The sequence below is a fragment of the Trichosurus vulpecula genome, chromosome 7, assembly GCF_011100635.1.
Source record: "Trichosurus vulpecula isolate mTriVul1 chromosome 7, mTriVul1.pri, whole genome shotgun sequence".
Taxonomy (NCBI): domain Eukaryota; kingdom Metazoa; phylum Chordata; class Mammalia; order Diprotodontia; family Phalangeridae; genus Trichosurus; species Trichosurus vulpecula.
Genome location: NC_050579.1, coordinates 272,076,541 through 272,201,947, shown reverse-complemented (window position 1 = coordinate 272,201,947; position 125,407 = coordinate 272,076,541). Strand labels below are relative to the sequence as shown.

Sequence of the window (125,407 nt, the reverse complement as noted above, 5' to 3'; positions counted from 1 at the left end):
GGATTCTTTCAACCATTTATTGCCACTCTTCCTGCTCCCTGGCTTGGGATCCCAACTCAACTGAAGACTCCCAGGGGCCCCTCGATGCTAGTCATCAGCCTTTCCACTGTCAGTTCATCCCATAAAGGTTCACTGAGAAGTTGGTCTGTGCTTTGGGCTAGGAAGGGACAGGTGTGGGTGGGAGGATGAATGCTAGAGAAATCAGAGGCTCCGTCCTTGAGTAGAAGGAAGTCATGGTCTGGTTGGAGGGGCACCCACATACACATAAACATGCACACAGATCCAAAATGGCAATCCAGCACAATGTGTGACTAAGTACAGGCTGGAAGGGTCCAGAGGAGGGAGGGAAGGACTGATGAATTATCAGTACTGGGGGAGGGAGCTGCCAGAGAAGGCTTTTCAGAGGAAGAAGATGGGGAAGACTTGAAGGATGAGTAGGAATATGAAAAAGAATCTGGAAGAATAGTACGGAAAGGGATGTATGGGCCAAAGCAAAGAGGTACAAAGGAGCATGATGGGGCAGCAAGGGTGTCTTTTTAGCTCCATCCCTTGAATACCTGGTGTTCGCCTGATCTGAAACTAGGGTCTGGAGTGGGGTGAAGGCACTCCTGCCCCAAGGCCAAAGACAACAATGAGGAAGAAGTCAGACCTACCTTTCTCTTCCTTTTTCTTCCCAGCACGAGCCTGGGCTGATAGAGTTGGCCTGATAGTTGCCTCTGGAGGGGAAAGGGAAGAAGAACGGGTTAAAGAGGTTTCAAAGCTTGAGCAGCCCCAAGCTCCCATGCCAGTCCCATCTAACCAGCACCTGCCGCTATGACAAACTCAGGTGCCTCCCATCTCCCCCCATCCCTGCTCTTGCCAAAGGAGGCTTTTATCATTGCAAGCCTTTGGGAGAATATCTAGGGTGGGGTGGGGCAAGGGGAGGGGATGTGATCCCCTGATGCTTTCCCAGCTCCCTTAGAGCATCACACCTTATCAATGTGTCTCTCTTGATGGAGCCTCTTAGGGGAGCTGGGGGTGAGCTCAGGTCAGTGGGACTGTCAAGCCCCCCACCCCTCCAGAAGCTAGCTGTTTGTGAACAGACCTCGAGATTCCCCATCCCATCAGGGGTGTTCCTGTGAATGTGTCTATTTCCAGACTTGTGAGGGTGGGAGAATTTGTGCCAACTGAAAAGGTGTGAGTATGTGAGTGTGAGATAGGGGGTGGCAGGTGCAGGTAGGTGTGAGCTTTAACAAGAAGGTCTGGGACTCAGCCCCATGGCAACCTGCTTGTTTAAGAGAAACTGTGATTCTCTCCTCCCCGCTGCCCACCCCCTACCCCAAAGAATCAGAGGATCATAGATTCAGAGGCAAAGAAACCTCAGAGGCCATTGAATCCAACTCCTTCATTATATAGGTCAAGGAATTGAGGCCCCAAGAGACTTACCTGAGCTGACACAGCTGGTTAGTGGCAGTCAGAACTTGAACCCAGGACCTTCGAGTCCAAAGTAGGAGTTGGAGTCAGAGCCAAAGTGAGCCGCAGAGAACTGAGGGTTAACTCCAGTTTCCTGGACTGTCTTTTCCCACCCACCCCCAGCAGTTTTATTGTCAAGGAAACAGTTCGCTTGTGAGTTGAGCAAACAAACCGTTGGCATCTTCTATGCCATCTGAATGGCTCCAGCAAAGGGGCTGCTTCTGTCTCTGGCCCCCTTGCCTCTGACCTCTCCTGACTGCAGAATTGCAGAACCAGAAAGCTGGAAGGGACAGCAGCAGAAGCCGGATCCATACAAGCCAGGTCCCTGCTGTCCCATCTTTTCCTGTCTTAATTCCTCCACTCTTTCTTCCCCCTAGCAGGGGAGGAGGAAGGCTTGCACCCCAGGCCAGATTCTTAGCATGGGGTTTGTTCAACAGGTTTCCTTTGTCTCCTCCCATTCCTTCTAGGGCCCATCTTCAGCTTCCCTGGCTCTGCCCCTGACAGGAGTTCTAGGTGATTCTCTCCTTCTCTCAACACCCCTCCCTCTCCCAGAACCTGGGGCTGGAAAGAATATCTAGATCAGGGGAGGGAAAGCTGTGGCTTCGAGGCTACATATGGCCCTCTACGTCCTCGAGGGTGGCCCTTTAACTGAATCCAAACTTCACAGAACAAATCCCCTTAATAAAAGCATTTGTTCTATAAATCTTAGACTCAGTCTAAAGGCTGTAACCAAGAACCTAGAGGGTCACAGGTTCCCAAGCCCTGATCTAAGTAGAAGAGCTATCTCAGGAATCTGAGGGAGGGAAGAGTCAGCAGAAAAGGAAGGAGAGTCAGACGGGCCGGAGAGGCTAGGGCCTTAGGACTGGGGTGGAAACTCCAGGAAGAGGGAAGAACAGGAATGGAATGTGGTAGGGGTAGAAGGATAGCTCTGTCTAGTTGTATGTACTTCAAAACACACACAGAAGTATAGGAGACCCCATCTCACAAATTTGCTTCCCAGCCTTGGTCCCCTTGGCAACCCTGACAGGAACCTGCAAGTGAGGCTTGTATTATGCCAGCAAACTGTGCCCTGCTCCAACCACCACCCCTATCCTCGCCCCCACCCAGATCAATTCCTCCATTTCCCCAGCACCTACTTTTGAGCTCCCAAACACTGGGTCCATGCCTCAACTCTTCAAAAAGGTCCTTCCCCCCACCCAGGTGTGACCCCCATTGCCAAGGTCCCACCAATAACCAAGCTCATATACATGAATAAAATAGTTTTGTCTTTATTCATAGATTTGGGGTTGTCAAGGGGTTAGGGGGTCTGATTGGGACCTGGGGTCCTTCCCCTCTATTATATCTGTTGGACAGAGAGGGGAGAGGGGACAGGCAGGTTGGACAAAGATGCAAACTCAGACTACGATGAAACAGCAATAGATGGCCTTGTGTCACTGAATCTGCTCACCAGGCCCTGTTCTAGGACCTCAGAGCTGACCATGAAGAGAACCTTCTTCAGAGGTTTGGCGGGAGACGGGACAGGGGAAGAGGAGAGAAGGGTGTTAATCTACATCAGGTCGCCTGTTTTCTCCCAGAACCACACAGTTGGGAACCCTGTTTGTTCCAGTGACTCTCTAATTCAGATAGAAGGACTCTCACCTAATCAATCCAGTTTCCTTCTCACCCCAAGCCACCCCCACCCCCACCCCAAGCCTTCTTTGCTCTTATCCCTGGGGCGGCAGCAGAAACAGCCCAAGGCACCCCACTATTTGGAGAACTCTTGCCATAAAAAGCAATTTCACCCAGGATAGGGACACCAGGCTTCCCTGCCCACTCTGGACAATGGGGGTTAAGATAAATAAGAAAGGCAATAAAATCTAATATAGTGAGAATCAACCCTTCTCCACCTCCCATTTTACAGAGGAAGAAAATGACTTGTCTAAGGTCACCAAAGTAATAAGTAGCAGACTGGGATTACAGCCAATCCCGATTCCAAATCTGTCAGGCTGCCTCTTTATCCCTGATGCATGGTGTAGTTAGAGATTTGGCCCTGGCTCTGTCCTAGGGATTGTTTTGCTTAAGTTGGGATGGAAGGAACAGGGAGTTCAGGGAAGAGCCTGTGGGACACGTATTGGGAACTGGGCAGTGAAGGGAGCTGGTGGCCAAGAAGTCCCCACAGTCACTGCTGGTAGAATAGTGAGCTCAAGAGCCCGGAGAACAGTGTTGCAGCAGCATGAGGACAATCACCCGGCCTTGGGACGGCAGCCTACCAAACCTGCACCTCACAGTCCCCATCCCTGGCCTTGTCTGTGCCCAGGTCTTGACCTCTCCATCCCTTTATTTTCCTCCATTAACCTTTTCCAAATACCCTCAGTCCCTGGTAACCTCAGAACTAATCACAGAGTTAGTAGGGGCTTCAGAGGCCCCTCTGGTTCTATTCCTGCATGAATAAGCACCTCCCCCCACCCCCGCCCTGATATTCTCCATAAAAGGTCATCTAATCTCTGCCTGAACATGTGGCAGGAACCTCACTGCCTCCTTCAGCAGCCCAACTCCTCTCTAGGGTAGATATAATTGATGGGCGGCTTTTCCTTTTGTTGAACTAAAAACAGTCTCTTTTCAACTTCCATCCATTATTCCCCATTTTTCCCTTGTTCTAATCCCTCTTCCAAATGGCAGACTTGAGCACAGCTGTCAGGTGCCCACCAAGTCTGACCTCCTCATTGGCACTTCTTGCTTCCAATGGTCTCCTCCATGAGAGGTCATCCAGTCTCTGCTGCTCCTCGAGTTTACAGGATGGTAAAGCTGGAAGGGACCAACCAGGCCAACGCCCTCCTCTTTCAGGACAGGAACCTGATGTCCAGAGAAGCCACTTGCCTGAGAATACTGAGCGAGTTCTTGGCATAAAATGAGACAAGAAGTAGAATTTCCTGAATCCCTGGGCCAGCACCCTTTCTACAGCACCACTTTTTCTCCCTGTGGATTTGCCCCATAATGGTAACCAGACTCCAAAAGAAAATCTCAGGAGGTCTCTCAGACCCCAGGAGTAGAGGATATTCAAATTAAAGTCCGAGAGACAGCAACAGATTCCTGGTTTTTATCCAGTTAATCACAGTATATAAATATAAACATATGTGTGTGTATATGCATGTATATACACACATACACATATGTACATGTGCATATGTATGTATTTGCATGTATGTGTGTGTTGTGGAGTGGAAATGGGGATGGACCACATTGGAGGAGTATGGCTGTGTGTGTATGTGTGTATGTATTATGGGGCCACAGGAATTTACCATTGGCCTTCTCACATTCCCTTGTAGATGCTCCTTTAGATTGGACAAGTCAGGATAAAGGCCAGCCCCAAAATCTCAGGAAAGCCAGAAAAGGCCGATATGGAAGTTCTCCTGGGACAGAGTGTGGGGATGGGGATTTCTCCGCAGTCAGAAGGGATGGAGGCCCCAAAGCAATTCCTGGGGCATGGCTAGGTTGGAGTCCAGTGCACAAAGTAAAGAAGGGAGACTTAGAGATTGGGCAAAGCAGCAACTCCCTCCCTTCCCTAACTACAGAGATATCTCCGGGCCTGTCACCAAAAGAGAGTAGTATCCTTGGCCTAAGATGCATAAGTGTCCTATCACTTCCATGAGGATGGATATAGGGAAGTGAAGAAGAGGGGAGAAAAGACGAGGCAGGGTCCCACTGTCCTAACTGGCTTTAGGAATAACCAGGGGAGATTTGCTTCTGAGATCAGGAGCTGGATTATAATAGCTAATATTTCTGTATCATTTCCAGTGCCAGACACTGTGCTCAGTGCTTTGTGATGGTTATCTCATTTGATCCTAACAACCCTGGGAGATAGGTGGATTCCTGGGCCCTTTGTGCCCATCCAGATGGGGTGATAAGGAGTGTGTGTAACTGGTGATGGGAAGTTTCCTGAAATGATGCTTTGAGTTTCACAGGGGACCATGTCAAATTAGAGTAGAAGTCTAACGCTGTATCAGTGATGGAGAGAGAGGGAATGGGAAGATTTGTTGGTGTGGCTAAAGGCTGGAGAGGGACAGTGCACCTTGTGGGTGGCTGCCTTTGACCCTAGGGAGAAAACAGACTCTAATTAGGCCCCTCTCAGAACATTGCCACTGGGCTGCCATCAAGGCAGCTCCAAGAGCCTGGGAGTTAAAGCTTCAGGGTGGATTCTAGGAAAATGATAAAGTCCAGGCATCTGGAGGAAAAAAAGACCAAACCCCAAGAATGCTTTCTGTGGGGTTCTTTGTGACCCTGGCTGAGTAAGGGGTTTCTATGCATGGTCCTGAGCTTCAAATTTCACTTCCACAGCTCCCACTGACTCAGACTTCCTTGGCTTTAGCAGCAATAAAGGGGGAAGGGGTAATCAGATTAAGGAATGAAAGATCTTGATGCTGCTAGAAGTGGCTTCGGTTTAGCATGCTCTGTGACAGGGAGGAGGATTGAAGATTTCCAAGGGCTGGGATTGAGAGCTGCTAAGATCAGGTCTCACCTGGTGCTGCACTGCCACCCATTGGCATCAGCTTCCTAGGGACACCCAGTTGCAGGACCATACAGCTTTGTGGGTCACCAGGGCACCCTTCACTACCTACTCCCTACTACTAGACCCAGACACACTCCAGTAACAGGATGGGGGCAGGACAGGCCCTGTGGAATCTTCTCTCATCCTATTCCAGGGCTGCTGGCCTTTGGCTTGAATGGAGTTTATCTCCCAAGTACCCCTGGTTGGAGGAGGCAAAGATCTGAAATCCTCTGTCTCTGGTATCTCTTGCCTTCCATTCTGGCAGGAAATTCTTTCATCCCTGTCTGTAGGGACCACCAGCCTTCTACCTCAGGCCTCCTGAGCTCACCAGGCCATGGTCCAAGCTTGCCCAGACTAAAGTGGTGGGGAGAGAAGGGGAGTGGAAATAAACTCACCACCTCCCTGACAAGGTGAAGATGAAGGAATCAAGAGGAAAAGAAGACTCCAGGGAGATCAGGCCACTGTGTCACCTGAGGCAGTAGCCATCTCATTAAAGTGTCAAGGCTTCCACCTTCTTGAGAACAAAGGCTGCTCTTCCCCTGTCCATCCTTCCTCCTAAGTGTATTGGGAGTCATATGGAGTCCTGCCCAGTAGAGGGCCAGGTTGGGGGAGGACAGAGGGATCTCAGTTTCCAGGAGTAACTCTCTCGAGGTTGAGGGGAAGAGCATGAAGAAAAGAGTAGCCCTAGGATTCTGAATGGAGGTAGAGAGAGCCAAGAGGAACCACATGATTACCCCTCCCGTGGGAATCCCTCCCTTTCTCCCTTGCCAGTAGCCTCACAGACCCAAGGTTTCAAAAGAGGGCTCCCAACCACAAGCTCGCTCAGGCATTTTAGGGACAGGGTTGCTACAGTGCCTGCCCCAGGCCAGAAAGGGGAAGGGAAAGGACAAGATATGCAGAAGTGGAGAAGGACAATGGGGTTCACGTGGCATATCTAGAAAGCTGTCAGAGCCTACCAACGTGGGTTCTGACTGGCAAACATGATGGAATGTTGCCTTCCTGCATCCTCTGTGACAAGGTCGTTGCCGCTGCTGCTGATTTTGTCTGCAGGGTGCTAGACCTTTTCAGAACTTTGGGGTCTTAGAAGCCATCCAGCAGGTGTTTATTGGGGGGGTGAGGTATCCGTGTGTGGGTATATTTAGAGGGGTCAGCAACCACGACTGGAGTAAGATGACTGCCTTGAGGTAATTACTCTGCCTTCCCCACCATGGAGTGAAGCTAAGACTATGAACTTCTGGGAAAGGCCGTCCGCCCAAGCTGGGGCTCACCCTCAGCACCCCTATCCCAGGATTAGGGATGGGAGAAAGGGCGGGCAGAAATGGTTTCACTGCTACAACCTTGATGTTCCCAATTGGACTCTGAACCAGCATCCCATCTCCTGTGACACATGGATCTGAGCCCAGCAACTCAGGAAGGAAAAGATTGTTCCCTCTGTCCCCCAAACAAAGGCCCCAGATCAGGGTGAGCCAAGACCAGGAGCTGCTCAGGATATCCTTACCTCCCTATCTCTCATTGCTGGGAGTGCCTGCAACTTTAGGCCCTCAAAACTACTCTGTGGGAGCTCCTACCTCCCATCTACCCCAGTTTGGAGGGAAGGGGTCCCTCCTGCGCCCCCCTCAGCTCTTTCACCAGCAGCTCCTTTTTCCTCAATTTTTCCATAGCCACCAGGAGAGGGGATGGAATAGCATAAGAAAAGAACATGTGAAAATAGGAAGACCTCAGAAAGCCCAATGGAAGACTTAGAGACTGAAAGATCTCACCCTCCCTTAGGCAGCAGTCCTCAGTGGGACACATGGGGGAGGTGTAGAGGTGGGCTCTCCTCTTGTGGAAGAAGAAATAGGAGAGAGAGAAAAAGAGAGAGATAGAGAGAGACAGACAGATAGAGACAGAGAGAGGGACAGAGAGAGAGAAAGAGATAGAAACAGAGAGAGAGACAGAGAGAGAGTGAGAGAGACAGAGAGACAGAGAGAGAGATAGACAGAGAGAGAGACAGAGAGAGAGATAGAGAGACAGAGAGAGAGACACAGAGAGAGATACTTGAGAAGGGGGAGTGGGGAAGGGGTGGAACAAGGGTCCGTAGAGATCAGTGTGCTCTAGTAGAAAAAGCATTGGATTGAGGAGTCAGAAGTCCTGAGTTCTTGTCTGCTGCTACCCTTCGATGTGACCTTAGACCAGTCATTTTCCCTTTCCAGGCTTCAGTTTCCTCCCCTATAAAATGAGGAGGCCAGACTGGACAGTCTGTAAGGTCCCTTCCAGCTCTGCCATTCTGTGAGCCAGCCTGAGGAGAATGGATGGAGGTCAAGGATTCTGGAGGAGGGGGTCTTGGGAGACTTCTGAAGGGCACAGAGATACAGACCTCTTTGGTGAGCTCTGAAGACCAAGAGCCCTTGCCAACATTGCTGGCTGAGGCTGTGGCCCCTCACCTGCGGGAGGATTACTTCCCCAACCCTACCCCTTCCCTGCCCCCACTCTATGGTGCTATTTCGAATGCTTGTTTCTGGTTTTTCTTTGTTTTTCTTTTTTTTCTATTTTTTTTTCTTCCCAAGACGACTTTTAAAAAAATAAAAGCTTGATTGGAAAATATGTCTGGAACTCTATGGAGCCGGGGCAGGAGGAGGAATGGACTGACTGTGGAAGAGGGTGGACCAGAAAGGATAGAAGACGGAAGAGGGTCGGCAAGGGATGAAGGGTATAGATGGCGGGAGAAGGGAGACCGGGAGGGATAGAGGGGAAAGGCATGAGGTGGGGTGATGGGGGATGGGGAGACACAGTTAGATGGATTCCACATAGTTGGCGGGATAGAGGCCAAGCTGCCCGCTGTCCAGACGACCTCGGCACCAACCCTGCTCATCTTCTTCTCCCAGTTTGGTGAGTTCATCTCCTGGAGGGACATACCAGGAGATAGGGGTTAATGGCTGGGGAAGAAAGCAATGTGGTTCGAGTACGCATCCCCAAGACTCTTGGAATGAGAACCCTTAATTCTACCCTATATGCTGTCTGGAATTCTCTTCTGCCAGGCTCCCAATATTCCACAGTTCCATGTTCCATATTCCGATTTCTATCCCCTGACCCTTTGCCTGGCAAGTCCCATACAACCTTCACTCTTGCAGTCTGCTACCATATCTACATCTATCCCCCCACTTTGTGGAATTCTTTGTTGAGCCACACCCTCAATATTCCCTGCTGCCTGCTCACAACTGTCCAACATCTGTCCTCTCCCAGCTGCCCCCACCTCCTCGACTTTCATAATTCTCCATGCCTACTTGTCATCTAATTCCAGACAGAAACTCTACTCCTTGCCCACCCAAGTCCCATGCCCCATCCCCTGGGCCCCCCCAGGTCAAACCTGCTTTGAAGCTGAGCTCGTCCTGCTCCTGCCCATCATAATCATAGAGTGCCCGAACACGCACACCCTTGGCATCATCCTCAAAGGGGTTGGCACCCCCGTTGGCCTCACCCGCCCCGAAGGGATTTCCACTCTCATCATCAGACCACTCAGCGGCATATGGCTGGCCTCGGTCATAGCTGCTGACACTGAGTTGGGGGGGACAGGGGAAGTGGGGAGGAGATCATCATTGGCTTGTCCTCAAGGGGCTTCCCATTATCCCCCAGCACAAACCACAGAATCACAGAATTTTAGGGCCGAAAGAGACCATGGGGTGATCTGCCAATCTAGACTAACCCATACACCAAAGGAATCTCTACTATAATAAACCACACCGTTAGCTGGTCATCCAGCATCAGCTGGAACAGCTTCTAGAGGGAAAGGGAGACCTGAGTTTAAATCCTGCCTTAGACGCTTGTTAGCTGTCTGTTCCGGGCAAGTCTCTTAGCCTCTGTTTAGCTCGATTTTCTTCATCTGTAAAACGGGAATAGTCATAGAATCCACCTCCCAGGGCTGTTGTGAGCGTCAAATGAGATAATATTTGTAGAGCATTCATAAAGCGCTAGCGAATGAAGGAATGAACGAATGATGAGAGGGGCAGCCCGTCACCACTTAAGGCAGCTCCATGGATTAAGAAATTTTTCCTGGCATCAAGCCCGAATCTTTGGCACTCATTGCTCCTGGCTTGTGCCATCTGGAGCCAAACAAATCAGCTGAATCCCTCTTTCACATGGCAGCCTTTCAAAGACCCTGCTCCAAACTTCTCTAGAAGGTGGAGGGTACTAGAGGATGGGACCGGGGGGGAGGGAGGAACTCCTCTACAGTGGTCCAAAGTCAGGAGACCTGGGTTCAGATGCCAGCTTTGCTTCTAACTAGCTGAGTCACCCTAAGCAAGCCATCCTGACTCCCCTCCTTGGAGGGAGAAAAAAAAAAGGATTTGCCTCAGTTTCCCCATCTGGAAAATGGAGCTGCCTACAGGCAGGCTTCATTTTAAGCAATCCCAGGAAAGAGGGCATCTAATTATTTGTATTACAAAGGATCTTTTAGAGATTTCCTTAAATAGTGTCCCTCCTCTGACACATTCCAAATAAGATTCAATTGAAGCGTCTTCTATCCAAATGCTATCAGTGCCTAACACAAGGGGCACATGAAATCTGCCCGGCTCTGTCTACTGAACCAGGCTGCCAGGAATGAAAAAAAGATATTAGATGTGAGAGAGGGTTTGGGGAACCCTTTTTAAATGCTTTAGGAATATGAGAAGTGATATCCTTGTTATTGTCGAGGTCCTAGAATTTCAGCCATAAAGGACTTCCACGGCCGTCTAGTCCAACCTACGTCTGCTTGAATTATAATAATTTGATAATGGGTCCTGCATGCCCGGTGCTGGGGCACATCTCTGGGCAACAAGGAAGCTCCAGTGGAGGACCAACTTGAGAGGTGGGGGACTCACCTGCCACGGTCCCCAGCCTGGGCCATAGACTCCACCACCCCCGAGGTATTAGTCAGGGTCACACCCTCGTTCTTCTTGGGCGGTTTCTCCTTCCTGGTGATGGTATGGGTGAGGTCTGGGTTCCACTCCTAGTGGTAGAATGGGGTATGGATATCTGTAAGGCTGCTTCCAGCCCCCTCCACATAACTCCCTCCTCCTCCTGGCCCTCCCTGCCTCCTCCCCACCAGCCCCAAGTCCACCTCCACACACCAGGAAGGCAGGCCACTGACCTCAAACTGGGGCCAATTCATGGGCATGCCGGGCCCACTGGTGCTTCGGAACCACTTGAGGTCTTCCTGGGCATCGGCCCCCCGGATGGTCTGCTCCAGCTCACGGTACACATTGATGTAACTGGGCAAGGGAGAAATCGGGGGAGGTCACTCATGTCTCTGCCTGAAGTTGAGGGGGAGGAACCAGATCACACCCAGGGTCCAGCTCAGGCCACCTTCTGGAAGTCATCGATTCTTCTTCTGAGGGCACTTCAGATCAGGTAGCCCCAAGGTTACTACCGCAAAGCATGGGCACAGACGATGTGCCTACCTAGAGCTGGTACAGAGATACCCTCTGTGCCCATGCAATGGTGCCCATGCAATTAAGCCCAGAGCCTCTTCCTTCTTGCTCCTCCCACTCTGTCAAATTGTGGTGTTAGAGAGACATTATGTATAGCAGATAGGCTTGGAGACTTGGAAGGCCTGGGTTCAAATGCTACCTCTAACACTTTCTAGCTCTGGGACCAAGGACAAGTTCTGCAAAATGGGATGATAATACCTGTAGCACCTATCTCACTAGGCTGTCATAAGGATTAAATGAGATAATGTCTGTCAGTCAGTGAATAAATATTTAAGTATCTACTATATGCCAGGAAGAGTGGCGAGGTGGCACAGTGGATAGAGTGCTGGGCCTGGAGTAATGAAGACCTGAGTTCAAATCTGGCCTCAGACACCGGTTAGCTGTATGACCCCGGGCAAGTCACTTCACACTGCCTCAGTTTCCTCATCTGTAAAATGAGCTGGAGAAGGAAATGGAAACTCAACCACTCCACTCTTTGCCGAGAAAATCCCGAATGGGTTCATGAACAACGCAATGTGCTGAGCGCTGCGCTAAGCACCTGTACCTACACGGAGGGCGCTCGGAGCCCCTCAGGGCAGTCATCTCAAGTGCCTCTGTGGTGCCAGCCTCCACCTCGTCACTCCACTGCTCAAAAAACTTCAGTGACTCCCTAGTACCTCTTAAGAGAAAACAGAGACTGCTTTCCTTCCAGGGCATGTGACTTCTCCACCTGTGGTCCCCGCTCACGCAGTTCCCTGAATTCCCTCTCCACCTCCCTGTGCTGCCTGTTCCCTTGGTGGAGGAGGGGTGGGGAGGAGTGAGGGGGGAAGGGATGGGGGTGGGGTGGGTGTGAGGTGTGGGGGTGGGGAGGGAGAGGGGTGGGAGGGTGACATTACTCCTCCTAGTCACCTTCCCTTCAAGGGCACTTCAAGAAGACTTTCCCAAGTTCCCTGGTGTTGCTAGTCCCCCCAAAATCATTGTGTTTATTTTGCTTATACCCCCTATTTACTTAGCTATGAACGTTTATCCTGATAGTAAAAGGTAAGCTCCTGGAGGGCAGGGACTCTTCCATTCTTGTCTTTCTGTCTCCAGCACAGTGCCTAGCCCATAGTAAGTCCTGAGTCAATGCTCAGGGATTGATTCAGGCACAAAACAAGGGAGTTAGACCAGACAGAAGATGATCTAATCTATCCTAGGGTCCTAACCCCTCCCCCCACGCCCAGCCTAGGTACCTGCTGCTTTCTGCCAAGTTGAGGTGGCGCTTTATATCCAAGAGCACCTCCTTCAGGAACACCAGCCTCTTCTCCTCGAACTGCTGGCATTGCTCGAACACCTGCTCCATGCCTTCCATGTACTGGGGCGTTGACTTGCCGATCTCATCCAACACCTTCTCGTATTTCTCCTGGGTCTGTTAAGGAAGGAAGGAATGTAGGGAGGGAGAGAGGGAGGGAGAGAGGGAGGAAGGAAGGAAGAGAAGGAAGGAGAGAAGGAAGGAGGGAAGGAAGGAGAGAAGGAAGGAGGGAGGGAAGGAAGAGAAGGAAGGAAGGAAGGAAGGAAGGAAAGAAGGAAGGAGGGAAGGAAGGAGGGAAGGAAGGAAGGAAGGAAGGAAGGAAGGAAGGAAGGAAAGAAGGAAGGAGGGAAGGAAGGAGGGAAGGAAGGAAGGAAGGAAGGAAGGAAGGAAGGAAGGAAAGAAGGAAGGAGGGAAGGAAGGAAGAGAAGGAAGGAAGGAAGGAAGGAAAGAAGGAAGGAGGGAAGGAAGGAAGGAAGGAAGGAAGGAAGGAAGGAAGGAAGGAAAGAAGGAAGGAGGGAAGGAAGGAGAGAAGGAAGGAAGGAAGGAAGGAAGGAAAGAAGGGAGGGAGGGAGGAAAGGGAGCAGGGGCAAGCTGAAATCTGAGGACCTTTAGGATCTTCCTTCCACCCCCACCCCCACTACCCCCACCCAGGGGCCACGCTGGTAAATGTTTAACAGAACTTCTCAAAAATAAAAGAGCTTGCCGCACTTTTAGGTTTAATCTGCATTATTAACATCCCTTTCACTTTCATATTTCCGGACCCGATTTGTGTTTGCATATTTCAAGCCCTGACGTGTATCTGATGGTTTCTGAAGTGTAAGTGCTCACGCCGATGCTTGAGGGAGGCAGTGGGAGTTGGCTCAGCACATGCCTGCATCCTTCCTCCCCATGTGGGAGCCTGTGTTAGGCCCCTGTCCCCAACCCCACTCCATCACCTGCTGGCCTGCCCTTCCCCCTCCTCCCCTTGCCCCTCCCCCCTCCCCTGCAGGCCCAGACCTTCTGTACATCCTGCTTGCACTTGTCCACTTTGTCCTGAAGTTTCTTCTGCTGCTCCGGGGTCACTGACTGCTCTGCCTTGCTGTTGGCCTCCCGGGTCACGGCCAGCTTCTCCTCCTTGCAGGCCAAGTGGTAGGCCTTCTTCGCCGCCTCCAGCTTTCAGAGATGGGGAAGTGAACAGCCATCATTTATACAGTGCCTTAAGGTCAGTGAAGCAGGGAGGCAGCGGCTATCACCACCCCCATTTTACAGACGCAGAAGTGGAGGCTAGAAGAGGTAAAGCGAGTTGTATCCCAGCGTCGCCCAGGGCCTTGGAGTAGTGGAGCCTTAATTACCGGTCGCTGAATGACTAACTGAATAAGAAGCAGGGCCCCTTCCTCCTTCCTTAAAGCAGTGACCCTATGGACACCCTCCTTCTAGAAAAAAGTATCCTTTGGCCAGGAGTCCCTCCCTGTAGATTCTAATAGCATCATAGACTTAGAGCTCAGAGGCTCTTAAAGGCCGTGGGGCCCAACCCCCTAATTTTATGGATGAGGTAGATAGAGGGTAAGTGACTTATCCAAGGTCACACAGCTAGTAGGTGTCTGAGAAGGGATTTGAACCCAAGTCTTCCTGACTCCAGGGCCAGTGCTCTATCTGCTACAACACGCTGCCTCTCTACAGGTTTCCTGTTGTTATCCACAAGGAATCTCCCACCCTTCCTCCTAGACCCTCTACTCTGCCTCTATGCAAGCTCTCCTCCTAGTTTTGTTTTGCCTCCTGGGGCCAAGCTGACCAAGTTTAATCCCTCTCCCACAAGAAAATCTTTTAAGATTTGAAGACAGCAATTACATTTTCCCTAAATTTTCCATTTTTAGGCTAAATATCTCTTTCATTTAACTCATTCTCCCATAGCATAATTTTGAAGCCATTCATCAGTCAACAAGCGCTTCAGTGTTAGCAATGTGCCAGGCATTGTGTTAACTGGGAATAGAAAGAAGGGACCCCAAAGAGTCCCTGCTCTCAAGCAGCGTCCAGCCTAACAGGGGAGACAGCACGCAAACAAATACATACAGACAAGATTATATACAAGGCAAAGCGGCAGCAATCTCAGAGGGAAGGCTCTAACGTTAGGCGAGGTCAGGAAAGGCTTCCCTGGGTACCTCTTTCATCTTCTTGGCCCAGGGTTTCTGCGCTTTCCGGAAGCCGTCCTCAGCCTCCTTAGTCTCCTTGAAGCCGCCCATAATCTGCTTGTGGTAAGCATCCTTCTGCCAGTTCTTCACCTTCTCCAGGTCATCATTGACCAGGCTGTTCTTCACGTCCTGATGCAGCTCGCTCACCTTGTCAGCCTCTGTCATGATGGCACCCCACGCACGCTCCAGGCTGCCATACTGTGGGCCTGCAGGTAGAGAAGCAAGGCCTGGGCATGAGCTGGCTGAGATGCAACAGGTGCTCTCCTGCCCTGGACACCTGCACGTGACTGAAGAAGAGCAACCTTCCCTCTCCCTGTCGACCTGCTATACCCAGCACCCAAGGCTAGGCGGGCAACCCAAGCAATGCTCACATCTGACCCCTGCTGCATTCTGGGGTTTCCTGAGCTCAATCTGGTTCGACAAAAGCACTTTCAATGTGCCAGGCACCATGCTAGGCTGAAGTGAAGGGGGCACTGAAAGCTTAGATTCAAGAGGTCAACTCTAATGAGGTCAAATTTGGTAGGGATAAATCTAAAGTCATCAGATCATAAATTTGGAGCTGGAAGATTCTTCAGAAGCCATCTAGACTCTAGACCAACCCCTTCACCTTACAGAAGGGAAAATGAGGGGCCAGAGAGGTCCAGTGATTTATTCAAAGTCACGTAGGTTAATTGGGGAAAAATTTCATGTGTGTATATATATATATATACGTATATACATATATATATAGAGAGAGTATATTATATATAATATATATATACATATATATATATGTCACAAAGATAAGTGTCAGAGGCAGAATTTAAACCTAGGTCCTCTAACATTAAATTTAATTCTCTTTCTATCTTTCTATTCTGCTCCAGCATGTCTTCCTGTTTTTCCGAATCCTATGCAGGTTATATGGTGACTGGATTTGAAGCAGGAAAGGACCGCCTTAGAAATCATCAAGTCCAAATCTCTCATTTTATAGATGAGGAAATTAAGGCCCAGAAAGGGGCATGACTTGTCTAAGGTCATATAGACAGTTAAGTAGCAAAATGGGGGCTTTAAATCCCAGTGTTATGTCTCCAAAGACAGTACGTTTACCGCTGTATCACATCCTCACAATCTCTAGCGCAGAAGAGTTTCTTCTAATGCCTATATTAAGACTGTCTTCTTGCCCATCCATTAAGGCCCGAGTCACAGGAATATGAGCTGGAGAGGACCTCCAATGCCTGGTGGTCTACACACTCCCTACTTTTACAGGGGCTCTCAGAGGTAAGAAACCTCGCCAAAGGTCACACAGAAATTGAGTGTCAGGGGTGGGATTTGAACACAAGTCCTCTGACTGCACAGCCAGTGCATGTCTTCCACAATGCCAAGCTGCCTCCCTTATTCCTGTTTCCTCTAGGAAGACTTCCCTCACCTCTCTCCAGTGGTGGGATTCAGCCGGTTCACACCGGTTCAGGAGAACCGGTACCTAATTTTAGGTTGAGTTCTGTGAATGGCTTGTTAGCTGGGGCAGAGCTTGCGCCCGCCATGTCAGCAGCGGTGGCGACAGCGCCTCAGCTCTGTTCCATGGAGAACTGGTTGTTAATTTATTTGAATCCCACCACTGCCTCTCTCCCTCTCCTCTGAACTTCCAGAGCTCCTCCTGTCTAGACTATGACTTGTCTTGCTAGTCAACAGTTTGTGTGCGCTCGCATGCATCCGTGTGTGTGTGTGTGTGTGTGTGTGTGTGTGTGTGTGTGTGTGTGCATGAGTCTTATCTCCTCACCCTGCTGCAAGAGCCTTAAAAACAAGGACCAAGTCCGACATGCTGGGCCTGGAGTCGGGAGTTCAAATCCAGCCTCAGACACTAGCTACGTGACTCTGGACAAATCACTTAACCGCTTTGTGCCTCAGTTTCCCTAACTGTAAATTGGAGATAATAACAATAGGGCCTACCTCCCAAGGTTGTTGTGAGAATCAAACGAGATCATATTTGCACGGTGCCGGCTCATAGTAGGCGCTTCCTAGACCACGGTTGCCCTACCCCCAGCCCCAGCGCTTCCGAATGGCCCACAGTGAAGAAATCTCTCATTTCTGCCGGCAGTTCTTCACTCTCCCTCTCATCCCCAGCAGAAGGTGCCTCGGCGGCCTTTGTCCTTTCATTCAGCACGGCCAGCCTCTTCTCGAGGTTGTCCGCAGACTTGGTGACCTGAGACACAACCTCTCCATGTCTAGCGCGGGCCGGAGCGCACAGGTGGCGCTCAGTAATGCTGATAGCTCCAATTTCCGTAATGCTTTAATGTTTACAAAGTACTTTCACACATGGACAGAGCACAGATGCAAATCCCACAAAGCTGTCTATCTAACTGCGATTATCCCCACTTTACAGCTGAAGAAACTGAGGATCAGAGGTGTCTAATGAATACTTAGAGGGTCATACGCTCTACGGCCAAAAGGGACCTTAGCCTTCATCTGGCCCAATCCTTTCGTTTTACGAAAGGGAAAATTGAGACCGTTGAGGGAAATGATTTAGCCAAGGTCACTTAGATAGTAAGGAGCAGAGCTAGCACTTGGACCCAAGCTCTCCAACTCTAAACCCAGGGCTCTTTCTTCTATGCCACTCTTGCTGAATGACTAAGATGTACAGGAGGTCAGGGTGGGACCAGGATGCAGCCAGGAGGTTCCTTGGGATGGGTTCCCTCCCATGATCTCCCTCTCCTCCTCAGGCACAGCCTCCTATACGTGATCATCCAGCTTGTTCTAACAGGACCCATTTGCCTTTAGTCCCTAGAAAGGGGTGAGGGTGGCCAGGGCTAGATCCCCCTGCTTATGTTCCTCCTCTGGGCATGGGAGCAGGGCTGAGAGGTCCCCGGAGCATAGGTGGGGAGTATGACTGTTGTTTGCCAGTTTGGGGGTGGGATAGTGTTGGGACGGCACGAGGGCACCTTTCTCGAGGAGCTGGCGCCAGCGCTTGGCCCAGTCTGTGAGCTGCTGGGCGTAGGCCTTCTCGATCTTAGCTCGCTCGTGAAGGCAGCTCATGAGGTCGTTGCAGAGCCGGTGGCCATCATCGATCCGCTTCACCGTCCTCTTGTAGTTTCCCACCTGGAGGAACCACAAGGACCAATGGGCAACCCCATTCCTTGGCTACCCTGGCTAATGCTGCTTCTCAAGTGGGACCTCTCTGGGCCTCACCACCACCGACAGCCCAGCCATATAGATCAAGAATAGTTTTCCTAGCCATCCTCCAAGAGCAACAGCCAAACTGCCCTCCCCCAAATCATTGTAATCCTAATAGCTTTAAGAGCCTCCCTCACAAACAGCACTCCCCTCCCCCACTCCAGTCATATCCTTCTGTGTCCAACAGGTGTCTATCCTGAGCTAGGAAGGGCTGGGACTACTGAGGCAGATGACCCAGCAGAAACCATCCTGTCCCGCACCCCATCCCACCTTCCAGCCTGGTCCACACCCCAGTTTCCATAATTCCCATCACCTACCAAACCTAGAGGGAAGGGAAGTAGATGAGTCCCAAGCAGGTTAGAGAGGGGGTGGCAGAAAAGTTGAGAACAGAGGAGCAAGAAAAGAGAAACTGATAGGTTCTGGAAATGGAGAGAAATGGAAAAGGAAAGAGGCAAAGAAATCATCATAGAGAGGCAGACTGAGGACAGGAGAGAGGTGAGGGGAGAGGGAAGCAGAGAAATTTAAGAAAAACACACAGAAGGAAGGGTGAACGGTAGGATAGCTCACACACACATAGCACCTTTGGGTTTACAAAATGTTTTCTTCACATCCACCTGGTGAGATAAGGAATGAGAGCATTCATCTCCCCATTTTACAGATATGCCAACTGAGGCTCAGAGAGGATAACTTGTCCAGAGTCAAACAGCTAGTAAGGATGGCATAAGGGACAGGAAGTAAGGGAGACAGGGAGTTAGAAGATTGGGATTGGGGCATTAGAAGCAAAGAAATAGAGGCCCAAAAGAGAAATCTGAACCCCGCCCACACTAAAATTTAAGGAAAAATCTATTTACCTTTTATTAATTACTCAATAATAGGGGATAGGGCTTAGACCTGTAGTTTCATTGATTGAGAGCACTCCCAGGAAGGAAACTACCTCTACTTTCCTGCAACATGTACTCTTGCAGAGTTGCCTAGGGTACTAAGAGGTCAAATAATTTGCTTAGGGTCACACAACCAGTGTACATCAGAGGCAGAGCTTGAATCCTGGTCTTCTAGATCTCTGAGGCCACCTCTCTAACCACTGTGCCACAGCTGTTGCTACCATCATCATCATCCCCATCATCCCCAACCCCATCATCATCACCATCATCACTACCACCACCACCATCATCATCATCATCCTCATTATCATCCCCATCACCATCATCATCACTATCATCACCATCACTATCATCATCACCACCACCACCACCATCATCATCATCATCCTCATTATCATCCCCATCCCCATCATCCCCATCACCATCATCATCACCATCACCTTCATCATCACCATCATCACCATCATCACTACCACCACCACCACCATCACCATCATCATCGTCATCACCATCATCTCCATCATCCCCATCACCATCACCATACCCATCATCATCATCCTCATTATCTCCACTATCACTATCCCCATCCCCATCACCATCATCTCCATCATCCCCATCACCATCATCATCCCCATCATCCCCATCATCCCATCACCATCATCATTGTCACCATCATCACCATCATCCCCATCATCACCACCACCACCACCATCATCATCATCATCCTCATTATCATCCCCATCACCATCATCATCACTATCATCACCATCACTATCATCATCACCACCACCACCACCATCATCATCATCATCCTCATTATCATCCCCATCCCCATCATCACCATCACCTTCATCATCACCATCATCACCATCATCACTACCACCACCACCACCATCACCATCATCATCATCATCACCATCATCTCCATCATCCCCATCACCATCACCATACCCATCATCATCATCCTCATTATCTCCACTATCACTATCCCCATCCCCATCACCATCATCTCCATCATCCCCATCACCATCATCATCCCCATCATCCCCATCATCCCATCACCATCATCATTGTCACCATCATCACCATCATCCCCATCATCACCACCACCACCACCATCATCATCATCATCCTTATTATCATCCCCATCCCTATCATCCCCATCACCATCATCATCACCATCACCTTCATCATCACCATCATCACCATCACTATCATCATCACCATCATCACTACCACCACCACCACCATCACCATCACCATCATCATCGTCATCACCATCATCTCCATCATCCCCATCACCATCACCATCACCATCCCCATCCCCATCACCATCACCATCATCTCCATCATCCCCATCACCATCATCATCCCCATCATCCCCATCATCCCCATCACCATCATCACCATCATCCCCATCATCCCCATCATCATCATCTTCATTATCTCCACCATCACTATCCCCATCCCCATCACCATCACCATCCCCACCATCCCCATCCCCATCACCATCATCATCCCCATCACCATCATCATCATCATCCTCATTATCATCCCCATCCCCATCATCCCCATCCCCATCATCATCACCATCACCTTCATCATTACCATCATCCCCATCATCACCACCACCACCACCATCATCATCATCATCCTCATTATCATCCCCATCCCCATCATCCCCATCCCCATCATCATCACCATCACCTTCATCATTACCATCATCCCCACCACCACCATCATCATCATCCCCATCCCCATCCCCATCACCATCATCTCCATCATTCCCATCATCATCATCCTCATTATCATCCCCACCATCTCCATCATCCCCATCACCATCCCCATCACCATCATCATCACCATCGTCATCATTATCATCACTCATTCCTACAATGTTTTCATATTTACAAATCTCTTTCCTCACAACAACCCTATGGGGTACTTCCCTCAAGAATTATTACTCCTTTTTTGGTTGCTGTCGTTTAGTTGTTTTCGGTCATGTCTGACACTCTGTGACCCCATTTGGGATTTGCCTGGCAGAGATACGGAGCAGTTTGCCATTTCCTTCTCCAACTCATTTTGCAGATGAGGAAGCTGAGGCAAACTGGGTTAAGTGACTTGCCACAGCCAGTATGTGTCTGAGGTCAAATCTGAACTCAGGTCTTCCTGACTCCAGGCCTGGTGCTCTATTCACTATGCCACCTAGCTGCCCATCACTTCTTTTAGTTACTAAATAAATAGGGACCCTGATAACCCCTCCCTTAACTCCCTTGCCCCTCAAATATGCATCCCACAATGCATAGAGCTTCTAAAACAGATGGACAGAGTGCCTAAAATAGTAATTAAGTTTCTAGAACAGAAGGAAGAGAGGGCGGAAGGTATGAGAGAGACACAAAATGACAGACAAAGGTTTGATTTGGGTTGGTGGGTCTTGAGATGTCTCAGGGGAGGCAGGAGAGTGGATGGAGGTTCACTGAAATGGTCACCTTGCTCCCTCTTGTGGCTACAATATTCCAAATTAATCCTCCAGAAAGGCTGTGAAGGAGGGCAGGAGGAAGCACAGATGGGTGGAGGGTTGGGTAGGCAGAAGAGGAAGAGAAATGATACCAAGGCTAGTCAATGTGGGAACGCAGGCCCAGGTGCTACTGACATATCTGATGTCAAGGTGGACAGGAAAGAGCTAGGCAGAAGGTGCCCAGGACTGGCACAGGGCACCCTCTTCTGTGAAACACTAGGCAGAGGGAGGGGTATGGGGGAGGAAGGGCTGGGGGTGGGGGGAATCTCACCTCCCAGAAGCTGTCTGTGATCTCCTCCATTGAAGGTGCGGCCTCATCATAGGAGCCAGACATGGTGCCCAGAGTTGGGGGCTGGGGCTGGGCACAGGGCTGCAGCCAGGAACAGACCTCTGCTCATGCACTAAAAGGTGGGAGAGAAGAGAGTGATCGATAAAACACAGGAAGGAGACGTGGGAGCCTTCCCCTCTACCCCACTCCCAATATCTACCTCTGCCCACAGCTTCAAAGCCCTGAACCCAGCTGAGAGCTCAGATGTACATAAAGTTCTGAGTCAAAAAATCACCTTAGAAACCATCCCTTCCAACCTCCCCATTTTACAGAGAAAGAAACTGAGGTTCAGAGAACTTAAATGATTTGCCCAAGATTGCAAAGCTGGTCGGTAGCAAAGCCAGAACCCAAGTCTCTTGACTTTCATTCGAATTTAGTAGCCTTTGCACTATTCTCCACTAGCTCTGTAGTCCAGGCACAGGCCTGGCAGAGAATCCAAAGATGGGTCCCTACACGGGTCATTCTGGGTAAAGTAGCACTGCACCATATCTCAGCCAATTCCTAGATCTCAAAGCCCCAGCAGAGTGGAGTACGGAATCTTTGCCCACCCACTTTGGACGGAGGGGATCCCTCCTGGATTACATCAGCAAACCAGGGCTGATTTTGTTGTAGTTCAGTTGTTTCAGTCATGTCTGACTCTGTGAGCCCATTCAAGGTTTCCTTTGGCAATGATACTGGAATGCTTTGCCATTTCCTTCTCCAGCTCATTTGACTAATGAGGAAACTGAGGCAAACAGGGTTAAGTGACTTGCCCAGGGTCACCCATCTAGTGTCTGAGGCCAGATCTGAAATCAGGAAGATAAGTCTTCCTGACTCCAGGCCTGGCCTTCTATCCGCTGCACCACCAATATTTTAGGTTAATTCATCCGAAAGAATACTCTATATCTGCCCCACCCTTCCGATTGCCACCACATGACCTCAGATTGCTGGGCTCTGAACTCAAGAGCTGTACAAGCACCACCCCACCACCCCCATTGCCCCCATTGCTGGAAAGGAGAATGTCAGTCACAAAGGATGCATCTTCACATGACTCTCCAACGATGAAATCTTAACTTAGAGTAATTCAAACTATGTGTAAACTAAAAGGCAATAACAAAAGGTATGATGGGGCATAGTAGGTGACTTGAATTTGACAAGTGGCAGCAAATTTTTAGAGCTATGGGGGGAGTTTTCTAGGCCTCCCCCTCATTTTTAAAAATTAATTTATTTTTAGTTTACAATATTTGGTTTCACAAGATTTTGAGTTTTAAATTTTCTCCCCCTCCCTCCCCCCCCTCCCAAATATGGCATGCAATCTGATATAGGCTCTACATGTACATTCATATTAAACATATTTTCCCATTAGTCATGTTGCATAGAAGAATTAGAATGAATGGGAGAAACCACGAGAAAGAGAAGAGAGAGAGAGAGAGAAAGAATGCAAATAGTATACTTCCATCTGCATTCAGATTCCATAGCTCTTTCTCTAGATGTGGATGGCATTTTCCATCATGAGTCTTTTGGAGTTGTCTTAGATCCTTGCATTGCTGAGCCAAAGAGCCAAATCTATCAAAATTAGTCACTGCACGGTGTGGCTGTTACTGTGTACAATGTTCTCCTGGTTCTGCTCATTTCATTCTGCATCAGTTCATGTAAGTCTCTCCAGGTTTTTCTGAAGTCTGCTTGCTCATCATTTCTTACAGCCCGATAGTACTCCACTACACACATACACCACAACTTTTTCAGCCATTCCACAATTGATGGACATCCCCTTGATTTCCAGTTCTTGGCCATCGCAAGAAGAATCGCTATAAATATTTTTGTAGATGTGGGTCCTTTTCCCGTTTTTATGATCTCTTTGCTTCCCCCTCATTTTAAAGTGGGAAATTGAGGTCCACTATGGGAAAGTGATTAGTTCAAGATCAGACAGGTAGGTAGGAAGAAGCTTGAGCCAGACTTAAAATCTTGTGCCTCAGTTTCTTTCTGCTACACCACCCTCTCTCCCCCCTTTTGCTACCTTTACAATTCTAGACATATACTATGCACTCAATAAATATTGGCCAGTCTGTGGATATCCTCCCTCACCCATCGCTGTTTTCAGTATCTCAACCCATCAGCAAGGGTCTCCCTGCCCTGCCCCAGCTGGGTGCTAGGAGATACCACCTCGCTGTGGCTCCCCACCTCCCTACTCTGCAGTAAAGCCCCATGGCCCAGCTCAAACCTCTGGTTCTTCTCCTCAGTTTCCCCTGTCCTGTGGATAAGCCTCTGCAGAACAGTCAGCTCTCCCCAGGCCCAGGTTCTACTTTCACCCTCCCCAGCTCTGTCTATGTTTCTTTAAAAGCTTAACTTCATCCAGAATATCAAGGGAATTAATGAAAAGAAATGCCAGAGAAGGTGGCCTAGCCTTACTAGATCTTAGATTGTGTTATAAAGCAGCAGTCATCAAAACTACCTGGGACTGGCTAAGAAACGGAGTGGTGGATCAGTGGAATAGGTTAGGTACACAAGACATGGTAGTCAACGGCTATAGTAATCTACTATTGGATAAACCCAAAGACTCCAGCTTCTAGGATAAGATCTCACTGTTTGACAAAAACTGCTGGGAAAACTGGAAAACAGTATGACAGAAACTGGGCATAGACCAACGTCTTACACTGTATTCCAAAATAAAGTCCAAATGGGTACACGATTTACATATAAAGACTGATACTATAAGAAAATTAGGAGAGGAAGGATTGGTTTATCTGTCAGATTTATAGTGAACAGAAGAATTTATGACCAAACAAGAGATAGAGAACACTATGAAATGCAAAATGGATAATTTTGATTATGTTAAATTGAAAAGTTTTTGCACAAACAAAGCCAATGCAACCAAGATTAGGAGGGAAGCAGAAAACTGGGAAAGAATTTTTACAACCAGTGTCTCTGATGCCTTCATCTCATTTCTAAAATATACAGAGAACTGAGTCAAATTTATAAGAATACAAGTCATTCCCCAATTGATAAATGGTTAAAGCATATGAACAGGAAGCTTTCAGGGGAAGAAATTAAAGCTATCTATAGTCATAAGACAAAGTGCTCTAAATCACTACTGATTAGAGAAATGCAAATCAAAACAACCCTTAGGTACTACATCATACCTATCAGATTAGCTAACATAACAAAACAGGAAAATGTTAAATGTTGGAGAAGATGTGGGAAAATTGGAACATTGATTCATTGTTGGTGGAGTTGTGAACTGGTCCAACCATTCTGGAGGGCAATTTGGAACTATGCCCAAAGGGCTATAAAAATGTGCATACCCTTTGACCCAGCAATACCATTTCTAGGGCCATATCCCAAAAAGATCATAAAAATTGAAAAAGTGGGGGCAGAGCCAAGATGGCAGCTGGAAAGCAGGGACTTGCTTAAGCTCTACCCCAATCCCTCCAAACACCTGTAAAAAATGGCTCTGAACAAATTCTAGAGCTGCGGAAACCATGAAATAGCAGAGGGAAACAGGTCTCCAGAGCAGGAGAGCCTGGATGGCTGCCGGGAAGGGTCTATCACATGGTGCTGGGAGTGGAATGCAGCCCAGAGTGGGCCACGCCAGGACAGATAAGACCCGGAGTTAGCCAGCCGGAACAGGCCTTGGGTCCATGAATCAGTGAGTTGTGGCAGTTACCAGACTTCTCAACCCACAAACGCCACAGAGTAGGTTAGAGGGAAACTTCGGAATCGAATTCAGAGCAGTTCGATCACCAGCCCTGGGGGTGGCGGAGGTAGTGGTGGTGTCAGCAGCAGGAAACTCCTCAGGCTGCTTCCAGAGCTGCAGCATCAGCTGCTTCCCGAGTCCCTGGCTCACACAGTGGGAGGAATCTAGCAGCAGATCAGAGCAGGAGTGCAAGGAGCGCTTTATGGGCATAAAGGCAAATTCTCTTGCTGGGCCCTGCTTGGATCTGTATTGCGGTCCTGGTTGGCAGTTCTTGGGGGAGGAGGAGTGCTGTGATGACAGAGCCTGGGGTGATGGTGGAATAGAAGTAGCTTTTAAAACAGCAGTGCATGGACCCTAAAGCTTGGGACAAAGTACTCTCAACTCTACAAGCAGTCATATCCTGACAAAAAGCTCAAAGGTGGAATAGTTGGCTGGGAACATGAACAGGCAACAAAAACAAACTCAGACTCAAATGCAGACTCAAACTCAAAATCTAGATTCCTTTTTTGGTAACAAAGAAGATCTAAACATACAGCCAGAAGAAGTCAACAAAGTCAAAGAGCCTACATCAAAAGCCTCCAAGAAAAACATGAACTTGTCTCAGACCATGGAAGAGCTCAAAAACGATTTGGAAAAGCAAGGAAGACAAGTAGAGGAAAAATTGAGATGAGAAACGAGAGTGACACAAGAAAACCATGAAAAACAAGTCAACGATGTGCTAAAGGAGACCCAAAAAGACACTGAAGAAAATAACACCTTAAAGAACAGATTAACCCAAATGTCAAAAGAACTCCAACAAGCCAATGAGGAGAAGGATGTCCTCGAAGGCAAAATTAGCCAAATGGAAAAGGAGGTCCAAAAGACCACTGAAGAAAATACCACTTTAAAAATTAGATTGGAACAAGTGGAACCTAATGACTTTATGAGAAATCAAGATATGGAAAAAATGGAAGACAATGTGAAATATCTCACTGGAAAAACCACTGACCTGGAAAATAGATCCAGGAGAGATAATTTAAAAATTATTGGACTACCTGAAAGCCATGATCAAAAAAAGAGCCTAGATATCATCTGTCAAGAAATATCAAGGAAAACTGCCCTGATATTCTAGAGCCAGAGGGTAAAATACAAATTGAAAGAATCCACTGATTGCTTCTTGAAAAAGATCCCCAAAAAGATCCTAGGAATATTGTCGCCAAATTCCAGAGTTCCCAGATCAAGGAGAAAATATTGCAAGCAGACAGAAAGAAACAATTTGAATATTGTGGAAACACAATCAGAATAATACAAGATCTAGCAGCTTCTACATTAAGGGATCAAAGGGCTTGGAATATGATATTCTGGAGGTCAAAGGAGCTAGAATTAAAACCAAGAATTACCTACCCAGAAAAGCTGAGTATAATGCTCCAAGGCAAAATATGGATTTTCAATAAAATAGAGGACTTTCAAGGTTTCTCAGTGAAAAGATCAGAGCTGAATAGAAAATCTGACTTTCAAATACAAGAATCAAGAGAAGCACAAAAAGGTAAACAAGAAAGAGAATACAAAGGGACTTACTAAAGTTGAACTGTTATGTTTACATTCCTACATGGAAAGATGATGTGTGTAATTCATGAGACCTTTCTCAGTATTAGGGGAGTTGAAGGGAATATAGACAGAGGGCACAGGATGAGTTGAATATGAAGGGATGATATCTTAAAAAATAAAATAAATTTAAGGGGTGAGAGAGGAATATATTGAGAAAAGGAGAAAGGGAGAGATAGAACGGAGTAAATTATCTCACATACAGGTGGCAAGAAAAAGCAGTTCTGTTGGAAGGGAAGAGGGGGCAGGTGAGGGAGAATGAGTGAATCTTACTCTCATCAGATTCAACTTGAGGAGGGAATAGCATACACACTCAATTGGGTATCTTGCTCCACAGGAAAGTAAAGGGAAGGGGATAAAAAAGGGGTGGATGATAGAAGGGAGGGCAGATAGGGGGAAGAGGTGATCAAAAGTAAACACTTTTGAAAAGGGACAGGGACAAGGGAGAAAATTGAATAAAGGGGGATGGGATACAATGGAAGGAAATATAGTTAGCCTTTCACAGCATGAGCATTGTGGAAGTATTTTTACATAATGATACATATGTGATCTATGTTGAATTGCTTGCCTTCCTAGGGAGGGTGGGTGGGAAGGGAAGAGGGGAGAGAATTTGGAACTCAAAGTTTTAAAAGCAGGTGCTTAAAAAAAGTTGTTTTTTGCATACAGCTGGGAAACAAGATATACAGGGAATGGGGCATAGAAATCTATCCTGCCCTACAAGAAAGTAAGGGGAAAGAGGATGGGGGGAGGGAATGGGGTGAAAGAAGGGAGGGCTGACTGGGGAACAATCAGAATGTATGCCATCTTGGAATAAGGGGGAGGGTAGAAATAGGGAGAAAATTTGTAGCTCAAAATCTTGTGGAAATTAATGCTGAAAACTAAAATATTAAATAAAAAAAACAAAAAACAAAAAATGGGAAATGTACAAAATTATTTATAGCAGCTCTTTTTGTGGTGGCCAAGAACTGGAAATTGAGGGGATGCCCATCAATTGGGGAATGGCTGAACAAGCTGTGGTATATGAAGGTAATGGAATACTATTGTGCTATAAGAAATGAGGAGCAGGCAGACTTCAGAAAAACCTGGGAAGACTTATATGAACTGATGCTGAGTGAAATGAGCAGAACCAGGAGAACACTGTACTCAGTAACAGCTACAGTGTTCGATGACTGACTTGGATAGACTTAGCTCTTCTCAGCAATGCAAGGACCTAAAACACATCCAAAAGTGTGACGATGGAAAATGCCATCCACATCCAGAGAAAGGACTATGGAGTCTGACTGCAGATCGAAGCACACTATTTGCTCTATTTTTTGTTTTGTTTTTTCTTTCTCATTTCCTCCCACTGGTTGTAATTTTTCTATACACCATGTCTAATGTGAAAATATGTTTAATAGGAATGTATATGTAGAGCCTATATCAGATTGCACGTCATCTTGGGGTGGGAGGTGGAGAAAATTTAAAACTTATGGAAGTGAATGTTGAAAACTAAAAATAAATAAATTTTAAAAAATAAATAAAAGCTTAACCTCTTCTTCCCCACAGTCTTTCCTGATCACCACCACTCTCCCGGACAGCAACCTCTCTATCTTCACATTTCTTGTAGAACACTGGATCTTCCCCACATTCTTCTTATAATCTATCTTGTATTCTACTTTATCTGTGGACCTGTTATAGTCCTGTTTTAGAGTTGTAACATCTTGGAGGGTAGTGATTATGTCATTGTCCATCTCTGTATCCCCATTGTCTAGCTCAGGCCTGGCTACCCAGTAGGAAATGAAGAACTACTTGTTGAGTGAAATTCGTTGGGATCCCTCAGTGTACAGATGGCCCTCTCTTCCTCATGCCTTTCCCTGTTACAGACTTGATTCCTCCTTGCCCTTTCAGCTACAACACGGTTCTGCCAATGTCCCATTTGGCTCTGAACTTCCCACTCCTCCCCTTTTCCCTTAAGCAGGGACCGCCAGACCTGACCCTCTTACAAAATGTTCATCTGCCTTCCTCTGGCTGGCAGTATCAGCTGGGATTTGCTCAGCTGTCTGTGTGTTGATCTGCCCTTGATCCGTCTGTCTGCATCAGTGCTGTCCAATTTAGCCAGCAAGTTTCTGCAGGGCAGAGACTGTGACTCCTCCCCCACCCCCAACAGATCCTCTGCCAGCCTCTTAACACACAGAGAAAGCTCATCACTGTCCCTCACCCAGGAACTCCAGGGCAAACCAACTAGAAAGGGAGGAGAATTAGGCCTTAGAGAGCAAGGCCTGTGGTCCAGTGCAGACCTACCCTGAGCTGTAAGCCCTGGTTTATGGGATTGCAGAATTTAGAGCTAGAAGAACCCATCCAATACATATCACTCATTTTTCAGGGAAAATGTGCCTCAGAAAATAGAAATGACTTGGCCAATATCACACAGGTAGCTGAGATCTAAAACCTGGTCCTCTGACTCAAAATAAAATGCTTTTTCACCACACCATACTGCTAGTGGTCCAGCTGCTGCCTGCTCTGCTCTGTCTGGTTGCCAAAGTACCCCCTCCACAAAACACTGACCAGTGAGTGGAGAGAATTCCACTCAATCTGGGAAGTCAAGGAGATACCCCACCCCATCTGACTTCCCAACCTATCTGCCCCTCACAACCTAAGAGATTTCCACCCATCTCAAGCAACAGAACCAAAGACAGCAAGCTTTGGGATCCTTCTAAAACCTTCACAGGAGAGGATCTGATAAATTCAGTCACAAATAAGGCATAAATGGAAAGAAGAATTTTTGAAATAATTATATGATTATTAATATCAGAAGTTACCCACCATCTTCTAATTGTGAAATATGGTGCTCTCGTCCCCAACCTTCTTGACTTCTTTGCAGCCTCTGACCCTGCTGACCACCTTCTCTTCCAGGATACATTCTTCTTTCCAGGTTTTCCTGACACAGCTCTCTCTTGATTGTTCTCTTACCTGCTTGACTGCTCCTCAGTCTCCTTTGCTGGATCCCCTAATTGTATCTGTAGCCCAAGGGCTCTTTCATGAGTTTCCTTCTCTTTTCTCACTCTCTCACCTGGTGACCTTATCAGCCCCAGTGGGTTTAATTATTTACTCTTTGCTGATGACTCCCAGATCTGTATACCCAGCTCTCCATCTCTCTCCCTAGTGGACACTTCAAATTTAAATCCTACCAGCCTCTGAAACTTCCTTAACACGTCCAAAGTAGAACTCGTTATCTTCTCTCAACGTTTTTCAGTTGTGTCTGGCCTTTTATGACCCCATTTAGGGTTTTCTTGGCAGATATACTGGAATCGTTTGCCATTTCCTTCCCTGGCTCATTTTACAGGTGAGGAAACTAAGGCAAATAGGGTGAAGTGATTTGTCCAGAGGCACAGAGCTAGTAAGTGTCTAAAACCAGACTTGAACTTAGGAAGATGAGTCTTTCTGACTCCAGGCCTGGCATTCTGTCCACTGTGCCACCTAGCTCTGCATCCCCTCTACCAAAATGCACCATTATCCTTCTAGGCACCCAAATTCAAAACCTTAGGGGCAGCTAGGCAGTGTAGTGAGTAGAACTCCGGCCCTGGGGTCAGGGGCACCTGAGTTCAAATCCGGCCTCAGACACTTGACACACGTACTAGCTGCGTGGCGAGTCACTTAACACCAATTGCCCTGCCTTCCCCGCTCCAAAAAAAGCATAAACAAAAAAAATTCAAAACCTTATAGTCACTCTTATTCACTACAAATAATAATAATTCCTAACATTTATATCCCAATTTAACATTTGCAATAACATCTCACTTGATCCTCTCAACAACCCTATGAGGTTTATATTATTAGTATCCGCAATTTATATATGAGAAAACTGAGGCTGAGAGAAGTTAGTCACTTGTCCAGTGTCACACATCTATATTAAGTGTCTGAGAAGGGAGTTGAACCCAGGTCCCCTGATTTCAAATTCACCTCTCTCATCATCACACCACAGTCTTTCTCTCAGTCAGTTGCTAAATCTTGTCATTTCTACCTCCACAACATTTCCCTCATGTGTTCTCTTCTCCCCAATCCACACAGCCGGCATCCTGGTCCAGTCCCTCATCACCTCTCATCTGAACTGCTGCAATAGCCTTCTAATTGGTGTCCTTGCCCCAACTCTTTCCCCACTACAATCCATCCTCCACATAGCTCCCAAAATGATTTTCCTAGATCTGACCATGTCTTGCCCCCACTTAATAAAATCCAGTGGTTCCCTTTTACCTCTAGGATGAATATAAATGCCACCATATGCAATTTAAAGCCTTTCAACCCTTGATGCCCTCCTACCTTTCCAACCTTATTACGCATTACACCACTTCCATCACTCTATAGTCTAGCAGGCGCAGGGGTGGGGAACCTGCGGCCTCGAGGCCACATGGGGCCCTCTAGGTCCTCAAGTGCTGCCCTTTGACTGAATCCAAACTTCACAGAACAAATCCCCTCAATAAAAGGATTTGTTCTATAAAACTTGGACTCAGTCAAAAGGCCACACCCAAGGACTTAGAAGACCACATGTGGCAGGTTCCCCACCCCCGGCAGCCAATCCAGTCTTTTTACTCTTCCTCATACCCTTCGTCTCCCATTGCCCAGCCTTTGCTCTTGTTGTCCCCCCATGTCTAGAATCCAACCCCACTATACCTCACTTCTTAGTATCCTTAGTTTTCTTCCAGGATCAATTTATTCACCATCTTTTACACGAAGCCTTTACTGATGCTCTCAAGATACTAATGCCCTCTCTCTCCCCTAAAAAAAAAAGGTCACATTTATTTTGTATATATTTCTCTCTCCCCTCAAAAAAATCCCCTTTATTTTGTATATATTTTATGTCCCTATATATTTGCACGTCGCTATCTCTACAGCATGTGTGCTCCTTGAGAATGGTTTCATTTTTGTATTGGTATTTCTGTTCCATAATGAATGCTTATTATTGACTGCTCGCGTGTTTGAGGAAGGGAGAGCAGGCACTGTGGTTCTCATGATGCAGGTGAGGCCCAGGAAGGTGAAGTCCATTGCACAAGGTTACACATCCAGACCAGTGGTGAAAGGAAGACTAGAACCCAGATCTCCAGGCTTCTAGCCCACTATGCTATGGAGAAAAGAGTCCAGGCTTGAGAATCAAAGGATCTGGATTCGAATCCTGCCCCTGCTCATTACTACCTGGCTACCTCGGGCAAGTCGTGACCTTAGGTAAGTTATCCTCTGGACCTCAGTATCCTCATTTGTAAAATAAGGGTGTTGGCCTAGATGACCTCTGACACCCCTTCTAGCTCTAGAAACATCACCCTGTGATCCTACGTATCTTGACTAAAGTGGCTGTTTGAATGTCATCTTGTCCATTAGACTGTGAGCCTCTGGAGGGCAGTGATGGTCTTTGTAGCCCTTAGCAGTGTGCATGGTACGTGGTCAGTGCTTGGTAAATGCCTGCGTAGGAGCCCTTCCAGCTCTGTCTATGATCTTGTAATGCCCGGCTCCTTCTGCCATTTCACCCACCCCATAACAAAAGGATGGAGGTCTGGTGCTGAGCTGGGGAGGTTGGGGTGGAGTTGGAACATGATAACTCTCAAATCACACCCTGAGATAATCCCCTAATCTGTCTACGTGTGATGTCATAAATGCTTACAGAGGATGACCAGCAAAGTCTTTCTGTCTAGTCCTGGGATTCCTGAGTCTTCCCCTGTAAACAGATGACAGAGCATACAAGTGGGCAGACAAGAATGAGAGCCAGCAAATACGGGCTCTAGTCATCAGGTGTGGTTAGAGGAAGAGACCACGAGACAGAATAAAGATCCAAAATCCAGCCTGTGTCTGGCTGGGGAGGAGCAAGAAAGCACTGACCGGCATAGAACCACAGAGTATCAAAATTGGAAAGCTCCTCACAGGGGCACCGACTCCAGTTCTTCCATTTTACAGATGAGAATATGGAGACCCAAAAAGAGACTTGCCCAAGGTCAGACAGCTGGTATGTGGCAGGACCCAAACCCACATCCCATGTTCTTTCCCAGGTAATTCCTCATTGCTGTGATCAGAGATCCTTGATCATATCCCTCCTCCTCCGACCATTCATGTGCCCCTTGTGGTGAGGTTGGGTCTTTAGAAAAACCCTTTTCAGGAACTATTCCTTTCCTAGGTGGCCAGCAAAAATAGTGGCATAATTGGTTAAAAAAAAAACGAAACTTTGGCCTAAAAGTTAGGAGGTTCAGGTCTGTCGTTGATCCATGGTGAGAACTTGGGTAAATCATTCCGACAGAGGAGCCTCAGTTTCCTCAGCTGTAAAATCTCATCTAATCTGAACCTGGACAGCAATCCCTCTCTCCTGCCTCAGGTGATTTTTCTATTCTCAGCTTGAAGAAATCTACTATCCCTAGAGGCAGATGATTCCATCTGGTCTGCCCTGATGATTAAGAAGTTGTGCCTGACATCTAGACAAAGCCTGCCTCTTCCACTTCCACCCACTGTTCCTTGGCTCTAGAAATCATGCCCTCTGGGAATAAGAAAAACGAGTCTCCTCTCTTTTCCATATGACAGCCCTCTAAATATTTAAAGACAGCGCCCGTGTTTCCCCTAAGTCTTCCCTTCTCCAGGCTAAATATTCCCAGTTCCTTCAAGGAGATGCACCCAGGGCATGATTTGCAGGAACCCTTACCGTACTAAACACCCTCCAGTTGTCGATGTCCTTCTTAAAATCTATGGCCCCAAACTGGACACAGAACTTAAGGTATGATGTTTTTGTTCTGTAACTCATTGGTTCTCTGACCCAGGGCCCATCTGGACCCGGAGTCAGGAAGACTTGAGGTCAAACCCTGCCTTAGGTACTGACTAGCAGTGTGACCCTGGACAAGTCACTTAATCTCTGTCTGCCTCAGTTTCCTCACCTGTAAAATTAGGATAATAATAAGGGGAAGCTAGGTGGCACAGTAGATAGAGCACCGACCCTGGAGTCAGGAGGACCTGAGTTCAAATTCAGCCTCAGACACTTAACACTTACTAGCTGTGTGACCCTGGGCAAGTCACGTAGCCCCAGTTACTGCCTAAAAAAAATTCAGATAATAATACCTCCTGCCTCTCAGAGTTGTGATGAGGAGCAAATGAGTTAATGTGCACGAAGTGTTTTGCAAACCTGAAAAGGCTCTACGTGAATGCCAGCTGTTACTGCTATGATCGCGGTTATTGTTCAGCCATCCCAGCCATCTGACTCTTCACGACCCCATCTGAGGCTTTCTCGGTAAGGATACTTCCTTCTCGGGCTCATTTTATGGATGAGAAAACTGAGGCAAACAGGGTGAAGTGACTGGCCCCAGGATCACACAGCTAGTGAGTGTCTGAGGCCAGATTTGAACTTAAGATGCCAAGCCCAGTGTTCTATCCATTGCACCATTTTGCCTAAATCTATCTTGGTGAGTTAAGGGGAAGAGGATCTTTGTACATGCCTAAGCCTGGAGAGGCAGCTATGCTCGAGGCAGCTAGGTGGCTCAGTGGATAAGGCACTGGACTGGAGTCAGGAAGACTTGAGTTCAAATGCAGCCTCAGACACTTACTGGTTCCAGCTCTTCCACAAGCTGTGTGACCCTGGATTTGTCACTTAACCTCTGTTTGCCTCCGGAGAAGGAAATGGCAAACTGCTCCAATATCCTTGCCAAGGAAACTCCATGGACAGAATTGATGTGACATGATCCAGGGGAAGTCACGGAGAGTCAGGCATGACTGAACAATAGGAATAAGAAGGCTGGAGAATCTGGAGATGAGCCATGGACTGGGGTCAGCAGTGTTGGGCAGGGGTTGGAGGAGAGGAAGCAGAAGGGGGCTTCCATCCTGGTAGTTCTAAGATAAGGGCTATTTTAGAGATATAAACCTCACATAGTACCAGGTAAGGGTATAGCTGTGCCCCCTTTCTGTCCGTAGTCCTTTCTTTACCAACCTTCCCCACAGGAAACAGAGCCGAGGGACCTGAGATAGGGACAGTCTGAGAGTCACAAACACTTATAAAAAGAGGAGGAAACAAAAGCTCAGAGAGATTGAGATTTCCCTAAGTTCACATAGGTAATTAAGCCTATGCCTCCATCAGGAACACAGGTAAGGCACACGGTCTGTGAGTGAAAAGGCCTTCCTTCCACTGCATCAGGCCATCTCCAAATTCCCTTCCAGAACTAAGGCCCTGCCCCCACTCTCCTCCAGCACCAGTTTGAGCTCCTCACCTTTCACTAAACGGGAACTTCCCTTTGGCAGCCCAGCCCAGCCCACCCAAGGTCTAGCCAAGACCAATTAAAAACAGAAACTTTTCTTAGGAGAAAGAGGAAAGGGCTGACGGGCAGGAGACCCGAGGTCTGGTTCTAGCTCTCCCACTAACTTGGACAAATCACCGTGAGCCTTGGGTTCACTCCCGTGAGATGGGTAAGATGCCATCAGCCTTTAGCTCTCAAGGCCATCAAGGGAGAAAATGTTTTCAATAAGTAGCCCTTTGGAAAATATAAGCTGACCCAAAATCGTTTTGTACCTGGCAGAGGGCATTCAACATGGTGAGCACCCGTCACTGTGGGTGGGATACCTTTCCCGATGCCTGTAATGGGGTGCTGTGCATTGTTACTATTGGTGTGACCCTGGGCACACCTAACCTCTCTGGGACTCACTTACCTCCCTTGAAAGGTGAGGGAGCTTATAGAGTTAGTATCGATTATATTGATTTATTATTTTTATTAAATTTATATTATATGTATAATTAGATATTACATAGTATATATAATTATGCGTATAATTATATATATAATATATGATATATCATGTATCACATTATATATAATATATACATATTATATATAATTTATATAATTATATTTATTATTGGTTATAGATAGATAGCTTTTATCTTAGATTCAGAGCTAGAAGAGACCTTAAAAATCATCCAATCCAACCTCCCCACTTTATAGATAAGACAACTAAGGCCCAGAGAATGTAAACGAGCACTGGTCCACAAAGGTGGTGAGTAACAGAGACAAGATCTGAACCCCAATACTCTTGACTCTAGAACCAATGGGGAGGGGGAGAGATTTCCCAATGTATCATGCTGTTTTTAAATTCCCTTCTTCCCCTAAATCTTGGTAGGCAGGGCCACTGAATGGAAAGGATATTGTTTTTGGAGTTAGAGGCTATTGGTTCCAATCCTGGCTCTACCACTTTCTCTGTGACACCCTGGGTAAGTCGCATTACCCTTGGGGCTCACTGTTCTCCTCTGTAAAATGAGAAGATTGGGCTAATTCAGTGCTTCTTAAACTGTGGGTCTCAACACCAGTTTAAGAAGTGACGAAGGGGTCTCAAGTGGAAAAAGTTTAAGAAGCCCTGAGCTAGATGACCTCTGAGATCTTTCTTGTTGTTTTAGTCCTGTCTGACCCTTTGTGACCCCATTTGGGGTTTTCTTGGCAAAGATACTGGAGCAATTTTCCATTTCCTTCTCCAGCTCATTTGAAAGAGGAGGAAACTGAGGCAAACAGGGTTAAGTGACTTGCCCAGGGTCACACAGCTAGTAAGTGTCCGAGGTCAGATTTGAACTCAGGAAGATGAGTCCTCCTGACTCCAGACACTGTATCTGCTGTGCCACCTCGCTGCCCTCGGAGGCCCTTTCATGCTCTAAATGTATGATTCTATGACCCTTTGATGATTCCCAAATCCCTCATTGTGGAAGACTCAGCAGAGGTAATATACAAACAGCTTGGAAATTGGGGAGAAGTAGAGATTCCAAGAGTTTAAGAGCCTGAAGGTCATCCAGGGGAGCCCGGAAGCTGGTCCAGAGCCAGACCTTCACTTGTTACCTGTGATGACAAAGCTAGAAAATCTTGGAGACAGCATCAGGAGGGAGATGAAATACTCCCTTAAAAAGCAGAGCTGGGCTCTAACTCTGTGGGAAAGGAGCCAGGGCAGCCACAGACACTTTGGGAAAGGAAAGAATGTCATGTTTAGAAGGAGGAAACCATCTAGAAGGTCTACATGGTGGACAAGGCTCCTAGAACAAGAGGGTGTCCTGAGCAGGCATCTCCAGATGGAGTCCCCTCACAAAGATACCATGTATCTCAGAAAGCTTCTTGAACTTGGGAAGATTTTTTTGAACTGATGCAGTGAAGTGAGCAGAATCAGAAGAACACTGTGCATGGAAACAGCAATATTGTGAGGATGGCCAGCTGTGAAAGACTTATCAATACAATGGATCAATACAACGATCCAAGAAGTTCCATGGAACTTATGATGAAAAATGCTGTCGCCTTCCAGAGAGGGAACTGATGAACTCTGAGAGCAGACTAAAGCAGATTTTTTCAGGGTTTTTTTTGCAACATGCCTAAATGGAAATATGTTTTACATGACTTTACATGTATAGTGGATGTCTTATTGCTTGCCTTCTCAATGAGCGGGAGAGAAGCTGGAGGGAAGCAGAGACTTAGGACCTCAAAATTTCAAAAAAAGTAAAAAATGGATATTTAAAAAAATAATCAAAAACCATAGTCAGAGATCCCATTGAGTACAAGGACTTGTTCATTGTTTCAGTTCAATCAATTTAATTCAACAATTATCTCCAATTTATCCTGTCTATGTGAGGAAGCTAGGTGGCACAGAACAAGAAGATCTGAGTTCAAATGCTGTCTCAGACACGTACTAGCGTGACTCTGGAAAGTCATTTAACCTTTATTTGCTACAGGTTCTAGAGATAATAGTAGCATGAAAGTTTTGCAAAATGGAGTTGTGACCTGATCCAAACATTCTGGAGAGCATTTTGGAATTATGCCCAAAGGGTTGTAAAACTGTGCCTACCACTGGTAGGTCTACATCCCAAAGAGATCATAAAAACGGGAAAAGGACCCACTTGTACAAAAATATTTATAATAGCTCTTTTTGTGGTGGCCAAGAATTGGAAATTGAGGGGACGTCCATCAACTGCGGAATGGACAAACATGTTGTGGTTTATGAATGTAACAGAATACTATTGTGCTATGAGAAATGAGGAGCAGGCAGACTTCAGAAAAACCTGGGAAGACTTACATGAACTGATGCAGAGTGAAATGAGCAGAACCAGGAGAACGTTGTGCACAGTAACAGCCACATTGTGCGATGACTGACTTTGACAGACTTAGCTCTTCTCAGCAATGCACTTATCTAAGACAACTCCAAAAGACTCATGATGGAAAATGCCATCCACATCCAGAAAACGAACCTTGGAGGCTGAATGCAGATGGAAGCAGACTATTTGCTCTCCTTTTCTTTTGCTTCTTCTTTCTCATGGCTCCTCCCACTAGTTCTAATTCTTCTCATAATGACTAATGTGACAATATGTTTAATATGAATGCGTAAGTAGAGCCTATATCAGATCACATGCTGTCTTAGGGAGTGGGGAGGAGAGGGTGGGGAAGAAAATTCAAAACTTAAAATCTTATACAAGTGAATGCTGAAAACTAAAAATAAATAAATTGATTATACAATAAAAAAATTATTGCCTCACTTTTTCTTCCCATCATCACTTGAAGACCCTTTTGTCCGAGGTTCTCACAACTTCCCCAGTTGCCTCTGCCCCCACCCACAGAGGTTTCCAGCTAGGCTTTATTTTTTCCTACCTGTGATACTGGAATGAGAGTTTGCTGACTTAACTATTACCAGACTGCCTGACTGGTTTGTGAACTCTAATCCACCCCCACATCCCAAGACCTCAAACCTCAAAAAAACCTCAAAGAGATGGGCACATAACTTATTGCCAAATTATCGATTTGTTGATTCCAGTGGGGGGGGGGGGTCGGTAGGGGATGGGAGGGGCTTTCATAAAGATCTGGTCAATTTTCCTTTCTACTCCGTTCCTGAGAAGTTGTGGGGCAATTGGGAGCTTTTAGAAAGGCAGAAAAGAATTCAAGCCAACATTGGCATCCAGGTCACGGACAAAGGAGGGATGCTCTGCCTAGAATGTGTCACAGTGGAAAGGGCTCTGGATATTAGCCCAAGTCAAAGGACTTGAGTTCACATCCCAGATTTGCCACAATAGCTACAGGTCCTTAGGAAAATCACTTAAGCTCTCTTGGTACCAGTTTTTTAATCTGTGAAATGGGGATCATGATAGCATGCACTTCAGGGTTGTTGTCTCAAATGGGATGCAAAAGCATTTTTGTGTTTATTCTTATTCGGTTGTTTTTCAGTCATGTCCAACTCTTTGTGACCCCATTTGGGGCTTTCTTGACAAAAATACTGGAGCAGTTTGCTGTTTTCTTCTTCAACTCATTTTATAGATGAGGAAACTGAGGCAAATAGGATTAAGGGACTTTCCCAGGGTCATACAGCTAGTAAGTGTCTGAGGCTGGATTTGAACTCATGAATATGGATCTCCCTGACTCCAGTCCCAGTACTCTACCCGTTGTGCGATAGACAGACAGACAGACAGATAGAGCGACAGACAGACAGACAGATAGACAGAGAGACAGAGAGACAGACAGATAGAGAGACAGAGAGACAGACAGATAGACAGAGAGACAGACAGACAGATAGACAGAGAGACAGACAGACAGATAGACAGACAGACAGACAGACAGACAGATAGATAGATAGACAGAGAGACAGACAGACAGATAGACAAATAGAGAGACAGACAGAGAGAGAGAGAGAGAGACAGACAGACAGACAGATAGATATACACACACATACACACCTACGCACATATAGATAAGATATAAATGTGACATGTGCGTACAGGTATATGTTAGCTATTATTTTTAATTTTTTTAAATTCTAAACCTAACAAATATAAAAAAAACCCCAGAGCATTTCTACATAAAAAGAGCCCTGAAACCGTAGATCTCTTCCCATACCACTTGGGCTTTTTAAAAAATATATTAAAAATTCAACGCATAGCTTTCAAAACTATCCTCCTTGATCGCTTCCTTCTGAATTTCCTTCTGTTCTCCTTCATCCGTGTTTAAAACTGTTTCAATGGGCCTGCTCTTTTTTCTTTTCCTTCCTTATTTTTGGGGGGAGGGGCATCACTTCTGCTATTCTGACATTCTTCTATTATTACTGTAACGATTACCTCTCAAGTGAGAGGGTCGGCCCAAATGCCCTGTAAGACCCCTTTCAGCTCTAAATCTATGGTGTGATGAAGTTTAGAGAGGCTCATGAACAGTCTAGACCAGAGTAATTAATTTTTCACCTAAAAGGGCACACGCAGACTGTCTCCTGTAGTGTGGGAGGGATTGGCGTGGAGGGAAGAGGGACCCACACTAACGAAATCATGGCTCCCTTAAGTATTGAAATACACTGTAGGGTCGATTTGCCTAAAAAGCAGCCATGTCCCTACAGGATGAATGAGTTCTTCCTTTCTTAAGGAGTCCAACCTTGGAAAGGGTCTCAGGTGAACCAAGCCTGTAATGAGAAGGCTGCGGTCAACGGGCTGACCCCAGGTCAGAGGTGCGTGATTGCTTAGCCATCAGCTGGCTTAATAGCAGTTCAGCCAAAAAAGACGAAGGAGGTTTTGTTGACTCAATATGAGTCAATAGCCTGACGCATCAGCCACAAAGGCTAATGTGATCTTGGGCTAAATTAGCAGAGGAGCAGGGTACAGAGCGAGGGAGGGGAGAGGGAGGGAGGAAGGGAGGGAGGGAGGGAAGGAGGAGGGGAAGGAGGGAAGGAGGAGGGGAGGGAGGAAAGGAGGGAAAGAGGGAAGAAGGAAGGAAGGAAGGAAGGAAGGAAGGAAGGAAGGAAGGAAGGAAGGAAGGAAGGAAGGAAAGAAGGAAGGAAGGAGAAAAAGAAGGAGAGAGAGAGGGAGGGAAGGAGGAGGGGAAGGAGGGAAGGAGGAGGGGAGGGAGGAAAGGAGGGAAAGAGGGAAGAAGGAAGGAAGGAAGGAAGGAAGGAAGGAAGGAAGGAAGGAAAGAAGGAAGGAAGGAGGAAAAAGAAGGAGAGAGAGAGGGAGGGAAGGAGGAGGGGAAGGAGGGAAGGAGGAGGGGAGGGAGGAAAGGAGGGAAAGAGGGAAGAAGGAAGGAAGGAAGGAAGGAAGGGAGGAAGGGAGGAAGGGAGGAAGGAAGGAAGGAAGGAAGGAAGGAAGGAAAGAAGGAAGGAAGGGAGGGAGGGAGGGAGGAGAAAAAGAAGGAGAGAGAGAGGGAGGGAAGGAGGAGGGGAAGGAGGGAAGGAGGAGGGGAGGGAGGAAAGGAGGGAAAGAGGGAAGAAGGAAGGAAGGAAGGAAGGAAGGAAGGAAGGAAGGAAGGAAGGAAGGAAGGAAGGAAGGAAGGAAGGAAGGAAGGAAGGAAGAAGGAAGGAAGGAAGGAAGGAAGGAAGGAAGGAAGGAAGGAAGGAAGGAAGGAAGGAAGGAAGGAAGGAAGGAGAAAAAGAAGGAGAGAGAGAGGGAGGGAAGGGGAAGGAAAGAGGAAGGGATTTGACACTGCTGATCACCTTCTTCTCCTGGATATTCTGTCCTCTCTAGATTTTCATGATGTTACTCTCTCCTGGTTCTCCTCTTATCTATCCAATTGCTCCTTTCCAGCTCTCCCTTTTACCTTTTTCCTATTCCTAGTCCCCATTCCCTTTGCTCATTCTCCATCTATTTCATATCCATTATGTTCCCCAAGGTTCCACCCTAGCCTTCTTGTCTTCTCCCTCTGTACTGTCCCCTTGGTGTTTTCATCAGCTCCCACAGGTTCAATTATCGTCTTAGTGTAAATGACCCCCACATCTATACATCCAACCCTAGTCTGTCTTGAGCTCAAATCCTACGTCGCTAACTGCCTTGTGGACATCTCAAACTCAACACGTCCAAGACTGGGCTCACTATCTTTTCCCAAATCCTCCCTTCTTCCTAACTTCCTTATTACTGTCAAAGATGCCACCACCTTCCGGGCATCCAGGAGCCATCTTTGACTCCTCCTTCACACTCACTCCACATGTAAAATCCATCGCCAAATAATCCTGTCCTTTCCACCTTCACAACGTCTCTCAGCTACATCCCCTTTTCTCCACTCACACAGCCACAAAAACAGGTGAGGACACCATTACCTATCACCAAGACTATAATGATAGCCTTCTAACTGGTCTCTGTGCCTCGAGTCTCTCCCTATTTTCATCCATCCTCCATGCAGCTGCCAAGTCCATGTCTCCCCATTGCTCCATGAGCTCCAGTGGTACCCTATGACCTCCAGGATCCAATATAAAACTCCCTGTTTTGGCATTTAAAGTTCTTCTTATCTGATTGCTTCTTTCCTTCCTAATCTTAGGCTTTATTCCCCACCATGTATATACTGCCACCCAACAATGCTGGCCTGCTTGCAGCTCTTCAAACACGATACTCTGACTCCTGAATCTTTGGACTGGAATTCTTTGCTCCCTCAGCTCTGTCTCTTAGTTTCCCTGGATTTCTTCAAGACTCAACCCAAATCCCACCTTCTGAGGAGGTCTTTCCGGGTCACCCTGGCTTCTAATACCATGCCCTCTCAGAATGCCTCCTATCTATTCTGAACTATCCACTACGTACCTGGTTACTGACATGTTGTGTCCTCTCTCCCCAGTTAGAATGTAAGTTCCTTAAGGGCAAGAGCTAGTCTAGCTTTTCTTTCTATCCCCAGCACTTGGCACAGTGCCCAGCAAATAATAAAGACCTGATAAATTCTGGCTGTTTAAGCAGATGCTGAATGACCACTGTCAAGGATGACCAGGTGTCCTATCATGGAAGGTTAGATTAGATGGTTCTCTAAGATTTCTTATAATAGTGAAAATAATAATTCACATTTTTACAATGCAGTTACTTCGAAATAGGGCAGCGAGGTGTGCAGTGGATAGAGTGCTGGGCTTGGTGAGGAAGACCTGAGTTCAAATCTAAACTCAGATACTTACTAGCTGTGTGACCCTGGGCAAGTCACTTAACCCTGTTTGCCATAACTTCATCTGTGAAATGACCTGGAGAAAGAAATGGCAAACTACTCCAGTATCTCTGCCAAGAAAACCCCAAATGGGGTCACAATGAAACAACAAAACAGCAGCCACACTTCCAAACAACCCCCTGTAAGGTAGATAATAGAAATTTATTTTGGTCTCAACTTGTGATTTTAGTTACATAGGGAACTCCCATTATGGAAATCCTCCACACCAGTGCAGATGGGCAGCTTACCCACAACATAGTCTCGTCATGCTTTGCCACTGACCCCTTCTCTCTACTCACATGGTTCAGGCACTTATTGCCTCTTGCCTAGATAACTCCAACATCCCCATAATTGGTCTCCCTGCCTTAACGTTCCCACCATTCCAGTCCCTCTTCTATTCTGCTGCTAAAATTATTTTCCTTAAGTACCGATCTGACCATGACACTCTCCTAGCCAATAAACTGCACTGACTCCCTATTGTCTTTAGTACAAAATCTAAACTCCTCTGCTTAGCTTTTTAGACCCTTTACAACCTTGCCCCAACCTACCTTTCTAACTTCAATGTACTTTACTCCCCTTCCTCCATCCATTGCTCCCTAGCCAAACTTGCCTTGGGTTCCTCAAACGTGACCCTCCGTCCCTCATTTCTGCGTCTTTGTCCTGGCTGTCACCCAGACCTGGAAAGAACTTCGTCCTCACCCCAACTGGTAAAAACCTTTCTCTTCCTTCAAGACAAAGCTCAATTAGTGCCTCCTCCACACTGCTGTCTCTCCCTAACCACCTTTTGTTTACCTATTTACATTTCTTCTCTCTGTATTAATTTTGCACATGCATACGGATATAGATATGTAGATAGACACGTAACTATCTCCTCTCCTTTCCTGGTGTTCTGCCCAAAGAAAGTTAAGTTTTGATGACCAAAAGCTACTAGTTGACTTGGGGATTTACCGGCTACATTTCTTTCTCATAGACCAAGCCTCAAATCCAACTCACTCTGAATCTCGTAGATTGGACCACAACAGGCTCCTGCCCAAGCACCATTTTATGGTTATTTTTGGGCCCTCCTGGCTCACAGTGAATGTAAATACTAACTGTTTCTCTTTTAGCCAACAACTCCGAGGGTCTCCCCTCCCAGTTTGATTTTTTTTTAATTAAAGAGGCTATCCCTTGACTCACTTCTTAAAGAGGGCTATTCACTGAATGACTATTGCCTCACTCAAAGTGAGGAATCTAAAAAGAGCCAAGGTCTCCCATTGCATCCTGGGCCATCTCCAGTCATCCTGGTGAGTATCTGGCCACTGGACCCAGAAGGCTCTGGAGGAGAAAGTGAAGCTGGTGACCTTGCACAGCCCTCCCTCACTCAAATCAAAGTCAACCGCAAGTCATGTCATCATCTCTCCATCATGGTCTTCTTTGAGAATGAAGGACAAACCACACATGTGTGTATATTGAATATATAATTTATATGATACATATATACTATTATGCACACACCTATTTGTTGTCTCCTCCAGTTAGAGTGTACTAGAGGCAGCTAAGTGGTTCAGTGAATAGAATGCCAGGTCTCTAGGAGTCAGGAAGACCTAAGTTCAAATCAGGCCTCAGACACTAGTCGTGTGACCCCGGGTAACTCACTTAACCCTGTTTGCCTCAGTTTCCTCTTCTGTAAAAAAAAGAGCTGGAGAAGGAAATGCAAACCACTCCAGTATCTTTGCCAAGAAAACCCCAAATGGGGTCATGAAGAGTCAGACACGACTGAACAAGAACAACCAGTTAGAAGGTAAGTTTTTTACGAGTAGGGATTGTAGTGTGTGGCACATTATTAATGCTTAATAAAAACTTGATTGATTGAAAGAGTTGCCTGGGACATGGAGAAGTTATAGCCCATGATGACATGACTTGTGTCAGAGGTGGGATTTGAACTTGACCCCAAAGCCAATCTTCTCTATCTGCTCTGTCATGCTGCCTTTTGTCAGGATTGTTGTCCCATTTTATAAATGAGGAAAATGGAACTCAAAGGAGTAGCCTGACTTGCTCAGGGTCATACAACTAGGAAAGTGTTGGGGCTGCTGACTCCCACCCTAACACACTTCCTTTGTCCCAACCCTAAAATCCTTTCATTAGGAGTTCTTAACCTACATCCATGGATAGATTTCGAGGATCTATGAACTAGGATGGGAAAAAAAATCTTTATTTTTACCAACTTCTATCTAAAATTTAGCATTTCCTTTAATTATTTAAAAACATGATTCTGAGAAGGGTCCATAGGCTTCCCCACACTGCTCCAATTAAAAATGTAAAAAAGAAAGAGCCAGGCATACAAATACAGAGATAGGGTCATCCTAGGAGATGGGGCCCAGGACAAGGAGACAGTTAAAGAAAAAAAAGAAGAAGCAAAAATGACCTAGGAGAAGGACAGAGAAAGAGAGAAAGGGAAGAAAGATCAAAATTTGGAGGGAGAGAGAAAAGCTAGATATATGGAGAGAGATAAAGACAGAGAAAGAGAAATAAAGAACACATAGAAAGAGGAGAATGGGTAGAACAGGAACAAGGGGAAGTGGAGAGACAAAGCAAAGAAGAACTGAGGAGAGAGGAAAGGAAGAAGGAATGGCAAAGAGGAGCCAGGATTGTGGGAAGGACATCTGGGAAGTTCAGACACTTGCAGAGGGTCCATGGAAGGGCCAAAGAGAAGTCACTGTCCTGGTCCCAGTTACTCCTGCCAAAAGTTGTTCCACTTAGCCCTGGAAGTCTCCTCTCTACTCCATGGGGAGTAGCTGCAGCCTCCTTGGATGCCAAAACGTATTCTCCTAACAGATGCTGCTCTTCAAACCTGTGCCAGAGGGTGGTCAAAGGCCCCAGAGAGACGAGGCTGATGTAGGTTCCAGCCACCAGGCTTTGCATGCCTGTAGACTCTCCATCCTATCTCTCTGCTATGCTAGGTTTCTCTGCCCTTGCCTCACATGCTACCTGGCCATGGCTCCCAATGCATCCTGGGCCATCTCCAGTCATCCTGGTGAGTATCAGGCCACTGGGCCCAGATGGCTCTGGAGGAGAAGGTAAGGCTGGTGACCTCACACAGCCCTCCCTCGCTCAAATCAAAGTCAACTGCGAGTCCTGTCATCATCTCCCTGAGGTCATGGTCCTCTTGGAGAACAAAGGATGAACACAGCAACAACCTGGCCATGGCTAGAACAAGGGGTCCTGCCTCTGTGGCTCAGTTAGGGCATCCTTTTGGAGTGGAGGAATATGACTGAGAGGGGAAGAATGAAGAGGGAAGGTCAAGGCAGCAACTCTGCTTTCTTGCACTCATGGAAAAGAGTCAGGTCACAGCCCCAGCCCTGGATATCTGCTATGGACATGGAGGGACACAGGAGGGCTGGGAAGCCCACAGGAGCAGTAGAGGTGAGGGAGGAAAGGACCGTGAAGTTTTCTCAAGGCTGAAAGCTCAAGAGAAACGCTCCTCTCTTTAATTTCCATTCCCAGGACCACCTTAAAATAGTCATTAGAACTCATCTCTCTGTAGCCTTCTAGTGTTTACTCACAGCAACCTCGTGATGTAGTATAAGTGTTGGTACTGCTACTTAACGGAGAAGGAAACTGAGAGATGAAATGACTTGCCTTGGATCACATAGGTAGAGTTGGAACTCAGGTCTCCCTACTCCGAGTTCACTTTCCGTGACATCCCATCTCATGCCCATCTCTAGCCCTCTCAGCCTGAATCTGGCCTGGGGGGCTCATATCAGCCTCATGACATATGCTCTTCTGCCCTGAAGAAGCCTCCGATGTGAGAAAGATCACAGAGCAGAGAATCCTAGAACGTCAGAGCTGAAAGCAACATTGGAGACCACGTTTCACAGGTGGGAAAATGAGGCTCGGGTGGAAGGATTGACGTGCCCATGGTCACACAGCCAGTGAGAGGAGGAGCGAGGACAAGGATCCGGGTCTCAAGGCTCCTAGTCCTGTGCTCTTCATCGCAGGAAAGGCAGAAATTAGTGCTGTGCTTCACTCCCTAAATAAGACCCCGGAGAGATGGGCAACATCCACATGATGTCAGTGCCAGCAGTACCCATTGAAAGGCCAAACAGAGCAGGGGAAACAGATTAAGAGCAGAGATGGAAAATCCTTTGGCACCTACACACACACACACACATGCGCACGCACACGCACACACACATTTGCATGTGCACATGTATACACGTATGTATACATAGCCCAGCACACATGTAGCCATGCTCCACCCTTGGGTAATGATTTCCTACTATGCATTAGGCTGAACTGGGAAGATAACTAGCTTGCTAAGGGCCCAGAAATCTCCCTCGGTTATCTCTGCCATTCTAATTCAGAAAAAAAAATTCAGTCTTCCCCACCCAACTCCTCTAGTCTCTGAGTCAGATAGACACAAGGTACCTTCCCCAGTCCTCTACCCTAAAGGCCTCTGCTACTCCAGAGGCCCCCAGTACCTCCCACCAACCCTCTTCGGTGCAAAGGTATGAATCTGACTGTCCCTCTGGAGTGCCTCACCCCCTCCAATGGCTTGGCTGCCTCCCTCCCTCCCTCTGCAATGCACATCCCTCTCTCCACTCCCCCCCCCCCCCACATCCCAATCATCTTTCAGAGCAATGCAGCAAGCACAAAGAAGGCCCAGACTCTGAGGCTCAGGCTGTGTGGCTAGAGGAGTCAGCAAGGGTTGTGGCACCTTGACTCCGACCCCAGGGGTCAATTTCACTTATTTCAGACTTGCCCACCTGGTCAGCCCTGGATCATAAGATGGAGAGGTCAGGCAAGGAGGCAGGGCTAGAGGAGGGAGTGGGGGTGGCAGCTGGGGAGGGAGGGGGGCTAGGGGGTGGCACAGGACAGGAAAGGGCTCTGAGGTAAAGGGCCTTCGAGTTGGAAAGGACTTCATGTATCTTTTTATTCGATCCAATTGGAACTAGAAAAGAGAAGCCCCCTGCTTTCCGTGCCTTTGCTCAGAGGGATGGTAAGGGACTAGGGGAAGGGGGTGGTCCACAGGGCTTCAGGAGGGACAGGGAGTGGGGGATGTCCCATGGTAGATGCTGAATTCCTGAAGCAGAGAGGAAGAAAGGAGATCCCCGGCTGTGAACCACTCCCCTTTAAGGTCTGGCAATAAATAATTCCAAGAAGATCAAAGCCCTCCCCAGATGGGGAAGGAAGGGGAAGAGACTGGAAGAGGGTATGGGGACCAGGGAGATGAAGAACCCCAAATTAGAAAACTCTTCCAGTCTTAACAGTGACCAAGTGCCCTTCGCTTCCACCCTGTCCTCTCTTCACCCATGCCAGGTACCTTCTGGCCTCTGACTAGGAAGGGCAGCAGGGGTGAGGTCGGGTGAGAGCAGAACTGTTCTCTCTCTCTCTCTCTCTCTCTCTCTCTCTCTCTCTCTCTCTCTCTCTCTCTCTCGCGCGCGCGCGCGCACACACACACACACACACACACACACACTCCAGCCTCCCAGCCTCAGGAGCATCTGCATTTCAGCACTGACATGGGCATGGAGGAATGGGGGACATGTAAGGAGTTGGGGGCAAAGAAGGAGGGGATGGAATTGGGGAACCAAGCATCTATTCCCTCCACTGTAAAATCAGGGGGTTGAGCCTGGGGGTTCTTCAAGTCCTCTACCACTGTAGCAGGCTGGGATTTCCTAGGATAGACTTAATGAAGCAGGGGGCGCACTGGCCCCTGGACCTGGCCAGGGGCTTCTCAGTGGAGCGCTGTCCCCTTCCTGCCCGCTAATGAGGATTGTCCTGCACTGGAGCCCTCCCGGGCACACATGGGTACCCCCTTCTCTTGGGGAGAGGGGGGAAGCTGAGCGGGGAGAGTAGAGGGTAGATGGAAGAAGGACTCTCTCGGCATGGCCCCTTACAGACTCTGCCCCTCTCCCTTCCAACCCCCGCAGCCTCATTCTGCCCACACATCCTGTAGCCCTTCCCCTATGACTGCCCTCTGCCCAGCTGGGTGCCTACCTGGGCCTAGCCAGGGCGCAGGAGCCAACCTCCCTTCCAAAGCCCAGCAGAAACCAGAGACCGGCTGGCTGGTTGAGTTTGTTCTCGTCCTCCTCCTGCCCTTCCTCTGGCAGAGACGGGAAGGGAGCCCGGCGTCCAGGCAGGCAGCCCGGCTGCTCCAATTGCTTCCACTCTGCTTGAGATGAGACGGTCGTTCCAGGGCTACAGGCAGCCAGCTTCTCTCCTTCTCTTCCTCCCTCCCTTCGCCCTCCTCCTTCTCCTTCTGTGCCCGCCTCCCTCTCTGCCTCTCCCTCCTTCTCCAGCCACCCACCGCCTTCTGCTGGTTTCCATGGCAACTAGGCAATGCGCTGCACATCCAGCTTCCCTCCAGTGTGGACAGGGGACACACAGATACACACACACACACACACACACACACACACCCCTTCTACACGGGAACACACCTGTCCCTCACACGTCACAGAGGGCTAAGTGCCCCACCACAGACTTGCCATTCCCTGACACGTAGGCACACACGTACAGACCATACACAAACACGTACACAGCTATGTGAAGACGCACATGTTCAACCATGGCTCTCATATCTTTCCCCCAAACTCTTAGGCACCCTTCTACACCTGTGTTCAGCACACAAGAGAATATATCCCAAGTTAACTGTCCATGCGCGCACGCACACACACACACACATGAGCATGCTCGCATGTATGTGTGTATACACACATGTGCATGTGTGTATGCATGTGTACACACATGTGCATGTGTGTATGCATGCGTGTGTGTGTGTGTGTGTGTGTGCATATCTGTATATCCATGCCTGGATATACAACTACGCATGTCTCTTTTTCTGTATATCTATGTAGATATATACAGTCACAATAAAAACCCAGTTGTTTTGAACTGCACTAAAACTTCTGGGACTGGATAGCATTAAAATATGTGTACACACAATATACAGCAACGGCCTGTATCTGTACATTACATAATTTGCCTAGAACGGTATGCACAGAATTCCTGTGTGTGTGCACATGCCATGTGACCGTGGTATGTGTTTCATGTAGCCATGCATGTATAACACATTTGCATGTAATCCACCTACAGTACACTTGTGTCTGTAAACATGTAAATACCATGCTATATACGTACAGTACTTGTGTGTGTGTGTGCGTGTGTGTGTGTGTGTGCGCTCGAGCGCGTGTGTGAGCCTCCCAGGGGCTCGGCTATGAACTCCATCTCCCTTCATCATACATACATACATACATACACACATATGTATACATGCTTACATATAAATATATACATACTTATTTCCAGAGCACTTGTGTGTTGATAAGCACATGAAAACATAATTTACATCTATTCCTGTGTATTTTTAACACAAACATTCATGATGCACACGTAATCTCATGGACCAGTTAGCATGTAAATCCAGAAGATTCACACACACGCATTGATCTGTAATACAATTCAGTGACTACTATACATCCAAGTATATACAATACAAGCTCCATTCCATGTGTGCAATGCATTAACAACACCAATCCATGGCACATCTGCCGTGCATACACATGTGTGTACATACATGTAACATCATACAGTCACGCCACATGTGTGTATATGTGCATCTGTAATAGAGTGTTACAAATGTGGGTGATAGGACATCTCCAATCAGTCAGCCTGGCATGGTAGAGAGTCAGTCTTGGCATCAGCCCAGCCTGGGTTCAGGTGCCACCTCTGACACGTACTGGCTATCTGATCCCAGGCAAATCAATGAATCTCAAAGTGCCCCACGTAATTTTCCAAGACAAAGCTGTGGAACAGTTGCTGATGTTCCTGGGCAGAGGGGCTTGCCTCACCGAAAGGAATTTAATTATATCTCTAGACCCCCCAAAAAAATCACTTAAGAATTTCAATTAACTATGCACACAGGAAAAACCAAGTGGATGAAGAATGTCTATGAATCAGAATGTCTAATCCTCTGCAGTTGGACAGATTTGATCCAAGAGTAGAGAGACCAGTCTTTCTTGGACAGATGCTATAACGAATATACACGTGTAACGTCCATGATACGTAGGTATCCACATTATACAAGCAACAGAAGTAAATGGCACCCTTTTGTGCAGAAGCAGGGCACACATCCAGGATGCCATGTATATCTACATGAATCTATAATAAAAATGTAATTCCTAACCAGGCATACACATGCACAAAAATGTCCTAGACTTGGAGACGTGGGCCAGCAGCGTGAGGAAAATATGTTGGGCAGAGGACTGGGGTGAGGGAGACTTCTCTGCCTGTCTCAGCTACCCTGGGGATTGAAGCTAAGCTTTGTTCCTTAGCTTCGCTGCTAATGGAGGGGATGACAGGAGCTCATGTATCACTTCCTTTCCCCCAAAGCTCCAGAGTAGTGGGATATCAGAACTGGAAAGGACATTGGAGACCATCTAATCCTATTCTCTCATTTTACCCGAGAAGGTAACTGAGGCCCATTATGAGGAAATGACCCTGTGCAGTGTCAGTGGCAACGCTATGACTAAGAACACAGGTCTCCTGCTCCCCGGCCCTGGGCTTTTCCCACGTATCACAGTTGTCTACATGCTTCTCTTCTCCAGCCTGGCCTCGGCCTTGGGGGATGGCAGTATGGGCTGGAGTCGGGCAAAGGACCACAAACTACAATGGGCTGTTCAGCCCCCAAGACCTCTCACGGTTTTTCACTGGCAATGGGCAATATCAATCAATCAACATTTATTAAGTACATGCTATGTAGGCACCGTGCTAAGCACTGGGGAGTGTCCCTGCCCTCAAGGAACTTACACTCTAATGTGAGAGACAACACGCAAACAAACCTATAAGGGATAAATGGCAAATAGTGGAGAGAAGGCACTGGAATGAAGAGGGCCTGGAGAAGGTGGGATTTCGGGTGGGACTTAAAAGAAGCCAGCGAGGTCAGCAGTCAGAAGGAGGGAGAGCATTCCAAGCATGGACCTGCCGCCTTCACTGAGTCCCGTGAATGTATCTAATGATATATTCTCCCTGGGCAAATCAGCCAGCAAATGTTCAGCACATGGGTCAGTTCTGACCCTTACTAGCTGTGTGACCCTGGACAAGTCACTTGATGTGACTTAATAACATAAAAGGGGGATAATAACACCCTCAAGAACCCTCAATAACACCCTCAGTTGCTACGAGTAAAGTGCCTTGTGAACCGTGATGTACCATAGAAACGTTAGTCATGATCCCCAGGCCGTGACCCCTAAAGCAATGCTGGGGACATAGGAAGCACTCGAAAACCAGCTCAGTAAAATTCCCCACTTTAAACGCCTGACTCCAGGCCTGGCTCTCTATGCACTGCGCCGACTAGCCAGCGCTACATAAATGGCGGCTGGTTGTTGTTATTAGGCAACAGTAGATCAGGAGTGTAGGAACCGAAGTCGGGAAGACCAGAGTTCAAAGCCAGCCTCAGACACCCGGTGACTCTGGGCAACTCGCTTTGACCTTCGTCTGCCTCATTGTCTTCATCTGTAGAGGGGCGAAGTGATAGCACCCACCTCCCAGGACTGCTGTGCGGATCAGATGAGACAGCCTTAAAGTGCCATATGAACGCTATCATTATTAAACTGTCTATGAAGTACAAAATCCTCAGTAGTATAGAATATTAAACTTGGTTTCTTTTCATTCCTAAATTTAAAAAAAAAAACACACAGAAAAACAAGAATGAGGATATCCCATCTGTTTAAAATGTCAGCCAGATGGGACAAAAGCAGATTCCATTCTCTTTCAGCCGGAAGTCTGGCAATCCTACCTAAGGGGAAGGCAGACTTCAGGCTGACCCTGGGAGTCCCAGAGCAGGAGTCAGGACCCTGGCCAGCCCCTGGCAGGCTGAGAGGAGAAGGTGAAGAGTGTGTGAAGGGGAAGAGGGAAGAATTCTCAGCTCTGGAGCAGGGTCTCCCTAGGGAATGAGGAAGTTGGATACTGAGGGGCTGAGGCTGGGTATTGAGTTCCCTGGTCATGAAAGCAGAACCCCCTCCCAGTCTCTAGTACCTGGCCCCCTGGTCTGGCTCATCTTTCTCCTAAAGAGCCTGGCTGCTTCAGTATCAGGCCCCAGGGACAGATGCTCTGTCTCCTTTGCTCTTCAGCTGCCCCTCAGCCTGTCTGTCCTTTCTCTTCCCCATCTGTCCTCCATCCCCCACCTCTGCCCCAGATCCTGCCTCTGTCTTCCGGCTGGCGCGCGCGCGCACACACACACACACACACACACACACACACACAAGTTCAGATCTCCTACCCATCACTTCTTATTGGGATAGCTCTTTGGCTGCCCACCCTGCTCCCTATCTCCTTAACCACCATCACCAGAATCCGCCCTGGAAACCAGTGGGGGAAGTCTTCCTGACCTTGGATCTGGATTTGGAGGGCTTCATAGGCTCAAAGATCCAGAGCTGGAAGAGACTTCAGAAGCCATCTGCTCTGGACATCTCCTTTTACAGATGAGGAAACTGAGGCCCCACAGGTAGTGAGCTTCAAAGATAAGATTGGAACTAAAGTCTAGCCCTCTTTTCCTAGTACCATGTTCTATTTCCCTCTTCACTGAGGTCCCCTCATTCCCCAGGTCTGGGGAAGGATGGGACTCTCTCAGGGACAGAGCAGGTACCTTCTTGATGCTCAACCCCCACCTCGGGTGGAGTGAGGAGCAATAGAGAGGGGGATAGTGACGATTCAGTCAAGGGATCTGTTGAGTCACTGACCTACCCACCCCTCCCCCATCCCTTGAAACCCGGGGTGTTCTGTACCCTGACAAAGGCTCAGGGATGTCTATCTCTAGATCAGCTGTAATCAGCAGTCATTTGCTATAGTTTGGCATTCCATTTGCATCACGCTCACCAAATGACAAGATGTCTGAAAATCCCTCCAGTCCCCACCCACTCCCTGGTTGTGATAAATTGGATTGAACTAGTTCAGAGAAGTAAGAGAAGTTCAGTTATGTCATCTAGCTGACCTTCTGCCCTAGGAGCCAGGAGGAAAGCATGGGGGCTGAGGGTTGGCTTAAAGCCACTGGGACAGAGGATGGAAGAGGGGAGCTGGGACAAAGTTGTTGTTCGTCCTTCATTCTGGAAGAGGACCAGTGACGTCAGGAGGGTGATGTCTTGACTTGCAAGTGAATAGGATTTAAGTGAAGCAGGGCCGTGCAAAGTCATCAGCCTCACTGTCTCCTCCAGAGTCGTCAGAGTCCAGTGGCAAGACATAGGTTGGGATGACTGGCAATGGCTCCTCACGAGAGAGTTAAGAGCTTCGTGAAGCACCAAAAGGTCCAGACCACACCATTTCTCTCCTCCAAAGCATCAGTGGCTCCCTATTGTCTCTAAGACAAAATACAAATTCCTTAGCCAGGCATTCAAGGCCTCCATAGGCTATTCTCCATGGTTCACTCTACATTGCAGCCAAGTGGGATTGGAGAATTCCCTAATTTCTTCTTGCTCTCTCCTGTCTTTGTATATTTTCCCAGGCTATTTCCTGTCATTGAAATGCATTGCCTTCACAAGTGTATCTGTTGAAATCCTCCAAATTTAGCATGCTTCCCACTACATGTATGGTGCTGCTGATGACAGCTAAGGCTTCCAGAGGAGTCCACTTGTGTGGGTTTTCCTCGTGGAATCCATCACCGCCAACAACGAAAGAATGTGTTCAACTTCCCCACCTGTGCTGGCCATTGCAACGTCTCCCCCCTTAAGAAGTAGGCATCTAAATTTATTTGAGGAAAAGGGTTTGAGCACCATGCATTCCTCATTAAAATGAAATAATAATTTCAATGTCAGGAAACAGTGCCTAGTACATATTTGGTGCCTAATAAGTGCATGTTTCCCCCTCCCCCTTGATCTTAGAGATTTATGTCAATTCCCTATAGATTTTGGAAGTCTGATATCTACCCAAGATGTTTTGTGCAAAGACTTTCCCCATTCCATATCTATTCATCTTATTCTAGGTGTAATTTTTTTAATTGCAAAGGTTTTTTATTTTTATGTCATTGAAATAACAGACTTTTGGGGGTTTATTTTTACAATATTCTCTATGCCCTGGCTATAAATTCTGCCCTATTCACAGTTGCATTCAATGGACATCCTTGCTTTCTTCTTGATCTGGTTGGGAAAGCTTTTTGTGTTTTTCCATTACAAATAATGCTAGCCCATGGCTTTAAATAAGTGCTTTCATCATATAAAGAAAGGTATTTTAATTCCTGTACTTTTTATTGTAGTTCCAAATTGTTTTCCAGAATGGTTAGACCGATTCAGTGTATTAGCATTCCTGTCTTCACACACCCCAAGGAAAGACAAAGGACTATTTCTGTCTTTTGTCATCTTTGCCAATTTGCTAGGTGTGAGGTGAAACCTCTGGGCTCCTTTAATTTGCATTTCTTATTATTAGTCATTTGAAGCAATCTTTCATATGATTGTTAATGGTTGGCAACTCTTTGGAGAACTGGTTGCTTATATCCTTTTACCACTTCTCACTGGGAAATGTCTCTGTCTCATGTATTTGATAAAGCTCTCCTGGCTCTTTGCAATCACCACTTTCTTTTCTAAGAGTTCACTTGATTAGCAATATTTTATATATATATATATATATATATATATATATATATATATATATATATATGTATATATATATGTATATGTATATATGTGTGTGTGTATATACATGTATGCATGTGTTTATGTGTGTATGTGTGTGTATGTATATATATATGTATGTATGTATATAATAACATCTTTACCAGGAATTGAAGTAAAGCTCATTGACCCACAGTCTACAAATCCTAATCTCTTCTCTCTTTTGAAAATCAGAAGCATATTTGCCCTTTTTCAGATTGGCTGTCCCTCTCTTATTCTGCGTGATCTTCCAAAGACCTCTGAAAGGGGCTCACCAATCACATCTGTGAGCTCTTTCAGATGTGGGACGGGCATACTCATCTGGACTTGGGGACTTGAATTCATCAGTGATGACTAGGTACTATCTTACCATCTTATTTTATTTTTGTTGTTGGTCGGTCATTTCATTTGTGTCCAACTTTTTGTGACCCCATTGGGGTTTTCTTGGCAGAAATTCTGGAGCAGTTTACCGTTTCCTTCTCCAGTTCATTTGACAGATAAGGAAACTGAGGCAAACAGGGTGAAGTGACTTGCTCAGGTTCATACAGCTAGTGTCCGAGGTCAGATTTGAACTTAGGAAGATGAGCCTTACCGACTCCAGGCCCAGCACTCTGTGCACTATGCTACCTAGCTTCCCCATTCCTATTTATTTTGGTTATCAATTCTGTATTGGCCATTTTTGTTCTTTCCTTTCCAGTTCAAAGATAATTTTCCTTGGCAGAAAAAACCCCAGAAGCAAATTAAGTATTAAGCTGCTCTGTCTTCTCTGTGGTCTGCTTTCATTGTCCTGTCTACCTGGAGTTTCATTCTCATCCCTTATTCCAACCTCTTTTCCTCAATATAGCTTTAAAAAACCCAAATCCTTTTTATTGTCCTTAGTTTTCCTGGCCAGCCTCAGCTCATGCTGAATTATAGTAGGTCACAGGCTTTTTTTTTAAAGGTTGCTCCAAATTTATTAGTTCCTGTAGAGTACAAAGTAAACAAAGTTACTGAGTCTGCCAGAAAGAGCATAGGTGACTTGAAAAGTTTGGGGGGTTTTTTAAGTGTGGTTCCTGTCTTCATTTTTGGTGTTTTGCTTTGGTTTTCTTTTTGAAAAGAAACACAGCCCAACTACTTCTATCCTTAAGCAACCTTCCTAATCTAAGGGTCGGAGTAGGAAGGGGAAGAGAAGGGAAGTGAAAAGGGAGAGAGGCAGGAAATAGGCTCTGAGGTCTAGCAAGCTTCAGAAGTGAGGAGCAACTGGGAGGGTTCTGATCATCATTCAGAAGACCCAACCATGGTTTTGCTGGGCTCACTAACATGCTGTTTTCTCATGGCCTCCAGGGCCAGGTCATGAATGGTCATGAATGAGCATGCCAAGTACAGCCTAGAAGGCTCCTGAACGCTCTCTAGAGACTCCGCTGTGATTGTCATGTATAGATGTTTCAGCTTCCCAAAGAACCTTGCCCACCAATGACCAAAGTCTGATTTTAAGACCAAGATGGCAGGGAATTACTTGCCCAGAGTAATTCCCCAGCATAGGAGCTGTTGTTGGAATGAGAGCTCAAGTTCCTTCTGCAGTTCTCATGGGTTGCTACAAGTGGACCCCCTGAATGGGATTGCTGCCATGTTGCTTGTTCTTGTGATGATGCAAAACTTAGTGAAGGCTCCCAACCAACCCATCAGAAAATGTACTGTGGCAGAAAATCGTCAATGACTCAGCTAGAGGGAGGTGGCACTAGTCCCCAAAGCCCATTTGTTCAAGAGACCATGGGAAGATAGTCCACAGTCATGCAATGTAATAGACTTCTTTGGGTTTGGACCGTAGGGTTTTTTACTCATCCTCAGTTACCTAATCTTGCATCCATCTTCTTTGCAAATGGTAGCTCCTGGTTTGCAAACACTGGACTTTCCTTATGGATGCCCCATACATATGAACTACAGGATTAGAGCTCAAATACTGCCTTTAGATCTGTCCTCAGTAGAACCAAGAGGTGGATTCTAGACAGTGCAGCTACAGCTATGGGCACTCTCCTATAGAGGACTCGCTTGTTGAGGTTGGGGTTGGGGGAGAGGCAGTGAGTATAGAATCAAAATGGAAAGAGAGGAGAGAAGGGAATAATTTGCTACCACCAGCAGCACCGTGACCTGAAACAAGTCAGTGGGTCAGTCAATAAGCATTTATTAAGCACCTACTGACAGGCTACAGGTCCAAGCCTAGACCTTCGCCCCTTACCCCAAAAGAATTTGAATCCCATTTGTCCCACCTTGAACTCTCCTTGAATCTTCCCACTCGATCTGGCTTTTCATGCCCAAATCTGTTACCCTTAACCTAGCCTAGCCCTCCATTGTCTATTATCTCCAGGTAGCCTTCAACTACCTCCAACCCTTAATCCCATTCTCTTGGTTCTTGGAGTCTGATCTCACCCCAGTCCCATCAAAATCCTCCTTAGACCCTCCTCAAGATCCTCCCTGGACCCCTCTTCTCATCAGCCCAGACTACTTGGTCATGCTAGATTCCTCCCACAGTATTTCTGTATATAAGATCCATCTTGCCTCCATGAAGGTGCCCAGATTCAATCTAGCACAGATTGATCTGGCCCGCTGGCATTAGTGATACAAATGCTCAGTCTCCTTTAGAGTCTGCCCAATATGGCGAATCTTTAATAAACTTTGGTTTTTCTTTGGCTGAAAGAAGGCTTGAGTCGAATTCCTTCGGGCAGAACCTGGCCTGTCAGTATTTTGGGGTCCTGAGCACCCCTAAACCTCAACACTACTATGTGCCAGGCACCGTGCTAAGTGTTGAAAATACAAAGAAAAGCAAAAGGCAGTCCCTGTTCTTGAGGAAGTCAATCTAATGGAGGAGACAACATGCAAACAAATATATAGAGAGCAAGCTATATACAGGATGAATAAGAAGCAATTAATGGAGGGAGGGCGATAGAATTAAGAGAGGTTGAGAAAGGCTTTCTGTAGAAGGTGGGATTTGAGCTGGGATCTAAAGGAAGCCAGAGAAGCCAGTAGGTGGAGATAAGGAGGGAGAGTATTCCAGGCATGGAGGACAGCTCAAGAAAATGCCCAGAGCCAAGAGATGGGAATGTCTTGCTCAAGGAACAGTGAGGAGGCCAATGTCATTGGATAGAAGAGTATGTGGAGGAAGAGGAGTATGTAAGGTGTAAGAAGTGGGATACCAAAAGATAAGGAAGGAAGGAGTCAGAGCCAGAGGGAGACTTGGAAAGGAAAGTGAGAAATGGAGTTTAAGAGGATGCATGAGCAAATCATCTTAGCTCTAGGACTCAGTCAAATCTGACTAATTTCTAGGTCTGGCTCCATCAGTAACTCACCATGTGACCTCCAGCAAGGCATTGCCCCCACCTGAGCTTCAAGAATTGGACTAGATCTTGAAGGCCCCTTCCAGTTAATAATAATAGCTAACATTTTAGCACCAAGAGGCAGTGTGACTTAATAATAATAAAAATAGATGGCATTTATATAACTCTGAGGTTTGCAAACTACCAGAATCAGAAAGAATCGAGCCTCTGAAACATGCTGGCTTGTGTGACCACGGGCAAATGCCTCCAGCAGCTTTCTCTGGAGAGAAGGGGCTGATCTGAATTGGTAGAGGGAATCTTTTCATTGGAAATTCCCTCTACCAATGAAATCATTGATCCAGTCTAAAAAAAAATTGACATTTATATGATGGCTTATGGTTACAAAATGCTTTGTACATGGAGACCAGGAGTGAGCTATGGCCCACCTAGAGAAACAATGTAGCCTGTGGGCACTGTGTCCAACATGACACTTGTAACCGCTTTCTCTCTTTCTGGGTTTGCTGAATCACTCAAGGAGCAGGTCTGGAGGTTTTTCACAAACACAAGGCCATCCACGTCCATGACCACACGGCTGCTATACAATTCAACATCTCTTTGAGGGTCCTGGGATAACTGTCCTGGGGGAGGAGGGGCAGCTGAGACACATTTCTGCTACTCACTACTGTAACTCCTGAGCCCCCACACGATGTTTTCCATTTACACAATGGACACTACTGATTTTTAAATATGAAACACTGACTTAGCAATAAGGCAAAAGGCAATAGAAGAGAAAAACAAAAATAAAGAAAATAAAACAGTTCACCCATAATCCTACAACTCATGCTCTGACTGATGCACACAGAATCTGTGGGGGAGAGCGGGAACACCTTACAATGCTGTGGCATTGACTAGCTAAGTGACCACATAGACGTGATCCTTCTGAACCTCTGGAAGCTCTCAGAGACTTAGCTAATGTTTTACAGAAGGCTTGTAGGGAGTTTTCACAGCTAAGAACTGGAAGGTGCTTATACTGATGAAGGATTACCCCTTCCTAAATAATTTAGGGTTGTAAACAGTAGAACTTCAGGCCAGGGCTAGCCCAGGAGGCCTTTTTGGAACTTGGGAAATCTTAGGATTACAGATTTAGAGCTGGAGGTGAGTCTAGGGTCCATCTAGTCCAACACTTCATTTTATAGGCAAGGAAACTAAGACGCCCTCCCCTCCCAGAGGTTGTGACATTTTAGAATCACAATTTATTTATTTTTAACATTCTTCTTAAAAAGGATTTTGAGTTCTGAGTTCTCTCTCGCACACACACCCACCTGCCCGCTGAGAAGGCAAGAAATGTGATATCGATTATGCATTTGAAATCACGCAAAACACATTTCCATATTAGCCATGTGGCATAAAACAAAGCAAGAAAAATAAAGAAAATGAAAAAAAGTATGCTTCAATCTGCACTCAATTCCATTCGGTTCTCTCTAGAGGTGGATACTTCATCATAAGACCTTTGGAATTGTCTTGGATCATGCAGAGCCAAGAGAGGCTTGTTCAAGATTGCACAGGTAGTGAGTGAATGAATTGGGATTTGGACCTGGGTTCTCTGACGTCAAACCTGGGGCTTTTTCATAAAGGATTCCTGAGAGTGGGGACCATCTTGCTGTCCTGTATTTGTATTCCCAGCACTCAGCAGACTGCCTGGCAGAGCGGCGAGTGCTCAGTAAAAGCTCTATGTATCTACATTCAGGAGTGTGTTGGTAAATATTTAACAACTGACTTTCCAAAACACACTTTCAATTATTAACATTTTTTCCATAACTCTCTTAAATCTAGACGTTCACTCAAACAATAAATCAAGCTCTGACCTGCAGTGTTTGACTATTTCCAGGGTATAAAGGCTCACACTTAAAATGTAATAATTGTTTCTCCTGAGCTCCTTTGAGCTGGCTCCAGTATAACTCTATAAAATGTGTGTATATACGTTCTCCAGTCCCTCAGACTTACCACCAATAGCCTCGACTCCTCCCTATCTTTGACTTTCCATATATGATCTGTTTATAGATTTTGCCTTGGTAACATCTCTTCTACATACCACCCCCCTTCTCTCCTCTGACACAGCCACCATTCTAGAGCAGGCCCTCATCTCCTCATGCCTCGATTATTGCTAGAACCTGCTGGCGGGTCTACCTGCCTCAAGTCTCTCCCCACTCCACTCCATCCTCCATTCAGTCGCTACAGTGATTTTCCTAAAGTGTAGTTCTGATCATATCATTCCCCTGCTCAATAAACTCCCATGACTCCCTATTGCCTCTAGGATTAAATATAAAATGCTCTGTTTGGCATTCAGAGCCCTTCATACCCTATCCCCCTTCTACCTTTCTGGTCTTCTTACACTTTGCTCTCCAACATGTCCTCTTTGATCCAGTGACACAGGCCTCCAGGCTGTTCCACAAACAACACACTCCATCTCTCAGCTCCGGTCATCTTCTCTGGCTTTCCCCTATGCCTGGAATGTTCTCCCTCCTCCACTCTGACTAATGACCTCCCTGGCTTCCTTTTTCTCCCAACTAAAATCCCACCTTCTACAGGAAACCTTCCTCAACCCTCTCTTAGTCTTTCCTCTAATAATTGTTTCCTGTTTACCCTGCATATAGTTTTCTTTGTCTGTATCTGTTTGCATATTGATTCCTCCATTAGATTGTGAGCTCCTTGAGGGCAGGGGCTGCCTTTTGGCTCTTTTTATATGCCCAGCACTTAGCTCAGTGCCTGGCTAGGCAAGTCACTTAACCCTGTTTGCCTCAGTTTCCTCATCTGTAAAATAAGCTGAAGAAGGAAATGGCAAAACCACTCCAGTATCTTTGCCAAGAAGACCCCAAATGGGGTCATGAAGAGTCGAACACAGTTGAAAATCACTGAAAAAAAAACTGATGTACATATGTATATACGTATTGTCTATATCCATCTCTCTCCTTTTCCATTGCATATCATGTGACCACCTCACTACCTTACAGTGGGAATATCCCTCGATGGACCGCTTGACCATTCCCAGGTATATACTGGACCCCAGCTACCCCAGAAGATGGAATTAGAGGGGTCTCCTCTCCTCCTTTTCCCTCCCTTCTCTCCTCTTCCCTTTCCTCTTCTCCTCCTCCCTCTCTTCACCTTCTCTCTCCCCTCTACTCCTTTCCCCTCCTCTCTTTTCTCCTCTTCCTCTTCCCTCCCCTCTCCTCCCTTCCCTTCTTTTCCTCCCCTCCCATCTCCTCTTCTCTTTCTTTTCCTTCCCAGTCCTCTCCTTTCCCTCTCTACACCCTTCTCCTCAATGAATAAATGAATAAAGAAAGCATTAGTCATTATAATTATACAGAGTTCATTTTTTCCCCACTTTAATTTCAAGCCTTTCATTTTAGAAGACAAAAAGAGGGGGGAAAATTGCTCAAGGTCACCCAAGTAGAATTCTACAGAGATGGGACTTGAATCCAGGTCCCTGGCTGTGCCCCACACTCTTCCACAGAATCACCCTGGGGGCCCTAGGTATTTGCCATGTGGGTAGGAAAGGGAGGCAGAGGGGGAGAGAGAGAGGGAGGGAAAGAGGAGGGGGGGGGAAGAGGGAGGAAGAGAGAGAGAAAGAGAGACAGAGAGAGAGACAGAGAGAGAGAGAGACAGAGAGAGAGAGAGACAGAGAGAGAGAGGGAGGGGGAAGAGAGAGAGGAAGAGAGAGAGGAAGAGAGAGAGAGGGAGCAAGGGGGAGAGAGAGGGAGAAAGGTGGGGGGAGAGACAGAAACAGAGAGAGACTTCAAGCCCAGTGCTCCGTCACTATGCCACTTAGCTGCCTAAATACAGAGGTCAAAAAGAGCTCCTTACTCCCCTCAACTTACTTATATTCTGATAGGGAAGATTAGGGCCCCCTCTCCTGGATACTCTCTCTTCTCAGGACTTCCATCATTCTGCTCTCTCCTGGTTCTCCTCCTTCTTGTTAAGCAGCTCCTTCTCAGTCATCGTCCATGACACACCCACTAATTGTGGGTATGGCTGGATGCTGTATGCTGGGACCTCATCTTTTCTCTCCACTCTCCCTCGTTTGGTGACCTCATTAACGCTCCTAGATTTAATTATTCTCTGCATTCCAAAGATTCTCAGCTCTGCACAACCAGACCCAGTCTGCCTCCTGAGCTCTTATCCCAAATCACCAACTCCCTTTTGAAAACTTTGAACTGCGTGTCCTATAGGGAGTTCAACTCAAAAGGTCCAACTCAGAACTTAATATCTCCCCCACCTTCCCTCCACCATAAGCCACCCCTCTTCCAAACTTCCCTCTTTTTGTGTAGGGCACCCCCATTCTTCCATCCAGGTCTGCAGTGTGGGCATTATTCTCTCCTCTTTCCCTCACCTCACTTATCTAATAAGGCAGCTAGGTGCTACAGTGGATAGAGTGCTAGGTCTGGAGGGAGGAAGACCTGAGTTCAAATGTGGCCTCAGACACTTACTAGCAATGACCCTGGGCAAGTCACTTCACCCTCATCTCAGTTTGCCTCAGTTTCCTCATCTGTAAAATGAGCTGGAGAAAGAAATGGCAAACCAGTCCAGCATCTTTGCCAAGAAAACCCCAGACTGGGTCTTGGAGAGCTGGATATGACTTGAACAGCAACACTTGTCTGATCACTTGCAAAATTTTATCCTTGGTAGGGTGTCTAAGTCCCCTCCTGACTACTTCCAGGCACTACTCTAGTTAAGGCCCATCCCCCTTTTTCTTGGACTCTTACAATACCCTTCTGATTGGCTCTCCTCCCTCAAACCTTTGTCGAGTCCAACCCATCTCCCAACACAGCTCTATTCAAAAAATCATCCCGAAGCGCATCTCAGACTTTCCTTCATGACTCAATAAACTCCAATGATTCCCCATTAACTCTAGAATAAAATATAACTTACTCTGCCTGGACTTTAAAGCTTTTTATAACCTGGCCCCTTCCCCCCTTTCTGGTCTTCTTATACATTATGCTCCTCCTATTGTATCGGTCTATTTGCTAGTCTACATCTCCCACCTTTGGGCCTTTGCCCCATTGCCTAGAATGCCCTTCCTTCTTCCACCCCTCAGAATCCCTGCTATTTTTTTTTCATAATTCATCTCAAGCCACCTTCTGTGTGAAGTCTTTCCTGATCCCCCAACTGCTAGTGCCCCGTCATGTATTTAGTATGTATATACTTACATAACTACATGTTGTGTCTACCATTAGAATACAAGCTCCTTGAGGGCAGGAACTCTTTTACTTTTGTCTTTGTTTTTCCAGCATTTAACACAGTATCAGGTACACAGTAGGAGCTTAATAAATCCTTAATAATCCCAGCTAAGAGGTTATATTTTATTGCTGCCTTTTGTCTTTACATCATAGTAATTAGTATCTCTGTTCCAGAATGAACTCTTCTCCCTTTAAGAAATTAAGCAAAAGCATCAGTTATAAATATGTGTCTCACAATGTAGATGATATATTCTGTCCTATTAGCTCTCTACCTCTTCTTTGTGAAGGAAATAAGCATTTATTAAGCACCTACTATGTGTGGATAGAGCACCAGGCCTGTAATCAAGAGGACCTGAGTTCCAATCTGGCCTCAGACGCTTACTAGCTGTGTGACCCTGGGCAAGTCACTTCATCCTGTTTGCCTCAGTTTCTTCATCTGTCAAATGACCTGGAGAAAGAAATGACAAACTCCTCCAGTATCTCTGCCAAGGAAGCCCCAAATGGAGTCATGGACAACACTGAACAGCAACCCCAACACTACGCACCAAGTGCTTTACCAACGTCGTCTCTTCTGATGCCACAACAATCCTGGGAGGTATAGATGCTGTTATAATTATCAGTCCCATTTTACAGCCGAGGAAGCCGAGGCTCGCTTAGGGTCACACAGCTAGTCTGTGTCTGAAGCCATATTTGAACTCAGGTCTTCCTGACTCCGGGCCCTGTACCCTATCTTTTGGGTCACTTATATGTCCCTAGGTTTTTCCTTTACTCAGAGTTCAACTTCTTTCAGTGTTCTTTCCAATAATGTTAATATAGTCACGCTTATGAGCATGTTTATAGTGTTGTTTAACTCAGTATCACTTCATGAAACTATTCTAAGGTGAATGAAGGAAAGAAACCGTTATTACCCTCTCACTAGGTGCCCAGTGGCTCGAGTTCCAGGCCTGTAGTCAGAAGACCTGAGTTTTGTGACAAATTAAAAAGGTTCCATAGACGCAGTTTCTGGGTGATTTAATCATTTTATTAATAAGGCCAGCAGGTTATTAAAAAAAGGATGGTCATTTGGCCTTCTCTTAGACCATCGTGGTGTCAGGGCTCACATTTTATATACCCTTCAAAGAGTAGGTGTTTCTGAGGGGTGGTGATCTCTGATTGGACAACACAATGGAAGGTGAGCGATGTCACCTTGGACAGAGAAACTATCTCTATACTAGGCCACTCCCGGGTCTTGGGCTGTCTAGACAAAAAGATCTCTCTCCACCTAAGCTTGAGTAGAACACAAATGGGCTTCCCCACCTTAGATTAAATCCCTTGTAAAGTTGGGTGGGGTCAGTCTCATTATCAGGAATGTTCTTCAAAAGCCTGAACCTTTTAAAACCAGGAATTTGGAAGAAGGGGAGAGCTCTGAATGTCCCCAAGATACTGGTTATTAATAATCATTTCTCTTTATCTGAATCTGGCCTTGGGCGCTTCTTAGCTGTGTGACCCTGTGCAAGTCACTTAACTTTTGCCTCAGTTTCTCCATCTGTAAAATGGGGTGATAATAATAACACCTACCTTCCAAGGTTATTGTGAGGGTCAAATGAGATGCTAATGGTGAAATGCTTAGCCCAGCACACAGTCGGTGATATATAAACGTTGTTATTATTATTATTTCTACTTGCCCAGCACTGGTGCTAGCCCTGAGGATACAAACGCAAAAGGAAAGACAGTCCCCGCCCTCAAAAATTATAATGATAATTACACCACATTACATAATCTTTATACATGTATACATACACAGACATGGATTTCATACACATATATAGTATAATTATGTCACATATAAGCACATGAGGGAGTGGTGGGGCGCAGCCCCCTCCCCCCTTTCCCTGTGAATAGCTCTCTGGTCCAGAACAAGACAGGACTGATGGGGAGCAGAACAACACGCCCCTTCCCAGCACTTAGTAGGGTTGATGGGGAGCAGAACGACATGCCCCTTCCCAGCACTTAGTAGGGCTGATGGGGAGCAGAACGACACGCCCCTTCCCAGCACTTAGTAGGGCTGATGGGGAGCAGAGCAACACGCCCCTTCCCAGCACTTAGTAGGGCTGATGGGGAGCAGAATGACATGCCCCTTCCCAGCACTTAGTAGGGCTGATGGGGAGCAGAATGACACGCCCCTTCCCAGCACTTAGTAGGGCTGATCTCATGGCTCTGTGACTGGAGGTGGATGGGAGAAGGGAAGGCCAGCTGATGAGTCCAAGAAGAACATGGCCCTGGGGAATGGGGAGTGAAGCACGGCTGAGGCCCTCCTGACATTGAGGGGCCTGTAAGGCCGGTGCTCACCCAGAATTCCTCCTATTGGTCACTTCCTGCTTCTCAATAATAACTCATTACACTCACACACCACAGTTTTCTTCAGCCATTCACCAACCCATAGGCACTTGCTTTGTCCTCGGTTCTTGGCTACCACAAGGGAAAGCGCTACAGGCATTCTGCTCCATTTCCAGCTCTAACATTCTGTGATGGACGAGTCTCAGGACGCAGACGGGCCAACGGCAGAGCGCTGAGGGCTTGGGGGCATGTGACTTTGATATTATATGTGTCATTGTAAGAAGGGTAGGAGGATGAATTCATAGATCAGTGAACCGCCATTAATTAAGCACCTACTGTGTGCCATGTATTTGTATATGGACTTGTCTCCACCATCAGGATAAATTTGGTATTCCCAACAGCTAGCGCAGTGCCTGGCGTATAGTTGATGCTTAATAAATGCTGGGGGCAGCTAGGTGGCACGGTGGATAGAGTGCTGAGCCTTGAGTCAGGAAGACCTGAGTTCAACTCTGGCCTCAAACACCACCTATCTGATCCTGGGAAAGTCACTTAACCTTGTTTGCCTCAGTTTCCTCACCTGTAAAATGAGCCAGAGAAGGAAATGGCAAACCTCTCCAATATCTTTGCCAAGAAAACTCCAAATGGGGTCATGAAGAGTTGGGCAACAAAAAGTGCCAACTGATCGATGCATTGCCAGGCACTGTGGTAAATCCTAGGGATACAAAGAAAGGCAAAAACCATCTTTGCCCTCGAGGAGCTTACATTCTAATGGAGGGGACAATATAAGAGGTACATTCATCAGACTCTCAGAGGCCAGGTGTTAGCAGCTGGGGAAACTGGGGAAAGGCCTAATGAAGAAGGTGACATTTGAATTAGAGGTAGTTATGTGATGTGGTAGATAGCGCATTGAACCTGGGTTCAAATCCAGCCTCAAACGCCTACTAGTTGTATGACCTTAGACAAGTCACTTGACTCTCTGCTTCTTTGGAAGAAGCTCTGAATCTCCCCAAAACATTGGTTACTAATAATCATTTCTCTCAGTCTGAATCTCGCCTTGGGCACCTATTAGCTGTGTGACCCTGAGCAAGTCACTTAACTTTTGCCTCAGTTTCCTCATCTATAAAATTCACTTCGGTTTCCTCAACTGTAAAAAGGGGATAATAATGGCACCAGCCCCCCAAGGTTTTCGTGAGGATCCAATGTAGCTTTGTTATCATTATGGACTGAGCCTCGAAGAAAGGCAAGGCTTCTAAGAGGGGGAGGCGAGTTGGGAAGAGAACTTCTGGCATAGGGGACGGCCAGTGCAAAGGCACAGAGTCCAAACCCTGCTCTCCCCACCCGTCTGTCAGATGAGAAACTGAGAAACAGAGAGGGTGAGTGGCTTGCTCAGAGTCACACAGCTAGGATCTGAAGCAGGATTTGAACCAAGCCCTTCTGGATCCTCAGTTCAGCATTCTTATCCAGTACACCCAAATTGTGATTGTGTATAAAAACACGCCACTCTACTTACAAAGTACCACTACGTGCCTATTTTATTATTTTGTTTTATGGGGAGGTCATTGCTTTATTGGTCATTGGTTTGTTCCCTTCAGTCACAAGGATAATGAGTCGCAAACAATTCATTTTCTATAACACAAAATACTATATTACAACAATACACAGTCATACACACGTACTTAACTCTATAGTCCACATGACATAGTCACTATCAGCATATTTATAAACAAGATCCACTTTGCATTCACTTCTCCCCACTGGCTTTTTGTTTGATGACTTGTTGCTATGTATTTGTTACTGTTAACTGGCCCACATTGATTCCCAACTTTTGGAATCATCTGAAGCATTAGATATATTATAGATAGATAGACAGACAGATAGATATAGATAAATAGATAGACAGATATAGATAAATAGACAGATAGAGATGGATAGACAGACAGACAGATAGATAGATATAGATAGATAGATAGATAGATAGATAGATAGATAGATATAGATAGATATAGATAAATAGATAGAGATGGATAGATAGATATAGATAAATAAATAGATACAGATAGACAGACAGATATAGATAGATAAATAGACAGATATAGGTAAATAGATATAGATAGATAGATAGGTATAGATAAATAGATAGATAGATAGATATAGATAAATAGACAGATATAAATAAATAGATAGAGATAGATGGATGGATAGATATAGATAAATAGAGATAGATAGATAGATAGATATAGATAGATAGATATAGATAGATAGCTATAGATAAATAGATAGATATAGATAAATAGATAGACAGATAGATATAGATAGACAGATATAGATAAATGGACAGATATAGATAAATAGATATAGATAGACAGACAGATAGGTATAGATAGATAGATAGATATAGATAGATAGACAAATATAGATAAATAGATAGAGATAGATAGATGGATGGATAGATATAGATAAATAGAGATAGATAGATATAGATAGATATAGATAAATAGATAGACATAGATAGATAGCTATAGATAAATAGATAGCTATAGATAGATAGATAGATATAGATAAATAGACAGATATAGATAAATAGATAGAAATGGATAGATAGATATAAATAGATAAATAGATAGATATAGATAAATAGAGACAGATAGATATAGATAGATAGACAGATATAGATTAATAGATATAGATAAATAGATATAGATAAATAGACAGATAGACAGACAGATAGATAGATATAGATAGACAGATAGATGGATATAGATAGATAGACAGAGAGACAGAGAGACAGACAGACAGACAGGCAGATAGATAGATATAGATAAATAGACAGATAGACAGACAGATAGATAGATATAGATAGACAGATAGATGGCTATAGATAGACAGGCAGACAGACAGGCAGATAGATAGATAGATATAGATATGGATATATCTTTGGAGAAGTGTGAAATGATTATGCTTTATGACAATGACGGGTACCTCCTTTTCCTTCTTCCTTCTCATGTCTCACCTTTCTATCTGATGTTTTTCTACCCAGGGGTGTAATTGAAGCATAACAGGAGAATCGAGTCAGTGGAGTACGTTACGCAGGCATTATCACTAACAACATGCGTATTATTATAATACATATAATGAAACTCTCCAAAGGGAAAATTAGTTTATCAGTTTCTGTCAAAGCCATTGAAATTGCATGCCTCTTTTAGACTCACCCCTCTGGGGTACAGGGGAATTTGCTGCTCTAAGACTCCAGGGGTGCTTTGTAGAGTTGCTACTCCCTAGGACTTTAAGACTAAAAAAGTGATTTCCTTTCAACAATCCCATGAGGTAGGTCACTCACGTGATATCATCCTCATCTTAGACATGAAGAAATTGAGGCTTATGCTGGTGAAGTGACTTCACCATCGAGCCCAATCCCCTCACTTTAAAGATGAGGAAACCTAAGACTCAGTGGGATCCAGTGTCTTGCCCTGGGCTACACAGGTAATAAGTAACAGAACAAGGACTCAAATCCAGGTCTTTTGACAATGGACCCCGTTTGTCTTTCTTTTTACTTTCCTTTTTTTTAAGCCCCCAATGCTTTCCTGCACTGTATCCTGCTCACCTGTCTGTTCTCATGTCATGTGAGTCACTTTTATAGACCAAGGAGCTGCAAGGCTAATTATGTTCTCCTAGAGATAAGGCCAACAATTCTGGTAGCTTCTACCAGAGGTGCCTTGGGTTCAGACTTTCTAGGTCAGCCAACAGCTGGGCTTTCCTCTGGCATGAGGGTGACCGAGAGGGTCGGGTTACACAGCAGTTCCTCCCTAGCTACCCTGACTAAGCAGTGATAAGGAGATCAGCCTGGAGGGTGGGGGGACACCCTAGAATCACTGCACTGCACCTCTTAGAGATCACTCCCTGCTGTCTCCAGATCCCTGGCTCCATCCTTTTGGAAGGCTTTCTAGGGACAGGACCTGGAAACAATTGCGCAGGATGGAAAGTTGTTATAAGATTAGGCCTGGTGGTCATGAGACCACCATGACGATTTCTCCTGAAGCTATAAGCTGTAGCTTATAGAATCTATACGTAGAAAACATTATTATAAGATTAAGCATGATGGCTTTGAGGCCATCATCACAGTTTCCCCTTAAGGGAGACTATAAGCTTATAGAACACACTCATGGAAAAATACTGACAATTATGTTTTTCAAATGTTACTACAACTGTGTCCCCCAAAATAACATTTTGTCTACCGCCAGCTTATTTTTTTCTCCCTGATAATAACCCCCCCCCAAAATAATGTTTTGCCCTGACCTCTAATATACAACTCAGTCTGCTATAGGGCTTACCCAAAATCAGAGTGTAAGAACCCCACCCTCAGAAGGGCACTTTGGAGCACCCCCTTTCTGCTGAATGGACCTATAGCTCTGTGCTCCCCAACACAGCAGTGGCTTTACACGAATTCCGTTCTGTGGCGGTGGGTATGCCTGAGCTTTAGGGACCAGTCCCTTTTTCCTTTCTGCCTTTCCCCTCTTCCCCACCACCTGCAATAAAGGTTTGTGTTGAACTGACTCCTGTTGTCCTATATGTCACTCTTGGCACTAAAATTCATTAAGAAGTGGTCCTTTCTTTAAACACAAAGTGGGTACCCAGACAAGGACTTAACCTATTGGCAGCCTGCACTAGGGGATTAGGGGACTGTAAACCCAGCTGTAGAAAGTTGGTGAAAGCAAGAGTTAGTAGGGGAACCCCTGTGGAACATTTTAGACCATTTTATGTCATTTTCAATTTCAACCAGACCCAGAGCCTGAATTAATGAGTAACTGGAAGAAGATCCAGGACCTGGGCTTCTTTGTTCCCTAAAGTTTGCTCGGGAAATACCCCTACCTCTGAAAACAAGGCCAGATTAGACTGACCTAAGGACATCTTTCCCCTGTTAGCCATTAAGGGATGAGACCCTAACCCCAAGAAGACCACCTCACTTAATATTCTACGGGTATATACTTTAACTGACCTTTGTCAACACTCTTGTCTTTACAACCCTATTCCATTAGAGAAAATCCTCTTCTTGTATTATGGTTAAACATACATGGGGGTCATAAAAGTGAGGTAACACAGGCTTGCTGGGTCTGCTAAAATAACGTATATAAGTTTTCTCATTCCTTTATTCAGACAGTCAGAGCTTATGCTCTGACTCCTTGTACGTACAAGTAAGCTAGCTTAGCTATGCTTTAAGGGAAAATAATAAACAACATGGATTTTTCTACCACCTAGCTTATTTGTCTCCTTCAAACAAATTTTCAGGTTTAACACCCCCCATCCTCCCGGGAGAGACGTCCTCATGCCAGAGGATTGGGACAGCTTACATCAGGTTATTCAATTCAGTTCAGTTCAATTCACTTCAGCAAACATTTGAAGCAGCACCTACTATGTGCCAGCACTATGATAGGCACTGAGAATACAAAGACAAATCTCCACAAGTAGTTTATATATAAGTGGGGGGGGGGAGAGAGACAGAGAGAGAGAGAGACAGAGAGAGAGACAGAGACAGAGAGAGAGAGAAAGAGAGAGAGAGAGAGAGAGAGACCGAGAGAGAGAGAGAGAGAGAGAGAGTAAATGTGATTTCATTGCATCTCAGACGCAGGGCAGCAACTTCTCTGAAACTTACAGTCTTAGAGAGCTGCCCAAGGCCCTGAGAAGTTGTATGTGCTTTGCCCAGTGCCCTGCCACCGCAGCTTGAATGCAAGTCCTCTAGCTCCAAGGCTAGCTCTCCATCATCTACCACACGCTTGCTGCCTCTCCTGGATACACACAGTAGAAGCGCAGTAACGAAGGGGTGGGGTGAGCGCTATTTGGTGGGGAAAGGGGAGAGGTGTCAAAAAAAAAAGGCCTCCCTTAGGAGACTGTGCTTGGAACCTGTTTGGAACAGAGCTAAGAATGTCCAGCGGAGGAGGTGGAGAGTACAAATGTGGAAACCCCCTCCAAAGGCACAAGGGCACAGCAGATAGACCAGCTTGGCTGGAATGTAGAATGCTTGACAGGCATTAAAGTGAAATCAGTTGACAAAGAGAGGTTTGGCCAATTTGTGAAGGGCTGTAAATATCAGAGACAATCATTTTAGAGACAGCAGGGAGACATTGAAGCCTCCTAAACTGGAGATGCTGTGCTTAAAGAAAGTTTAATGGTTGTTGGTGGAAGAGTAGAGGAAGGAATGAATGAGTTTTTCATTTAATTCATTTCAATTAATACTCCAGTCCTTTCTAAAAATTCAAATATCTCTGGGAGTTTATTAAACTGTTACTGTGTAACTCTAGCACCCTCTGATGAATTTTAAGGCAGATTACAAGCATTTGTTAAGTGCTTTCTACGTTCCGGGCACTTTGCTAAGCTCTAGGGATCCAAATAGAAGCCTGCAAGGAGCTTCCATTCTAATGACACATCATGTACCCTTCAGTCAAGTGACACTGGTCTCTGGTTGTTCAGCAAACAAGACATTCTCTCTCTCAGTTCCAGGCATTTCCTGTGACTGTCTCTCATTCCTGGAAGTCTCTCCCTCCTCCACTCCAACTACTGACCTCTATGACTTCCATTAAGATGCTACTAAAATCTCATATAACACTGGAAGTCTTTCCCAGCCCCTCTTAATTCCAGCACCTTACCTCTGTTCATTTGTCCTAAATATAGCTTGTTCGTAAATATTTGTTTATTATTTCTCCATTAAATAGTGAGTTCCTTGAGGGCAGAGACTTTTTGCCTCTTTCTGTATCCTCAGAACTTAGCACAGTGCCTGGCACACAGTTGGTGCTTAATAAATGCTTATTGATTGATTAATGGAGAAAGATAATACACAAAAGGAAGCTGAAAAGGAGCAGGGAAGAATGGAGAAGATGCATGGTGTTGAAGCCCAGAAAGTCAAAAGCAAAACCAGGAGGTGAATGAAAGTTGGCAAGCCTATATACACTGCTCCAGAAATACATATAGCATCAGTGGGTCATGAGGGCGTATACTGTGAATGCACTGTAGTGAGCTCCCACTTTGGCCAAAGCAACTCATGGGGCACTTCATGGCCTCATACCTTTTCTCTTTTTGTAGTGTCCTCCTTTCTACTGAGTAGCTCTCTGAGTAGGACACCCTGGGCCTGCTCTGGTTCAAAGTTTGACTCCCAGCTGCCGGGGCTAATTCTCTGTTGAATTCATAGCTGGCTCTCTTCTCTGCTGCCAGAGGTCTCCCTCCTTGGAGCTTCTTGCACTGACTGCATCCATTCCCTCCCGGTTATGGTATCTACTACTAAATAAATACTTCTATAACAAGTCATGGTGGCTGATAAGGGGAGAGGAAGAAAAAAATCCCTTCTTCCTCTGATGGCAGCATTCTTTGAAATTGCTTACTATTTTAAATGTCTTTCTAGAACAGGAATGCTTAACCTATTTTGTGTCAAGGACCCCTTTGGTAGACTGGTAAAGCCCTTCTCAAAATGATGTTTTTAAATGCATAAAATAAAATACATATGATTTGGAAGGAAACCAATCATATTTAAATACAATTATCTATCTATCTGTGTATATATGTGTATGCATATGTATGTGTATATATATATACATACGTGCGTGTGTGTTTTATATATGATATACACATATGTATACACACACACACACACACACACACACAGCCAAGTTGGTAAAACCCTGTTCTAGAACACTCACTTTAGGGTCCCATCAGCATATTTTTGGCTAGTCAATAGCTAGAGTCCTCTAATACCATCAAGGAGAGCTTCACACTCTATAAAGGAATAGCAGAATGTAGACACACTCCTTTGCCATTCATTTACCACCTCGTCTTTCTTACCTGTCCCAATTTCATCAGACAGGCTAGGAGAAAATAAATTGATGAAGGTGTCTTCATTGGCTCTCCCCTACATTCATTTTTAAGTTAACACCTCAATATGAATTAATTTTTTTTTTGTTTGAGATGGAGGAACTGAGAAACTCAGTTTTGATGGGAGGACGGGGCAGAAAGAGCAGGTAATTTTACAACCCAAAGAGATACACTGCTTAGGAAGACAGGCTGATGAATTTGGCAATGTGAGGAAACTGGTTCTTTGGAGTACCGGGTATGCCTAGAAAAGAGTGGCAGAGAGGCAAACTGCACAATATTGCCAACATTTCTTCAATCTTCTCTTTGCTTTACCAAATCAAGTCTATTTTTTAATCAATCGACAAGCATTTACTAAGTGCCTACTATGAGTCCTTCATTGTGCTAGGGATACAAAGATAATCTTTGCCGTCAAGGAGCTTACACTCTTTTTTTTAAAAAAAAATTATTTCTTTATTTTTCATTTACAACATTCAGTTCCACAAGCTTTTGAGTTCCAAATTTTCTCTCCCTCCCTCTCCTCCCCGCCACCCAAGACGGCATGCAATTCGATATAGGCTCTACATATACATTCACATTAAATATATTTTTACATTAGTCATGTTGCAAAGAAGATTTATAACCAATGGAATGAACTATGAGAAAGAAGAAACAAAACAGAAAAGAGAACAAACAGTTTGCTTCGATCTACATTCAGAATCCATAATTCTTTCCTTTCTTTTTTTGAAGGGAGGAGGCAAGGGAATTGGGGTTAAGTGACTTGCCCAAGGTCACACAGCTAGTAAGTGTGTCAAGTGTCTCAGGTCACATTTGAACTCAGGTCCTTCTGACTCCAGGGCTGGGGCTCTACTCACTGCGCCACCTAGCTTCCCTGAGACTCCATAGTTCTTTCTCTGGATGTGGGTAGCATTTTCCATCATGAATCTCTTTGAATTGTCTTAGATCCTTGCATTGCTGAGAAGAGCCAAGTCTATCAATGTTAGTCATTGCACAATGTGGCTGTAACTGTGTACAGTGTTCTCCTGGTTCTGCTCCCCTCACTCAGCATCAGTTGATATAAGTCTTTCAAGGTTTTTCTGAAGTCTGCCTGCTCATCATTTCTTATAACACAATAGTATAATGGTGATGACAGGTGCTTACAGAGATGCATACAAGACCCATACAAAGCAGAGACAAGATAACCTTGAAGGGAAAGGGATCAGCAGCTAGCGGGACCAGGGAAGGTCTCAGGCAGAAAGGGGCACTTGAGATGATTCCAGCAGGAAGCCAGGGATTCTAAAAGGCAAAGTCTTTAAAGGTTAACCCGTCAGCCTCCAGTTTATTGTGTTACCCAACTGGTGCCCTTTCTCCCTCCCCAGTCAGTGATTAGTGCATTAAAGCCGTGCTAGAATCAGATTGTTAGAGAGGGAAGAGAGCTTAGAGTTCTTCCAGCCCAACCCCCTGAGTCCCAGATATGTGAAGCCAACAGTCTGGCCAGTCCCGCATCATCCCAGGAATTTGTGCCAGAAGCTAGATAAGAACCCAGGTCTCCTGACTCCTAGAACAGAGGAAGGAGGAGGGGAAGGGAGCAAGCATATATTAAGCGTCTACTATGTGCCAGGCACTATGCTAAACACTGTACAAAAATTAGTCCTGGGCTGGCTGCTTCTTGCCAAGTTGGTCTAAGTTTTCACCCTATTGTACCGTAAGTACCCCACGTCCAATTGTGAATGTATATGCCAACTGTAGGGGGCAGAGTGTTGGGCCGAGACTCAGGAGAACCGGGTTTAAGTCTCAGCTCTGCCACTCTTGCGCTGTGTGATCTCTGTCGAGTCATTTCTTTTCTCTCTGCCTCAGTTTCCCCTCTGTAAAAGAGGTGGAATCAGGCTAGATCCAAATCAACAAACAAACCCCAAGCCTGCCTTTAGAGGAAGGCAACAAGCATTTTTATATAGCACCTACTACGTGCCAGGCTTCACGAGTATGATCTCATTTCATCTTAACAACAACCCTGGGAGGTAGGAGCTGTTATCCTTATTCCTATTTTACACATGATGAAACTGAGGCAAATAGAAGTGATGTGGCTTTGTCCAGGGTCACACCGCTAGTGGTAGTAGCAGCGGTAGTGGTGGTAGTGGTAGTAGCAGCAGTAGCTAACATTCACGTGGTACTTACGATGTGCCAGGCCCTGTACTGGGTGCTTTATAATCATTATCTCATTTGATCCCCACAACAAGCTGAGGAGGAAGATTTATTATTCCATTTTACAGATAAGAAAACCGAGGCAAACGGCAGTTCAGTGACTTGACTTCACACAGCTAGCATGTGAGGTGAGATCTGAACGCAGGACTTGCTGACTCCAAGCCCAGCACCCCATCTGCCATACCAGCTGTACTGTAAGCTCCTGCAGCTGTTTAGCATTCTCCTTTACCTTCCTTTTGGCCTTCGCTTTCCCCCAGACAACAGTACCATCACAAGATTTAGAGCTGGAAAGGACCTTGGAGTATATATAGTCCAACCTCCCCAATGCACAGGTGAGGACACTGATGCTCCCCCTTTCCCTAGAATAGAAATAGCTTGACCAAGATATAAAGTTAGTGGTAAGCCCAGGATTCTTCGAATGTAAGTGCTCTGAATCAAATCCCACCATCCTTTCCAGTACACCAACGACTCTTTAGCTGCTGCGGTTCAGAACTCTTCCCACTTCTTTCCTGCTAGGCTAGGTATTGACACGGTAAAATTAATTCAGACTAAGGTGTGAATGATTGAGTGTGAACGACTGAATTTTATTATTGGTGGAACTTTGGGTCCTGCTACCTATTTGAAGGGAAATAATTTTAGGTAATGTGAGGAGGTGATGGGTATATGTATTGGTAATTAAGGTGGGACTTTTTTTACTGTTTTCTCTTTTAGAATGCTAATGTAAGGGGGGCGGAGCCAAGATGGCGGCTGGTAAGCACGGACTAGAGTGAGCTCCGTACCCGAGTCCCTCCAAAAACCTATAAAAATGGCTCTGAACCAATTCTAGAACGGCAGAACCCACAGAACAGCAGAGGGAAGCAGGGCTCCAGCCCAGGACAGCCCGGATGGTCTCTGGGTGAGCTCTATTCCACACGGAGCTGGGAGCTGGGAACGGAGTGGAGCAGAGCCCAGCCTGAGCGGCGTGGACGATCCAGACCGGAAGCCGGGCGGAGGGGGCCCTAGCGCCCTGAATACGTGAGCAGTTACCAGACCCCTCGACCCACAAACACCAAAGACTGCGGAGAAGGTTAGTGGGAAAAGCTGCGGGAGTGGAAGGAGTTCGCGGTTCGGCTTCCAGCCCCGGGGGCAGCGGAGGTGGGGCAGCTACAGCTGTTGTTACTTCCGGCTCCAGGCCCACCTGGTGGGGGGAATTAAGTGGCGGATCACAGCAGGGGTGCACAGCCTGCCGAAGATCTGAGCCCAGTCTGGACTGGGGGTCCTTGGGGAAGGAGGAGTGAGGCTCTGACAGAGCTGGCACCTCCCCCCCAAACGTAGAACATAGAACTCTGTAATCTACAAGCAGTCATACCCCACTGAAAAGCTCAAGGGTCAAGTTAGTTGGTTGGGAATATGGCCAGGACGCGAAAACGTGCCCAGATTCAGTCTCAGACTTTGGATTCTTTCTTTGGTGACAAAGAAGACCAAAACATACAGCCTAAAGAAGACAGCAAAGTCATAGAGCCTACAACCAAAGCCTCCAAGAAAAACATGAACTGGCCCCAGACCATAGAAGAACTCAAAAAGGATTTGGAAAAGCAAGTTAGAGAAGTAGAGGAAAAATTGGGAAGAGAAATAAGAAGGATGCGAGAAAACCATGAAAAACAAGTCAATGACTTGCTAAAGGAGACCCAAAAAAATACTGAAAAATACACTGAAGAAAACAACACCTTACAAAATAGACTAACTCAAATGGCAAAAGAGCTCCAAAAAGCCAATGAGGAGAAGAATTCCTTGAAAGGCAGAATTAGCCAAATGGAAAAGGAGGTCCAAAAGACCACTGAAGAAAATACTACTTTAAAAATTAGATTGGAGCAAGTGGAAGCTAGTGACTTTATGAGAAATCAGGATATTATAAAACAGAACCAGAGGAATGAAAAAATGGAAGACAATGTGAAATATCTCCTTGGAAAAACCACTGACCTGGAAAATAGATCCAGGAGAGATAATTTAAAAATTATTGGACTACCTGAAAGCCATGATCAAAAAAAAAGCCTAGATACCATCTTTCAGGAAATTATCAAGGAGAACTGCCCTGATATTCTAGAGCCACAGGGCAAAATAGAAATTGAAAGAATCCATTGATCGCCTCCGCAAATAGATCCCAAAAAGAAATCTCCTAGGAATATTGTTGCCAAATTCCAGAGCTCCCAGATCAAGGAGAAAATACTGCAAGCAGCCAGAAAGAAACAATTTGAATATTGTGGAAACCCAATCAGAATAACCCAAGACCTGGCACCTTCTACATTAAGAGATCGAAGGGCGTGGAATGCGATATTCCGGAGGTCAATGGAGCTAGGATTAAAACCTAGAATCACCTACCCAGCAAAACTGAGTATCATGTTCCAAGGCAAAATATGGACTTTCAATAAAATGGAGGACTTTCAAGCTTTCTCAGTGAAAAGACCAGAACTGAATAGAAAATTTGACTTTCAAACACAAGAATCAAGAGAAGCATGAAAAGGTAATCAAGAAACGGAAATTGCAAGGGACTTACTAAAGTTGAACTGTTTTGTTTACATTCCTACATGGAAAGATGATGAGTATGATTCATGAGACCTCAGTATTAGGGTAGTTGAAGGGAATATGCATATATATATATGCATATATATATGTTTATGTATATATATAAGTGAATGTGTATGTATGCATGTATCTATGTGTATATGTATGTATGTGTATGTATGTGTATATATATATGTAAAAGAAAGAGAGCAGACACAGGGTGAGTTGAGGATGAAGGGAAGATAGCTAAAAGAAATAAAATGAAATTAAGGGATGAGAGAGTAACTTACTGAGAGAGGGAGATAGGGAGAGATAGAATGGGGTGGATTATCTCCCATAAAGGTGGCAAGAGGAAGCAGTTCTAGGAGAGGAGGGGAGTGGGCAGGTGAGGGGGGAATGAGTGAACCTTGCTCTCATCAGATTTGGCCTGAGGGGGAATACCATACATACTCAGTTGGGTATCTTACCCCACAGGAAAGAAGAGGGAGGAAGATAAAAAAAAAAAATAAAAGGCAGGGGGATGATGGAGTGGAGGGCAGATGGGGGTGGAGGTAATCAAAACAAACACTTTGGAAAGGGGACAGGGTCAAGGAAGAAAATTCAATAAAGCGGGATGGGTTGGAAAGGAGCAAAATGTAGTTAGCCTTTCACAACATGAATATTGTGGAAGGGTTATACATAATAATACATGTGTGGCCTAGGTTGAATTGCTCAACTTCTTAGGGAGGGTGGGTGGGAAGGGAAGAGGGAAGGGAATTTGGAACTCAAAGTTTTAAAATCAGATGTTCAAAAACAAAAAAACTTTTTGTATGCAACTAAAAAATAAGATACACAGGCAATGGGGCGTAGAAATTTATCTTGCCCTACAAGAAAGGAAGGGAAAAGGGGATGAGAGGGGAGGGGGGTGATAGAGGGGAGGGCTGACTGGGGAACAGGGCAACCAGAATATACGCCATCTTGGAGTGGGGGGGGAGGGCAGAAATGGGGAGAAAATTTGTAATTCAAACTGTTGTGAAAATCAATGCTGAAAACCAAATATGTTAAATAAATAAATTGCATTAAAAGAAAAAAAAAAAAAAAGAATGCTAATGTAATCAAGTGCCTTTAAGTCTTGCTAGGTGCTAAGTCCCAGGCTCATGCCCTTTTGCTCACTAGGCACTAAGCCCCAGGCCCACACACTTTTGCTGATTAGGTGTGAAGCCTTCTGGCCCTAAGAAGGATATATAAACTCAGAGGTTAGTGTTTTGTTTGGGGCTCTCACTCACTGGAAGAGTGTTGGTGTGGAGACTCTGGGTGGCTGCTGGAGCCCTCCAGCTTTGAAGAAAACCCAGATGTTGGTGCTTCTCTTTTTGGTAACTGTGTATGTGATGTCTTGATCAGACAAAGCCTGTCTATTGAATTGTGTTATTTGACCTGTTGATGTTTTCCATTTGTAATTTCTATTTGTATTTGCTCTGAAGTTCAGGGTGCTGGCTTTTCCCCCTGAACTAAGTGAATGATATATGTATGTTTGATTAAACTGAGATTGTTAACCCCTTAAAGTTCTTTTCCTTAGAAAAGCAGATCAAAAGAACCTGTGTTGGCAGCCCTTCTGTGTGCTGGTATTGTTGGCCTTACACAGCCACAGTAGCCAAAGCCACATTCTTGTTACAGTATGGGGTGGGGGTATTGTGAATGGCATTGGACAGTGGAGACAGGCGCCAGACTTGCAGTCAGAGGACTCTGCTGAATCTAAAGTGGGTATACAGTGACATCTGGTGAGACCAGTGACATTCATACAGGCACTCAAAACTTTGGTGTCTAATGGACTCAAGGGAAGACCTAGGTTCAAATATCAGCTCTTCCATTTATCACCTTTGTGACCTTGGATCAGTGATCTAACTTCTCTCATTTGTAAAATGTAAGATAATTGGACTAGATGACCTCAGAAGTCCCTTCCAGTTCTAAATCTGTGAATTTATGATCCTGTGTGTGGCCACAGGCCCTCCAGAACAGTCTTCATTTCAAGAACAGAAAGTGTACTTTTTGTGGAGGGGGGAAGGCAGGGCAATTGGGGTTAAGTGACCTGCCCAAGGTCACACAGCTATTAAGTGTGTCAAGTATCTGAGGTCAGATTTGAACTCAGCTGCTCTTGACTCCAGGGCCAGTGCTCTACTCACTGTGCCACCTAGTTGCCCCCAGAAAGTGTACTTTCAATGGGGCTTTGAAGAAGGAACATACTTTGTCAAACCACATATCCTGATGTGGGGTTTGAAAAATAGGGTCACCCTGTTAGAGAGGGGGCTGTGTCCTTATGCCTTTTTCTATAACCCTTTCCAGGTAAATGGAAACTTGAACCTTCTGGCAGTGGGTGTGGTGTGCCAGAAAGAACTTTCTCAACATCCTTCCCTCCCTCCCCAACTCCTGCAAAATACATACACCTCAGGAAAGAACGTGCTTGGAAATTTGGGGGAAGGGGCTTCCCTCCTGTCTCATCTGTCCTCCCCTGGCCATCAGGTCAGGAGCAGCCCCTCCCTAGAGGAGATGCTCACCCCTGCCAGAGGACTCAGTAGGTGTGGCAGGAGGGGAAGGCCCTGTACCAAGAGTGTCAGGAGAGCAATATAGGGCACTGGGAAGATGGCAGGCCAGGCCCCAGTGGCTCATCTGGGAATAATTGCTCCAGTAATTATGAAGATTACACATGCAAATGACTCTAATTTACATGCCATCTCCAGGTGCTGGAAAGGTCATCTATAATTGACTAGCTCTTTCATGCCAAAGGGTGGAAAGGCTGGGCTGGGGGTTTCTGGGGGTGGGCCAGGATGCCTCTGCTTTAGAGTCCACCTGGGGGGGCCCCATGGCCTCCCTTCCTCTCCTCTGCTCTCCTCTAGTCACCCTTCCACCTTCCCTCTAGGATTAGCCTTACACTGGACCTCTAGAGGAAAAGGAAGGGGCTTACCCTGCTACCCCTCAGTTCCTAGAACACACATTTCCCTGTCATAATAAGATATTGCAGAGTGATTCCACTCCTCACTTCACTCTCTCATCATCCCCCACTCCCAAGAGGCTTAGTGACTTTCCCAGGGTCACATGGGAAGTAAGTCAAAGAGCCAGGATTTGAACTCAGCTCTTCAGTAGGCTTTGAAGACAAGGGAACAAGGGATGAGAAAAGACAGAAAGACTTGGTGAGTGCCATGATGAATTCTTGTAAGATGCTAATCTTGGCTGAAGAATATAATACAACAATACAGTCCTTTCTGTTTAGGTATTTGCTGTTGTGTACACACATCACTCCATCTCTCCTCTCAGTGCCTTTACTGGCGGTCAAACCCAGCCATTTTACATCTCACAGATGAGGAAGTTAAGGACCAGAAAGGATTAGTGATTTTCCTAAGGTCACGCAGGAAGTGAAAGAAGCAGGATTTGGACCCAGCATCTTTGACTCTATGTCCAATACACTTTCTGCTATGCTATTTATGAAGGCCTGTCTTGGCAGAGTGGGTAGAATGCTGCCGTTAGAGTCAGACTTCAGTTCAAATCCCCCTTCAAACAATTCTTAGCTGTGTGACCTTGACCAAGTCACTCTTCCAGCCTCAGCTTCCCCATCTGTAAAACGGGGATAATAATGCCACCTGCCTCATGGGGTTGCCATGGCCCTTAAAGCACTCTGTGAATGTAATCCAGCAAAAAGAAGAGAAAGAAGAAAAGAAAAAGGGAAAAGAAAAGCTGAGGGAAAGGACTGTTGGGGTTTTGTCTTTGTAGCCCTGGCACAAAGAAGGCGCTTCATACATGTTTATTGGATCAAGGAGAGGAACAAATGACATTCCAGACCTAGGCAGCAGTCTGAGCAAGATGCCTTGGTGTCAGAGCACCAGGTCTGATGTGGGGCCAATAAGCTGCCCAGGGACAGCTAGGCGACTCAGTAGACAGAGGGCTGGGCCCAGAGTCAGGAAGACCTGAGTTCAAATCCCACCTCAGACACTTAGCAGTTGTGTGACCCTGGGCAAGTCATTCGACCCTGCCTTCCTCAGTGTCCTCATCTGTAAAATGAGCTAGAGAAGGGAATGACAAGCCACTCCAGTATCTTTGCCCAGAAAACCCCAAATGGGGCCACAAAGGGTCAGACACAACCGAAAAAATGACCAAACAACACCAAAAGCTGCCTGGACACTTGGATAGAGTTCATGGAGGGGAATAAGATGATGCAAAGCTGGGAAGCCGATGCCCACGGCCAGCCTAAAATCATGCTTTAAGACTCACAGAGCACTCTGCAGACTGGTCCCTACAAGACCCTACTGAGGAGGTACCACTACCTCCATCGTACAGAGAGCTACACAGGCCCAGAGAGGTGGAGTGATTTTGTCCCACATTGCACAGCTAGGAAGGGTTAAAGGCAGACTCCTGGCTCCCAGTCCAATGCTTTTTCCACAATACTCACCAGGAAAGATGGCATCATTATGCCAGCCGGGGGATTTGAAGGCTATTTGGTGGGTGGTAGAGAGTGAGCGATGTTTTCTTGAGCCAAGGAGTGACATGGCCAGATCAGGGAATGGGGTAATAAAACTATCTCTTTTTGCAGATTATACAATGATACTCTTGGAAAATCCCAAAGACTCAAACTAAAAAGTTAGTCGAAAAAATGAATAATTTTAGCAAAGTAGCAAGATATAAAGTAAACACACATGAATCATGTATCTCCTGTGTCTCTCAAGGCTTATGATATGATGTGAATGATGGCTCCATAGACAGAAAAAGCGAAGGCAGAAGGAGGAATCAGATTAGAAGGAAAGATAGTAAGTTTTATTTGGAATATATTGAATTTGAAATGCTAGATGCCTAAAGATAAATAATACTGTAGGAATTTAAAGATAAAAACCTGGAACTCAAATGGGGAGTCAGGACTAAAGATACAGATTGCTGAGGCATCTGCCTACAGTGGTAGTTGAAGTCATGAGAGTGAAAGAAATAGCCAATGGAGAAAGAACAGAAAAGAGTCCAGGGAGATAACGAGTTACTAGAAACAGAGAAGGCTTGAGTACAAAGAAGGGAAGAGAACCAAGAAGGTATAGGGCTTCTAAAGCCAAGGGAAAAAAAGAGTCTATAGGAATGGGTGTCCAATGATGTCAAAGGCTTTGGAGAAGTCAAGGAGAATGAAATGCTGCTGGCTTTGTTGATTAGACTATTATCCCATTTGGTCCCTACAAGATGTAGAGCAATGTCTCTCTAATTTAAAGAATGGGAATGATAGCCAGATCATAGGGAACTAAAGATAGAATGGGAAATGAGGAAGTAGAGGTATTAGGTGTAGATAACTTTTTCAACAAATTTACCAATGAAGAGAAAGATATAGATGAGATGGTAGCTGGATGGCATAGAAAAGTCAAGAGAAGGCTTTTTTAAGACTGCTCAAATGGGGAAGAGCTAGTGGTAGAAGTGAGATTGAAGGTGCACAAGAAGAAATGGTTGATGGAGGAAAGTCCTGTATGAGGCAAGAGTTTGAAAGACCAGTCATCACTGATGCTGTTCAGAAACAAGACTTTCACATGAGAAAGGCAAATTTAGGAAGTGAAGAGCTTGTTAAGAAAATGGCATCCGAGAACAAGATTCAGCTTTCTGGATTATGGGTTAAAATATAAAAATAACAGGTTCCTGTCCAGGAATGGAGTGCAATCTAACAGGGGCTGATAAAAATGCAAGATGGTAAAGCTATTATCCTGCAAATCAACTCTTTGGAAAGCCTGTAAATTGAAAAGGTAGGGGAAAAAGAAAATTGCCAATAGACCATTAACTAGACACCGCAGAGAGTAGTGACAATGTAGGAATAATGATAGTAATCGATGGCATTTATTTTGTGCTTTAAGGTTTGCAAAGAGTAGCAACAAAACTCATAACCTCCACCATTGTAACAATAATGTTGCTTGCAGCTGCTGTGGGGGTATAAGACCAATAATACCAGCACATAGGAGGGCTGCTAGCACAGGTTCTTTGATCTGCTTTTCTAAAGGAAATAAACTTTAAAGAGGTCAACAATCTTATATTAATCAAACATATATATATATATATATATATATATATATGTGCCATTCACTTAGTTCACGGGAAAAGTCAACATCCTGAATTTCAGAGCAAATACAAACAGAAATTACAAGCAGAAATTATATAAACAGAGAAAATAACACGAATCAGCAGACAGGGCTTCTGTCCATAGCAATACATACATAGTTACCAGAGAGAGAAGCACCAACATCTGGGTTTTCAAAGCCAGAGGGCTCCTTAACAGCTACCCAGAGTCTCATCTGGCTACATCACATGAACACTCTTCCTATGTGTGAGCCCCAAAGTAAAACGCCAACCTCCAAATATATATATATACTTCTTCAGGGTCAGAGGGTGTCACAGCCCTCATGACCCAGGCTCATGTGACTTAGGCTTCCATGCAATTTAAGCAGGTCACATGGGCCTATTAATGGATGGGAAAGATCTTCCCATCAAGCAAAAAATACATTAGCAATACAAACATCTATACACAGATGCACACAGTACAGGTAGAGAGTGAGGTAACTAGAGATCTTAATGCAGAAATCAATTTAATCTCAAGGACTTAAAATCATTACTTGAATTTGGCTTTGGAAGCATATACCTTACTAAAAAGGAACAGGATAAGTAAAAACGGGAGGTAGGAAAGATGTGGAATAGTAGATTAGGAGGACATAGGAAGCGAAGTGGACAAGCAAGATGGAGAACATTCGGGTGAAGATCAATGAAGACAAAAATAGAAGCAATGACGTCAACAGAGCATGTTACAGACCCCTTGGACCAGAAGAAGAAATAGACAAGAAGTTCTAGAAACAGATCAAAAGCCTTTAATGGAAGCATGGTACAAAAGTGATGGGGAATTCAATTATCTGAATATCTGTTTGAACTCTTACTCTTTCCTGAGCAGAACAGCTAATTATTTCTTGGCTTGCATTAAAGATAATTTCATGGGGGTGAAGCCAAGATGGCAGAGTACAGGCAGCAACCCAACTTAACCGTCCTAACATTCCCCTCCAAATAACTTTAAAATAACTCCTCACATTAAATTATGGAATGGTAGAGTAACAAAAGGTCAGAGTGAAATATTTTTCCAGCCAAAGACAACTTAGGAGGTCAGCAGGAAAGGTCTGTCACATCAGGGCTCCCACAAGCTTGGAGCATGACAGTAGCTCCAGCAGCAGCACAGCTTCAGGAGCTCTCAGCCCAGAGATGGTAGGGAAATCAGATAACTGGTTAGAAAGAGATCACAGGAGACCCCTTTCTGGCACTGGGTGCATTTGGCACTGATTGGCAACTCTAATGGCCATAAGCAGTTCTAGGTTGCACAGCAGCACAAAAAAAGCCTAAAGCTTGGGACAGGGCCTCCCCAGCCCCAGTGAGCAGAGTCCAATTTAAACATAAAGTTCAAAGTCAAGAAATAAACTGGAAAAAAGAGAAAACAAACAAAAGGCCTTGACCATAAAAAAACTATTACAATGGAAGGGAAGACCAGGAGAAAACTCAGAAGAAGACAGCAGTGTGAAAATAACTACTAAATAAAGCCTCATAGAAAAATACTAACTGAACCCAAACTCAACAAGAATTCCTGAAAGAGTTAAAGAAAGAGATAAGAGTAGTAGAGGGAAAATTTGGAAAAGAAATGAGAATGATGCAAGAAAATTATGAAAAGAATGACAGTTTGGTAAAAGAAGTACAAAAAAATGCTGAAGAAAATAATACCTTAAAAAATAAAATTGGCTTAATGATAAAAATAAAAAGACACAAAAATTCACTGAAGAAAAAACTCTTTAAAAAGCCGACTAGGCCAAATTGAAAAAGAGATATAAAAATTCACTGAAAAAAAAAAGAATTCTTTAAAGCAAAATTGACCAAATGGAAAAAGAGGATCAAAAGCTTACTGAAAAAAATAATTCCTTAAGAATTAGAATTGGACAGGTAGAAGCTAATGATTCCATGAGACTCCAAGAAACAATAAAACAAAGACAAGAGAATGCAAAAATAGAAGAAAATACAAGATATCTCATTGGAAAAACTACTGATCTGGAAATTAGATTAATGAGAGATAATTTAAGAATTACTGGACTACCTGAAAGTCATGATCAAAAAAAGAACCTAGACATCACATATACAGAAATTATCAAGGAAAATTGCTCAAATATCTTAGATAGAAGGTAAAATAGAAATCGAAAGAATTCACAGATCAACTCTTGAAAGAGATCCGAAAATGAAGAAACTATATGCATCCAGAGAAAGAATTGATAAATAGAAGTATGTAGAGAATAATTTTACACGCACACACACACCTATTTGTATCTAATGGTAGCTATCTCTAGGGTGGGTGGTGAAGGAAAAAAAGGAAAAATTTACATGATAATTTTGTTTTATATTTGAAAGGAATAGCAAGTTATGCATGGCAGATTCACAGTTTCATGTACAATCATTTTTATTGTAGTATGTTATGAAAATTCTTGTTTTATTCCATAAATTAAAAATAAAATTGTAAAAATTGTAAAGGAAAGAAAGAAAAAGAAAGAAAGAAGAAAGTTGTTTACAAGAGACATACTTGAAACAGAAAGACACAAGAATTAAAATAAACGGCTGGGGCAGAATTTAATATGCTTCAACTAAAGTAAAAAAAAGCAGGGATTGCAATCATGATCTCAGACAAAGCAAAAATAGAACTAATTAAAAGAGATAATCAAGAAAACTATATTTTCTAAAAGGTAACATACACAGTGAAGTAATATAAAAAATTTTATAGCAAGTTTCTCTGATGAAGGTCTCATTCCTCAAATATATAGGGAACTGAGTCAAATTTATAAAAATAAGAGCCATTCCCCAACTGGCAAATGACCAAGGATATGAGCAGGCAGTTTTCAAAAGAAGAAATCAAAGCTATCTCTAGTCATATGAAAAAATGCTCTAAATCATCATAGATTGGAGAAAGGCATATTAAAACGATTCTGAAGTACCACTTCACACCTACCAGAAATGACAAATGCTAGATGGGATAAGGGAAGATAGGTGCCTTAACAAATTGTCGGTGGAGTTTTGAAGTGACCCAATTATTCTGGAGAACAATTTGGAACTGTCCCAAAGGTCTAGTGTATACTCCTTGACACGGAAATACTACTACTAAGTCTGCACCCTAAAGAGAACAAAGTAAAAGGAAAAGAACACATATGCACAATATGTTATAGCAGCTCTTTTGTGATGGCAAAGAATTAGAAATTGAAGGGATGCTCATCAGTTGAGGAACGGCTCAGCAAGTTGTGGTGAACGATTGTGGTGTAAGACTGTTATGCTATAAGAAATGAGGAGGGGGGTGGTTTCAGCAAGACCTATATGAACTGATGCAAAATGAAGTGAGAACTGAGAGGTCATTGTTTGCAGTAACAGCAATGTGGTAATAACCGTCAACTGTGAAAGACTTGGCTACTGCATCAATACAATGAGCCCAGACAATTGCAAAGAACTCATGATGAAAAATGCTATCCATTCCCAGAAAGAGAACTGATGAACCCTGAGTGCAAAGTGAAGTGTAATTTTCTCGCTTTATGGTGGCAAAGAACTAGAAATTACAGGGATGCCCATCCATTGTGGAATGGCTGAACAAGATGCAGTATGATTGTAGTGGAATACTACTGGGCTATAAGAAACGAGGAGCTCAATGATCTTAGAAAAACTTGGAAAGAATTAAATAATAAATGAATGAAATGAGAATACGAAATAAAGAAGAGTGAAATGAGCAGAACCGAGAGAACGTTGTATACGGTAAGGGTAATATTGTTTTAAGAACGGCTTTGAATGAATAAGTCATCTTGACTATTACAAACGCCCAAATTAATTACCAAAGACAGATGAAAAATGACACTATTTGCATCAGAAAGAACTGATAAATAGAAGTATGTATAGAATAATTTTACAAATATTATTTTATATATAATATAATTGTATATTATTATAATAATTTTACATACATATTGTGTCTAATATTAGCCATCTCTGGGGTGGGGGGGAAGGAGGGGAAGGGAAATTCATGTGATAACTTTGTTGTGTATTTAAAAGTTGTACATAGTGGGTTTGTGATTTCACGTGCAGTCATCTTTTGAATTGTATTGCGTTATGGAAATGCTTGTTTTTTAGTCCATAAACTAAAAAAATTAAGTAATTAATTAAAATTTTCCCATGTTTTTATTTTTGCAAAATGGCTAATGTGGAAATGTTTTGCATGATTTTACATGTATAATTAGCATCATTTTGCTTGCCTTCTCAGTGAGGGAGGGATGAGAGGGAGAGAGAAAACTTGGAACTCAATTTAAAAACAAAAGAATGGTTAAAGTAAACAAATAATTTGAAAATGAAAATGAAATAAAGCTAATTTCATCCTTTCAAAAATGGAGGAGCCAATGAGATGAAATTGTATTTTGCATCTGAATTTTACCAAGAATGAATAACGAGGAATTCCTACATAAGATAAGTAGGAAAATAGTAAGAAAGCCCCTAGCCAAGTTCATCATCAGGCCTAGGGTGCTGGAAATACTGACAGATGTGACTGCTGAGCTTTGAAAGATTGGGGAGAAAAGAAAAGAGACTGCAGGGTTAGAGAAGAGTAAATGTTATGCCAGTGTTAACAAAAACAAGGGGTGGGGGAAGAGAATGAGGTTTGTAAGCTATCGAACAGCGAAATTCTTATCAATTCCTGGCAAAAATTCTAGACTGTGTTCATAACAGGATGGTTAGCCCACATCTAGCAAAGGAAGTGGTGATTACAAAAAATCAACATGGCTTTATCAAGGACAGTCTATGCCAGATTAAGTTAAAATTGATTACTGGATGGCTTGATCGGGGGAATGTTATAGATACAGTTCATCTAGATTCGACCATTTGAACATGGCTCCATTTGACAGTCTCTGATTCAATTATTGTAGATAAGATACAGAGTTGCCAAGAAAAGTCAATAAGCATTAATTAAGCACATACTGTGTGTCAGGGACTGTGGAAAGCGGGGATGGTACAAAGAAAGGCAAAAACCAATCCATGTCTTCAAGGAGCGCACATCCTAATACGGGAAACAATGTATGTGCAGACAAGATATACATAGGATAAATCAGAGGAAATTTCAGAGGGAAGGAACTAGCAGTGGGCAGGACTAGGAAAGGCCTCTTAGAAGGTGAGATCTGAGCTGTGTCTCGAAGGAAGCCAGGGACACCAGAAGGTGGAGCTGGAGAGAGGGCCTGCTGCGTAGAGGACAGCCACTAAAAGTCTGGAGATGGAATGTTCTGTTTGAAGGAAAGCTAGAAGGCCAGCATTTCGAGGGTAGAAGGGGCAGCATGTAAGAAGATTGGAAAGGGAAAAGAATGAATGCTGGAAAGTTCTGAAGGGGCCAGGTTGTCAAGAGCTTTTAAAACCAAGCAGAGGAGTTTATATTTGGTCCCATAGGTAATATGGAGCCACTGAAGTTTAATGAGGGGAGAAGAGAGGTATGATATGGTCGAATTTTCTCTTTAGAAAGATTACTTTTGACTCATGATGGAAAATACTGTCCACATACAGAGAAAGAACTATGGAGTCTGAATGCAGATCGAAGCATACTATTTTCTCTCTCTTTTTTTCCTTCTCTTGGTTTTTCCCTTTTGTTCTGACTCTTCTTTCACAACATGACTAATGTGGAAATATGTTTAATATGATTGTACACGTATAGCCTATATCAGATTGTATGTCACCTTGGGGAGGGGGAAAAGTTTAGAACTCAAAATCTTATAAAAGTGAATGTTGAAAACTAAAAATAAATAAGTAAAAGGAAGATTGCTTTTACAGCTGAGTGGAGAATGGACCGGCATGGAGGTGAAATTTAAGGCAGAGAGACCACCCAGAACGCTACAGCAATAGTCCAGGAATAAAGTGATAAGGGCCTAATAGCTGTTTCAGAAGAGAGAAGAGGGTATATATGAGAAGTGTAGTGATGGTAGAATTGACAGGACCTCCTAACACATTGGCTATAGGGTGGCGAGAGTGAGGGGTCGAGGATAACGCCTGCCTGAGTTTTTAATCTGGTTGACTTGAAGCATGGTGTGCCCTCAAGAGCAATAGGGAAGTTTGGAAGAGCAGAGGGTTTATCTACGGGAAACCTAATTTGAGATATTCAACAGGCAGTCAGAGATGTGAGACTGGGATCAGGAGAGAAATTAGGGCTGGACAAACTGATCTGAGAATCATCTTCATAGAGATGATCACTGGATACATGGGAGCTGATGAGGTCACCAAGTGCACCAGTATAGAAGGAAAGTTGATCCAGGATGGAGCCTTGGTGGGGGAGGGAGAGGGACATCCAATGTAAGTAGGAGTGACCTGGATGAAGATGTGCCAGGTACTGTGCTAGGCACTGGGGATTCAAAGACCAAAGAGACACAGTCCCTGTCTTCAAAGGTTTTATGTTTCAATGGAGGAGAAAGCATGCACATAGATGCGTGGTTCTTCAGTCCTTTTTCAGTCATATCAGACTCTTTGTGACCCCATTCGGGATTTTCTTGGCAAAGATACTGGAGTAGTTTGCCATTTCCTTCTCCAGTTCATTTTATAGATGAGGAAATTAAGGCAAACAGGGTTAAGTGACTTATCTAGAGTCACACAGCTAGTTAGTGCTTGAGGCCAGATTTGAACTCAGGAAGATGTGTCTTCTTGACTCCAGGCCTGGCACTCCATCCACTACGGTGCCATCTAGCTACCATGCACATACATAAGTATATACCAAACAGACACAAACTTGGGGAGTGGGATGCAGAGAGATATGAGCAGCTGGGAAGGTGAGGAGGACAGAAGTAAGAAGTAAGAAGCTTTATAGAAGTATATTTAGGTTCTATGCAAGGAAAAGCTTCCTAACAACCAGAGCCTTCCAAAAATTGAATGGGCTTCCTTAGGAGGGGGTGAGCTGTACCTTTCTAGATGTCATCATTTGAGGCCGCATGACCATTTGAGGGGAGTGTTCTTGTTCAGGTATGGATTAGACTGGATGGATTGAACTGAGCTCTCATTCAACTCTGAGATTCTGTGATTTAGTAAGGGATGATATCACGGGTACAGGTAAGGATTAGCTCTAGCGAATCTAATGAATTAGATGTTTGATTGAAAGGAAGAAAGAGGAAAACCAAATTATCTATATCAAAAATGAAAAAGGAGAATTCACAGCAGAGGAAGAAGAAATAAAGGTTATCATTAGAAACTATTTTGCCCAACTATGTGGCAATAAAATTGACAACTTTAAACGAAATAAATAAATATTTACCAAAATTATAAAACGCCAAAATTAACAGAATTAGAAAGAGAGCATTTTAACAACCCAATTTTAGAGGAAGAATTTGATTAAGCCATATGAATTTCCAAGAAAAATAACTCCAGGACCGGATGGATTCACAAGTGAATTCTATTAAACATCCAAAGAACAATTAATTCCAATACCACATAAATTGTTTGCAAAAACAGAAGAAGGCATCCTACCAAATTCCTTCTATAACACAAAAACGGTTTTGACGCATAAACCAGGAAGAGTCAAAATAGACAAAGAAAACTTCCCCAATATCCTTAATGAATGTTGATGCAAATATTTTAAATAACATGTTAGTAAAGAGGCTGAAACAGCATATTACAAAGATTATACACTATGATTAGACTGGATTGAAACCAAGAATACAGGGGCAGCTTAATATTAGATTCCTAAGCAAAACCCTGACAAGACTGAGACAAGATCTGACAATTTTACTCCCTATGTATTACTACTATTCCCCCAAAGCTTTAAGTCTTTGATCCATTAGAGCTGACATTAATAATAACTCAGACTTAGCTATTGCTGCAAAGTTGACAAAGCACTTTTCTTTTTTAAAGAATTCTGAATTTCAGAGGCATCAAGTAAAATAATCATTTCCACGAACATTGTAGGAAAGGAAGGTTTGTACATAAAACTGTGAAATCTCCATCTCGCAGCTCTTGCTTTTCTTTTAAAGGATATAACAAATGCAACATGTAATGCTGTCCTGATTGGATGAGATTCCTTCTGGCCATCCTTTTTTTTCTCTTTTCATTTCTTTTGGTTTGGGAATTCTATCCCTACCTATCTTTTCCTCCCAAGCCCCCCCCCCAAAAAAAGAAAAACAAAAACTTTGTAACAAATGTGCATAGTCAAACCAAATTCCCACAACGGCCATGTCCAAAAACGTATGTGTCATTCTGCACACTGACTCCACCACTTCTCTGCCAGAAACCATAGCTGGCTATTACACTGATGAGTTCTTAAGTCTTTCAAAGTTGTTTGTCTTTATGATGTCATTGTTACTGTATAAATTGTTCTCCTGGTTCTGCTCACTTCAGTCTGCCTCAGTTCATATAGGTCTTCCCTGGTTTCTCTGAAACCATTCCCTTCATCATTTTCTACAGTACAATAATATTCTATTATACTCATATGCTGTGATTTGTCTAGCCACTTCCTACTTGATGAGCACCCCCTTCTAGTTCCAGTTTCCAGTTCTTTGCCACTACAGAAAGGGCTCCTATCAATATTTTTGTCCAGTGAGTCCTTTTCTTCTTCCTTTCGGGTAGAAGCCTGGTAGAGATATTTCTAGGTCAAAGTCTATGCCCATTTTAATGACTTTTAGGACATAGTTCCAAATTGCTTTCCAGAATGGGTGCACCAATTCACAGCTCCACCCACCAATAGTGCAGACAAAGCATTTTTTTCCTACAATAGTTCCTGTCGCCTTAAGAGGTTTCTTTGCTTGTCCTTAGCCTCACTTTTAGACCCTTATGTCTGTTAACCATCATCCACATCCTTCTTCTTTGGATGGAGATTGTGATGGTGCTGGCCCAGAGTCCACAGTGAGATCAGGCTTATCTCTCACTACTCCCTCCACTGTAAGGCCCCTTCCAAGCACTGACATGTTAGGACACAATCATTGTAGCCAGATGGAGATGCCCACAATCCTCACGCAGGTGTCCACCCCTTTTGCCCCCACATAAACATATAAGGCTTCTTTGCTCAGACAAATCTTCCCTCTTCTCCCCCCAGCCAAGTCCTACTCAGACTGCCTTCCTATCTCTTCCATGAGGCTTTCCTAGACCAGCTGATGCACAGTATTCATATGATCTTCCCTTCTCTTGACACCTGTCTATTGGACTGCTAGTGAGCACGACACACTTACTGTACTCTGAGTGGTTCATGGTTATTAGCTTTGTCTCCTCTTAGATTTTATCTGGTATTTAAATATCTTCTAGGTATTCATCTGATCAACCAAATTGGTAAGTTCTTTGGAGACAAGAACTGAGTTTTATCAGCTTTTGAATCCCACAGGGGTGGGGCACCTCTCCCACCAGTCTTGTACAATATTGGGCGCATAAAAAATTCCTAATAATTTAGGTCAAGTCAAGAACAATTTATTAAGGGCCTACTGTGCACCAAACACCGAGCTAAAGGAAAGGTAAAAAGAGTCCTTGCTCTCAAGAAGCTCATGTTCTAAATATGTATTGACTTAGTCTAGTAGATGCAAAGGCAGCACAGCTCGGGGTAATGTAAGGAAGGGACGTTAGTCTTACATTGGAATACTTGGGTTGGAGGCCCAGGCATAGAGGAGCGGAGCTGGAAGGGACCATTTAATCAAACCTCTTCCTTTTACAGATGTGGAGGCTGAGATCTACAGAAATGATTTGTCTTGCCCAAGATCAATCAGGAAGTAAGCATCAGAGGTAGGGTTTGAATCCACGTCTTCTAACTCCAAATCCAATATTCTTTCTGTTGCCCTATGCTGACATTTCCTGAAGAACCAGGAAGTCCACACTAGGTGGCTATGTGGATGTCAGCATCATGCCAGCAACATGGTGCCACTCAACATCCTCTGGGCAGATTTATTATCTGCATGGCTTCGAGCAAGCTGCTTAATCTCTCCGAGTTTCACTTTTCTCTCCTGTAAAGTGGGCATAATAAAATCTGCGCCCAAATGTGTCTTTTATATGTGGACATTGTGGGTCAGAAAAAGAATATTTGTATGAGGAAAACTGATTAAAGTGAACTTGAGAAAAAACAGCCTCTCAGACGGGATATTGAGGAGGGAAACACTCTGACGATGAGACAGAAAAGTGCCCCTCAGATGAACATGCGGAGAAGGCCTGCCGGACAGTAGATTAGTGACTGAGGTAATGACCACTGAAAGCACTGTGATCCACCGACTCATTTAACGTTATAATAACTAAAGCATTCCGATCAAATAACTGACTAGAGATTATGGGGAGATTATATAAGGACTACGGGGTCGTACCTGACAGAAAGAATTGTGGAATTTCCCATCACTAGTCAGAGAGGCATCGCTGGTTTTAGAGGCATGAAAAGCCAGAGAAGAAGCTCTAGGAAGAGGCTAGCAGAAAAAGAGAGGTAAAGGAAAAGAAGAGGGAAAAACCAAATGTATGAGGAATCAGGAGAAGGAGGCAGGAGGTCATGAGAAAATCTGCTTACAAAAGGCAGAATATAGCAAACTGACAAGGATTGAGTCAGCTGGAAGAGCTGACTGAATCCTAATAAGGACTGAAGCTGCTGGAAGAAAACTAGATCCTGCTACTTATGAAGAGCCGAGGGCTGGTCTTTCAGGGGTGCCTTGTCTTCTACTGCCTTCTCTGGTTCGAAAAGGAAAGGGAAAGACAGGATTTGCATCTGCTTTGCTGTGAGAAGAGTTGATTGAACAAAACAGAAAGACTTCATGGCCCCTATCACTGTCCACGCTTCTTGAGAGGGTAGAACACCTCATAACCCCAGGGTAGATCTGAAGACTTTAGCAGTTCCCTGTGGCTTAGGGAAATTGGCAATGTTTCCACAGGGAGCAAACCAGTGTGGTAGAGTGGGGAGTGAGGGTGGGAGACTCACCTGGGGTATAACTGAAAGGGAAAGAAAGATCACCTGAGACAATGCAATATTTTTAAGCTGCCAATTGGGAACGAATTATTACCCAAGGAGCACTGCTGCCCCTAAGGGCAAGGCAATCAGGAGCAGAAGCTTCCTCAACAGAATGTGTTCTAAATTTCATGTCCTACAACAAAGGCCCCGTATCTGTACCGTAGAAATACCTCTGTCCATCAACATCATCCATTCACCAAATGTTTATTAAGCTCCTATTGTCTGTACTAAGCCAATAACCCAACATCAAAAAAAGAGGAAAAGGACTTACATGTATAAAAATATTTAGAGCAACTCTTTCTTGTGCTGGCAAAAAATTGGAAGTTAAGGAAGATGTCCATCAAGTAGGGATTGGCTGAACAAATTATGGTGCGTGAATGTAAGGGAGCACTTGTGCCATAAGAAATTACAAAAGGGACGGTTTCAAAGAAACTTGGGAAGAATCTTATGAACAGATGCAAAGTGAAAGTGAGTAGAACCAAAAGAATAATTACAGTGATATAAAAGATAAACAACTCTGAAAGACTCTGGAATTCTGATCAATGCAATGACTGCCACCATTCCAGAAAACCAATGATGAAACGCAGCACCCACATCCTGACAGAGGTGTCAATGATAAAAGACGCAAAGTGGATATGCATTTTGGGACATGGCCAATGTGAGAATTTATTTTGTTTCACTATGTATATATGTGACCAGGATTTTGTTTTGCTTTTCAATTGGGGTAAAAGGGTGGGAGGAAGAGAAAATAAATGCTTATTAATTGAAAAATAAAATAATTTTTTTAAAGTTCCCATTCAGTATATAGAGCACTGAGCAAGGCCTGAAGCAGATAGAAACTTTAGATGAACATACATACATATATATACATATGTATGCACATGTGCATTGTATACGTGTATATACATTTACATTTCTATGTAAATGGGCAGTTAGGTGGTGCAGTGGATGGAGCGCCAGACTTGAAATCAGGAAGACTCATCTTCATGAGTTCAAAACCAGCCTCAGACACATGCTAGCTATGTGACCCTTGGCAAGTCACTAAATCTTCTTTGACTCAGTGTCCTCATCTGTAAAATGAGCTGGAGAAGGAAATGGCGAATGATTCCAGTATCTTTGCCAAGAAAAGCACAAAATGGGGTCACAGCAACTGATAATAACATATACGTATGCATGTGCACCTGTGTATATACACATATCCGTGTGTCTGTGTCTATATGTGTATAAACATATACATGCACAAGGTATCCCCACAGTCTAGGTGCAGCTTTAATAGCCTAGAATTACATCTCAGAATACCCTGTGTGTACGTAGGTGTGTCTGTGTACATATGCATACACACATATATCCATCTTAAGATGTATCATCTACATTAGAAATCTGGCAGAGGAAGTTCCTCGCCAGGTCCTGCCTGTGCCTAAACTGATGAAACCACAGATCTGGTCGCATAAAATTCCGCAGGATAGACATAGCTATAGATGAAATGTGCCGCTGGCATGCACTCACTGAGTCACCCTAGGCAGGGCACTTAACCTCCGAGCACACCAGAGAGCTCTTTAAGACTAGAAATCACAGAGCGCCAAAGGACTTTCCTGACCAGGGATTCCCTGCAATAATGAAACCCCAGGTGCTGTCCAAAGCGTGAACCCACACAAACAGCTCACATTCCTATAGCACTTTCAGGTTTACAAAAAAAAAATCTTCCTCATGACAACCCTGTGAGGTAAGGTAGTGCAAAACAGATGAAGAAACTGAGGCTCGCAAGGCAAAATGGCACAAAACTAATTAGCCACAGAATCATATAACCTCAGAGGACCTTCGAAGGGAAGTGACTTTAGCAGCCATTGAGTCGTCCAGTTAATAAACATTAAGTGCCTACTATGTGCTAGGCACTGAGCTAAGTAATGGGAAAAGAAACATAGCTCCTGTCCTCAAGGAGTTTACAATCTAATACTGGAAGATAACACACAAAAGGAAGTTGGATCCAAGCAGAGCAGTGGTTGGGAAATGAAGGGGTGGCTAAATAGAGGCTATGGAAGGGGCTGTCCGCTCCATCCTCCAGGCAGAGGGTCCCAGAGGCAGAGGGTACTGTTGAGGCATGAGTTCTAAGGCTGAAGTGATCTTGCAGGATACAGAGATTCCTTATGTTGGCCAGGCCACCTATCTCTTCTTTTTCCTTCTGGCTGTATTCCTTTGAACTTCTCCACCATGAAACCCATACCTGATTAGGAATCCCCTCCGTAGCATGGTACAGTGGCTGGGCCTAGAGTCAGAAAGACTTGCATTCAAATCAAACCTCGGACTCTTGCTAGCTGTGTGACCTTGGGCGAGTCACTTAACCTCTGTTTTTCTCCCTTTTCTCATATGCAAAATCGGGATAATGATTTCATTTACCTCCCAGGATTGTTTTGAGAACCAAATGAGATAATATATGGAAGGTGTTTTTCAAACCTTAAAGCGCTATATAAATGTTAAATAACACATCTAAAGGTTTTCCATTCCATTTTTAGACGGCTCTAATTGTTAGAAAGTTTTTCCTTATGTGGAGCCAAAATTTGTGCCTCCAAAATTTCTGCCCATTGCTCCCAGTCCTTCTCCCTAGGGCCAAGCAGAACAAATTTAATTTTTCTTCCACAGGGCAAACTTCCAAATACTTGAAGGTATCTATTACGCCTGTGAGAAATGTGGTTTTGGGGATCACTGGGCTTCCCCAAATTGTGAGAACACACGGCTTTGGGGATCATTGGACTTCCTAGGCAGGGCCAAAGTCCTGAGGAAGAACCCTGTGATGATCCCTAGGGAAGGCTGTACAGATCACAGGACTCCCAGAGGAAGACCAAGCGGTAGCCACCCCTTAATCTGTGGGGATCACAGGGCCTCCTAGAGGTCAGACCCTAAGGAAGACCCCAGTGATGGCCCCTTAGGGCAGCAGTAAAATCACAAGGCTCCTGAGGCAGGGCCCGAAGTCCCATGTGATGTCCCCTTAAGAAGGCCGTGCAGACCACAGGGTTCCCCAAGGGAATCCAGAGTGGTAGCCCTCTTAACACCACAGTGGGGAATCACAGGACACCCCAAGGCAAGATCCAGGAGTAAGCCTGGCGAGCTTCCGCTGCCTGTTGCTTCCCTTCACTTGACCTTAGGAAAATCCATGTGATTTGCCCATTCTCACCCAAAGAACTCAAAACCAGAGTGGGCAGGAGAAGGCACTTTATTACACCTCTCCAAAGAGTGGGTGTAGTGCTCACAGGAACACTCACACTGATATAGCTGCAGGAGCAGGGGTAACCATTCCCTCCACTCCTGCTAGAGTCATGGTTAGTTTACAATCTTTGTTTTTTACATAGTTTTCCTAGATTATACAGTTTATATAAATAGGATAGTAAGGATACAGAAGCAAAAGTGAAGTTAATTAGATTTTCCTTGTCTTACTTTAGGATTAAACTATATTCTTTTACTTCCCCTACTTTCCCTCTTTAACATATGCAAATTACGCAAATCAGTAGGCCTGGATTCTTGACCAAGACCAGACCCTAGATAAGCTTGAACTGGTTCAAGTGGGTTTGGCCTCTCTAATTCCCCAGACTGCCTTCTCAAAAAGTATGCACATGCGTGCAAGCCTCTGACCTCTCACCTGACCGACCTTGAGGCCTGGTCTCTGCTAAAGCTGGGGTGGGGAAGGGCAGGGAAGCACACCTTTAGTTCTGTGGAAACAAAACTCCTCCTCCCATTTCTTACATGCCCCACCCAAATCTTCTCTTCTCCACATTAAACACTCGCAGTTTCTCATATCCCGAGACCTCTGGTCTCCTCACTCTCCTAGTCTCCCTCTTCTGGACAAGTTTCAACCCACAAATGTCCTTCCAAAAATGTGGAGATCCTTTCTCCCAGGGCTATTGTTAAGATCAAATGAAATAATATACATAAAGCATCTTAGTACAGTGCCTGGCACATAACAGGTGCTTAATAATTGCTTGTTTCCTTCTTAAAACTAGGAATATGTTCTGAGTTGTTTGATTTCCTAGAATGTTTTATAAATCAGTTTTAAAACTTTCATTTTGCAAGCCTGTGGAAGAATGCCCTGTTCCCTAAAGCCACTGCAAATTTAAACAAACCTGCCCTAGACAGAAAGCCTGGACTTGTGTTTGTATGCAAAATTGGCGGGGGGGGGGGGGGGGGGGGGGGGGGAGGGCAGGGGGGGCGGGGATATGTTCATTATTTTAAAGGGTACTAGAAGTGAACAGGAGTTGTCTTTAAAATGTGACATTTGGTATGGAGTCCTGAATGGGTATGTTATAATGGAATAGAACAGGCTGTTAGAAGACAGAAACCTGGCAAATCAGATATGGACAAGGGATATCCACTAGAAGGTGGAAGTTAGTCAATAAATATTTATTAAGCACCTACTATATGCCAGGAGGCTAGATTAGCCAAAAGAACCAAAATCTAAGGGTCAGGAAGGGAAGGAGAGAGAAAGGAAGAGAGGAAGAGAAGGAAAGAAGGAAGAGAGGGAGGGAGGGAGGAAAGAAGGAAGGAAGCAAGGAAGGAAGGAAGTGTAACGGCAATCAGACTTTTCCCTGTTCTTCCCTTTTGAGATACTAAGACTATCAAGTCTCCCCTTTGTTTGAATTGGTGAAAACCTTTTGCTGTCTTTGTTTTGGAGTGTTTCTCAGCTATTTCTCAGCACTGAGGCAATCAGGAGTCACTGACTTGTATAGGATGTGATGCTAGGGATGGGGAACTTTCCCACACCCAGCCTGGGTGAGGTCAGAGCCCTCAGGGCTCTGAACAGGATATAATTGAGGGGAGCTTGGCGTTTGGGGCGTTTGGGGCTTGCTCATGGAAGGAATGTTGAGACCCTGGGCAAGTCATGCAACTGCCCCCCCTGGTTTTGATAGCCCAGACAGATATTGGTGATTCTCTGGCAACTGTGTATTGGGATTTGATCAAACAAAGTCTGTCTATTGATGTTTGTAATTTCTGTTTGTATTTGCTCTGAAGTTCAGGGGGCTGATCTTTTCCCCCAGAACTAAGTGAATGATATATGTATGTTTGATTAAACTGAAATTGTTAACCCCTTAAAGTTGCTTTCCTTAGAAAAGCAGATCAAAGAACCAGTGTTAGCAGCCCTTCTGTATGTATTGGTCTTACACATCCCTGCAGCAGCTGCTAGCCAAATTATTGCTACATAAAGGAAGGAAGGAAGGAAGGAAGGAAGGATGTGAGGTAAATAAAATGTGAAGACTTCACAGGGAAGATATGTATATATATATATATACACACACACACACATATATATATATACTAAGAAATGTTTAAAAATCAAGAAATAGGAAAGTGGAAAAATTCTGAGGCTGTGAGAGTCTGATGGCTCAGCCTCTGGGGAAGTCTACCCTGAAACTTTTCGTTCTTTCTTCTGGTTCTGGTTTAAAGATTTCCTCAGTAAGAATAGGGTCACTGTGACCTGCTTTCCTTTACTGTAAAAGTACTATAGAAGAATGGAGAGGGTCTCCCCCTCCCCTTATCCTATTCTCCTCCTTCAGATTTACAGATGTCACCTCAGTTGTAATCATTAACTAAGGGAATGGGAATTGGAGTTTCTGTGCCTTCATTTCCCAGTTCTTTGTCTAACTTTCGTACTCAGATTGTAAGCCCACCTCCCAGCCAATGGTGAGAAGGGTCAGAGGTGGGTGGGAATTCTCTTGTGTTAGGTATAATTATTGGTGCTTTGCCTTTTGTAAAGCACGTCCCTTGCTAGGTCTGTTCTGGCAGAGGACGCCCTATTCTCGAGAATTGAATAAAATTTATTTCTGTTCCCACCCTGAGATGGCTCCTTGTTATAAATTAACTTTTTAATTGGTGAGGGTCTTTCATCCCACACAGAAGGAAGGAAGGAAGGAAGGAAGGAAGGAAGGAAGGAAGGAAGGAAGGAAGGAAGGAAGGGAGGGAGAGAGGAAGGGAGGGAGGGAGGAAAGAGGAGAAAAGGTAAGAGAGAAAAACAAGACAAGAAAAGAAGTTTGGCAGGTGAGCAGGGAGGCCAGAAGTGGCAGAACTTCAGAGGGACCTTGGAGACATGGAACAAGAACATGTTCTTTATTTGTTTGTTTGTTAATGCACTTGGTTATACTTAAATGTTAAAGGTTTCCATTTTAATTCCTTGTTTTTGTTGCCAGTTCAGTTTATTTTTTTAAATCATAGAGGATGAAGAAAGCATCGATAATTTTTGTGGGAAAAGATGGCTTTAGTGGACCAGATACCCCAATGAATCAACAGTGTAATATCCAAAAAAACTAATGCTATTGAAGGCACGTTAGGGAGAATATGGAATAAATATTTCTATAACACCGACTATGTGCCAGTCACTGTGCTAAGCACTTTACAGATATTATCTCATTTGATCCTCAAAACAAACCTAGGAGGTGGGTGCTGGGGAAATCAATAAATGCTACAAATCAGGGTTTGCTGGGCTTTTCTTTTTGATTGCTCACTTAAGAAAGCAATAAATGAAATGTGAATAACACAGATTAAACTTAAAAGTGCGTAGTGGACATTTTTCAGAGTTGGCTGTTAAACATTTACCAGTACGTCTTTGAATATGATGGGTTGGGGCAGGGGAACTTCCTAATAACCATATTTGTGAATTTAAAAAATGAACTTAACTGGCAACGAAAACGAGGAATTAAATATTTGAGGAAAAATAACTTCCCAATAATTAGGTAAATGAATTAATTGCTTCAGGAGGGAGCAGGTTCTCTGTCACTAGAATTCTTCCAGTAGTGGTTGGCTAGCCAATTGTTGGAGATGTAAAACGGGAATATAAGCTACTTGAGGGCAGGGACTGTTTCCCTTTGTTGTTTGGGTCACTTAATACAATGCCTTACACCGGATGCCTGGGCACTTAACTGGTACTTGTCTGAGATAGGATTGGATATTGAAGGAGGGAGTCTGGGACAGGAGGGTTGGACTAAGTGGCCTCAGAAGCCTTTTCTGCTCTGAGATTCTGTGAGTGGTACCTGAGCATTTTAAACCTACAGCCCTGACCTGCAGCAGCAGCTCAGTTTTATCCTCTGAAACAGTGATATTCATTGTCACTCTTTAGGTTTGGAGTTGTAAGAAAGTGTCATGGAGACTGACTAATTCCCTCTAGACATTCTGCCTGGATTTTCATTTTTCCCACCCATTGAATAACCTGTGTGTAGGCTGAGATCTCTCACGAAAGTAGAGAAACAAGAACTCTCTCATTGATGCATTATACACTAAAATATAACTCTTCATTAAATTTATGATGGGTGGAGTTCCAGCCTCCCACTTCAACTAAATAGTTCCTCAGTGCTGAAATATCTTTATCAGGTGAGCCTGCCTCCTTGAGTGACAGGATCAATCAAACAACTGACAACCTGTAGAAATAAGACTGGGGGCAACTAGGTGGTGAGTGGATAGAGCCCTGGGCTTGGAGTCAGGAAGACTCTCTTTGTGAGTTCAAATCTGGCCTCAGACCTTACTAGCTGTGTGACCCTGGGTAAGCCACTTCACCCTGTTTGCCTCGGTTTCCTCATCTGTAAAATGAGCTGGAGAGGACATGGCAAACTGCTCCAGTATCTTTGCCAAGAAAACCCCAAATAAGATCATAAAGAGTCAGACACAACTGAAAACAACGAAATGATTTGCCCAGGGTCACACAATTCGGCCCAGGGTCACACAGCTCATGAGTATCTCAAGTCAAATTGAAACTCAGACCTTCCTGACCTCTGGGCTGGTGCTAATTGAGGCTATGGACTGATAATTCATTCAAAATACACTGGTGAGGGCTTGTGGGTAACAGTTATAGAAACCTGTCCCCTCAGGGTTATCCCTAGAATTCGAAATACAGAAGCATCAATTCAACCTGCCCATGTAAATGGGAGTTAGAAAAGTGACTTGAGGGGGAAAGAAAGTTTAAATTAATAGCACATATTTTCGATAATTACATATAGTGATAACATGATCTCAACCGCCAGCTGTGGAGTTAGATCACCTGGGTTCAAATCCCAGATTTACTGACCCCCTATGTATCTACTTGCCCCATATATGACCTTAACAATTAATCATGTCAGCTTGTGACCTTACTTCTATTAATGTCTCATATAGTGTTAAAAATCTTACATCATTTAACTTTTAATATATTTGTGCCTTGTCTCATCACCTAGATAATAAGTGCAGGCACTATACCACACCTTATAATATTTTATTTTTCCCATAGTACCAACAGCAATTCTTGCAGTCAATAGGTGCTCAATATTGACTGTTGGTTTAGTAATTTAGGGGTGATTTGTCCAGAGTAGGCACTTACTAAATAATCATGTAATTAAATTAAAGTAATAAAAAGTTATAAAATATTACAACTTTGTACAAAATACATACCTTTGTTACTAAACTTCACCATAGCCAAAAGTGAGTAAAGACAGCTTAACCCTTTTTTTTATGTGCTAGGCCTCTTTGGCCCAGGTCTTAGAATCATGTTTTGTTCTGTTGTGGTTTGTTTTAATAATATTTTCTTATATGTTCAAAAATATTTATAGCAGCTCTTTTAGTGGCGGCAAAGAATTGGAAATTGAGGAGATGTCCATCAATTGGAGAATGGCTGAACAAGCGGTTGTATATGGTTGTGATGGAATGTGCCATAAGAAATGGTGAGCATGATGCTCTCAGAAAAACCTGGAAAGAGTTACATGAATTGATGCAGAGTGAAATGAGCAGAACCAGGAGAATATTGTAAACAGTAACAGCACTATTGTATGATGATCTACTGTGAATAACTTAGCTATTCTCAGCAATACAATGATTCAAGACAATTCTGAACGAATTACAATGAAAAATGCTGTCCATCTCCAGAGAAAGAACTGTTGGAGCCTGAATGCAGACCAAAGATACTTTCTCTTTATTTTTCTTGAGTTTTTTGTCTGTGTTTTCTTTCACAGTGTGACTTACATCAAAATGTGTTTTGCATGACTACACATGTATAACCTATGTCAAATTGCTTACCTTCTCAATGAGGAGGAAGGGAAGGGAGGGAAGAAGGGAAAGAATTTGGAACACAAAATTTGAAAAAAAATATTTAAATTGTTTTTACTTGTAATTGGGGGAAAACAAAATGCTTTAAAATAATACTGATAATTTTAAAATAAAATAATTTTAACATTCGTTTAACATTGAGTTCCAAATTCTGTACCCAGACAATAAGCAATCTGATATAGGATATACATAGAATCACACTTTTAAATACACAAAATAAAAGACATAGGAATAAATGAAAGACAAGGAAACCAATTATATCAAAACATGCTTATCAAAATGTTCATTTTAAAGAATGTTCACAGACCCCAGGTTAAGAACCCCTGGTTTAAATAAACCTCTCACTTCCCAGGCTTCCCCACGACTGGTCCTCAGGTCTTGGCTGCTAACCTTCCCCTGTCTGTTCTGAATCGGTTAGACTCTAGGGGTCACGTACCTCCTCACAGCCCTCCTCTAAATGTCACTCTCAGATGAGGAGGAGCCACTTCGAATTACTCCCAGCAAAGGCTATACTTGGCCTGCTATTCTGAGTTCTCAGCCTCGGAGTGCTATCTGCCTCTTGGCTTATTCAAAGGACTGCTCTAAATGGAAGCACATCACGCTGCCTGAAGCATTTGCAGCATGATTTCCCCTTGATAGTCTTTCTCTGGTCAGGTGCCATATCTCCATCTGACAAGCCAGACCCTACAAATTACATAATTTCAGAGCTGATTTCTATAGTCTCTTGCTGAAGACTTCTTAAAGAGACAAGATATAGCTGGAGGCATAACTAGCCCAGGGCCACTGGGGCTTTGGCCCAGGATAGGAAATTTAAAGGGTGAAAAAAAAATGAAAAGAAAAAGAATTAAACATGTATTCCTTCTGCAAAGTAGAAAGATGTGATGAGAGATTGTGCTCAGATGCTGACTGAGGAACTGGGAAAAAGAGATTAGCCCTCTAAGTAACTATGGGGATAGTGGCCTTTACCTTCCATCTCTCCTTCCTTTCCATAAAGAGAGTCTCACTTCACTCTACCACACCCATTTCCTGACACAAGACTTCCCCTTCCTTCTATCCTTTCTGGGAGTACCTTTTGTAAATAGCCATACTTTTCTGAAGCAAGGATGAGTAATACTCCTGTGGTTCCCTTCCTTCTCAAGCCTCATGTGAAGAAGCTTTTCTTGAAGCAAGCTAGAGAATAGGTGGCAATAAAGAGAAAGAGCATTGCAGTGATGAGAGGGGGGAGGGAGGGAGGGAGGGAGAGGAACATGTCAATGAAACATTTTTTAAAATATATAGAAAAAAGCAGAAGAAAGATCAGAAGGGGACACAGACAAGGAGGGCAATGCTCTTACTACTGTGTTAAATTTAATATATACTTAACAAAATAAAAACCCAAGCTATATATAATAGAAATTCATGGTTCCATGAAAAGGAACCAAAAAAAAAAAAGAGGAAGACCTAGAGAAATGGTAGACAGAAATCTAGAGAGATAAACAGTAGCCAGATTATAGAAGCCCTCAAAAAGGGGCAGTGTGGCCTATTAGAACAAATCCTGGCTTTTGAGTCTGAAGATACTGAAAAAGAGTCTTGGGCAAATTATAAACCTCTCTTTGTTGTTTCATCATTTCTGACTCTCTGTGACCCCCTTTGGGGTTTTCTTGGCAAAGATACTAGAGTGGTTTGCCATTTCCTTCTCCAGCTCATTTTACAGATGAGGAAACTGAGGCAAACAGGGTGAAGTGACTTGCCCAGGGTCACAGAGCTAGTAAGTGTCTGAGACTGGATTTGAACTCACGAAGAGGAGTCTTCTTGGTTCCAAGCCCAGTGCTCTAACCACTGCACCATCCAGCTGCCCCATAAACTTCTCTAGGCCTCAGTTTTCTTTTCTGCAACAGGACGGTGATGGCCTAGATTGTCTTAAAGATCCCATTCAACTCTAAAATCTTGGGATCTTCCGTTGGTTAATTCTTTAAAGGACTTGCATTTAGAAGGTTTAATTGGCTCTCTCTAGGCATATGCAAGATTCCTTTAGTTATTTAAATGACAGAATGTGCTCGGCCTTCCAAATGCATTAGCCTCCTAAAGCACACTCAAGGGGCTAAAAAGCAGGATTCTCACTGACATCATAGTGATCCCCTTGGGTCCAATCATCTTATTCTGGGCAGTACCCACTACCTTTCCTCACTTCCACCCCACCCCCAACCCAAAACTCTAAGTCTTCAGAGGAGAATGCGAGGCTCTGGAAATGATTTCTAACAGATCATAACTCTGCAGTTCCTATTTACTGCCCTGTATTAAGCAGCGTAACGCTCAAACTGGCAGCTGCAATCATCCGACTGGCTCATTTGCATGCATTTTGCATATGCTTTGCATTCTAATCATTTGGCACCAAATGCACTGAAATATTGCCCACAAGGCACCGCTGTATCAGTATCAGCTGACCCAGGCTGGACCACCTCTTGACTAGTCTCTATCTCCCTGAACTGGACCCTGAACATAACCTTCAGCAGTGGGAAGGACGAGCATCCTAGACAAGTCTGCCCCCAGCTTAGAGACAACAGGACAGTGGCCAGTAGAATTGAGGAGACCTGGAATTCTCCATCCTCTCTATTTCTGCTGGCTCTAGAGGAGCCCTTCCTCTGGAGATGGGGAACAACGTCATTGGACCTCTAAACTGGGAGGGGGTTTATGTCTAAAGCCTCTGAAAGTGGAAACAGACAAGTACCTGAGTGGAAAATCAATTAACATTCCGTGAGAGGACTCACAAAGTGAGATTGAAGCCAGGAAAAATTTCCCATGAAGTCAGTGAATCCTTTCTAGCAGACAGGGAGGGGAGGGGATTGGTCTAAAAGTTATAAGTAGCCCAGGAGAGTGATCCCTAAGCCTTTGCCCCCAGGAACACTTAACAGCACTCTCCTTCCTCTGGAATGCTACTCAAGCTCTTCCCTACACTTGGAATGCTTTTCCTCCATCTCTATAAAATCCCTGCTCATTCTTTAACTTTCCTTCTTAATTTAATTTTTTTTAATGAACAAAAATCTATTTTCTCTCCCTCTCAACCCATTCTACTGAGAAAAAAAAAAGAAACAAAAACAAACTCTTTGTAACAATATGTTATGAATTGCCTCACGAGCCAAATCCGAAAAATTTATATATCACTCTGTGTCCTGAGACCATCACCTCTTGGTCAGGAGGTAGGTAGTATGCTTCATCATTTATCCTTCGTTTAGACTTACGTACCCACACTTTAACAACCAACTGTGAGATCATCTCTTCCATGAAGCCTTCCTAGGTCACCTCTGCTTACAATGATTGTTCTGACCCCACCCTTACAGAGTGTTTTATTTTGCACCTCTGTCATAAGTCATGGGCAATTCACTCTCAAGTAGTTTTCATTTAGGATTTCTGAACTATAGCTCCGGAAAACTAGGCTTTGATAAAGCCCATTGAGATGCCGATGGAGCTACTTGACTATGCTTGGAAACCCAAAGCGCTCTGGCTCTCACTGACTGGGCAATAATAGGTCCCAGTCCAAGCCTCTCTTGCTCATGGTTTGGGTTTTGATGTCTCAGAGTGAGTGTAAATAGAAATTGTTTCTATTCTGGAAGAAACTCTGAGGGTCTTCCCCTTCTAGCTTGGTTCTTTTGTGAAGGCCATCTTTTACCTCAGTTCTTCCCTAGTCTTTTATTATTGAATGGGTGTTGCCTCAGAAAAACCGAGACCAGGGAAAACCTTAGCTTGAAAAGGCCGAGGTCTCTCACTGTATCCGGGGCCACCACCATTCATCCAGACCTATGTCTTGCCACTGGGCTTGATGGCTCTAGAGGAGAGAATGAGGCTGAGGACTTTGCACAGCCCTGCGTCACTTAAATCCAAATTTATTTGTGAGTCAAGAAATGACCTTCCTGATGCCAATGGTCCTCTCAAAGTATGAACAACAATATTACATTTATCTCTGCTTTTGTCTTATCTTTCTATAAGGTAAGTAAAGTCAATGAGAGTTGGGACCCAGTCTTAACTAAACTTTTACCTTCCCTCTTTCCCCCACAGCCAGCGGTGCCTTCGGTGGGCTCAGTAGAAGCATGGCTGACTAGCTTTACATCTTTTCCACTCTGCCTCCTCCCCACTCTCTGCTCCTCCCTCCACCTTCACCCTTCTTGCTGTTGGTTGAGCAGAGATGAAGGAAGCAGTTCCATCCCTTGGGGCTGAAAAAAATATCTGAGCCTCATATGCATATAATCAAGACCATAACTTCCCCGCTCTGTCATTAAGGGAACTAAAGGGAGCTGTCCTTTGCCCTCTCTGTACACTCGCTGAGTCTGTCCTTTTGGGTATTTCCCCCCTTGTAAAGCTGTCCTGAATCTTCTTGTGAATAGAAGGTGAGAAGTGATTATAGTTTTCCAAATATTCTAATGATCAGAGCTATCCAACAGTGGAACGAACTGACTCAGAAAGTAACAATTTCTGCTTTCTGGAAGTGCTCAAGAGGAAACTGGGTGACCATTTATGTCATTTTGAAGAGGGGGTTAATGTCTAGGGTGGGTGTCAAGACTGACATGACCTCTGATGGCCATTCCAGCTGTGAGATGCTCTAGTATCATGAGGCTTTGTAAACTGATTTCATCTCTGTAAAAAACCTGGGAAGGGATGCAGGTGAGGAGAAAGAGGCATCCACTGTGATCAGCCTGACCCTGTACCCTCTCATGAGCCCTTCCTAGGGAATCCAGGCTACAGAATGAATGAAACCAGCTTGACTGTGGAACTCCGAGGGCTGAGAGTGAGAGATTGTTGACAAAGAGACTTTCAAGTTCCTTCTATATTTGTGGGGAAACTGATGCCCAGAGTTAGTTCTGGATCCGTCTGAGGTGTCTGGCCCAGGAAGCCAGTGATAATAGCCAGGAGAGGAGGGAGGGAGGGGCAACTGGAAATGTGCCAGAGACAGAGACAGCACCAAATGGGAGGAGGGGGCAGGTACCTTACATCAGAAGCACCCGACCCTGGGCCTGGGCCAAGTGGGCCAGCTGATACCGCTGAGGCTGGATACCCAACGCTCTGCAAGCAGCCTTGGTGTCTGATGGAGTCTCTGATAGAAGAGACACTGGACACCGGAGGTACCTTGGGACTAGGCAGTATGGTTGGGCAGGGGGGACGTCTGGGGGGGAAGGGAGGAGAATGGTCACCTGGTATGAGGCCAAGCAGCACCATGAAGAACCACCTACGGAAGTGGGAATTGCTGAGGCAGCAGGGCTGAGCAGGGATGAGAGATCAGGGCATGAGGGCCAGGCTCCCAAACCTGGGACTCACCTGAGGGGAAAAGACATGGAACTCAACCAAAAAATAGTAGTTTAATGTAGTAATAGTGATAATAACTGACATTTATATAGCACTTAACATAAGTCGTGTTCCCAATAACCCTGAGGAGCGGCTAGGACAGGTATTTTTAAACCTACTTTATGGGTGAGAAAGCTAAAGTTCAGAGAGGTGATGCTATTAAGTGGCAAAACCAGATCTTCCACCTCCAAGTCCACTGCTCTTCTCACTGCACCTGGGTCCTGGTCCGAAAACTGCCACCTCACCGCTCGGATATCAGTCTCCTTATCTATAAGGAAGATGGTTGCCCTACCTACCTCAGAAGATCATCCTGAAGATAAAATAAAATAGTCATGGGTGCAAAAGCTCTTTCAAAATTATAAAATGTAAAGAGACATGATGCTCTTCATCTCCTTTATCTCTGTTTCCTCACCAATACAGGTTGTCCCAAAAGTGCTGGTGCACTTTAAGGTTTTGTGTTTTTTTGTTGTTGTTGTTGTTATTGTTTGTTTGTTTGTTTGTTTTAAACTTAAAACTGGGACAGCCTGTATAATGGGAAGAGGACAGGAGGAGGAGTTGCTGTAGGTGATCAATACCATTCTCTAATTCTATGAGATATGTATTGGGCCACTGTTCTATCCCTGGTACCATGTTAGCTTGGGGGGAGAGAGGGCAGCGTGCAGAAGAAAAAGAAAACAGTCTATAGTCCCTGCTGGCCCTCAGCCGTTGGGATAAAAAGATAGGAAAGAAATCTTAATAAGGCTGTTGTCTAGCAGGGGAGAGGGCACTTGGTACTCACTGCCTTGGGCTTTGGGTTGCCCAATCACATTGTCCAGCCATAACAAGGTCACATTTCTATTCAATCTTAAGGGTTTACTACAAGATCTTGCAACAGTTCTGCAAGTTAAATAATGGAAATGCTACTCCCACTCCTCCCCCATTTTACAGATGAGGAAATGGAGACTCACAGAATAATGCGATTTGACTAGAGTTGAAGTAGGAAGTGACAGAGGCAAGACGCAGGAGATCAGCTCATGAAGTGGGAAAGAACCTTAGAGATCATCAGGAAAGCTCCCCTGGCTACTCCATTCTTGGATGATCCTTCCCTCCTCTGAAATCCTATATCACCTCCTGGGCTATGAGGTCTACAGCTTATCTCTCCAACCAGACTGTAAGCTCCTTGAAAGCATTCACCTCTTGTTTATTGGGCGCTATATGAGCAATCATTATAAGGTAGTTTCAGTCATGTCCTGACTCTTCATGACCCCATTTAGGGTTTTCTTGGCAAAGATGCTAGAGTGGCTTGCCATTTCCTTCTCCAGCTCATTTTACAGATGAGGAAACTGAGGCAAATAGGGTGAAGTGACTTGCCCAGGGTCACACAGCTACAAAGTATCTGAGGCCAGATTTCCATCTCAGAAAGATGAGGCTTCCTGATTCCCAGCCCCAGTGCTCTATCCACTTTGCCACCTATTATTCGGCACATGAAGCCAAATTCAAAATCTTCAGCCCAGCACTCCATGTACTGCACCACCTAACTGCCTCATTTCCACCATTTTTTTTTGCCATTGCTTGTATCCCCATCACTTAGTACAGGGCCTGACATATAGTAAGCTCTTAATAAATTCATTAAAAGACTAAATAAATTTAGAGGCAGCCAGGTGGCACAGCAGATGGAGTGATAAGCCAGGAATCGGGAAGACCCAGTTCAAATTTGACCTCAGACATTTAATAGCAGTGGGACCCTGGGCAAGTCATTTGACCACTAATTATCTGCCTTGATTTCCTCAACTGTAAAATGGGAATAGGAGGGGCAGCTAGATGGCGCAGTGAGTAGAGCACCGGCCCTGGAGTCAGGAGGACCTGAGTTCAAATCCGGCCTCAGACACTTGACACATGTACTAGCTGTGTGACCTTGGGCAAGTCACTTAACCCCAATTGCCCTGCCAAAAAGCAAAAAAAAAAAAAAAAAATGGGAATAGGGATGGTGCCTGCTTGCCAGGTTCGTTCCAAGGACCGAATGAGATAACATTTGTAAAACACCGAAGACAGTGTGTAGCACATAGTAGGTACTATATAAATGCTAGCTGTTCTTACTAAATGCTTATTAACCGACTGATAGTCCTTAGTACAGAGTGAACAGTTTCAATATACTCCTCAGTGTGTCTAAAGCCACTTGGCTTCCTTACAGTGGTGCTCTTTTGACCCACAGAGATCCTCCACATTGTGCCTTGGTAGACAGTCTGCATATGTTGCTGCCCCTTCCTTCCTTCGCCCCAAAATTAATCACTTGGTAGCTGACCTTCTCTTAATGAACTTTCTGAACTGAGCTTGGTTTGTCCTCCTGTCACTGGGGAAGTCCATTTCGAGGTCCAAACTCAAAGCCTTTCCAACTTTAAAAGACCTCATAAGCTCTTATATTCTGCCGGCATAAGCCTTTGACGACCCAGGGTTACCTCCGCATAACGAGGAGGCATCAGAAGACTTTACTGGAGGCTGTACACAGCAAGTGCCTAATAAATGCTTGTTGCAGCTCCCAGCAAAGATGTGTGTATACTTGCCCCCTCCTGCTCTCACCCTCCTTACTTGTCTCTCCACTCAATTAAGGCCTGTGGTTATCAAATTGCAGAGCTTTAGAAGAATAATGAAGGTAGAAATGGAGGTCACAAGAGAATTTAGATTGGCCATTGAATAATATCGAGAGTCACAACTGAACATGCAAGAATCCTACTGGTGTATTATACGGAGCCAGTAGAAGAGAGAGCAATAAATGTATTTTTGTTGTTGGTTTGTGTTTTTTAACAAGTTTTTATTGATCTCTCCCTTTTAACATCACCTTGGTTTTCAACCCCTCTCAGAAAGCCATCCTTGGTCACAAGGAATAAAAAAGAAACAGAAAAAAAAACAGCTCGTCAAAACTAACACCTATATCAGGGGTGGGGAATCTTCAGCCTCAAGGCCACATGTTGCCTTCTAGGTCCTCAAGTGTGGCCCTTGGGTGCATATTTGTTCCGTGAAGTTTGGATTCAGTCAAAGGGCCAGATTCCCCATCCCTGTGGGCCTATATCAACTGAGTCTGATGAATATGCAACAGTCCATGCCTATAGACCCCCACCTCTGTAAGGCATGGAGGGAAGGCACTATGCAATTTTTAGAAATGTCTGAAAGACAACATGGTATAATAGATAGAAAACTGGCCTTGGAGTTAGGATAGCTTGGGTTCGTGTCCTGCCTCTAACACTAACAGCATGAGATTGGGCAAATCATATAACCTCTTAGTGCCCCAGATAATCTCTAAGACTTTAAATTACAGAGCAGGTGCTGATCTGTATCTGTGGAGGTAGTTTCCATGCCTGGAGTTCCCACACAAATGAAATCACAGATCCAAACAACAACATTGTTATGTGTATTTCTTTTCATTCCCAAGTTTAAAAAAATCCATAATAGCAAATGTATTGAAAATAAGGACTCAAAGGGATGCCTGGTAACTTCAGGCAACCTCCCTAATTGCTTGTCCCAGACTTCCTCAATTCCTGCTTGCTGCCTTCCCCATCTTTTCTGTCTTCTTAAATGTCCTGTTGTTCAGTTGTCTCAGTCATGTCTGACTCTTTGGGACCTCATTTGGGATTTTCTTTACTGCAGTGGTTTGCCATTTCCTTCTCCAGCTCATTTGCCAGATGAGGAAACTGAGGCAGAGTTAAGTGACTTGCCAAGGATCACACAACTAGTAGGCATCTGAGGGCAGATATGAACTCAGAAAGATGGCTGGCCACTCTATCCACTGCACTACGTAGCTGCCCTTTTATCACAACTCACCAGGTCCAAACCTGAGCTCATCATCTTTGCCTGCCTGCCCTTCCCCACAGTCCTCTTCCTGCCAGTGGCATCAGAGTTCTTAGCACCTTGGAGTCCACTTTGAATCCTTCTCCTTCATTCCCTCCTCCCCACCCCCCCACCTCCACCTCCAGCCCCCAGCCAGCCAATCCATTAAAGCAAGAACTTCTTGGGACTTGGAATTCTTCCTTTACAATGTCGAAAATTCATTCCTTACTTCCCATTGCTACTGCTACCACCTTATCCAAGACCATCCTCTCATTTCCAGGCCCCCCTGCCCCAAGAAAAATCTATTCTAAACACTCTGCCAAATGGTCATTCTAAAAATCCTACTCCTAGAGGGTCACTCCCCACCTCAAGAGCCCCTAGTCATTGTCAGACCAAACCCAAATGTCTCAACCTGACATGCAAAGTCCTCTATTCAGAAGCAAGCCGAAGAGTAAGCAAGGTAGACAGTTGCCTTAGGCACAAAAACACACAAGGAAGAACATCCAGAGATATTATTTAATTATTCTTTTCATAAATGCACTTATCTATATTGCCAGAAAATGTCACTCTCTATTGCCTGGAGGTGTTTAAGAGTGTGTGTGATGTAATAAATAGAGTGCCAAATTCAGTCAGGGGTCATTCAAATCCTGACTCTGCCTCCTGGATCTGTGTCACCTTAGGCAAGTCCCTTCAACTCTCCAGTCCTCAGCTTCCTTATCTGTAAAATAATTGCCTTAGTTTAGCTGACCCCTAAGGTCCCTTCCAATAGTAAATCTACAATTCCACTGGGTCAAGCCTCATGTGGTACAATAAAGGCTATATACACAGACGGGGGTTGCTGTGAGAACATCTCTCAAAATTTCCAAGGCGCACAATTCCCTGTCCAAGGTGCTGCCTCCCCCCATCAGTCCTGTCTAACCCATGCAGTCTCACTTCTCAAGCCCCTTTCCTCTCCGTCTTTCAAGAACCAGCTTGAGCCTCACAGGATCGTAGGCTGAGAGCTAGAAGTGGCCTCAGAGCCTATCTAGTCCATTTTTACAGATGAAACTTTGGCCCAGAGAATTGCCATGACTTGTCCAAGGTCACACAGGCAGGTGGTGTCAGAGATAGGATTTGAACTCTGACTTGAAGGACAGCACTCCATTCACTATCCTCCACTGCCTCTTAATTGATCTGTGATCTTTCATCCCACACTGATCTCTTCCCTTACCTTAAATCTCCACAGATCTCGGAATCTGTGCCTCCATGATTAAAAAGCTAAAGTGGAAATGGGAGAGACAGATAGACAGACAGACAGAGACACAGAAACAGAGCTACAGAAATAGAGACAAAGACAGAGAGACAGACAGAAAGAGTAGATTTTCCTAAAGAAAAGAAGATTTAGGAATCAGAAGACAGCCTCAAACTGTATGTAGTTCTGCAGCTAACTAAATGTATAATCCTGGGCAAGTGACTTCACTTCTCCACATCTATTTGTTCACTTATAAAATGAGGGCAAAGACACCTGCCCTCTCACAGTGATATCACAAGGTTCAATAAGTTATGACTCACTTCAAGGTAGCAGTCCTTACCTCATAGGGTAAGCAAGTGCAAATATTAACATCCCCATCTTGGGAATGAGGAAATGAAGGACCTGAGACATTAAGGGATTTACCTGAGAGCACACTAGCAATTTTCAGAGTTAGGATCTGAACTCAGGTCTTCTGACTTTAAATTTGGTTCCCTTTCCAGGACATCTACCATCTTTCATGTCTGAGAGATCCAGGCACAAAGGAACCCTCAGGCATTCTCCCTGGGCAGCAGCACTCTCATTAAAAATCTAAAGATCCCTGACAAATGACATTCAGTGTGGTGGGAGTGCTCATCTGTGATTTGTTCTGATCCATAAATGCCAGGCATACCTTCCTCATTTCTAGGTACAAACTGGGGTCTAAACTGAACTCTCTGTTGGTCTCAGAGGCTTCTTCCTTCTAGCCAAAGGAAGAGAGGGAGTTCTGTCAGAAGAAGGTGTCTCAGGGAGCTGTCAGGAAAAGAGCCCTGGATTTGGAGTCAGAAGACCTGAGTTCAAATCTTGCCTCTGGGACTTATTACCTGTATGACCTTGGGCAGATCATTTCCCTTCTCTGGGCCTCTGCAGATGATCTTTGAAGGCCCTTTCAGCTCTAACCCACACAAAATCATAGAATCTGAATCAAAAGGGAACACTTGGTCCAACTTTATGTGTAAACAAGAGTGTCTTCTCCAACATCCCAGCTGTATTCTCATCCAGTGTCCTCTGGACAGTGCCCACTACTTCCTTAAGTAGCCACTGAATCTAGTTCTGCCCTCTGAGGCCAAGCAGAAACAATTCTAATTCTTTATCTGTATGACAGTCCTCCAAATCCTGTAAGACAGCAGGTGACACCCCCTCCCCCCGTTTTCTTTTCTCCAGGCTAAACATGACCAGTTCTTTCAACCGTGCAGGATGTAATTTCCCCAGGGCCCCTGTGATATGTCACATGTAGTTACAATTGCATGACACATGTTCCAGACACGCCAAAACCATCCCTGGGTCCTGTTGGGGAGGGGTTGAAGAGGGGAGGGACGCTAAGTCTGAGGGCAAATCATTCTTCATGGATCCTCCTCCCCTGACATTTCTATAGAGATGAAATCAGGCTAAAATAAACACCATTGGCTGCCTTTAATGGAGCAAAAAAGTCACCAAAGGGCAGATTGAGGGATAGGTGGAGAAGACATTGTTGCTAGGAAATCAGTCGCCTTAATCATACACACAATTAATCACCTTCTCTTCCCTACTCTTTTTCCTGCACTTAACTAGTCCCCTAGTAGAAAGGGACTGGCTCCACCAGTCACCCTGACCTGCATACCTAGGAGGGTTCTGACACACTCTGCATGATAAAGGCACAGGGCTAATGACACAGGATGCTGTGTTTCTCTCCTACCAGCTGCATCCATAAATATAACAGGCATCTCTGACTCCCTCCCACCTACCCATCCAAACAGATCCTGAGCAAACACTGAAAACCTTGCAGAAAAGAGCAGGAAAACCCCTCAAAACCATGGCTGCCTCCTCCTTTCCCCTGCCTCCTTTCCTTCCCCCACCCCCCACTCCCAATTGGGGGCCCAAGCTTTCCAAAGCATCCATTTCCTGTCCTTTCCCTTGGGAGCAAAGACGTATATCTCCATCAAATTGGAAATGATGTATTCAGCAACTCTGCCCCTCCTCCCCTGGCTAGGTGACACCTGGGACACCTCTGACACCTCTGCATTCCAGACCAGATATGCCCTGTAAGCCTTTACTAGGGGTAGATATTAAGGGGGAGAGGGGTAGCAGTAGAATTGTGAAGTCCCTAAAGTCATCACCATTCTTGGCAGGCAGCCCAGACAAGCTGCAGGTCCCTGGTTAACCCCTTCCCCACCCCCATTACCCCCAGGGAACAGAGCTACGGTAAAATCGGTTATATATTCAAATACAGCACCCCCGGAACCAAGTCATCAAGAGTAAAGGGCCAAGGACCTACCTTGGGACAGGAACAGTCAGTGAGCAGTCACCATTGGAGGTTCCAGAGAGGTTGGTGGGGACAGCTAGGAGAGAGGGAGATCCCAGTCGTGCACAGGCCAGTCCTTCAGGTCCAGATGGCTTCCAGGGGGCAGGGGGCAGGATGGCTCCCCGTCTCTGCCTAGTCTCTCTCTCTCTCTCTCTCTCTCCCCTCCCCCTCCCACCTCCCTCCCTCCCTCCCTCTATTCCTTTCTCCCTCTTTCAGCTGGGTCTATTGGAAAGAGGAAGGTCAGAGCAGATGAGGAGGAGGAGGAGGAAAAGGGGAGGGGGGGAGCAGTGTAAAAGATCAGCCTGCAGATTAGAGAAGCATTTTTAGCGAGCCAATGGGAGACCAGGCTGCAGGGACAACGGGCTCCGTGACAGCACAAGGTGAAAACATGATTGCTGAAAAAGCAGTAAATAGGCTTAGGGCCGCGCGCCGCCCTGGCCGCCCAGGGAGAGAGGTCCCCTGGATCCGGCCAGGCCTCTGGGGGACTGGGGGAGGAGTGTGCGACTGCGTGGGAGGACATCTCTCTTCCCCGTTCTCCTCTCGCCTACATTCCCTCCTCCTTCCTGATTTCCCTACTGGATTCTCTGGGTTCCTCTCTCCCAGGCTCATTCCTTCCTCTTACGCTTGTTCTTTTTGGGGATTCTCTTCCCTCCCCCTACACACCTCCATTACCTTTATCATCCCCCTTTCCTCCACCATCCCTGCCCCGCTCCCACCTCCTTCCCCCACTGCCCTCTTTATTATACTCCCGCACGTCTTGCAAGTTAATGCTGGACCAAAAGCGCAGTTCCAGGTGCTGGAGGATTTCGAAACTTTAGGTCAGACGGTTCCTGGCCTCAGGAAGCTTACGGTCTAGTAGGGGGTCTCTCTCTCTCACACACACACACACACACACACACACACACACACACACACACCCGTAAGTAAAATCCTCCATATTACACGATAAGTGCATGAGAGGTGTCAATCGATCAATAATCCATAAATATTTACTAAGCGCCTACTATGTGCCAGGTACTGTGCTAGGCGCTAGTGTTAAAAAAAAGCAATAACTAAATTTTAAAGGGTATGTATGTGAGTCGTTACTAAATGTAGGTTACGGTCATGATCTGACGGAGCCCATTTCGCCTCTCTTCCTGCGGGTGTTCTCGGGAGCTCGCTGGCGTGCAGCGGAAAGGACAGAGGATTTGGAACTGGAGAACCCAAGTTCCAGTCTGGACTCTTGTCATTTGCTTCTTTTGGGTGACCCTGGATAGGTCATCTAACCTCTCTGGGCTTCCGTTTCTTCATTCTTAAAATAAAGAAATGACTTGTGAGGTTCCTCCCAGCTCTAAAGCTCACCTACCATTTAAAGTTAGAGGGTAATTATTGACTGGGGAAATCAGGGATGGCTTCTTGGAGGGAATAACATTTGACAAGCCACTGGGCTAGGGCAGGAAAATATGGTTGCTGGGAAGGGCGAACTGTAAAGGAAAAAGCATCTTCTATGCCTTCTGTCACAGGAAGGCAGTCTGCTTGTTTGCTGGTTGGCCACCACCCAGATTCAGAGAGTCCCTACACATGGAGTCACAAGACCTGGGTTTGAATTCCAGCTCTAGGATTTACTATCTATGTCACCTCGGGCTCTTTCCCTCTCTGGGCCTCGCTTTCCTCATCTATAAAATGAAGGAGTTAAATTCATGTTTTCCAAGGTCCCTCCTAGCTTTAAGTCTTGAGTTCGTTCAACAGCCTTTCGCTCTAGCGATCTGGTCCCAGGAGCTCACTGGAGAGGATTCTGCTAATCCATTGGCCTTGGTCAGCTATCCCCAAAGGATGCCTGGCCCGCTCCTTCATTCTGGGGTGTGTAAAAACCACTAAATCTTAAACAACAGCCCTGGTCTCTTCTAAACTTCTATTTTTAGCCTACAGGGTTTCCCCTCACCTGGAGACTCTGAGGGATTAGAAAGTTGGGAAGGAAGGGCAATTAACCCTCAAGGGAATTAAGGGGGGGGGCAGTGTGGAATATGTGGATTTCATTCATTCGATGCGTTAATAAAGCAAAGGGCACTTGCTAGGTGCTGTGGGAGATCAAGAGTTGTATTGTATGAGACAGGCGTTTATGCTCTCAAGGACTTTCCTGTCTAATAGTGGAGGAGGTAGCCATGTATGCATATAGCAATACAAGGCAATAAATAATAAGCACCATATGAGTGGTGCCAAATGCTCCGCAAGTTCTGAGGAGGGAAGGCATCGCTAAGGACTGGAAGATGTCAGGGAAATCTGGGAGATAATATTTAAGCTAAGTATTGCAGTAGATAGAGTGCTAAACCAAGAATTAGACCTCAAGTCAAGTCTAGCCTTGGACACTTACTAGCTGGGTGACACTGGGCAAGTCACTTAACCTCAGTTTCCTCATCTCTAATATGGAATAATAAAAGCACCTACCTCCCAGGGTTGCTGTGAGGATCCAATGAGATAATCATTGTAAAGCCAAGTGCCTGACTTTACAGAGTAAGTGCTATCTAAATATTAGCTATCATTACTATCATCCTTGAAGAAATAGGCAGAATTAGGATAGATGGCAATGAAGAGGAGATTATTCTGGCATGAGAAAGCCATCAGAAGAGCACGGAGGTGAATGGCGTGCAGAGACAAGAGGATAGCCCAGCCCTCTGAATGCTGTAGCATTCAGTGTTCTTTTCAACGTATTGAACAGTCTTAAGTTATCAGCTAACACCATAGTGGACACCCGTAAAGTTCACACTCATTCATAGCAGGCTCATGGTTCAGAGCGTGGACCAATCTGAGGCAGTCTCTGCAAAGGAGGTGGGTTGTTGACGCCATGTGATATAAGGAGCCGCCTTGCTTCAGAGCGTCTTCCCCCTGGCATTCCACTTTTTTAGACAGTTAGCATTTTAGGTCAAGGCAACCCCTCTTATTAACACGCAAGCAAACTTCTCAGGATGGGTAGTCAGTGTGACAATAAACATTTATTAACTGCCTACTAAGCGCCGAGCACTACCTTATTAAGATCGAGGTAAGAACAATTCTGGACTCCATAATTAAAGGATGGTTAGTGTATATCTAGGGCAGCCGGATGGCACAGTAGAAAGAGTGCCAGACCTGGAGTCAGGAATTCATCTTCCTGAGTTCTAATCTGGCCTCAGACACTTCCAAGCTGTATGACCCTGGGCAAGTCCCCTAATCCAGTTTGCCTCAGTTTCCTCATCTGTAAAATGAGCTGGAGAAGGAAATGGCAAACTGCTCCAGAATCTTTGCCAAGAAAACCTCAGATGGGGTCACAGAGAGTCAGATATGACTGAAACCACCGAACATCTAGAAATGGAAGCAGCATCCCCAAATAGGAAGGGTGACTTCATCAAGAACAGGCTGTGTGTTGGACTAGTGAAATACAGTCTCCCGGTCAGGAAAACCTGGATTCCAAACAGAGGTGTTCCGAGGCTCTGATGAGACAGTGGACTAGAGCATTTTACAAACCTTAGAGCTCTATAGAAATGCCCGTTGTCACCTTTACAATCCCCAGTCCTCCAGCCTGATGATGGCTTCATTCCCTGAGCCTTCAGAGACACTCCTGCTGAACTCAACAATGTTTACAGAGCGATATAAGAGTGTGCTGGTAAATGTTTAACAAAACAGCTGGACTGGGGATGGGGTGGGGGGCGGAAAGAAGGAGAATTGTGCAAACACACTTTTAAACTTAATCTTCATTAGTAACACTTCCTTAAGACTAGGTAATCTACAAAAAAATAAATAAAGCCCTAATTTGTAGGTGCCGCTGATTCCTGAGATGTAAATGCTTACACTGAAAATTTAACAATGGCCTCTGCTGAGCTGGTCTGAGCTGGCTCCAGCACACCCCTGGTTCAAGTCCAACCTCTGACACATGTTCTATGTGATCCTGGAGAGTTAACCTCTTATAAATTACAGAATGGCTACTGATATACATCACAATGATGTGGAGATCTCTATACCAATGAAATCATAGATCTAGACCAAAGAAAAGAACAGAGTCTGCCAGACTGACTTCATTTCCTTTCTTTCTTTTTTTTTACAGGGTTCTAGACTAGTAGATTAGGGGAATGCACCTATAGCCATGGATTACCTGTATTTCAGTAGAGAATTGAACAAAGTCTAATGGATTATCCCTGTGGAAGGATAGCCAGATGTGAGCTAGATAATTAGCACATAGTTGCATAAAATGCAGAACTTGTCAAATGATGTGACCCAAAGAGTCATCATTAATAGTTTCATGTAACTGTGGATTGAAAGAAACACTAATTCTAGTAAGAATAATAAAATAATAGTTCTGTGTGACCTTAAACATTACTTTGTGAGAATTTGACAAATCCAGTAGACAGATAAACAAGAAGTAAATTAGATGTCAGAATTGGATTTGATAGATGAAGACTTCTGAATGGGAATCTTAGAGGAAATACAATATGTTTCACAGGTTCCTGCGTCTTACACAGACACTGATGAAATATTAGGACAGAAAGAACTCAAACAAATGTAGAAAGGCAAACATCATACATGGACCAAAATGTGATAAAAAATTGCTATCAATAAAGGAAATATGAACAAAATCCGCAGTCACAAGTGGAGATTGAAAAGCCAATACTGAATAAACGGAAAGGACCAAATCACGGAAATTATTTTTAAAATCACATTAATGCAACTGACACGGTGAAAGAACACGCCAAAACAGATGGAGTCAGCAAAGCAATTCTTAAAGGAAATTTGATATCCCTGAACATTTGTATTTATAAAAAACAAAAGGAGAGATAAGTATATTTTGATGAATCTGTGATTTCACTGTTGGTACTTCATCCAGTGATGCAAATAGTAGTAACCCATCTATGCCTGTCCATCCTATTTGACTATTAAATATGACCTCCCATAAATTCTTCACAGCTAGTCCACCCAACATGGGGAGGAGAAAGGATTTCCCCTAATTCTCTTGACATTACAGAGATACCAGGGGACCACACAGCTTATCATCAATTTATCATTTACTCTCAATAAATGATCAGTCCATCTTTTTTTTTTCCAGTGATACATCCCTTTGATGGTGTTTTGTACTTATTTTTCTGCACAACTCTTGAATTATAATACCTGCTCTTTCCTACCATGCACCTTTCAGTTACCTTTCTGATGACCCTCCCAACTTTAATTCTTTGGAGACTGTGACATTTCATGGTTTGCAACCTTACAGCATCACTGGAAGAATCCTGTCATTAAAAAAGATGGACCTTTGCTTGAGTCTCATTGAAAGAACTTTATCTTTTCCTAAACACAATCTAACCTTCTCTTCTGTTCAACCCCGGACCCAGCTCGTACTGCAGCATCTATGCAGGATATAGGTGCTGATGGACAATCTATAGCTGTCCATTCAAATTCATATCATAGCCTGGACCATAGTCACTTCATCCACTTAGGTTTTCCCAGTTCCTGATTAGAAGTCTTATTCAAGACCACTGTTCTGGGGCTCAGCACAAGATTTTTCAGAAAGAGGAGCATCTGGAAGAAATTACCATCTATAGGAAATCCCTCTTCCATTTGGATATTATCCATGATGCAGGCAAATACCTTCAGTGAGTGTCTCCTTGGTTTATTCCTTGCTTGATATTAATCACTGGAGAGTCACCCAACAGTTATCTCTTTTTTCCAGTTATAACTTTTAATGGATCCTATTATTTTGACAAATGCATGGGAGACATTAGAAGACGGCCTTTGTGGCCATCTTTTTTGCTTTACAGAGTGAAATATCTTTTTATAGTTAATGAACAATAAACAGGTCTTATGCTCTCTACACCTTGCAGTCATTTATTCAACTGGAGAGATATGGTCTACCATAGAAGACAGTTTGTGAAATCCTACCTGTTCTCTTCTCAAATTTTCACGAAGGATTTCCTCAATGGTGTGTAGATTTTTTTGTATATAGGTCTGAGAGTTTATTGGTGTGGGGAAAGTAGTGTGGAAATTCTCTCTATAGATGCAATTCATCAACTAATCTACAATTTCTGTTCTTATAAAATCACCTGTCCCACAGGGAAGTTAAATCATTTGCCCAGGATCACACAGACAGTATGTGTCAGAGGCAGGAAGGACTTAAACCTAGCTCTTCTTGACTCCAGTTGTGTATCTACTGTGCCATGTTTCCTCTTCCTATATTGATGATTCTCAATTTTTTTAAAATGTAGAGATGGAAAAGTTGTTTGTAATATTAGTGACTCATTTTCTCAGTCACCTTTTTTTTTTCCCATAGTAAGGTCCCAGATTTTTTCCAAGCTTTTGGCATACTTCCCTCTTTCAGATTGAGAATTGATCTCTGAATGCCAAAGCTGGGCAAGAAGAGCTAATTAAAAATAAAATTAAATGAATAATAAGTCATGAATGTATGAGGCAGACAATTATTGTTGGAGGATTTCTTTTTTTTTCTTTTTTTTTTTTTAGAAGGCAGAGGAAGTATAACATTTATTTAGACTCCAAAGGATCAGAGCGAAGAACCAATGACCCCAATTTGATATTGTGGCAACAACACTCCAAAACCAATAAACCCACCCAGCAGGCCAGACCATACTTGTGTGTCCCCTGAATGCTAGTGCCCTCCTATGAGAAGATCACTCACAAATCCTAAGCCCCTGCTCAGCACTGTCTCTCCTGCAGCTCTGCTGACTCCAAGTTCTGAAACTTCCTCGTGTTCGGCATTCTCCACTCTGCATGCTCTGAAAGCTAGCCCTCAGCTCCTGAATCCTGCTGCTCTCCGTTTCTTGGTTTCTTCAGCTTCTCACTTCTAGTCCTCCACTTCTTAGTTTCTGCAGCTTAATCTTTTCTGAGAACGGGGTTCCAAGAGAGCTCCACGAAGGTCATTATGTAAGGAATTTCTGTCCATTTTCTTTCTCGCTGACAATATAATTTTAACTTCCAGTCTTGGCTGGAGGAGAACTTGAGATGAGCAATATTCCCGGTCTTAGGGAACCAAAAATGAAGAGGTTTAAGTAAAAATGATGATTGTAGGGGAACCATAGGTTTCTAGGGGTGCTTGTGACCCCAAAATACCAACATGCCGGGTCTGGCCGAAAGAATTCGACTCAAGCCTTCTCAGCCAAGGGAAAAGACAAAGTTTATTAGGGATTCACCATGATGGGTTGTCTTAAGAAATCCCACCCTTTGTGACGCCTGTTTCCACAAGCGGGCCAGATTCAATCTACTGAGCTAGATTGAATCTGAGCTTGTTGGAGGATTTCTAAGGAAGTGTAAAAAAAGCATTGTGGGAGTACTGGTCAGGAAAAGTTTTCTGAAAGAGCTGGGGCTTGGGCTTGAGCCTTGAATCAGTCACTCAGCTAACATTTATTAAGCACCTACTATGTGCCATGTACTTTGCTAGACACTAGGGACATTACATTGCAGAGACCATACATACATATATAAGTAAGTATAGAATAAACATATGCATAACAGATCAATATAAAATAGTTAAATACAAGGTAGTTTGGGAAGGAGGGTCCTAGGAGTTGAGCATGTAGTGTCAGGAAAAACTTCATGAGGAAAATGATGCTTGAACTCTATGTAAAGAAAGAGAGGAACTCTATGGGGGAAAGTCAGTCAACAGGTATTATTAAGCACATACTATGTGCCTGGCACTGTACTGAGCCCCGGTGATACAAAGAAAGGCAAAAAACAAAAACTAAGCTCCCTAGCCTCAAGAAACTCCTGTTTTGATGGGACAGACAACATTTAAACAACCAAGCACACAAAATACATGCAGTGTAAATGGGAGGCAATCTCAGAGGGAAGGCACTAGAATTGGAAGCATGAAAAAGGAGTATATTTCGGGCATGGGGGCCAGCCAATGCTGAGACC

General features: G+C 44.7%; 1 protein-coding gene across 2 annotated transcripts; it reads right to left on the bottom strand.

The window, feature by feature from the left end:
- Positions 1 to 8,223: 8,223 nt before the first annotated feature.
- On the bottom strand, positions 8,224 to 117,776 carry PACSIN1 (protein kinase C and casein kinase substrate in neurons 1). Of its 2 annotated transcripts, none has more exons than XM_036768888.1 (10): positions 117,518 to 117,776; positions 21,677 to 21,806; positions 17,775 to 17,931; positions 14,830 to 15,065; positions 13,688 to 13,843; positions 12,633 to 12,808; positions 11,082 to 11,202; positions 10,813 to 10,940; positions 9,324 to 9,511; positions 8,224 to 8,858 (listed from the first exon to the last, which is right to left on the bottom strand). In XM_036768888.1, the coding sequence occupies exons 2-10, from the start codon at positions 21,737 to 21,739 to the stop codon at positions 8,749 to 8,751; spliced, it is 1,335 nt and encodes a 444-aa protein (XP_036624783.1). In that variant the 5' UTR covers positions 21,740 to 21,806; positions 117,518 to 117,776; the 3' UTR covers positions 8,224 to 8,748. The 2 variants fall into 2 exon arrangements, with proteins under 2 accessions (XP_036624783.1, XP_036624782.1); XM_036768887.1 differs by lacking the exon at positions 117,518 to 117,776 and adding an exon at positions 48,836 to 49,153.
- Positions 117,777 to 125,407: the final 7,631 nt, after the last annotated feature.

Bases quoted from the DNA above. Each gene is read 5' to 3' on its own strand.
- PACSIN1 (XM_036768888.1), bottom strand. From the start codon at position 21,739: ATGTCTGGCTCCTATGATGAGGCCGCACCTTCAATGGAGGAGATCACA. The intron at 13,844-14,829 runs GTACCCAGGGAA...CATCTCTGAAAG, and splicing joins GGGCCAAGAAGATGAAAGAG to CTGGAGGCGGCGAAGAAGGC. The intron at 8,859-9,323 runs GTTTGACCTGGG...ATGTCCCTCCAG, and splicing joins CGAGCTCAGCTTCAAAGCAG to GAGATGAACTCACCAAACTG.